At 43.9% G+C, this 112,905-nt stretch overlaps 2 protein-coding genes and 1 long non-coding RNA gene across 3 annotated transcripts; 1 reads left to right on the top strand and 2 right to left on the bottom strand.

The window, feature by feature from the left end:
• Positions 1–14,920: 14,920 nt before the first annotated feature.
• Positions 14,921–20,894, bottom strand: LOC128352003 (uncharacterized). The gene is made up of 2 exons (XM_053312136.1): positions 20,778–20,894; positions 14,921–16,388 (listed from the first exon to the last, which is right to left on the bottom strand). Exon 2 carries the CDS (start codon positions 15,590–15,592, stop codon positions 14,969–14,971), a length of 624 nt encoding a protein of 207 aa, XP_053168111.1. The 5' UTR covers positions 15,593–16,388; positions 20,778–20,894; the 3' UTR covers positions 14,921–14,968.
• Positions 20,895–32,029: 11,135 nt separating this feature from the next.
• Positions 32,030–76,833, top strand: TMEM26 (transmembrane protein 26). Its single transcript, XM_053311337.1, has 6 exons — positions 32,030–32,410; positions 46,402–46,480; positions 53,615–53,701; positions 69,163–69,383; positions 73,794–73,870; positions 74,912–76,833. Exons 1-6 carry the CDS (start codon positions 32,220–32,222, stop codon positions 75,322–75,324), a joined length of 1,068 nt encoding a protein of 355 aa, XP_053167312.1. The 5' UTR covers positions 32,030–32,219; the 3' UTR covers positions 75,325–76,833.
• On the bottom strand, positions 68,104–99,259 carry LOC128351631 (uncharacterized). Its single transcript, XR_008319921.1, has 5 exons — positions 99,040–99,259; positions 92,953–93,042; positions 75,688–75,765; positions 72,784–72,928; positions 68,104–69,363 (listed from the first exon to the last, which is right to left on the bottom strand). It is a non-coding gene; the product is annotated as an uncharacterized LOC128351631 (long non-coding RNA).
• Positions 99,260–112,905: the final 13,646 nt, after the last annotated feature.

Below are 112,905 nucleotides of genomic sequence, written 5' to 3'. Positions count from 1 at the left end.
AGGAGAAATGAAGCCAATTCAGAGTGAGGATGATGTCAAGTCACCTAAATTAGGGCACTTTTAATAGAAAGAAATTTTTCATGAATAATGTGCTTGGTTTGGCTTAGCCCTATTTGAATAAACCCCCAGATTTATTTATTTTTTAAACATGTACATTGAAAATGATCATATCAGGGAGACACCTAGGTTAGAACCATGTGGTTATGGTTAGAACCCTGACATGCTAATTTTCAGTAGGCAGGGAGATTTTGATGTAGGAGACCATTCAAACATGCAGCCTGGCTGGGGCCTGAAAGAGAATCTTCTCAGGAACTCCATATTATGTGTTTGTCTGAATATGCAGATTGGCTCTGATCTCCACTGCCTCAAATGTTATGCAAGTTTCTGCAAACATTTCTAGGCATAATACTTGAAGAACAGAGAACCTATTCATAGGCAGTAAGCACATGCTGGAAGTAACATTTTGTAGCATTAGAATTACACAGCATATCATTTGCTATGCTATGAAGAAAAAAGGAGCCCTATGATTTATTCATTCTGTTGACCAGGGATCAGGAGTTTTATATTGTGTTCTACCCTCTTCAGTTGTGTGCATTAGATAATTATTAAGAAGGGCTTTCTGCTCTCAGTACACCGAGAGGCAATGGTTATAATATATGTACCGCACACAGGGTTTCCTATGGTTCAAGGAGAGATGGTAAATGTTTATGTTCTTCTAAGTATGTGCATTCCATAAAAGGACTCTAGGGATGTTAGTTTCAATGAAATAACTTTTTCAGTCAATGACATCATTCATAACTTTTCCAGAAAGAATAAATACACCGGGCCTCCTGACTTCCTCTTTGCATCTTTGACTACAAATTTGCAGTTATTTTCCCCTCTTCGTTATATACACTTCCAGAAACACTATTTTTCCTGAGGGATTAAATTGCAGCCTTACCCTATGTTTTTATTCTTCAAGTTAATATCCAAGAGAGAGATTTCTAACAATCTCAAGATTCAGGAAGTTTTGACTTCCTGATTGATTCCACATTTTGAGGGATGGCGGCTATTCTAGTGTAACTTTTTTGTGAGAATGCAGCCTTAAGTACACTCATTAGGGTGCATGTCCTATTCAACTAAGTGAGGCTTACTTCCAAGAAAACACACACGGGGTTGGACTGCAAGGCTGAACTCATATGTACAATTATTTGGCAGTAAATTTCAGTTGATCCAGTGGGACTTCCAATCAAATATGCTTAGGATTGGGCTGAATTATAGGGTTGTGCATCAAATGGTTCCAATAAATGGCTTGATGCATACCATATCAGACCTTATTTCAATGGATCGGATGGGGGGGGGGGAGTCTGATAGAACACAATCCAACAGCATACAAAACAAGGGTATTCAATACATCCTGGATTGGTTTGGTTTGGTGGGAGATGAATGATGAATTGTCCTTCCCTGGAGCATTATTGGCTGGTTGCTGGGGAAGAAAAGTGGTGTGTTCTGCTGCTGCTGCCTATCAAGACAACAGGTTTTTAAAGAAGGACTATCCATCATGTTGCCATAAAGTAAGTCCTCCCCTCCCCCTCCAGCTACACTGAATTGATCCGGTGCACCCCGTGCTATCAGATCATTTTAAAGAGGGCTCCCCTGTGTGCATCATCAAGTTGATGTCCTGGATAAGAATCAGATTGGAATCAATCCCGTTCCAGTCATTTTGGCAATGCATTGTCCTAATGAGGGGATACGATCCTGCCCTCCTCTGAAAGCCACGTGATTAGGGAGGATGGTTCATTCCCTTTTATGGGCATGATGCAGGGTTGTTTTTGTCTTGTGTTTTGATAGCTTACTGAAAATTCCACTGTGCCAGTTTGATGTTCACATTGCACAGCTGTACCAGCCCGACTGCACTGGTACAGCTGCACAGCACAAGAATGAATATGAATAAGTGGAGCTTTTTTTTAAAGGGGGAAAAAATCTTGATAAAAATGATATTCCATTCCAGCTTGTTCATACATTTGTATGTCTTTCTGCACAATGTAGGTCTGAAGAATAGTTACTCCTGAATAGGATACAATAGCCATCTGACAGTCAGTGCATTAGTATAATTTATGTATTCATGAAAACTTATAATAGACCCTTATTCTTTAAAAGTCATGATAATAATGGAGCAAGTCAGCAATTTGTCACTCATAATAAATCACTCTTCCCAGATTCACAACATTCAATTTTTGTTCTGGCTATTTGAAGGGTACAGTGATTCATTGACAGAAGTTTAGCAAGTTCACTAATCTCAGGCATCTCCTAATTGCAAAGCCTGAGAAATCAATCCCTTTCTACTGCTTTATGGTAATTTGTAAAGCATTAGTCATAAAGCTCTGATTTCACTTCTAAAAACTACTTCTTTTCTTTCAGCCACCATAATCTAATTAAGAATTTTAAATAAAGATGAAGAATACCAATGAGTTGCCAGTTTGGTACTTTAATTAACACAGAAAACTTTAGCAGTGGCATTTAAAAGCACACTTTAGCTAATTCAGGAAATTCATTATGTATGGAAAACTTGTTAACAGATTCATTGGGAATCAGTTTATCATTTCCATTGATAAATAATATTAACTTGAATAGTTAAGTTTCATATTTTCACATTCATTCTACTAATATTGTATTTTCTTTATTTCCTGAAATTCTTAGTATATAGTTTAATTCTAAATGGAAATTAATTCCTAATTCTTAATTTCCCCCAACTAGTACAGAGACAGTCAACATTGTACATTGAATCTATGATAATAAATTATTTCCATGTCCTTTCATACTTTCATCCTCTGTCTACAAAGTCTCTCAATGACATGCCTCTATTGTAGCATATTAAATCAGTTGGAGTTGGGGACATTCAGTGAAAGAAGGCTAATGGAGAAATCTTGTCTGCCAATTACTGCTTGCAAAGAAGACGTACTTATTATGCAATCCTATTCTAACCCATTAAGAAGGTTGCAAGAAAAATCATTGGTTTAATTTGGTCAGTTAATCCATTTAAATACAAGTTTAGTTGCAAGGGGAGGCAATTTTAATCAACGAGGCTGAGGTCACATTTTTTTTAAGGCTACATTGATGTTTCTGTGTCTATCTCTGTGTGTATGGTGTGCACTTCTATCATAGTAACTAAAAATGGAATAAGGATGGCCAAACAAAAAACAGTTGCATTTCTTTACTAAATTATTTCACAACTTCCTTTACAGAAAGGCAGTTATAATAAGGGTTTCATAATTACTTTATTTAAATTGTGTAGCAAAATTTGTGGCTTAGAGATTAAGCTGTGAATCAGGAAGCTCCTGTGATTCAAATCTTATTGCAGGGCCAAAGACATTAGAATAGAGGTGCAAAAGTCCGCCTCTGAGTCTTTAGAGTTCTTTTCAACTAACTGGAAATGATGGTAATCCAGCATGGGACCATGACATGGGGGAGAGGGTTAAAAACCTTTCCAATACAAAAGCGGCAGTGAGGGGGGGTGTCCCAAAGACGCTGTATAAATATTAATCAATTCTTTACTCAATCATTGCCTGACACGTTTTGAGTTTAGAAGTGTTCTTCCTCAGAGGCAGTTGTATAATATATCATCTCTCTATAGGGATCATATCCCACATCAGCAGCACTATCTGGACCTGTGATAAGAGAGCCAGTTGGAGTATCTTTGGAACTGGGCCAGTGAGGGGAGAATTCTTGATAAAGCTTCTTCCCATTGGGATGGAAAAGTTTAAGGAGCCATTTCTATGTGGTTCCAAAAGTTAAAGAGCATTGCACGGATGGAGCCACCATTGCATGGGGGCAGGTTTCAAAGAACCCAGGCCTCAGGTGCCATGCTTCGCGCCCCAGCCACACCCCTGCATCTGACATCAGATGCAGGGGCATGGCCAGGTTAGCAAATGGGGCCATGCACCCCATTTGTAAGTAAAATCTGGCCAGCACCGTGTTTGCCATGTGGATGGCTTCTTCAAAGGCAGGGAGAGGCACTCCCGACCAGGCTGAGAGCCCTGCGCTGCCTGAAACATCTCAAAACTAGAGCCGCACAGCTCTGTTTTTGAGACGTTTCAGCCCACGCTGGGCAGTGTAGCATTAGAACTACACAGCTTGTGTAGCTAGAGGGAGGGAGGGAGGGAGGGTGTGTGTGTGTGTGTGTGTAGAGGGAGATGTGTGGGGTGGGAATGGAAATGAGTGTAGCTAGAGGGAGTGTGTGTGTGTGTGTGTGTGTGTGTGTGTGTGTGTAGAGGGAGATGTGTGGGGTGGTGATGGAAAGCAGTGTAGATAGAGGGACTGTGTGGGGGGCGGGGAAGTAAAAATTGTGTGTGGGGCTTCACACTGCACATTGATTATTTCCTAGTATGTTCTCTGTGTGTGAGAGTGAGAGAGACTTATGTGCGCACTCTGCCTTGATACTGCCGCCCAGAACAAAACTCTTTCTGCTTACTGATGATTAAAATTAGAGGGAACACTAATTAGAGGGTGGGGTGGTTTTTACCCCATTCACTTGTTAAGGCGATTGGAAGAAAAACCACCCCAGAAATGAATGGGCTTTCTGTGGTGGAGTGGTTTCTATCCCATGCCCATGTTAAGCCATTTGGGATGGGGAAGCACGCCCTCTTTCTCTTTGGAAACCTCAGTTTTGTTTCTCCTGAGGATGACAGTGAGGCGACTCTTACGATCGCCCCAAAACGGGCTAAGGGAGCCTAGCCCACTTTTTGGCGATCGTGTGCTGCAGTGGGACAGCAAACCTCACTCATTCCCACTCCCCTTAGTCAAGCGCTCCATTAACCTCAGCATTTTGCTCATGTGTTCCTGTGGTGTGCGGCAACACATGAGTAGACCTCCGACTGGGAGGCTGCTAAAAGCCACCCGGGCTTGGGGGTCTCTCCAGGATGCCCCGTGCACTCACGCGGGGCATCCTGGAACTTCCAGGGGCCATGCGGCCCCCAATCCCTGCAGCCCCCAACAGAGCCAGCAGTCATGTGGACGGCTGCTCCGGCTGCCCAGGGCTGCCTGGCGATTGTCTGCAGGGACGTTAACTCCCTTACAGCGGGTCTCACTGATAGTGAGGCTCGCCTCAGTGTCTCAAAACCAGTCTGAGGCACTGCATAGTTTTGTGCTTCCAAGTTAGGGCAGATAAAACCATCTCCTCCCACAATGTCAGGCCTAATATTTGGAACAGGTCAAGCATTGGGAACCATCTGATCTTAGAAGCAAGGATATTAGCCAGCATTAGCAAAGCCAAAAGGATCACAACAGCAGCAACCACAACATGTCCACTTCAGTGAGCCTGGTATCAGTGGAGTAACCATCCACAGTACCTTTCTGGTCTTTTCCCATTTCTTCTAGTGGGATACAGCCCAGAAGGGGCGGTGGTGGTGGCAGGGGTTGGAGGTTGGTTCCAGGTGGAGAGAGCAAGAAGATGTAGAGGTGAGATGTGTAGCACTGAACAATCTGCGGAACCTCACTCATCTGCCAGTGAAGGTACCAAGATAATGGGTTAGAAGACAAGCAGAAAAGACAAAATACAAAACCGCCCTGAGCCTTTTGGAAGGGCAGTATAAAAGTTTTAATAATAATAATAATAATAATAATAATAATAATTAATGTGGTCTACAACCAATCTATCTCTTGCCCACAACACAGCAGTGAGGTGTGGTCCAGATCCTCTGGTGAGAGGTCAGGCCAAGATAGGTTTAGTCCAGCAGGAGGAGGCAGTGAGTGAAGCCCCTGCAGTCTGGAGAGAGAGAGAGAGAGAGAGAGAGAGAGAGAGAGAGAGAGAGAGAAATCCAGATACTGCCTGAAGTCCTGGAGAGCCACTGCCAATCAGAGTAGACAATGAGGCTATTCACACAATTGTAGAAAATTGAGCTAGGCTCCGCTAGCCCAATTTTCTACAACCATGAGAACCCAGCTGTGAGCCCGGTGGTTCTTGAGTAGGGTTGTGCGTCCCGTCTCCCCCCCCCCCCGTTTTGTTTTTGGCCCGAATCTGAAACACCCCCATTTTGTTCGTTGTTCGAAATCAGCCAATCCGAAACACCCCAATTTTGTTCTTTGTTCAAAATGGCAAAATTCGAATCCAAAATGTTTTGGATTTTAAAAAATGGCCCCAGGGAAATACTAGTGGGTGGGGGTGGTAGTGTCCAATGGGTGGAAACTACCACCCAAATTTCAGAGGAATTGGGCAAAGGGCTGATTTTTGGTGAATTTTTGAAGTATAGGATTTTTCCCAAAGGGAAGAATGGAGGTTTCAGCAAAAGTATAGCTTCATGTTGGGGGGAAAGGGGTGGCCCAGAACAGAGTAGGGTGGGTGGTAGTGCTCAGTGGGGGCAAGGAAGCTGCCAGAATTATTTCAAAGGAATTGGGCAGAGGGCTGGTTTTTAAAGATGTAATGGAGTTTGGGCATCTGTAAAGCTCTTCCCCATAGAGAATGATGGACCTCCATAATTCCTGCCCCATAACTGCACTTGGGGGGCACCAGGGTGGCCCAGAGCGAGTGGTGATGTAGAGCACATAGGGTGCCAACCACCCCCATGGGTTGCTAACCCATGGAGTACTGGGTTCTGTTGTTTCTCAGATGTTTTGAGTGTAGATTCAGATTCTCTGGTAGCATATCAGAGGGGATTCATGGTTTGTCATTGAAAATCTCATATGCTACCAGAGAATCTACACTCAGAACACCTCAGAAACAACAGAACCCAGCACCCCATGGGTTAGCAACCCATGGGGGTGGTTGGCACCCTATGTGCACTACACCACCACTCGCTCCCGGCCACCCCAGTGACCCCCAGGTGGAGTTATGGGTCTGTTGAAACCTCCATTATTCCCTATGGGGGGGAAACCTTAAAGAAGCGTAAACTTCAACAATTCTTAAGAAATCAGCCTTTTCCTCTATTCCTTTGGAATCTGGGTTGTGGCAGGCACCCCTTGGGGCATTGCCACCCAACCCACTGTTTTTCCCCTCAGGCCCCCTTTCTGCCCCGAATCTGCCCCAAAGACATGTCAACTTCAGAAATTCTTTAAAGATCAGCCCTTTCCCCAATTCCTTTGGAATCTGGGTGGCAGCAGGCACCCATTGGGGCACTACCACCTGAACTGCTCTTCTGCCCCCAAATCCCCCTTTCTGCCCCGGATCCACCCCAAATAACATCAACATCCTACATTAACAACAGCAGAGCTTTGGAAAAAATCAGGCAGATTTCCAGAGGTCATGCACATCCACACCTCCCCCCCCCCGAAATGCAATTGATCTACACACAACAGTGTGAAACAACAACAATGAAATGCACACTGCCCCACTGGCCAATGAGGGTAAATGCACACTGCCCTACTAGCCAATGACGGTAAAATTTACCCTTAAATTTGGTTAAAATGAATAAGGAGGCAATTGCCAGCAGATCAGCCCATGCTTTCGCTGGCCAATCTGCAGGCTGGAAGGGCTGAAAATTCAAACAGATGTCAAAACTCAAAATGGAGACTGAAGGAGGAAGACTTTTTGCGATTGCAAAATGGAGTTCCAAAACAGCCGAAACAACAAAATGTTTTGTATCCAAAACAGGAACATTTTGTTTTGGCTACAAAATTTTCTGTTTTGAGCATTGGGTGTTTTGTTTTGGCTACAAAACAGCCGAAATGGCCTGTTTTGTGCACAAAACGTTTTGTATCCAAAACGAAACGCACATCCCTATTCTTGAGCAGGTAGCCCGCTCAAGTACCCCGCCCCTTAAACCAGGTTTGCTGAGCGAGGGCTCCGCAAAACCTTTTTTTAAAATCATGAGTATCCGCGGCACAGCTCCGCGCCATGGTTACTCATGAATAGACCCCCGGCGGGAGGCTCCCCAGTATGCCCTGTGCGCTCACACAGGGCATTCTGGAGCTTCCGGGGGCCACGCAACTCCCCAGCACCCGCTGGTTCTGTCATGAAGCCGGCAGTCGTGTGGGCGGCCGATCCGGCCGCCCAGGGCTCCCGCCCTGCTCGTGTGCGGGGAGAGCGGGCTTAGCTCCTCTTTAGACCCAGCTCATTCCTCCTCTAGATGGACCAACAGTCTGACACAGAAGGCAGAAGCTTTCTATGTTCCAATGGAAGCACCTTGGCCTAGCAGAATTGAAAGTGTATCTTGGCCTGGCTGGTGTGATACATGCCAATCATGAAGCGCTGCAGGGTCAGTGAGCAGTACATTTGGAGTCCTATTTCTGTGCCATGATGCAGCTGAGATAATTTGAGGACATCACAAGTAATTTAAGATTCAGTCTCAAAGCCACATGATAGGAAAGAAGAGTGATTTTCATGCTGGCAACCATTAGAGCTTGTTTGTTCAGCTGCAGCACAGCGACATTTGAGCATTTGATGAGCAGTTGATGAGCAGCTGTTAGGTTTCCGAGGTCCTGTCTCTCCTGGCAACAAATGCCAAGCAAGCCAAAGAAGTACAGTTAGCAAAAATGATGGTGCTGTGATACAAAAACATTCTACTCATTGAAAGGGAATGTTCACCTTGGGAAGCAAGCTGGAGGACTGCAACAAAGACAAGTAGGCCTGCAAGTTGTGCAGCAATGTGTACAGCCATGGATCAACACTTGGGGCCACTTCCGGTGAATCACCCCTCTGCATGTACTCTAAACCTTCATTGAAGCAAATATAGAGGGGTAATTCAGATGAGCATCCCTCTCACACGATTAAAGGATGTGCCAAGAGCACATTGGTACATTTGATGGGCCACTGTGGAAACAGGATGCTGGACTAGCATCCACTAATTACATCAGGGCCGGTGTGTTCTTGCCACAGACCTGATGTTCTCATGTGTGCAAGGTAATGTTCATCTGAATCTGCCCTCAGAGAATTGTGGAGAGAAATCACTTCCCCGCTCCCCAGTGTATAGCTGGCAGAGGCTTTCCTGAGCAAGGTACTGACCTATGTAGGCACTATGAGACACATCAAACCAAACATACTCCAGAGATGCAACCTTATTCACAAAGGGAAGCACTAACATCTGTGCTTGGCTTGTGGCGACAGAAGACGTTAGTATTATGTGTACCTAGGAAGAGTGTGCCTAGAACAGTTGACAAGAAACCAAGCAAAAAATGTGTTGATTGTGAGTGATTGGCAGGCATATAGAATGCACTTGACCAGTTCCCAGATTTAGGTCAGTCACAGTGTGTCCTTTCAGCTGAAATGCTGAGAACTGAGACAATGGTGTCTGGATCTTCATTAGTGAGGGATCTGAAATGCTCATTTTTATTTGCGAACACCTCACATGCTCAGTGAGTTGTGCTGTAGTTGCACAGGGTGCCATGGCTGGGTGTCGCTGCTGCACTTCCCTGGAGTGAAATGTTAAATCATGGGTTCTTTGGTCTGCAAATTGGGGGGAGGGGATCCAATGTAACCAATGGGAATACTTGGGAGTTGGAAGTCCTACTCATGTTTAAAATGGCTCCGTCTGAGGGTTAATTCAAAATATGGATCCTGTGAAAAATTAGCCAGGGCCAACCTCCATCATGCTCTATCACAAGGGAGGTGGGTCACTAAGCTAGCTTTTACTGCCCAGTCACCACTGTGTTCTTTGTAATAAACATATATCACAGAGCTGGGTTGTTAATAAAACAATAATAGATTATTAATGTAGAATTATGTAAAAGAAAAAAGCTTGGGAAATGCACTAATATATTGTTCTGCTATTCACGCTCATTTATATTAACAATTGTCTAGGCTCTTGTACACCAGATCTTTGTAAACAATCCAAAGCAGATTGTGAAGAGTTCCAAAAGGATCTCTCCAAACTGAGGGAGTGGGTGACAAAATGGCAAATGTGGTTCAATGTTAGCAAGTGTAAAGTGATGCATACTGGGGCAAAAAACAACCAACTTCACATATACACTGATGGGGTCTGAGGCATCAGTGACTGACCAGGAGGCTTCACAGACAGGGCTTCTACCCCAAATTTCCTTCGGGAGAGTGTGTCTGCATTCACACACCAGCCAAACTTACCCCAAAGTCCCTTCGAGTTCCTTGGACCCACTCCAAACACAAGTCGGGCTTTGTCTTGCAAATTCTAGCTTATCTCGAGGTATTTCCTGGTTTTCAAAATGCGGGTTTTCTGAAATCACCAGAGCATATAGGGAGAGGCACTGGCATAGAATCATTAGCATGATAAGAGGAATAATCTCTTTACAATGCAGATGTAGCTCTTTAGTAATCTCTATCTCTCCCTCCACCCATTGGCTAGAAGAAAAACACAGAAGCCTGCCATGTGAACTTGCATCAAAAGCTAACCCAAGAGCAGAGGGGAGGGGCAGCTTCCTTCAATGCTGCGGGCCTACTTCAAAGTGGCTTTGCTCAACATTTACCCCATAGCATGAAGCCATGTACAAATAACTCCTGGGAGATCTTGGGGTCCTGGTGGACAGCTCATTGAAAGTGTCAACTCAGTGTGTGGCAGCTGTGAAAAAGGTTAAATCCATGCTAGCAATCATTAGGAAGGGGATTGAAAATAAAAATGCTATTATAATGCCCTTATACAAATATATGGTGCCATCACATTTGGAGCTGGTCACCGTATCTTAAGGAGGACATTGTAGAACTGGAAAAGGTGCAGAAGAGGGCAACCAGGATGATCAGGGGCCTGGAGCACCTTCTTTATGAAGCAAAGCTACAGCATCAGGGGCTTTTGAGTTTGGAAAAGAGGTGACTATCGGGAGACATGCTAGAGGTGCATAAAACTGTGCATGGTGTAGAGAGTAGACAGAGATAAATCCCCCCACCTCTGACAACATTTGAATCAGGAGTCATCCTATGAAACTGGAGGTCAGAAAATTAAAGACCAACAATAGGAAGTACTTTTTCAGACAGCACATTATCTATGGAATTATCTGCCATGGGATGTGGTGATGGCCACTAGTTTGTTAAAAGAGGTTTAGACAAATTCATGAAGGACAGGCTTATCAATGGCTACTAGTCTGGTGACTATAGTTCACCTCCACCCCCAGAAGCAAGATGTCTTTAAATAGCAGTTACAGGGGAGCATCAGGAAGAGAGAGGGCATGCTCTCACCTCTTGCCTGTGGGCTTCTCAGGGGCATCTGGTGGGCCACTGTGTGAAACAGGATGCTGGACTAGATGGCCTTGGGCCTGATCCAGCAGGGCTGTTCTTATGTTCTTACCAGCAAAACAGAAATCTCATTTACTGCAAAAATGCCAGCCCAATCTTTGATTTTGTCATACAAATTGACAAAATATAAATAATGGATAAATGTTAGAAGCACTCGTAATATAGTTTCTTACAGCCCTTTAATTTGAATTATCCACTATTCTTGGAAGCTAGAATAAAACTGTACATTTTATACTTTGTCCTTTCATCTGTACATGACATCCACCAAATTGCTATTTTATCTCAGACAAAATACACAGAAGACAGATAAAGACAGGTTAAAAGGTTACAGAGAATCAAGGCAAGACTGAAATCCATGGGCAAACAAGCTACAGAGAGACACAGAATGGATTCAAACGTCTGTTTCTCTGACACCATCTACCAAAACAGCAATAGCAATATGTCAAAGACTTTGGTACCAGTGATTTCTCACAGTATCAGTTTTTTACTTGGCCACTTTGATGTCAGATTTCATTTCTCTATCTTTTATATATATATTCCTTTATGACATTGCTTTATTTCTTTTAAAGCGCTCATTTTGCACGAAACATTAGAGATAACTAATATTTTCTATATTAGAGCAAAGTCTTGCATACTGGGTCACATTTAGTTTATTGATATGTACTCTGTCTCTCTCTACATTATTATTATTTTTAAGAGACACATCAAGCCTGTGGAATTTGAACTTCTAAATGAGAAATTATGCAGCCAAATGTATCTATCTTCTCCTAATTCTCTGTTCCTCCATAACTGATTTATCTCCTTGGTAACTAAGCAAAGGAATTTGTATTAAACATGAAAACCTAGCAAGTAATTTCATTATATCATTCCATCAAATTCTTGTATTACTCTACCTCAAATATTGGATGTTTCCTCAAATAACACATAATTCAATAATGTTGATCAGACAGATATTTTCCTTACATAAGACTTAGCAATCAGTTCACTTAGATAATTAATCACTTTTTCCCCCACCTGCTCCTGCAAAAAGATTGTTCATGTTTGACTATAATGTAACTCAAGTGGGTGGTATGACTCCATCCAGAACAGGTGTTTCCCTAGTATGGCTTGGCAATTTGCTGAACCCCCAACACATTTTGGAGTGTAAAGTGTGCCATCAAGTTGGTGTTGACTTCTGGCAACCACAGAGCTATGTGGTCTTCTTTGGTAGAATACAGGAGGGGTTTACCATTGCCATCTCCCGCACAGTATGAGATGATGCCTTTCAGCATCTTCCTATATCACTGCTGCCTGATATAGATGTTTCCCATAGTCTGGGAAACATAGCAGCGGGGATTCGAACCGGTCACCTCTGGTTTGTTAATCAAGTCATTTCCCCGCTGTGCCAGTGTACTCTCCAGGAAAGCGCAGAATATAATGTCCTTATCCCAACTTCCAGTCCCAGAGTTGAAAGTTTGTTGAGATGTCTGAGATGCAGAGATGAGACTCTTGAGGGACACGCACTCCTCTTTTTCTCTCAGTGCAAATCATTTACAGCACCAAAAACAGTTTCCATCCCCAAACCAGGTCAGAAGTCAGAATAATTTGAATCCAGATAAATAAAATTTCCTTCTAAGTATTTCAAATATTCACGCAAGCCTCGTTGGATCCCATTACTGAATCTGTTTAGTGTTTTTACATATGTTGACATGTCACCTAGCATTAAACAGATCTACGAAGATTTAATTCAGCAGTGCAGCCAAAAATATTTGGCCATTCTTGTGCTCCCCTTTTGGTGCTTCCATAAGTATGTCTCAGAATATTAGTTTATAGAAAATAAAAGAGTGCGTGAAAGACAGTTACACTAGTTTTCTAACATTCTCCTCCTGGTCATATAAGGCCATAGCTATGTCAATGCGGCTGATTACATTTTTGTTTTTAAGAGGAGCACACGACCTGCCACATGAACAAATAATATTTGCACCATACTCCATCATTCATTGATGAAATTCAGCTTAAAAAAACAAACAAGCACCAGTTCTGGGGAAATGTGAGCCAATTACCTGACAAGACTGATAGCAAAATGATTTTATTTTGGTCCTGTTCTCTTGGCAGATGAAATCTAGTTGCCACTCTTGGTGAATTATGGACAGTCCAGCTATTCACTGCATCAGAAGGGCCAAGTGTGTATGATATGGAGAGGTTTACTGCAATCAAGTGTAATAATAATGTGAATTTAGCAACCTTTAAAATTTTATTTTATTTAGCCTTGTTAAATTATTAAACAAAGAGTTAGAAAACAGGTTACTAATGCCTAAAGACTATAATTTAAGAGTTATCAAATTCTTTAATAGTGTGAAATTAGGATGTTAAAAAATCCTAATTTTGAACACTAATCCTAATTTTTGAATTTTTTTAAAGTGCTCATGCATTTTTAAATTACTGCTGAACTTGAGCTGAGTCAAAAATGGGGGGGGGGGCATTTCAACAATATGTGCTGTTTTTGTATCTCTAAAATTCACATTGAATTTCTGGTTTTCTGTCGTCAAAATCCATACAAAGCTGAGAGCAGACACAGCAGCAGTGTTTCTTTGGCCTAGAGGCATGTACATCCCTTGATTTCTCATCATTTTGTTGTTCAACATCTGATGATTCACAGCTGAATGGCCAGACTCAATTGGGTTAAGCGTGATTGGCAAGCCCTGCACACTTCTGTCAAGCGTGTCATGAGAACCCAGAAATCCAGGCAATCCCAATTAAATTGCTGTGGTTAACCAGCATTTGACCAGGATAGATAACTAGGATCAGATTGTGTGGGGCTCACTGATCATGGTTAACTCTTTGTGAGCCTTCTGGTCATGAGAATGCGGCATTACATAAGAACATAAGAACAACCCTGCTGGATCAGGCCCAAGGCCTATCTAGTCCAGCATCCTGTTTCACACAGTGGCCCATCAGTTGCCTCTGAGAAGCCCACAGGCACGAGGTGAGGCCATGCCCACTTCTCCTGTTGTTGCTCCCCCTCTGCAACTGGTATTTAGTGTTAAAACTGATTATTTACACCAATAATTCAGGATTTCAGAAATAGTAGAAATACCTTATAGCACTCAGTGGATTCCAAACAAATTGTGATATCTGCAATAATCATAGATAATAAGCACGCTCATCTATATTGATAGTGGTTTGTAAAAGGCTTTTAGTTAATGAATCCCTTAACCTTGAATCACTGGAGGCCAAAGTGAACAGTAGTAACCCTGCAGAATAATGTATTTAACTTTACTTCACATATGAGCCCACAAAAGCTCATGCCACAATAAATTTGTTTGGCTTTAAGGGGCCGCAGAACTCTTCATTTTTGTCACATAGCAGATGGGGCAGCAGCCAATTGGGAAAGGGCAAGATCCCTGTGCCGAAGAGGCAGCAGGAAGAGAATGGCAAACAGTTTCACCTGATTCAGTGTAATACATAATAAGAACATGAAGTGGACAGTTGGCAGGATAGGCAGAACCAATGGTTACAGCAGCCAGAATGGCTCCAAGGACTGTTGGTGCAGCAGCTGCAACAGAACGGCCACAAAGTCTAGATTTCACATGAGCCCTTTAATATCCTGGGCAGGCCCCAATGAAGTCCAAAAATAATTACCGTCCATTTTGGATTCTAAAATGCCTGCATCCATCAGACGCACTTACATGGACATGAAGGAGCAACCTATGTTTCTATGACTTCTGTGACAGGGAGTAAGCTTGTAGTAGTTGAAACCAGAGAGTAGGTAAAATCAAGAACTTCAGTTATGAACATCAACATCTTTATTTATGAACAGTATGTAACATCAAGAATTTCAGTTATGAACACCAACATCTTCATTCACGAACCTGCTTGTCCTCAGAGGACTGGGGGGCAGCCTCTGGGCTCATAGCGAGGTGGGGTTTCATTGTTGGATAACTGACAGGGAACCCCATCTCTGTTGTCTTCAGCAAAACCTTCAAATTCTGTCTCTGAATCAGTGGATTCAAATCTCACCCGAAGGCTATGTAGTACACCGCTCTGGGCTCCTTGGAGGAAGAGCGGGATATAAATGTAAAAATCATCATCATCATCATCATCATCATCATCATCATCATCATCATCATCATCATCATCTTCAGAGTCTCCCATCCCATTCATTAGGCAGCATTTCTTGAACCCCTGCCATATAATGGCAGCATCTATTGCCTCCCACGCCTCTCTTGATGCGATGATAACATCTTGATGGATGATAACAAAAAGGACTAGCTTCTTCCGACAGCCTGATGGGGTAAGTGTTCTTAGCCCAGCGTACACCCACTCCACCCATTTCTTCCGCAATAGCTGCTTGAACAGCCGATTGCAGCTCACATCCATGACCTGCAACTGGCTCGTCATCCCTGCTGCGATGATTATAAGGTCAGTCTCTGCTTTTCGGAGAGGACTGATTTTATGGATGGTGTTCTGTGGCACCTGAATGCATCCAGTACCAGCATTTGGCATCTCCTGGGTGGTGGTAGTTTCCAATTAGATAGATCTAAGCCACTCCTCGGTCAAACGTTGATTCATCCACTCCCATGCATACTATCGTGTGAACGTACTATCACCCCATGGGGCCACCTCACATGCTTTGGCAGCATCTTCCTTTTAAACACAATGTATGGAGGCAACTTCTCACCATTGGCAAGAGACCCCAGCATCACCGTGAACCGGTTCTTCTTGTTCCCAGTCATTCTCTGCATGACAGTTTTTTCCCCTTTCCTCAAAATCGTTTGCCTGTGAGAAAGATTGAAGCTCGGTGGTGTCTGGTCAGCATTTGCAGTTTGGTAGAATACCCATGTCGTTTATGGAGCTGCAATACAAACTGTTGATCCTGGCACAGCTGGTGCTCAAGCTCCTGTGGCAGACTTAGAGCAACTGATGTGCGCCCCCAGTTGGACAGCTTATGCTGCCTCATAAAGTGGTGGCACCACTTTGCAGAGGCCTTGAAGGTGCTGAGAGGTTCCAACCTTAGAGAAAGCAGATTTTTTCCCCAAGCAGATTTCCCCAGTGCTGACAGCACACCCTTGGAATCGCCTATCCAGAACATACTGGAGCTTTCTGGTTCTGGGTGCTGAGCCCTGCCAAAGCAGACTTTGAGATTGATGGTAGGCCTTCTGTTTTCTCCAGCAATGCACATTTGCCTCATTCACTCCAAATTCTTGGCCTGCTGCACAGTTGTTGCTGCATTCCACTACATCCACAACTTTTAGTTTGTAGGCAGTAGCATAGCTTACTCCTCTTGCTACCATGGAGCAACCTGCAAGGTGGGGTGGGGGAGGAGAGAGAGACAGCCATGAAAAGGTTGTCTGGGGTGGTTGTCTGGGATAAGACAGAGTCTGTAGGCCTGGTCTATGAGCCCCTGGTCCCCAAGTGCAGCTGCCTGAAATCTGGGGTGCCACACACCCCTTGAGCCATGGAGAGCAGCGTGGTGATGCTAGCCATGAAAAGGTGGTTGTCTGGGGTGGGGCAGAGTTCATAGGCCTGGTCTACCAGCCCCCACCCAGCACGGCTGCCTGAAAGCTGGGGTACAGCCTGTCTTGTCCACCTATTGGCACCAATGGGTAGACCTGCCCTCCAATAGTGGCAGATGCAACAAAGTCCAGAATAGAAGCCTGATCTACCTATTGACCACAATGGGTTGACCAGGCCTCCAATCCTGGCAGAAATTAGAGAAGTCAGGAGCAGAGACCTGGTCTACCAATAAACCACAATAGATTAGCCAAGTCTCCACAGCTAGATCCTGGAGCTCCTGATGGGGACAAATTTGACAGATGTACCCAGGTGTGGGTTCCAGAGCCATGACAGCTATTTTGGATTTGTCCTGGTTCCAAACGGAACCTTGGGATTGCCGTATCAAAATCAGGGCTCCTTGTGGAGATTTCTTGTGACATGGTTTTCAGGACTCTTGGAAAACCATCAGAACACTCCCAACCTTTGCAGTGTTCTGTGCCCAGCCAAGAGAGCCCATGCCTGGGTCTGAAAAGTGTTTTGATACCTGATCTCTCTGTGCAGTGGTGAGTAGCCCCATTTCCCATGGTGGCTGGGTTGAAGAAGGTGTGGGGTGGATTTGGTGTTGGGTGGTGCTCCAGGTCCTGGGAACTTTGAATTGACCCCAGTGCCTGGTGTGTTGCCATCACAGTTGGAAGAGGGGTGGAAACAGACTGGTCTTCCCTTTGGGACTTGGAATGACCCCATGCCTGGCAGTGGTAGTGTGTGCCCTACTGTGTTGACCCATCAGGTGGAGACATCTGCTGACAGGGCTCCTGTGGCCCTCAGAGAGCTCTCTTCTCTGAGCAGTGGTAAGTGGCCCTCTGTCTCCCCTGGAGGCTGGGAGAAGAATGGGACGTATGGTGGGCACCCTGGGATTGGGACCACCAGCTGCTCTGCAGGCCCAAAAGGCAAAACTCAGGCCTATGTCTAAAATTGCTGGTCTGTAGGAAACTAGGATGTGAGCTTTGGATTTTGCTAAACTATAGTAGCCTGAGGAGAAGGGAAATTTACCCCGTCCTGCCTTGGAGTTGTTTTGAATTGTGCTATGCTGATGCCAATCATAGAACTAGCTTGAAACTTGCTATGTTAAGTATAATTAGAAGGTCTTAGAAAACCACATTTTAGATATCAGAACATACATGGATTTGGAAGACATACTTTCGCACAGTAATTGCTGAATTGCTTTTATAAGATATCTCTTGATAACATTTCTTATATGCTGATTCCTAATAACAATTCTTTGCATGCCACCTCTAAATAACATTTCTTGGAATTGAATGCACCAACAAAACTTGGGGAACTGACCACAGACTGGTCCAGCTAGGCATAAACAGGATTGTTGCCATCTAACTTCAGTAAACATGTTAGACGGACCCCACTAGCGTGAAGGGTGGGAGACCCAAAAATGTTTACTTTAGAATGGCGGCACTTAAGAGTTGATGTGACTGTCTTTGATGGGAGCTATGACAAACAGGAGGCTGAGGAGAGTTTATAAAAGGGACATACACATCCCGCCCACGGGCAAATGGAAATGGCAGGGGAACAAGCAGGGAAGGGAAGTAACTCAGAACCTCAGGGAGGCACATCTTCTGGCCCCTGGACTAAGATGTGAGCCTTAGCCTGTAAAGGCAAATCTGTGCCTCACAGACTGCCATGGCATTTGGCTTCCTAGGCTGCGTGGACAGTTTCCAGCCCTTCTGGCATTTTTCCTCAAGGCCTCCTGACCAAGATACACACAGCTTGGACCGGTAAATATTATATCTATAGATTGCCTTCAGCCTAGATTTTTCCAGTACTAATGTACCTTTCTGATCCTGTCTCCTCCCTTTCCACCTGTGGAATCATTCTTCCCCCTCTGTTCCCATCCCTCCTCCCCTCTCTCTCTCTCTCTCTGCTCTTGGCACACAATCATCACGTCAGTGATGAGCTATTGGCTTCCACCTCCCCTCTCGAGCCTGGCTGTTCGGCTCATGGATTGTGCGTGGCTTTCTCCCTCTGTCTGTGCTGTGGATGAAATGTTTTGCATTTTTGTGGTGAGAGCAGGGAGATAAGACCCTGTTGCTATGAGACAGAGCTTGCTAGCAGACTCTGAGTGAGATAGGAAACTGTTTTCATTCCTAGTCAGTGAGAGAAAATATGCTGTCAGCTGTTAGCTCATTTCCAGTAAGAGAGGGGAATGCTTTTAATGCTGTTCTGTTGGGTGAAAGAAAAGATTTTAATTGCTGTTGGACCTATACATTATAATGAGACATTTGATTGATTTTGCTTGTTTGCTAAATTGCTTCGATGTAATCATTTAGCCTTCAATAGAGCTTTTAAATTGTAGTTTTGTGTTTGGGAATGCCTTCATTCCCCCCCCCCTTTCCCCCCGAATGCACATGGTCTCACAGGAAAAGAATCTGAGGCAGTCTGATTGGCTGCAGCGTGTCTGTGACAGCCAGGCTGTTGACAACAGTGGCGTGAGGCTGGTGTTGGGTGGTCCTGTGCTCCAGGCCCTGGGAACTTTGAGCAGCCCCAGGTGCTACCCCACACAGTCAGGACAAGGGTGGGGACAGACTGGTCTTCCCTTTGGGAACTCTCAGTGGTGGCAGGTGTGCTCTGCCCTATCCATCTGATTGGGACCAGGCCTTTACTGTTGTGATGAGGAGGGCCCTCCACAGGCTGGCCTCGGTGCTTGTGCTTCAGGCAGAGCAAGTCCCTCTCCTTCCTTACACAGCAACCTGATATGGCAGTGGCTTCCCAGGAAGCCTCTCACCGTCTGGGGAGGGCTTCCCACACCCTGGTGTCTGGGGCTGATATGACCTGTCAGCACCAGGGGTGCTCTTGCCTAACAGTGAGAATAGTGTGGGGAGGGGCCCAAGTGGGGCTGCACTTTTGTTCTGTCCTGCAGTTGTGGTTATGGCCTTCTCCAGTTCCTGAGATTCAGTCCCTCCTGCCCTGCCTGGGTTCAGAGGCTCCTTTGTTGACTGACCTGCTGTGCAGTAGCCTCCTGCATCCTCCACCAGAAGATGGGCTGCTGCTGCTGCTGCTGCTGCTGCTGCTGGGTGCCCCTTCTGTGGGTCCCTGCCTGAGTTCTACTCAGCTATGCAGCTACATGGTTGGGCCTGCCAGTAGCAAAAGCTTGTCTCAAAGATTAAGCCCGACCTGGGGAGGTAGTGATGAAAAATAACATACAGGACTTTTTTGAGGCCCTGTAATTGGAATGAGTACACTTTAAATCCTTCAATAAGGATCCATTGGAGGGCACGTCTGGTGCCAGCAGCCATTGTAATTCCAGCTCCAAAAGTGTATATTAAAATTGCTGCAGTTTTAAAAGCTTTTGGTTGGATCTTGGGCTTGAGCTAGCAGTCTGCCACGAGGTGAGGTACCACCCGACCTAGCTCCTGCCTCTCAGTGCAAAGCCTGAAACTTAAAGGAATTGATGGAAAAGCATCACCGTGAGTGGAGTCTACAGATTAATTTTACTCAACATGGGAAACCTCATATGACCCCTACATGGAAAGGATTGATGGCTCTTTCTTGATTCTGTAGGTGGTGGTGTATGGCCGTTGTCAATGGGTGGAGTGATTTGTGTAGTTAATTCTCATAATGAATGAGACTCTGGCATGCTAACTAGTTATGTGACTCCTGAGTGGTTGGTGTCCAACATCTTAGAGGGACAAGTGGCATTCAGCCACCCGAGATTGAGCAATAACAGGTCTGTGATGCCCTAAGAGGTCTGGGGCTGCATGTATGCTACAATGACTGCCTCAGTGTGTGTCTACCCTATGCTAACAGGTGTGGGTAACCCACTGTACCCCATTTGTGATGGGGACTGCAATTATTCTCCATGAACAAAGAATTCCCAGTAAGTGCAGGTCATAAGCTTGCATTGATGAAGTCCCTGCCCTTTGTGAATACCACCCGTCAAAACTACCCATTGATGGTTTAGTGTGTTCCTTGAATCGGAACTTCTGCCTGGCTGGAAGACCTCCTCCCTGTTCAACTCCACACTGGAGGCCAGGTGTATCCATGGCCAGCTAGGTAGACCTGGCTTCCGCCTGGCTGCTACATCTGGCCTCCCTGTTCAACCCAGCTGGCCATGGGTAGACCAGGCCTCTGCCTGGCTGCTACAACTGGCCTCCCTCCTGAAGTCCACACCAGGGGCCAGGTCTACCTGTGGTCAGATGGTTGTGGGTAGACCTGGTCTCCACTTGGCCAGTAGACATGGCCTCCTTGCTCTTTTCTGGCTGTGAGGGGGAGACTGTGATCCCTTTTCCTGGCACCGCACCACCCCCTCCCCAACTGCTTTCCCGGGCTGATTTCTCCACTTTCCCCCCTCCCCTTGGGAAAGGAAACCAGCGGAATGTTGATGGGGCATCCAGACTCTCTGCCCCCAGCAGCCAGGCCCATTTTCTGGGCAGAAGCTCCATGGTCCTCCCCCTTTGCCAAGCCAGCCTGCGCATCAGTTCTAAACCTCTTTTCCAGGCTTGATGTTTGGGGAGGAGGAGGAGGACTAAACCTTTGTTTCTGCCCTTCAGCCAAGCTCCATGCTCCACCCCCACCCCCACCCCCGCCCCAGGGCTATCATGAACCCCAAGGCTGGCCCCTTGCTACCTTGCTCGGACTCAGTGGCAGAAGCAGTTAGACCCCCCACATGCCAGGGTAAGACACAGAGGACAAGGAGAAGGAGGGGTTCTAGAGTCCTCCACCTCCAGCACCCGTGTCCCCCAAGACCTGCGGACCCTCTCAACACTCCCCTATCCTTGTTCTCAGCCTCAGAGGATGAAGCAGAGGCACCAGAACCCCCATCAGGGGCTACCCAGTCCCACTCAGTGGCACCCCCATTTCCAGGCACCCTTCCCACTGCACCCCAGCTTCAGGCATCTTTACTGGGCTTAATTTTGTGGGGAAACAAAGGGAGGTTTCCCACCTGGGCATTTAGGAACCTACAGGTGAAACTCGGAAAATTAGAATATCATGCAAAAGTCCATTAATTTCAGTAATGCAAATTAAAAGGTGAAACTGATATATGAGAGAGACGCATTACATGCAAAGCGAGATAAGTCAAGCCTTAATTTGTTATAATTGTGATGATCATGGCGTACAGCTCATGAAAACCCCAAATCCACAATCCCAGAAAATTAGACTATTACATGGAACCAAGAAGACAAGGATTGTAGAATAGAACAATATCGGACCTCTGAAAAGTATACAGTGTACTGTGCTTGATTGGCCAGCAAACTCGCCTGACCTGACCCCATAGAGAATCTATGGGGCATTGCCAAGAGAAGGAAGAGAGACATGAGACCAAACAATGCAGAAGAGCTGAAAGCCGCTAATGAAGCATCCTGGTCTTCCATAACACCTCATCAGTGCCACAGGCTGATAGCATCCATGCCACGCCACATTGAGGCAGTAATTGCTGCAAAAGGGGCCCAAACCAAGTACTGAATACATATGCATGCTTATACTTTTCAGAGGTCCGATATTGTTCTATTCTACAATCCTTGTCTTCTTGGTTCCATGTAATATTCTAATTTTCTGAGATTGTGGATTTGGGGTTTTCATGAGCTGTACGCCATGATCATCACAATTATAACAAATTAAGGCTGGACTTATCTCGCTTTGCATGTAATGCGTCTGTCTCATATATCAGTTTCACCTTTTAATTTGCATTACTGAAATTAATGGACTTTTGCACGATATTCTAATTTTCCGAGTTTCACCTGTAACTCCCCATCTCCCTCATTTTACCCTGGCGGGGGGAATGCATCCAATAAACCGAAAAAGACGGTATTGCTTACAAACTCTCTTAAGGTGCAAGACATCAACATCTCTTCTGCCAGTCACAGTCACTAGCCACCAACAACTCACAATACCTTTACAGCTGCTGCCATTGACCAACAGCCCAACAACTGCATTTTGTTTTATGTATTTTACATTTTTCTATAACCTTCAGCAGTGTTTCTAGGGTGGCTTACAAAAACCAACAAAACATAATAGTAATAACAATCTAGCTGAAGACAGCTGGGCTCAGCAAGGAAAGGTTGAATGGGAGGTCCAATGGTCACTTAGAGGCCTACAGAATAGGCACACACCCATCTACTCCCAGCCTCATGGCAAACTGCCTCCCAGAATTCAGGCAGCTGACCAGGCACCTGTTTAAAGACTCCCCATCAAATGGTATTTGTGACAAAATTTCTGAGTTCAGTCACTTTCCAATGTGAACTGTGCTTTAAAAGAAAATGTCTCAGCTCTGCCAAGTTATTATTCGAATAAATGCTGGGCATCCAAAAGGACTTATGACCTCTTAAAAAAAAATACCCTGGTGGTTGCTGAGCTGCAAAGTTCTCCAGTCATTTGCAAAAAGAAGAGCTGGGCCCAAGCTCCTGTTTTTTTGTTTTTTAATGCCCAAACATATGGGCATATGGGTAAACCTTTTGCCAAGGACTTTTTAATGGTTACTTTCTCAATAGACATTTTTGTTTCATATTTTGCTCTCTGTATATGGGAAACTCCTATATCGGGCAGCAGCAATATAGGAAGGTGCTGAAAGGCATCATCTCATACTGCGCGGGAGGAGGCAATGGTAAACCCCTCCATATTCTACCAAAGAAAACTACAGGGCTCTGTGGGTGCCAGGGGCTGAAATCGACTTGATGGCACACTTTACCTTTATTAGCTGTGTGAACAAAGCATCTAATGCTGAATCAGACACCTTTCTGCTAGGACTCAGGTCTCAAGGCTGACAAGTATCTTGAATAGGAGGCAGGCAGCTGTATTATGTCTGGCAGTGGAGAGAGAGAGAGAGAGAGAGAGAGAGAGAGAGAGAGAGAGAGAGAGAGAGAGAGAGAATGTTTGATGGCCACCTTCAGTGATCAGTTCTCAAAGCTGAAAGAGTGCAGCAGATCTGAAAGCTTTATAGTAGACAGTGATATGGGAAAGGTTCTTTGGTGTCCAGGTCTGACCCATCCATTAGGCACTACAGACAGTCATCAGGGCACCAAGCTGTGAGGGGTGCTGGCACCCACCAGATGCCTGCTACGTGGCTACCTTCACTTTTGGCCCCACCGCCCACTTGCTTGCCTGCTTGTGGCTCCTGCTACCTGCTGCCTGCCCACTTGCTCATTCACTTGCCACGTCTACGTCATCTAGCACTGCCAAACTGGGCCTTTGTGAGGCCTTGAAGTGCCATGGTGTGTTAGCACTACGAAGGGCTACACTATGTTATAATGACATGACATGCTGATGTCATTATAACGCCTTCCAGCAATCTGAAGTCCAGCAAAGACTCGGGCCACCAGCACCAATGGCAGACACAGTGGATGCAGCAGCCACAAAGGTAGGCAGATGATCGAGCAGGTGGTGCCAGTGGCAGGGGTCACAAGCAGGCGAGTGAGTGAGTGAGTGTTTGGTGGGGACAGACATCTCCATGTCTTCTGCCTTCCCAGGGGAAGGAGTGGGGGGTGGGGGTGGCAGGGGCAAAGCCTGGCTTCACCTAAGATGCTAAAAATCTTTGGGCTGACTCTGCTGCTGTCACTTGAAGCCCAGGAGTGGGAGGATCCTCAACTGTGGTAGCCAGTGTCTTGACTAGAATTGCCTGCAGTTCCCTCCTCTGGCCAGCAACCCTGATGATGTGTTGAACAGGGTTTTTGGTGCCAGCTTTTGAAAGGAAAAATTATTTCAGTAAGAGGTACCCAGGCAGAAACTCAGTGGTTAGGCCCTACGGGTCAGAGCTCAAAACTCAGCAGCAAATCTGAAAGCACAACTTAATGAGTTTCTGGCAGATCTGAGGGCAGAGCCTAGCACATAAGTAGTCTACTCACTTGTAAGGAATAGCAGGGGAGAGAAATTCCTTTGCCCCTTGGTTTTCTGACAGTTGGCTCCAAAGGAAAACAAAAAGTTTTACTCCCCCCGCCCACCCCCCGGTTGGCTGGAAACCCAATCACCCATGTGACCCAATAATTTCTGCACAGAGCTGCCTTCTCTATCAGAACTTTGTACAATCTGACACTGTCCTCTATTTGGTGCCAGTAATTTTCCAAAGCCTTCCACATATTGATTATTTCAGTGTGGTTACTGGTCTTGTGAATACTCTAACATGTTTGCCACAATCTAGCGTACCATTATAACTAACTGGAGCACTGACAAGACTGACTGTCATGCAAAAAGAAAGAAAGAAAAGAATCATGATCATGAAGTGAAATGAAACTCCCTCAGACTATGGATTGGTTCACTAACTTGATTATGAAGCACTGGAGGAGGTTGTAGGGGGTCACAACTAGGCTTGTGGCTGGCAGAGCTTATGTAGAAGGCGGCACCATGTGTGAGAACTGGAGACTCCGTGCAGGGACTTGTGTGGCAGCTGCTAACTGCATCATTGAGGCATTCTGGAAAAGGTCTGTACAGTTGTGAGCCTGGCATTGGCCCCGTATAGGCCTGAGGTGCTTGTGTGAGGCTGCTATAAGTTAACCATCCCTAGGAAAGAACTGGGCTTTCCAGTTGTGGTCACAGAAAACAAGGTCACAATTAAAGGGAATTAAATGAAAAAGAATGGAGCAGCACCATCTTATTTCAATAAGTGTTTATTGCAAAATTCCTCTCAAGTGACTAATGACAGATTGGGATTCAGGAATAGGAATGGCCCCCTAACCTATAATGCTGATGTTGCTTCATCAGATAGCTCATGTTCAGCCAATCAAGCTGATAAACATTCTTCTCAACTAGCAAATATAAATGACTTATGGGGATAATATTTCAGTATATGATGAAATGATTACTGTGAGGATTCTTTGAATAACCAAGTTATTAAATATTAAATATCAAAGCTATAAATTATTGTCGCAGCTTTGTATAACTAAATTAAATTCAAACAGAACCTAATTTTCTTAATCATTGACTGTAATCCTCCAGGAACATACGTTATTAACTCAGATACAAATAGCAGAGAAACTATAGGATTTCAAACAGGTTATTTGATATTAAATTCTAATCCTCTGAAAATCTTCAGTATGGACACCACAACACAGCACCTCCAGTGTGCATTTAAGACAATGTTTCTTATGGTAGCAGAGGCAATCTTGAGGTAAATGTGTGTAGCAGAGGTACTCCCCCCCCCACAAAAAAAATTAAAATTGGAGGCACACTTGAGTTTTGCACCTGGAAGTTTTACTCATAGAGTCTATTAGAGAAATTACCTGTCCCATCCTCAGAAGAGCTCATCTTCTGAATGTCAGAACAAGTCCCTAATTGGAAAGAGGAAAGGCCCGGATTTGTGAACTTCTGAAGTCAGTTTTCATGGCATAAGGTAGGGTGAGGCAGTCACCTCAGGCACAAAGAGGACACAGGAGGCAGCAAGCACCAGCCCACAACCAACACGGATGTCACCCCACAGGCCTCCCTGCAGCCCACTGCCACTGCCCTTCCTCACCCCACTGGGGCAGGTTGTTTATTGTCCCTTCTCTCCCTGCTGGGGCACACCTCTTCTTTCTCCTCTCCTCGACATGAGCTAGGAATGCCCTGGCGCCACTGCATAGCTTGGTGGCAGAGTCTGAGAGTGCTCGGGTGTTGCCACCACTGCCAGGGCCAGAGAATGCCGAACGCCCACCTGCAATGGGAGGGGATTCATATGATACGTCACTTCAGACCGCAAAATGTCTTGGACCGGCTCTGTGAAGGAACATGGCTACAGTTAGGGATTAGGAGATCTGGGCAATCTGGTTCATTACATTTCTGTAGTTATAAAGCTACCCATGGTGGATCAGGAACAATGCTATGGGACCAGTGCTGGATGAAGGCTAATGCCACAGTATAGTAAAGAGGCGAAGCAGCTCTGGTTGCTACAGAGTAATAATCATCTGTACACAGCTGGAGGCTCAGATACTGAGGCTGTTCTCATGACCTACCAGGCAGGTGGGCAAGGGGAAGGCTTTGCAAACTTTGCCTTTCCCCCAGACAAAGCATTCCTAGACTGCTTTCCTAGCATTCCTAGACACAGAGCACACTTCCACACAATCAGTGCTCCTCCATGCAGTGTGGATCGCTTTGAGGCCGGGACTCACTATCTCAGCCTCTGGTATCCCACAGTGCACTGGGGGATTCCCACAGGGGACAGACACTCTCGGCCCCCGTCTCTGGGACACACGATCCCAGGAGTTGTTTGCACCCTTAACCTCAGCAAAGACTCAGGCTGTGGTGCTGGGTTTGGTGCCGCGGCATCAATGGGCAACCCTTGGCTGCCTATGTTGGAGTTCCAGTACATCGACCTTTTGCACCAACTATCCTAATTTCCACTAGAGGCACTGGGAGTAGAGATAGTGAGTCAGGGTCTCCCTAGCTGTTCTACCTGTCTCTATGACCCCTGATATGACTCTTCAGGTATTTCCTGTGCTGAGTCAGAATCCCCTCCTTTCCTCGTAGAGAGCAGATGGAAACATCTCTCCCTCTCCCTACCTATTCATTATGCAGTTCTATAGATTAGGATTAGGTCTTTCCTATACAAAGTGTACTTCACCAATCAATACTTAGCATTTATTCTACAATAATCTCCATGTGTCTTCTCTAAATAGCTGCAACAGTTAAACTCTGCATTCTACTCTGTAACTGGAGCAGGTAGCTTCTTTAGTGTTCTGCTAATTAACTGGGGGATAAAAATTACAACCCCCCAGAGCCTAAGCCTGGGTTTGGCTGCTCACGAGAACAGCCTCATTCAGATACTCCAGCAACAAGTCCTTATTCCATCTTCTTGTTCTGCTTTTGAGAATACTGAGAATTTTGAGAATACTGAGTCAAATCATACACTTGACTCACAAGCGTATATCACAAGATTTCTCATAACGATTTCTCATAACAGCTGAGGACTCACAGACTAAAAAAGCTCAAAAAGAAGGTTTTTCTTTGGAAATGAACTTGAAATGAGGGGTTCTCTGTGTGGAATTCAATCTGTGATGGATCAATTATGTTCACAAGTCATTACTTGATCCTACAGTGATTAAGTAATGAACATGTATGTGTGAACCAGCCCAATGTAGTGGTGAGAAAGGTAATCCTGGCTGTGTGAAACCTGGCTTAATAGATACAAATATGACTGAGTCACTTTAGGCAACTACCTGTCTGTCATCCTAATTTATCTCACAGTGTTCTTGTGAGGACAAAATTCCACTCCAAGGTACTCAGAGGAAGGGTAAGCGAGAAATATATCAAATAAATTTGTTATGAATCAATAAACAAAGTCCTACACCTACAATTGGAGTTGGCTAGTAGTGAGCCTAATGAAGTTCCACTGCTGGAACTCAAGATATTCAGCATCCATGGCTGAGCTAGAATTCAAATCCATGGGTAATTCCAGATGGAGGGCTTTTTTTGCAGAAGGTTCTGTGCGCTCAAAAAAGAACTGCTTTTTCTTGAGTGTCTGCATTTTGCAGTTCTTGTGTTAGTTCATCCCACGTTGCTGTCTGCACCAAGGCAGACATTGCAGGGTGTGTCTCTCCCTGTTACTCCCACTTTCACTACCTCTTATGGTGTGTGCACAGAAAGTCAGACTTTTTTTTAAAATTTGATTTTTTGTTGTACAATGGTGCAATTCCAATTTACTGCTGGACTTCTACAGCAAGCCCCTACATACTTTTATTGAAACTCCAATGAGCTTGGACTGAAAGAAATCAAGTGTCACCTTGTTCTCTGGATATGGTTGTTGCTGTCTTATCAAATGACATCCTGAAAATCCTGCTGAATGTTTTCCCTTTCCTCTTGCCCTACCAACCCCTCTAATAACTTTTTCATATATATTTTTAATTCATAGTTCAATTTCTATACCATCTTTCATAAAACTCATCCCAAAGCAGTTTACAAAAGTTAATATACAATTGGCTGCAATCTTATACATACTTGCCTGGGAGTAAGTCCCATGAAAGCAAGGATAGGCAACTTTGAATCTCCAGCTAATGCTGAACTACAATTCTCATCATCTCCAGCTACAATTTATTGTGGCTGGGAATTATGGGAGTTGTAGTTCAGCAACAGCTGGAGAGCCAAGTTTACCTACCCTGCGCTAAAGTTAATGGGACTCATTCTGAGTAAACATGCATCAGTTGTGATGTTGGGACCACAATTTCATCCTTTTCATTTTTTGAATCTTAAATTGCTGCTCTTTCACACTTCTGATTACTCTCTTTGTATAGGGAGGAGAACAAGCATCATGGTCTAGATACTGCTTATGGAAAATAGGGATATACTTGCAAGCATGCTTGCTTTTAAAAAAAAATGATGATGGGGGTAGCCCAGTAAAGGAGCAGAGAAGGAGAATGAGGGATTAGCTGCTGGGACCTGAAGGAGAGGGTAGGGAGGCTGCTACATTCCGCTCTCTTCACCTCTTTCTCTGATGCTGCAGTCATAGGCCTGAACAGGAAATGCTTATATCCTGTTTATTTGTTGTCAGAATGGGATGAAAACCAGAGACATAACCCTTAGTAATTATACCTTAATATTCCTGGCCATATATTTCACAGGGTTTTGATCCAGACACACTTTAAAGTGCTGAGGCTTGATTTTTGACAATTTACATCTTTCTTTTCTGATCTCTGATCTTGGAGGAGAGAAAGCCTGCACACACATATTAACTTTGAAGAAGTTGAGACTGACCCTTAGTTCCAGTAGGAGCTTAGGTCATCTGGGGCCCTTGGCAAAGGTCCATTGTGTGGTCCCATGTAGGAACTAAACATGCATATACACATAGTTAAAGATTAATGCTTATTTTGAGCGCACACACGCACACCGTATATTACATTTGAAAACAATATAGGTATTCCAGAAGATGAATGAACTGATGATCAGTGATCCATTGTATCAATGATCAGATGTTGGGTCTATACTCTTGGCTTGAATCGACTTTATTTTCTAGATGAAATATCATCTGTCCACTTGAAGAATTGAGACTGCAAATTGGACATCTTTTGTACTGACTGTTCTGTAACCAAATTTCTCCCCCTTCCCTACACCTGACAAGTACTTCCTTTTATTTCCTGACTTATCTCTCCCTGAATCTGCCAATATTTGTCCATTCTTATTCTTTATTATTAATACAGATTGAGTATCCCTTATCCAGACTGCTTGGGACCAGAAGTGTTCCAGATTTCAGACTTTTCCAGATTTTGGAAAGTTGTAGTTTCAGGGGCCAGAAGCCCAGTAAAAGAAAAGGGGGACTTTCCGCCATCACCGGGACTACAAACCCCAGCATGCTTTGGGTAACCCAGGGTGGTAATTGCGGTGGCAGCGCCTGCACATTGCAGTCTCTGTGCGGTCCGCGCAGAGTGAATAATAAAGCTCTCCTCGGTGGTAGTAGGCGGCGGCGGAGGGAGTCGAAGGCAGAAACACGTCAAAAGGCCTGGTAGTGACCGGGCCTCCCACGACTGGGTCAGTGGTGCCCACCAGCGCGCTCCAAGTGCAGCCCAAGAAGCCACAGCACTACACGTACATAGCGAGAACACCCGCAGCTGCCACTTACTGCTGCTCCTACCACCACTAGCGTGGTGTTCGGATTTTGGAGCATTCTGGATTTTGGATGTCCGGATAAGGAATACTCAACCTGTACTCTCTTTTCTGTAAAAGCCCACAAATGCAATCCTGCGAATAATGAGTATTTTCAATCTGAAGAGCCTCTGGAAGTTTCAGAGCCTCCAGAAGGGTGCAGTGCAATCGGGGAAAGCCTTCTTTCTCCATGCGGCACCTCTCCAAATGTCTGGCAAAGGTTGGATTGGAGGAGAATACCCACCAGATCTTTGCAAAGCTCTGCCAGGCATCCTGCAAGGAGGACGGGTTGCCAATGCCACCCCAACCCCCATGTACCGCCTTTGCAAAAGGCATGCAGGACTTGATGGGAAGCTCCTAATCCGAGCCTTGAAAAAATCTTCTGCAAAAGCGCCCCTACCTCATGTGCAACGTTTGGATGGGATGCTGTAATTTTTTAAAATGTTTTTGTCCACTGTTAAGCTTGTATCACAATGATACATCTTGAATGCCCCTCCCCCCCCCACGCTTATTGCTCAGAACCCTAGGTGGTCGGTCAGCTACTTTTAAAGCTGCCATTGCCTAGTTCTTGGCAACATTGTGTCAAGAGCAACAGCAACAAGGAAAGAGGGATGGGTGGGTGGGAGAGAGAGGGAGGGAGGACTAAGTGAGAGGAGACAAGAAAGCTGCTTTCTCTGAAGCTAAATGAGAACATAAGGAACATCAATATTTTTTTTTTTTTTAAGGGAGCAAAAGATGATAATACAGATTAACTGGCCTGATGGGAAAGTGTGAGGTGTGCAGGTGAAAAAGCATACAGGGCATAATATTGGGAGCCAACCCTCTTATATGTCACCACTTGGCCACCCACACCTTTTCCTTCTCACACAAAAGTTTGCACTGCATACTAACGTTAGAAAAAAGTAGCATTGAAATATACTCTTTTTCATGACTTGGAGAGCTAATCATGGTCAAAAATTCAGGGAGGGGTTCTAAGTCGTCTCAACCTCCAGCTGCATTCCCCATAGAAATCAGCAAAACAGATGGGAAATATTACCATCTGGAAAGACCCATCTTGTCCAGGATCAGCAGTCTAGCACAGTCGCTCTATTTAAGAGAAAGGGGGTGAGCAAAACCCCCTGAAGGGATGTGGCCTCACTCACACAGGACTGGAATGCGAGCACTGGATGAGGTCATGCTGAGAGTGTGCCTGCCCTAATGTCATTGCAGGAATCCCGATGCACTGTTGGAGCATCTTTTAATTGTGTGAAGAGGGTGTTCGTCTCAATCACCCCTCTATATGCACTCCTGTTGGAGCATGTGTAGAGGAGCAATTCAGATGAAGAATTAAAGGATGCCCAGGAAGGGTGTCTTGCAGGGACGTCAGGGTAGGCATGCTCTTGGTAAGACTCCATCCTGCTCATGTATTGTGGCTGGTGTTCATGCAAACCACCAGTCCATTAACAGATCTTGAAAAAGAATGTGGCTGTGCATATGGAGATAATTTATGTGTGGCAAAAAAAGGATCGGCACAATAAAGAACTTTCCGGAACTGTGGTGATGTCTTTCGTTAGGGCCATCCATTAAATTTTATATGACTGAGGTATATGGGGTAAGGAGCAAGGGAATAAAGTAAGAACCTCTCTGGCTACTTGAGTAGCAAGTCCAGAGAGAATCCAATTAGCCGTTGTTCTAACAAACTCACCTCTCCGGCTAACTCAGGCAGCAAATGGCAAAGTGTGATTTCTTGGCCACTGAAAGGGAGTCAGCGGCAAACATAGCATTGTTGCTGCCGCTGTGTTCAGGGGATGACTGTGAATTCGGCCAGCCCAGTGCAGGCCAGGCAGGGTCCTCCTGGTGCCGTTGAAACCCCTCTCGTCCTTTGGCAGTCTGGTTTTGAATTTCCTCTCTCCCGGAGTTCTCAGGAAGTCTGGGGGCGGGACGAGGCCGTTTCTTTGTGTTATAATGGGCCCCTTTGTGGAGATGGAGCAGGAGGAAAGGTCCGCTGGTGTGTCCTGCACACGCAGATAGCGGTCTCTCCCCTTTGCTGCTCATAGGCACGGGCAGGGTCTGGGAGAGAGGCAAGACTAGGTGCGGGAGAGGTCAAGTCAGGATGGAACTGCTGGTGCTGCTCGCCGCCCTGGGGACTCGGCTGCTCTTTTTCTCGCACTCCGTGCTTGGGGTCTGGAGGGTGACGAAAGTGAAGAAGGAACCCAGATATTGGCTGCTGGCGCTGCTTAATCTCCTCCTCTGCTTGGAAACAGCGCTCACGCTCAAGTTTAAGCAAGGCAGAGGCTACAAATGGTGAGCATTGCATCTCTCTCCCCATCAATCTCTCCCTCTCGGTGGGTGGCTCTTTACATCTGCTCCCTAACAGCACTTTGAGCCGGGCTCTTCTTGTTGGAGCTCGCCGCCTCGATGGCTCTTTCTTTGTGGCGCGTTTGCAGATTCTTCCCTCTTTGCTTCAGAGACGGTCCAGTTCCACGGCGGTAGTCTAATTCCACATTTATAGACGAGTGATCCTTCCTTCCTTCCTTCCTTTTCAAGTCAAACGCTTGGTCTTGGGACAGGACAGTTCCCCCCTTAAAGCTCGCTTGGGAGACTAGATGAATGAATACATGACTGCCCAGTCCCCCTTTCTGCTGGTAGCTTTGCTGTAGTCGACATTAAAACTCAAATGTTGTCAAAAGTGCGGGAATGTCAGCGCTGAGCGGTGAAACGGGTGCTTAGGAAGACGGGGCATCCCGGACGTTTTGTGTTCTCTGTGTTCAGATAAAGGGGCACCTCCTGAAGTAAAAAGGCAACAGTGACAGAAAGTGCGGCTTAATTTGAGCAACAAGTTATCAGCTCTTTCAATCAATCAATCAATTAGTACATTTGTATGCCACCTACTACAAAAGTTTCAAGGCAGTTCACAAACAAGCAAAAGTAGCCAAAAATTAAAACAACAACAATCAAAACATGTACAGAGTTCATTTAAAAGCCATTTAAAACAGAGAGACAGTAAATGAGTGGGAGGGACAGTCTTTTGGCCACACACTGGGATGGTAGAATTTCATAAATTAGACTGGTGCCAGAATATCCTTCCTCCTCCTTCTGTGACTGATGACTAGTATTTATCTACGGTTTCCCTGGGACTTTATTTCTCATTTATGACACTGTGTTTGGCTGCAACAATGACCAGTGAGAGCCAACAGGAAAAAATTGTATAGTCAGCAGAGTACAGATACATGCAAATTGCCTCCCCAACGTTCTGTGCATCTTCCATTTTCTGATTGGCATGGACTTGCACGTGAGAAACTTCATTCATTTTAGAAACACAAGTGAATTAACTGAGTCACACCTGGTTGATTTGTTTAGTGCAGATTTTCTGCTGGAGTCCTATAAAAGATCCATTACAACAGAACCGAACCACTTCAGTTCATTTCTTAATTCAGACAATCCATGGAGGGCAGTTTTCAAAGCCATAAATGATCTGACAGTGTCAGAATGCAGTCCTATGCAAACATACATGGGAAATCAGAGGCCCTTACTCCTGAGAAAAAATGTTTAGGGTTGTGGTCACAAAATAATGTTACATGCTTTAAAAAATGTCCTAAAGTACTGCTTTATGTACTGTAACCCTGTAATCCGTTTAATAATCAGTGAAATAGCAATAGCAATAGCACTTACATTTATATACCGCTCTATAGCCGGAGCTCTCTAAGCGGTTTACAATGATTTAGCATATTGCCCGCAACATTCTGGGTACTCATTTTACCGACCTCAGAAGGATGGAAGGCTGAGTCAACCCTGAGTCAAATGGTGAAAAGCAAGATAATTAACCATTTTAACATGCTTGATGGCCCTAGTTTTTTGGTGGGGGGGTACACATACAGTTTTGGGGAGGGGGCGGACTCTTAAGTAAGTGCAGGGGGGAGTTCCCTAAAAGCTAGCTTCCTACAATGACTGGAGAGATCCCACACACAAATGATGACTGTATTTCCAACATCTCACTTTTTTTTTTTAAAGAATGAATCAGCCAAAGCAGTTGCTTTGATCTAGTTCATGTTGAACTTTGCAGTGCTCGTTATGCCTTCCTGTGTTGACTTTTGTGTAAAGACGGATTACCACAGAGGCAACAGAGGCAATTGCTTAAGGCGGCAAATCCTGGAGGAGCGGCAAGTTAAATCTTTTTTTAAAAAAAACTTTAAAAAAACTTTTAAAACTGCCACTGCATGGTGAGTGGTGAGAGCTTCTAGTTAGGGATGTGCACAGAACCGCAGAGCTGCGGTCCGGCACTGGGTTGGGGGTTCCTTTAAGGGCGGAGGGAGGGTGTACTTACTCCTCCTGCCGCTTTCCCCCGCCAGCGCACGTATTTTAGTAAGCATTTGGGGCGGCAGGGTACCTCCCTGCCGCCCCTTCCCCCGGTCGTCAGCAAAAGGCTTCAGAAAGCCTTTTGTGCATGTGCACGTCGCATGTGCGCATCACATCTCCACGTCACACGCATGTGCATGTCACGGAGATGTGATGTGTGCATGTGACGTGTGCACGCGCAAAAGGCTTTCTGAAGCCTTTTGCTGACGACCGGGGGAAGGGGCGGCAGGGAGGTACCCTGCCGCCCCAAATGCTTACTAAAATACGCACGCCAGCAGCAGAAAAGCGGCAGGAGGGGTAAGTACACCCTCCCCCCACCCTTAAAGGAAACCCCCCCGGCATCGAACCACCGAACCACCCCATGTCCGGACTGGTCCGGAGGCCTTTAGAATGGCCTCCGGACTGGTCTGTGCACATCACTACTCCTAGTGCACATCACTACTCCTACTCCGCCCGCCTCTCAAATCCTGCCAGGCACAGGGTGCTGCCTGCCTAGACAGCGGCAGAGATGGTGGCGAAAGACATCCTTGCTCGGGCCCACCTTCCACCCAAATGAGAGAGGTTGAGCCAATTTCAGCCCTCTGCATGCACACAGGCATGCGCAGAGGGCTGAAATCAGCCCAACCTCTCTCATTTGGGAGGAGGTCTCTCGCCACCGTCTCTGCTGCCCACGCCCAGCAGCAACTGCACCTGGCCCGACAGGATTCGGGAGGTGGGTACCTACTAGGAGCTCTCGCCACTGTCCCTGCTGTGCCATAGCTGTGCAGTGGCAGTTGTTAAAAGTTTTCTAAAAAAATTAACTGCCCCCTCCCCCCCACCCCGTGGCAAATCTTGGCTGCCTATGGGCAGCAAAAAGCTGAATCCGCTCCTGGTTTTGTGGGTCTTTAGCTCTTCTCTAACGTCATTGGTTTTTATTGGGGTGATGACTTACAACTAGATTGTGCCCTGACCTAAATTAGATTTCGCCACAGAAAAAGATAGGATGGGTGACAGGGAAGAGAGAAAAAGAGACAGGAGGGGAAAGAGAAAGACAGAAGCCCTATTCACACATTATGTGCAATACGTGTACACTATGGAGACTGGGAATGCATGTTCAGATTTGTACTTATGTGCAATTATTTACATGTTATGTTGAACACACATTCAGCAGTGCACTTCCTATCTGTATCCTGCATTTAAGGGGCACTGTACCCAGGCTTACCTTTAAAATGATGAGGGCTCTAGTCAGATGATATTTCAAGAAAGCTATACAGCCATCCCAAAGGTCGCTTAAAGTCCTGCCCTGGCATGTCATTCACCACCACCCACTTACACTCTTCATGGTTAGGATGATGTTCAGATGAACACCATCCTAACAAATGCCCTGACCGTTATGGCAGGCGTTTCTGTGGTCGTCAGACTCAGGTTCCTGAACTTGCAGATCATAGAAACACCCACCATCATGGTTAACAGTGTTTGCCTCTTCAGAGGAATGCTGCCCTAACCATGAAGAGAGTGGTGGGGGAGTGAGTGATGCTATGGGGTGGGACCTCTGGCATGCTTTGGAATGGCTGTACGTCAGAAATAACATCTGGATAGGGCTACAGTCATTCACACCAACACTTTATGTGTGCACAGACATGTGAATGCACTTACAACATAAGGAGGCTGTTCACACAAGCAGCCCTACCCAGGCTTGGGTAGCCCTACATGGGTAGGGTTGCTCATGTGAAGTGCTAGATTTAAGGCTGATTCTGGTGCTGCCTTTCTGGGTAGCCCGGTAACTTCCCCTAGGCTTCTGCCTGGATAAAAGGATGTGAGCATGCCCTTTTACCCATGTCTGGGGTTGTGTATGTGTGTGTGGGCTTGGTCTGCAGGCAGTCCACGCAGACACAGAGCTGGGTGCATAGAGTGCCTGTCTTGAGGGGAAATTCCTCATTGCACCATGCTCCTTTAGGGATAAAGGAGGACCTAGACATTCATGAGGGGTGCAATCGCAGATATGTATTGACTCATTGGGGGCTATGGGATTGTGGGGGTTAGATTCTTGGTTGTCGGGGAAATTGCCAAAAATCAGCCAAATTGTGGGGGGGCACAGGAGGGAGTTCTTCACCATGCTTTGCTGCACCCCCAAGTCATGCTGTGCCCCAGATTGCCCACAGATCAACCAGAAATCACAATTTTTAAAAAACAGAGTCAGTTTTAGGCTCTGAGAAACAAAATGATGGCCAGAAATGACCTCCACAGTAAATACCGGCCACCCCAACCCATGCATACATGAGGTCTACGTTCCCCCTCCCACGCATATGCTGGTGTCAAGTGTCTTTTTCCCAACCACAGATACTCAAATCCGTGGATAATGAATCAGTGGATAACAAGGTTTCCCTGTATCTGGAATCTGGGCTTCATTTTCCTGGCTTCCAGAGGTCCACGCTGTTCAGAGCAGCACGAATCATGTGAGTGTGTGAGTTGCGCACTGCACAGAAGACGATTGATCATCTGGGGGTACAGCAGGATTGACTCTGCCTTCTCCCACCTCCCTCCCCACCCTAGTAACAGTTGTGTGAATGGCCTTAATGTCTGAATGGGGTTATGGAGGTGGGCATTTCGCACGTGTCTGTGTCGCTTGATTTCTTATCAGTTTATGACAATTCACAACTAAATATGTGAACTTACTAAGCTAAAAATCTCCGTTGTATCCTGAGGCGAGGTGATGTGTTTTCTGATATGTGAGAGCTCATTCACAAAACCAAAGTCCACACTTGATGTATGAATCATCAGATGGCGAATATAAATGTATGAGCAAGTCCACTGCGAAAGAGAAAAACAGGCACGATGAGAAAGACACACATACAATACAAAATGATTTTTTTTAAAGAAGTCTTCTGTTGCAGTATAAGATTAAAGGTGGTTTCCACATCTGAAAAGGCTCAAGATTGTTAATCTAACCAAGCAAGACAAGTTTATTAAATTGAGTTCTTATCTTTCATGGTTAACAAGAAAACCTAACAAATATAAACAGATTAATTCTGTTTTCTCAAACTATAGTGAAACATGTCCTTTGTTTGCCAGATATGCGTGTGTCATGTCATGGGCTGACAGCTTGCCTCTCTGATTTCACTCCCCAAAAATGAAAATAGTGTCCTATTACTTGGGTGTATCTTCAGAAATCATTACTGTGCTGCTGTGTTGAAATGGCAAGACATGTATCTTGTCTGATAGAACAGGCAGATCTATTTGCCCACTTCTGAGTTCCTGAGCCCTGATTCTGTGCACAATTCAAGGACAGGTGAGAAGTGGCTGTGATGGAGCGGCCCCACCTCTGAAGGCTTAACTTGGGAAGCCATCCATGAGCCAGCAATGTAAGCCAAGTGCAGACTCTTAACAAGATTCAGGGCACAAAAAGGGATAAACCTGTAGGGAGGGGTAAGGACAAGGGGATGTCTTTTAGAGAGGGGAGACAGGACAATCCCCCCACCACCACCTTGTTTCGGGCCCAGTGGTGTAGGGAGGGCATGGGTGGCCCATGTTCCCATGGGACAGCCTCCTGTAATGGCAGCAGGCAGGCACATGAGAGAATGATTGCTCCCAGAACAACCAAAAAACCCCACACTCACTCAGAGTTAGGTTTCCTTTATAACATGTTTGTTAAACTACAGAAAAAATGGGGATTGGGTTGAATGAGGAAGAAAGCAGGTACAAGAAACAAAGAATATTGCTATCTCCTAGCATGTTTAAAGAGTCTAACAGATGTACTTACAAAGAGAGATTTTTCAAGTTCTGGTTCAGCTGGCGATGTTAAGAACAGCTGACAATGCAGGTAAAAAAACAGACAACTTTTAAGCATCCCTCCGGGAAGAGCATCTGGAGGCGGGAGAGTCTTTACCTCCAGTTAGAGGTAAGACACAGGGGTCAGTTTGACAGCTGCTGATCCAACAAAGAGCTGAGACTTCCTGAGGTATTACGAGCCTCTGGGTCTGATACACACACTGAGTTTAAGGGGATTTAAGGTGAAGCTTCTCCCATGGTATTGGATAATGCAAGTCCGGGTGAGATTCTCATTTCTCCTGTGCTAGACACATAGAGGGAATTGGGGAAATGTGACATCCTGCAGGCAAGAACTATGGGGTGGATGTGACTTACCTTTAATTCATGGGGGACTCCCATAATACTCTCTCTCTGCCCCCCCCCCACCCATAGAGCGACCAAGAACATCAGAGGAGGAACAGGGCTTCCCCAATAGCTTGTCTGCTTTAAAGTAAAGTGTGCCGTTGAGTCAGTGTCATCTCCTGGTGACCACAGAGCCCTGTGGTTGTCTTTGGTAGAATACGGGGGGGGGGGGTTACCAGTGCCATCACCTGCACAATATGAGATGGTGCCTTTCAGCATCTTCCGATATCGCTGCTGCCCAATATAGGGATTAATGCACTCTGCATGCACTTTATGATTTGCTTTCCATTTGCGGCATGCTTGTAGCCATTCCAAGCCTACTGGCCAAGAAGCAGCCAGCTCTGCAAGGGCATAAGGAAGATGTTTTTTCCTGAGAGTGGCATAAGCCTGCTAATTGACCAGAGATATTTTTTTTGCTTTGGAGACAACCCAAGTCCACATCTGCACTGTACCCCAAACCCATTCTAGGTTCTTCCTTAGGTCCCACCCAGACCCCAGATTTTTTGTTTGTTTAAGAAAATTGGCAGTCCTAGACCAGAATCAGGGAAGGAGAAGAGGAACACAAGCCACTGGATCCAGGGACTTTCCAGAGGAGAAGGAGGATACCAGGACCTTGCTAGAAGAGGATTGCAGCCCTAATACAGGGGACTTTTTGACCGGGAGAGAAAGCCAAGATCCAGAAATTAGAGCCTTGATTTGCAGAGATCATGCAGCCACATCCAAAGGATTAAATGCTTTCTGTTCTGTACCTTTAACAGTAGTGAAGAGGAAGGACTTTCTGCAAGTTCAGTGTGGTGTGCAGTGATGTGAAAAGGTGCAGTTGCTTAGTCCCTCAATTAAAGGTATTAGAACCATGTTCTTCATTGCATCTGGTCACCCTATTCAAAAAACTGGTGTGTCAGCTCTTTAGCTGAAGACTGCATTTCATATCCCCATTCCCATACTCTTCCCATAATACAAGTATTCTTTCCACCTACATTCTGTCAAGCTGTGCAGGGCTAAGTATCTTGGGCAGATATAATAAGGCCCTTCATACTGTCCCTGATCCCCCCCCTTTCCATTAAAGTTATAAGAGCCTAATTCTCCTTTGCATCTGATCACCCTAATTCTGTAAACTAAGGGTCAATTTATATGGGATCTTGAACATCTGCTATTTGAGTATTCTACATTTTTGTTTTTACTAATTAACAGCCCCGTGTGACTACTTTGATGATTGGGGAAGTGGTGGCCTGGGTGGTAGGATTTATCTTTTCCCCTCCCTTGCCCTTTCCCCACTCCAAATCCTCTTCCCTCCCCTGAAGTTATGAACTCCACAGTTGGGTGGAAATACAGATCTGCTATCTGTAGATAGTAGATAGTGAAGCTGAAGGAAAGTGTTGGGTGTATTCTTGATACACTGTATTCTGCAATACACTTCAGCTCATGCGAGGCACTGGTGAGGCCCTGGTAGAACATTTCCCAGAATCCTCTACAATATGCAGACTGAGGTTCCATGGCAGTTCTCAGGGGTTCTTTGTCAGACAAGATGATGTGGAAAATGCTGTCTGTGGGTAGAAGTTTAGAAAACAATTGGACTAGAGTTGAAAATAGGATGGGGTTTTTTGGTCACAAGTGGCATTCACTTTTTCAGATTCTTTGGCCAGTGCACAAACTCATGTTTGAACACCCTGTAATCTGACCTTTTTCACTGGCCTGTTTTCCTTGCAAATGTTGATGTGAGATCATATCAAATCAAATCAAAGATCAAATTGCCTGCCCATCATCAACCAATCTGAATCTGTATTTTTTGACACATTGCATTGAGTCCTTTTATTTGATCATTTATTTTTGGTCACATCTCATTACTCCATTCTGCTTGGCAAATTGCAAACCAATAGCAACCAATACAGCAACCAATTTATTTGAGCAAGCGACGTTTAAGCCAAGGACTGTAATCCAGTACACAGAAAACTACATAAATCCTATTGTTTTCAACGGAAATTAGTATTTGGTAACTGTGCAGTAGATTGTGGTCAGTACAGCTGAACTTCATCGCAGACAAGTGCTCAGTTCAACTTTATATATACAAATTAACTAATGATGTAGCTGTGTGGCAGTGTATCTCATCATCTTTCAGAATTTATCTAGATCTGCCTGTTATGTTTTTTAGCCTACTTTCCTTCAGGAAAGCAAGCTTATGAGATCATCCAGTTTGTTATTGTTGTCTGTATGTGTCCCTGTCAACTTTGTATTTTGCCTGGAAACATACCGGAAACATACCGCTAGGGATGTGCGGAACCGGTCTGACGGTACGGTACGGGGGTTCGTGATCGAACCGAAACCCACCCCCCTGGTTCCATCTGGACTGGAACCAAACCGCCAGTCCAGCAGGTCCGCAATTTTTTTTTAAAAAAAGTAAAAGTAAAAATAACTACCTGTAGCCCCTTCGGGGGGCTTGCTGTAGCCACCGGGGGTGGGGGGTGGGGCGTGAGGGTTCCCTCTCCCCCTGCCAGCCTCCCTCATCACCACCGCGGCTGGGTAAAGGTAGTCTTTTTGGCTCTTTCGGGCCTCTGTAAAGTGAGTGGTGGCCATTTTGACCGCTGCCACGCATGCTCAAATGCCCTCATGTGTGGCAGCAGCCAAAATGGCTGCCTCTTGCTTTTCAGAGGCCCGAAAGGGCCAAAAAGACTACCTTTACCTGACCGTGGCGGTGATGAGGGAATCCGGCAGGGGGAGAAGGAACCCTTGCGGAAACACACACACACTCCACGGCTACAGCAAGCCCCCTGAAGGGGCTATAGGTAGTTACTTTTACTTTTACTTTTAAAAAAAATTAGCGGACCTGTGCCGGACTGGACCGAGGGGGGGTTTCGATGGGGGCCAGACCGAACTGGCCTAGTTCCGTTTGAGACCGGTCCGGCCTCGAACCGAACCGGGCCAGACGGTTCTGTGCACACACCTACTGGTAGCCAGTGTAGTTCTTTTAATATAAGTGTAATGTGGTCTCTTTGAGATGACCCAGAGACCAACCTGGCTGCCACATTTTGCACCACTTGCGATTTCCGGACTGCATACAAAGGCAGATATAGTGTATTGCGTGCTCTCTCTCTCTCTCTCTCTCTCTCTCTCTCTCTCTCTCTCTCTCTCTCTCTCTCTATGTCACATGTTAGCACCACATTCTGATGTAATTAAGAAATCAAGAAATAGAACTCGGGCATTGCTATGAAGAGAGGAACAGGCCTGATACACAATTATTTTTGTGAGCCATCCCAAGCATTACTGTATTACACTGGAGGAGCAGGATACAAATATTTTAAGTAAATAATAATAATTACTCAAAGGCTACCTTTAAGTTCTGTGGCCCACAAAGGGGTAAAACCTGCTTTGTCTGAAAAACTGAGCTTAGCACAGGCAGGGGACAGGTGTAACCATGACTCCACCAGTATTTCTAAATACACCCTTTAATCTTTTGTATAAGTTTCTGTATAAACTTCTGTGAATCTTCTGTACAAGTTTCTTCTTTTATCTTTTCCAGACCCTCTCCTGGCAAAAAGCAAAATGCTTCATTTAGGGACACTGGGCACAAAACCTGATCATGCCCTCAGCACTAGGTGATCCATCTGCCATTAAGAGGGACTCCTTGGGGGGTGGGTGGGAGGTATTTGCCGTAATCCTATACCTCTGCAACATATGGGCCCTCTCTCTGCACCTCCCTGAGCATCCTAATGACAGGCCTTTTGCTGGTTATGAATAAAGATAAATGCCTTCATTTCTTATTACTACTTTATTAAAAAAGGCTGGAGAGATGGTGATGTATGAGTTTTTTTTAACAATGCACGCTGAGAGGAAAGAATGTAGTGGGGCCAGCCAAGAATGTTTTCTCTAGGCGCCTTCTTTTGAAGAGACAGCATGAGCCAAAATCCTGAATCTCAGTTGGCTAAAGACAGCTTCATCAGATCAGCATCAGTGACAGGCCAGCTGGAAGAATGTTTCGTATGCGGAAATCCTAAAGGGAAGGTAGCCAGTGTGGTGTCTCTAGCTAAAATGCTTCCCCCACCCCCAGGCACACAATTGTTGCTCAGCTTGTGCACCTGCTTTATATCTCAGCAATCAGATGGAGGCAGATTTGATTGCTTCCTTATTGAGTGGCTGGAGAGAAAATCTATGCATATAAGGATACAATAAGTGGTCAACATGGGGTTTTTTGTGTTGTTGTTTTTTAAAGAAAGGGGATGTTAGGATAGTTTTGTCATTGAAAGCATGTAGATACTTTAACACGGGGAGTGCTGCACTTTGCTTGCCACATGCTCCTTTGGCCGGGCTGTGTGGTTGCAACCCAGAGATCTGCCCTCTTCCCTGCTGGATCATGGGACAAAGTAGCTGAAGCTTCTCCCGTCAGTTTTTCTTTTCTTTTCTTTTCCCTTCCCTGCACACTTGGAGCCCTCCTTACCATAGCAGTGGTGGTGAAGTGTGTGTGGGGGGGGGGGTGAAAAACAAGCCACAGGTGTGCTGTTTGTTTACCCTTCTTGCCCTGCCCGGGATGCCCATCTCCTTCGATGCTCGCCCAGCCCAAAGTTGCGAGGATGTGATTAATTTGCCCAGTTGAAGATGGGAAACTGTGGCAGAGGACAAGGAACATGGGGAAGGGAGGAAAGCCATGACATAGGGACTGTGGTTAGATGACCTAGGGGGATAGGGGATATTCATTTGTGTGTGTTTTCCTTCTAAAGACTCAAAGCAGTTCACATAGTAAATATAAACCAACTATGCAAAAGCATAGATAATATAAACCAGTACCACAAACAACCAGCTAAAAATTGCACTAAAACAAATCAAACCAAAATCAAACCACATCCATGTGAAAGATTACACCATAAATTTTTTTGTGGGGGTTTAACCACTGTAATTGTTTCATTGTTATTTTAAAATGTTTTAAAATTGTTGTTATGTTGTTTTTTTAATTTGTTTTAGCTTTTTACTATTTTAGTGGTTTGTTTTAATTGTAAACCGCCCTGAGCCCTTTTGGAAGGGCGGTATACAAATCAAGTAGATAAAAATAAAATAAATAATAAATAAATTCATACCTGAATAACATCCAGAATGAATGTCAGATCCCACTCATAAGAACATAAGAATGCCCTGCTGGATCAGGCCCAAGGCCCATCTGGTCCTGCATCCTTTTTCACACAGTGGCCCACCAGATGCTACGTGGAAGCCTACAGGCAGGAGTTGAGGGTATGCCCTCCCTCCTGCTGTTACTCCCCTGCAACTGCTACTCAGAGGCATCCTGCCTTTGAGGCTGGAGGTGGCCTATAGCCCTCCAACCAGTAGCCGTTGATAGACCTCTCCATGTTGATAGGCCTTTTTTCCACTCAGCTGGACCTCCTAATGGAGTTAATTCCATAAGTGAGCTGCCATGACAAAAAATGAAAACCCTCCTCCAAATTGTATTTATTGGGCGGGCAGAACCCAAAGAAAGGCTTCTCCTATAAACCATAATGGGTGAAAAGTTTCATATGGGAATGGTATATGGAACATTAAGCTCCTGGGACACAGGAATATTCTACCACCACCCCATGTGTTTCCAAGCTGAAACCAAAAGAGCTAGAAGCTTGATTTAAGAAACAAACAAACAAACAATCTAAAAGATTCAGTTCTCAGGATACCAAATTTTGAGATACCAGATTGGCAAAACATCCAGGAGGATGTTTTGTCTTAATTCATACTTTCCTCAGGAAGTAGCTTTCTCGGTGTATTTCCAAAGGTTTGTCATACATAATCCACCTTCCTTCACAGAAAATGGCAACACAAATGTCTAAAAAGAAGCTAGATCTACATATGCAGTGGGGTGTAGAGATATTATTATTATTCTGTAGTTTAAGCAGTAGGTGACATTATCATAAGTTGTTTCAGTCTGGAGGGAGCTGAGCCTTTCTTTGTTATTATTATTCCTATTGCTACACTCTTGCCTAGTGTTTTCTGAGTCTTCTGCAAGAAACGACACAGTAAAATTATGAGGTGGTAAAACTAACGGCACTATTTCAGACTGCAAGTGGCGGTGGGGTAGGGGTGGGGCAGTGGCCCAGCGACAGAGCTGGCCTAGGAATAGCTTGCATTTCAAGTCGGAGGAGAAGGGCCACCATTCATGTAGCATGTGGTGCCTTGCAGCATCAAATACTGCCCCCTCTTATCCAATACTACCACAGTTTTTCTCATCTTCTGCCTTCTCTGGATTTAAAAAGGAAGAGGGAACAGAGCAGAAGAGCAAGGGTGGAGGAGAGGCGAGGTAGGCTAGAGCCAGCTCCCAGGGGACCCTCTCTAGCCCACCACACCTCTCCTCCACTCTTCTGTTCTGTTCTGTTCTAATGTTTTAAATCCAGAGAGTGAGGGAAAGGGAGAGGCAACAATGGCAGAGACAAATAAAGGTGGCAGTCCCTGCCAGGCTACCACCACCTGAAGCAATTGTTCCAGTCTACTTCGTGGACAGGTTGGCTTTGAGTGGGGCGGCAGTATTTCTGATTGCTCCCCCACAACAAACATCTCTCTGAAATTCAGTCATTAGCCTAGCTGGGAAAGGAAAGGATGCAAAATTTGTCCAGGGAGTGCTCGCTTTCTGTTTAGAAAGTTTTTTTTAATAAAGAAACCATGGAAGAGTACTCAAATATGGTATCTATCCTCCACTTGTAGTCTGAATTGATGTAACCCGCCCATTCTACCACTGCAGTCCACTACTACCACATTCTGCTGTGGGTACAGACCAGGCTTAAGAAGCCTTGGATGTTCACAATAAACTGTGTTTAAACAAAATCAAGTACAGGTGAAACTCAGAAAATTAGAATATCGTGCAAAAGTCCATTAATTTCAGTAATGCAAATTAAAAGGTGAAACTGATATATGAGACAGACGCATTACATGCAAAGCGAGATAAGTCAAGCCTTAATTTGTTATAATTGTGATGATCATGGTGTACAGCTCATGAAAACCCCAAATCCACAATCTCAGAAAATTAGAATATTACATGGAACCAAGAAGACAAGGATTGTAGAATAGAACAATATCGGACCTCTGAAAAGTATAAGCATGCATATGTATTCAGTACTTGGTTTGGGCCCCTTTTGCAGCAATTACTGCCTCAATGCGGTGTGGCATGGATGTTATCAGCCTGTGGCACTGATGAGGTATTATGGAAGACCAGGATGCTTCATTAGCGGCCTTCAGCAATTCTGCATTGTTTGGTCTCATGTCTCTCATCCTTCTCTTGGCAATGCCCCATAGATTCTCTATGGGGTCAGGTCAGGCGAGTTTGCTGGCCAATCAAGCAAAGTACACTGTATACTTTTCAGAGGTCCGATATTGTTCTATTCTTCAATCCTTGTCTTCTTGGTTCCATGTAATATTCTAATTTTCTGAGATTGTGGATTTGGGGTTTTCATGAGCTGTACGCCATGATCATCACAATTATAACAAATTAAGGCTTGACTTATCTCGCTTTGCATGTAATGCGTCTGTCTCATATATCAGTTTCACCTTTTAATTTGCATTACTGAAATTAATGGACTTTTGCACGATATTCTAATTTTCTGAGTTTCACCTGTATATAGCATAATGATACATTTAGTGACTAGTGGGGGCGGGGTGGGGGGGGAAGATTCAAGTGCATAGGTCAAAACAGAAATTGTTCCTTTGTTTTCTATAAGGCATTACATAATATTGATTCAATTCATTTCTTCAGTGTTTTGACGCAGAAAATAGATGGGCAGTGGATCTTTCTGAAAGTGTGGTAAATCCAGTTTCTCTTCATTCCTTCCCAGGTTTTCACCAGCAATATTTCTATATCTGATTAGCACAGTACCTTCGTTGTGGCTTCTGGAGCTTCACCCAGGGATTCAGGTACTCCCCCCACCCCCATACGTGATGGATATGGGTAGATGTAGGCAGGTCTTGTGCTAACAGTACATAAAATGAGCTGGACTTTTGGCCACCTTTAAAGAGCAACAAATTGTCAGTTATTTAATGAATATTATTATTTTTTTAACTTGTGAGGTGGGTACTATTTGGATTTATTACCACTGGCATCAAGACACCACTCATATATTTACTGATGTTACTTTAAGAAACCCAGAATAAATTGTGCAAATAGAGCTTATAAAATAGTAAAATTGCAGAATTATGCAAAATAAGAAAGGATGCACATATGCTCAATATGCATTTTATACAGGTTGCAGAATTCACCTTAGTGCATCATTTGATTCACCAAATTTTAATTTGTTTAGTTGTTTTATTATACAAACTTTGATTATAGTTTCCAACCTTGGGTCCTCAGATGTTGGACTGTAGCCCCCTCCTTCCCCATCATTCATGATGCAATTGAGTTATAAAAGTATTTGATGGCAGAAATATGTACAAGTGGATCTTGCTATACATGATACCGCTATTCGTGGTTCCGCATATCTGTGGGTGCCTAATTGACACCCAACTTTATTATCTGCGGACACAAAAGAGTTAAAACCCACATATCTGCCATTCCTAGGTGGCCAGAAATTACCTTGGAGGTCATTTCTGGCTGCCATTTTGTGATGATGAGCTATTTTGTGGCTCATGTATTTAAAACAAAAAAATTCCTGTGATTTTTCACAGAAAAATGGGGAATATGGGACTTGGAGACACTTTTCTGGACAGCTGGAGACCCACGGAGCACAGTAGGGCACTTTCCCTCTGTTTTTTCATGCCCCCTCCCATTTTTGGCTCATTTTCCAGCCTCCAGGAACCTAACCCTCCCACATCCCATTTGCTTTAATGCCCTGTTATCCACGGTTCTGTTATCCAGAGCGGAACCCCTGTAGATAACGGGGTTCACTGTAGAGCATTTCTATTCTCTTCCCAGTGATATGCACAGTATTTAGACTGAACCACACTAGTCACCTGGTTGCAAGAGTAAGCTGCCTGTTCCTTGGGAAATTAATTCAAAAGGGTTACCAACCAGAAAGACATTAGTGCATAAGTTGTACCATGTCATGGAGACCATAATCCATTTTTCTGTAGCTTGCCAGACTTCAGTGAGAGATTTTCATACACCACTGCTTGTTAGAGTACCATTAAAAATGGCAATTTGTGTTTCATTTGCATTTCTCCTTTTCCTCTTTTATTGCACATGACCAATTATGATTAAATTAATGTCATTTCCCTTGCTCATTGTCATGGCTCATTTACGCTTTACGTTTGATGCCACAGTCAAATCACAGTACATAATTGTGTGGCATTACACAGAGGTCACACAAACCGATATACAGAGGTCCAATATACAGAGGTCACACAAACAGGAAAATATGTCAAGTATGACTGAATGCTATGTTCATGCCACTGTACAGAACACTCTCCTCTGGGACCTGTAGTAAGTGTGAAGAGCTTTACTTCTGTGTTTTCAGTGCTATCCTAAGTATACTGACTTGGAAATAAGTGCCAATAGGTTCAGTGGGACATCGTTTGAAATAAGGGTCAAGCAAGATGATATGCCTATTGTATACTGGGCTGGTTCTCGTGATCAAAGTGCCACCGAATGTTGGCTGGGGGGGGCACCGCCCCGGTACTTAGTTGTCTGGGTGATGGAAATGTCAGGCAGGGACCTAGAAAGTGATTGTGTACAAGGATTTAACTGTAGTTGGTCGGCACAGGCAGCTGACATTGGTGATTTTAGATTTGATCTGGGATGGAGGAAGTTGGCTTCTCACGCTGACCAACTATGATTGCACCTCACATACAATCACTTCCCAACCCTCCGTCCAGCATTTTCACCACCCAGATGATTGAGTATTGAAAGCACACACTCTTCTTCCCCCTGACGTTCTGCAGCAGTTTGATTGTGAGAATCAGCCCATAGTGTATGTGTGTGTTTAAGGGTATATAGCAGCCATACAGGGTCTCAACCCAGATCAGAACTGCAATGAGGAGAGGAATGACTTTAACTCTTGGTCCCCACTGTGGGCCCCATCCAGAGACTAATGGGAGCTTCCCTCCTGGGGCAAATAGTAGCAGTGCAGGGAGCAGGTCCCATCCAGACTGAATCCATCTTGCAGGCAAAGGATAAAGTCCTCTCCCCCAGATGTGGTCCTGATCCAGATCAGAGCACTATGTGACTGGGTTTTTTAAAATCCCCAGCCCCCAATCATGCATTAGGGTTTCTGCAATAGGCTTTGTAGCGCAGCCTCCCACTTTCCTCATCAAGTCAGAAATTATATTATTTATTCACTATATTTATAAACCAACCTTTCCTCCAGACAGCTCAGGATGATGTTCTGCCCCTCGTATTTTATCTTCACAACATCTTTGTGAGGTAGTTTAGGCTAAAAGGCAAGTGATTTGAACCCCAGGTCTCTGGTTCAGCAGTCTAACTATATACCACTATATATATCATAGTTGTTGCTACAGATTCAGTTTCTTTTGTAAGGAGGGAGTAATGGATCTATTGCATTTGTGTGATATCTGTTAGTTTACGAATACAAAAGTTGAACATGGGGGAGAATGTAGAGTTTCAGACAGGTAGTATCAAACTTGATACAGTATCAGCCTCCCAGGAGGAACTGACCATCCTTGCTTCTCCCAACCAGCCCCCCAAACACAGACTGCTGTCTCCTTCACTGGATATATTCCAGTGGCCAAACTCTTTCCCTCTAGCCTCCACCCATGCAGGTGGATTGTTTCTAGTATTTAGCAGTCACCAGTCATCAATGGCAATTTAGCAAGCATCTTAGCCACATTAGTGCCTGCTGAGGAACATATTTGGAAAGCAAGAAAGGGAGCTTATTCACAAGCCTTAAGAAGATTATCCCTTCACTTGACACAACACTGCAATATTGAATGACAAATATTCCTAGATACTTTCCATTATAGCTTTCTCTACAAAGATTTCTCAATGTGTGTGCAAGCAAGGGGCCAAAACTGGCTATAAAGTGCCACATATTGGAAAGGAAGACCCGGATTTTGTATAATACTTGTTATTGGCAGCTAAAATATATCCAGACTCTGGAAAGAACCAACAGTGCCAGAAGTTATAAACTGACTAGTCAAAGTGTGGGATATCACAGTTATGGAAAAAATGATGCCTTATTAAACTCAGAGAAGTTAAAATAAATACGTACTCTTTCTGAGTAAAATGGCATGCATTTATTTGGTTCTGGAAAAATCATGGACAAGAATTTAGTTTTTCACATGCTTTTGCAGATGTGGGAGAAAGATGCAGTTTATTCTTGTAAGAATTGTAGGTTTAAGATATTTCATTCTTCATGCAAAATTAATTTATGGTGTGTTTAAACATTTAGCTGTCATATTTAAAAAATTAAAAATATGAATAATAGAGAGAAAGGCCACATCTTTATAACCTCATGAATGAATAAATCTGTAGCATAGCTTTTGCTGTATGTATGTGTGTGTGTTTGTGTGAACATACACTGATTAATAAGCATCTTATTTCAATAATATAATTTATATTAATATATAGTTACTCCATAATCTGTATAATTAATCTTATACAGATTAATTGTATAATAAGTACAATTAATCTTTTGCATTGCACTTTTGTAACATGCACTTTGGTAACACAATATACACAGAGGGATGCAAACTAAAAATTGAGCATAATAAAACATATTGCAAGACATCTAAGACTGCTAGGATTGGTTTGTTTCTGTTCATAGAGAATTCATTTAACTACAGTAATGTTTATTTGAACAATCCTCAGCAGTTAAATGACTACAGCTGCAATCAATTCATCTTTTCCTACATCTATAAAAATGTAGTTTTTCCATCCCAGGGAACTGGAGACACCTTCCAACTACAAAGCTGATATGCATATCACTATGATTTACAATTAGAGATTATATACTATAATTTCTTCCTTCATAGGAAAATACATTGAAATTGAAATTACCCATTACCTTGCCCGTTAAAATTCTAGTTTCCACACTGCTGTTCTAAATAATTAAGGCAAAGAGGAAGGAAAAACATTCAACATTTTGAACATTTTAACCATCGCAAATATTTTGAGATTACAAGAAGGAGACAAGGCTTCTTGCCAAGAAATGTCTTCAAGCATCTGACTTTTAAATTAAATCTAGGCTCAAGAGAGAAATTGAATAGTTTTGTTCACTAACACATGAATAAAACAACTACATACTTCTGAAACTGATCGGCAGATTCATGTCTGCTTAGAAGTTATATGTTGCTTAGAAGTTATACTTTGCATTCATATGCACATGAAAGCACATTTATGCAGATGAGATGGAGCAGAAGGATCATACCCATCTGCCTTACCCTAGGGCTCAGCTCCCCTAAGCATATTGGATGTACGGATGCACTGATGGACCTTGTCTGACTGATATCACACACTCCTTACCCACTCATCAGTCTCTATGGCCCTGATCTAGCTAAAGTTAGTTATGACTAAGTCCCATTGAAATCCATGGAGAAAACTATTGATGATGACTAACTGAACTTCCATTGTTTTCAAATAGGACTAAGTTATGACTAACTTTAGTTGGAGAGGGGCTGTGTGAGTAGGTGCCATTGGATGTCATGTCCAATGTGCATAGTCAAAACAAGGGTTGAGCTGGTACAGTCCCCCTGTGCATTGTGCAAATGCATTTTTCTGTGGAATGTTTGTTTTGTTTGTTTGTTTGTTTGTTTGTTCTGTTTGTTCTGTGAAATGTTTGTTCCAATCCAAAAACAACCAAGAATTTTCACAAGCCCCTGATCAGAAAACAGCTTGGCTCCCCAAGGCGTTCACTCTACACTTGCATCCCTTTTCAAATAAAACCTGTGTAGAGAAAAGTGTTTTGAGAAGCAGACAAGGCTCTTCACACAATTAGTGTGAAGAGCCTCTAGGGGGTTTGCGGGGAGAGTGGGCTTAGCCCTGCAGACGAGCAGACAGTCTGCTCTGGGCGGCCGCAGTGACCACCCATACAACTTCCGGCTCCGTCATGGAGCCGGCCGGGGCTGGGGAGTTCGGGGGCCGCGTGGCCCCCGGAAGCTCCAGCATGCCTTGCGCGAGCACATAGGGCATGCTTGAGAGACCCCCGAGCCGGGAGGCTGATTTTCAGCCTCCCGGTCAGGGGTCTACTTGTGAGTAGCCATGGCGTGCAGCCTTGCCGTGGCTACTCACGATTTTAAAAACCGGGTTTGCAGAGCACTCGCTCTGCAAACTTGGTTTAAGGGGCGGGCTGCCTAAGCGGGCTAGCTGCCTGTAAGCCACCGGGCTCTCCTGCGAGCCCGGTGGTTTACACAAGCAGCAAAAACTGGGCTAGGTTCTCCTAGCCCGATTTTTGCTGCTCGTGGGAATAGCCTCGACCTAAGAGAAAAGGTAAAGTGTGCCCTCAAGTTGGTGTCAACTCCTGGCATAGTTGGTTGAAAACCAAACTGGTTCTTTTTAGAATATGATGGGCATTTTAGCAGTGCAAGTAGTACATATATAGCATTTTGTTGTTTTCAGACCACTTCACTTACATTATCTCAGTAATCCTTACAACAGCCTTGTAAGGTACAGTAGGCCAGTACTCTCATCCCATTATTGCAGAAGGGGAGCTGAAGCTGAGAGAGAGTGGCTTGCCAAAGATTACATAGAGAATCCATGGCAGAGATGAAAGTAGACCTGGAGACTTCCTGGTTCAGCTTAGTCTCTTAGCTTTCGACATCTATCTAATTTCTTAAGTATATCACATGCAAACATTGAAAGGGTGAGAGAGAAATGAGCTGTATTGCAGACCATCTGGTTTTCTCTGGGGGAAAACACAAGAGGAACAGAATCTTCTGTTACTTACAACTCAGTCAAAATACTTGAGTTATTTTTATTAGCCTGAAATTATATGCTGTAAGATTGTTCGGAAGATAGGCTGAAAAGTCTCATCCAGTTTTCCACTTTCAGTTTTTACAGGCTCCTCTAGGCAAATCATTAATATTCAGCAAGGGTCAAACACAGTTTTTATGCACACAACTTTTAGGCATGGAGGGATTGCTGTCCTGTTTTTGAAGGATTTCCTATCTACGTACATCTTCACAGTCTTCACAATTTATGGACTAAACAAACATTTTTGCCTTTTGGGTCTGAAGAGATTCAGAGGGCCCTTTCTCTCAGTATCTTTTGTGCCATGTAAGCTGCTGCAGTATGGCATCTTCCTACACTCATTGGTAACATGAGAAGCTTTTTGGGAAGAGCCTATGTTGGGGCTCCTCCAACCCCAGCGTTCTCCATTTGAAAAGTGGGAGCAACTGGCATGGGCGAAAACTATAGTGTGAGTTCTGTGACATGACTTGGGGCTTCTCATGTTACCTGAGCAGTGCAAATAAGTACCATGAAACAACAGTTTCCACACCACAAAAGTAAGATTCAAAGAGGCCCACACTCCCTCTTGCACATCCTTCATTGTTGTTCCTACCATTTTGTCTTTTTCATTATATGTCCCAATTCATTCACACAGTCCTAGTCCTAGTTCTCAAGGCATTATCTGCAACATCATCAGTGCCGCCATGAAACCGCTACATGGCCAGCTCCCAAGCCACTTGTATTAGCAGCCCCTATCAAGGAAAGACATTGAACATAACATGTGAATAAGGCTGCACTGTACATCCACTGAACATAATGTGTGAGTAGGGCTAGTGGCTCTGTTGTAAGTGCACAAACTATTATTCTTCACATCTACTGTGGACCAGTAGTGAAAAGTGTAGGCTGGCCAGTAGTGAAAAGTGTAGGCTGGCCATGTATGAGAGCTTTGTGATATTCAGGGATTAAGTATGCTCAATGAGCATGCCCCCAAATCCCTTTGGGCAGATACCTCATTGTTTTTTGGAAGTCCATGCAACTAGAAACTAGAAAGTGAAGCTTTGAACACTCCAAAGTTTATAGTTTCCAGAGAAACTAGAGCTATATATATATCAAGGCCTTTATGTGATCCACTTAAATTAAGTGCATTGGCATTATGGTTTATTTTAACGGATTTTAATGCTAAATTGTGTGTTTTATTTATTTATTTATTGCAGTTTTGCCGCAATGAATCTGAACAGCTTGAGCAGAATATGAGTGAAAGAAATGGACATGAGTCCATTGACAGTCTCATACCAGAGAAGGTGAAGGTTTTGTTTTGTTCCATAAAATTTACTATTCCACTTCATCCTTAAAAGAATACATTTATCTGAAATAATTTTAATGCTGCTGAGAGTTGTGTTCTGTTGTCAGTCATGAGCTGTTCTGAAATGCCAACAAACCAGTGTTCCTCAGCTGGACGACGACGACGCTGTGCCAAGTGATATCAGATACATATCTAGAAAAATAGTCCACCGCAAGATATAAGTAGCTTCAGGATCAAACTAAATATCACCTTATATACTTCATTTGACCCTGTACCCACCCCCACTTTTTTGTGTGTATGGTATACAGCACACATGGGAGTGTGTGAAATAGGTCAGAACAATGGTGGGAAGTGAGGGGGCTAACATTTCACCCCTGTTGTGGTTATGTTCCAGACTGCTTACCGTGTGTGCCATTTCATTTGAAGGGAAAAGCTTCCATTGGGGCCAATAGAAGCCTTTTGTCAAGGGAATTAGTGTGCACAGGGGTTACGATGAATACGAATACAATAAATATTTATATAACGCTTTTCAACAGAAGTTCCCAAAGTGGTTTACATAGATATAAACAATCAAACAAATGAATAAATTAAATGGCTCCCTGTACCCAAAGGGCTCAAAATCTAAACACACACAGACACATATGATAGACACCAGCAACAGCCGCTGGAGGGATGCTGTGCTGCAAATGGATAGGGCTGGGTTCACAGGGGAGCAAAGGGTTAAAGCTCCATTACCTCCTGCTGTGGTTCTAATCTGATTCACACACCCTTGTGTATATTATTTATTTACAAAAAGAAGAAGAAGAAATGCAGGGTCAAATGACACAGTTAAAGTCATGTCTTTAAAGTCATTAAAGTCATGTCTCAATCTTGAAATTCACATGGATCAGCTGATAACGCCTTCTAAGATCTGACAGAAAAGGATCTGTTAGTGAGTTCTTTTTGCTATGTTGGTCTGTCTTTGGGGGTAATGTCAGGAAAAGATTTTGCCTTTGTGTCATTCTGAATACCATACCATTCACTATACAGTCTGCTTGGCACACTCATGGCATTTTGTTCGTCTTTTATGTCTTTGGTGGGTATATTATTGGATTTCTTTCCACATCATGGCATGACAGCCCAATTCCCTTTGGTTATCCAGGTCACTCAGTTGTCTACATTCAGCAAAGTACTTTCTAGTTATTTCTTTGGCATTGTTAAGGTACTGAGGCCCAGAACTTCTTATCTTTATCTTATCTTCTGTATCCTTTTGGTTAGCTGTTTGGATCAAATGAAGCCTTATCCTTGGATGTTGGTGTGGAAGTTTACACTGCATCAACATAAGCCTTTACATCCTCTGAATTGTGAGGCTTCATGACAAGGTACCTGTCATTACTTTTTTCTATGAAAGATACTTGGCTAGTGGATTGAACCTCTGCAACAGAAGTTGCTAGCATTTTTTTAATGCTTAATCAAAACCTTTTTCTGTTAAGGAAGGCTTATGGTTTGTAAGAAAGAGTTCTAGAACAAAATACTGCTGGCATCCATTCTGATTCATGCAGTTGTAGTTGAGAAGAGTAAGTCTGTAACTGCTTGCATTAGCATTCGCAGTTGTAGGCTTCTTTGCATCATATTGTTTGCATCATTTTGTTAGATACAAATCAGAGAGGCATCAAAGAGAGACAGGACAGTAATAATGGGTGACTTCAACTACCTACACAAAGAGTGAGTACATCCACATTCAGGTAATGAAAGAGAGGCCAAATTTCTAGACATGCTAAATGACTGTGCATTAGAATAGTTAGTCAACCAGAGGGATGGCGACCTTGGACTTAATCCTGAGTGGTACCCAGGACCTGGTGTGAGATGACAGAGATGCAGAAGCATTGGGTAGCAGTGTCCATAGTGTGATCCAATTCAGCATATATGCAAGTGGAGAATTGTCAAGGAAGTCCAACACAGATGCATTGGATTTCAGAAGAGGAAACTTCTCAAAAGTGAGGGGACTGGTAAAAAGGAAGTTGAAAGGGAAAGTCAGGAGGGTCAAATCACTCCAGAAAGCACGGGACTTATTTAAAACCACACTATTTTAAGATTTCTTTCAGTTCTTCCTTACCATTGACCTCAAATGTTAAAGAACATCTAAAAAGGTAAAGTGTGCCATCAAGTTGATTTTGACGCCATCTAGCAGATGCCAAATACGTAAACAGGGAAAGGCCATCGTCGGTTTATATGAAATATAAACACAATGGAAAAACAATGCCTCTTAAAGTAAACATCTTAGAGTCTGAACGACGTACACCAAGCAATGTTTTTAGACAAGTTACAGCCTGAAGTCAATGGTAAGGAAGAACTGAAAGAAATTTTAAAATACATAGGCTATTAAAGGGTAAGCAGTAATTTAGTTCACACCCTCCCCTCTTTTCTGCTGTGAGTCATCCGTTTCTGCCTTTCCCCTCCTTCCCTCTGTCTTCATGTGCTAACCAGGTGCCTGATTAAATTTAGGGCATGTTTGGGATATAAGAGTGTGGATTTTTAAACAGTAAGACATGGAACACTGAAGTTGACATCTGTACGTCAAAACATTTGTTCTTTACTTGCAGTTTTTAAATTTTTTTTCCTTTTAAGTTATGCAACAAAAAGGTCTGGAGAGCAGAATTCGGTGTAGATCCATCATGCGTATTGTGTCACCAGTATATCAACTAATTAAATCTCCAGGGCCAGATGGCATCCACCGAAGAGTTCTGAAAGAACTCAAATGTGAAATTGCTGATCTCCTAGCAAAAATATGTAATGTGTCCCTACAATCAGGCTCTGTACCAGAGGAATGAAAAGAAGCCAATGTAACTCTGATTTTCAAAAAGGGATCCAGGGGGGATCCAGGAAATTACAGGCCAGTCAACTTAACTTTGAAGCAGGGTAAATTGATGGAAAGCATACTTAAGGACAAAATTGTTAAACATATGGAAGAAAAGGCCTTGCAGAAGGAGAAGCAGCATGGCTTCTGCAAGGGCAAGTCTTGCCTCACTAACCTTTTAGAGTTCTTTGAGAGTGTCAACAGGCATGTGGATAAAGATGATCCAGTTGTTGTTGTTATTTACATTTACATTTTATATCCCGCTCTTCCTCCAAGGAGCCCAGAGCGGTGTACTACATGCTTAAGTTTCTCTTTCACAACAACCCTGTGAAGTAGGTTAGGCTGAGAGAGAAGTGACTGGCCCAGAGTCACCCAGCAAGTCTCATGGTTGAATGGGGATTTGAACTCAGGTCTCCCCGGTCCTAGTCCAACACTCTAACCGCTATACCACGCTGGCTCTTGTTGACATAGTATACTTGGACTTCCAAAAAGCTTTTGACAAAGTCCCCCACCAAAGGCTCTTGAATAAACTTAGCAGTCATAGATAAGGTGACAGGTTGATGTGTGGATTGGTAACAGGTTGAAGGACAGAAAACAGAGAGTAGGAATAAATGGACAGTTTTCACAATGGAGGGAAGTAGGAAGTGGGGTCCCCCAGGGATCGGTACTGGGACCAGTGCTCTTTAACCTGTTCATAAATAATCCAGAAGCTGGGGTAAGCAGTGAAGTGGCCAAATTTGAAGATGTAGTGAGATCCAAAACAGATTTGCAGAGCTGAAAAAAAGATCTCTCCAAACTGGGGTAGTGGGCAACAAAGTGGCAAATGCGGTTCTATGTAAGCAAGTGTAAAGTGATACATATTGGGGCATAAAAAACACCAACTTCAGATATACACTGATGGGGTCTGAGCTGTCGATGACTGACCAGGAGAGAGATCTTGGGGTCATGGTGGACAGCTCATTGAAAGTGTCGACTGAGTGCATGACAGCTGTGAAAAAGGCTAATTCCATGCTAGGAGTCATTAGGAAGGGGATTGAAAATAAAAAGCTAAAATTATAATCCCCCATACAGATCTATGGTTAGACTATATCTGGAGTACTGCATACAGCTTTGGTCACCATATCTTAAGAAGGATATTGTAGACCTAGAAAAGGTGCAGAAGAGGGCAACCAAGGTGATCAGGGGGCTGGAGCACTTTCCTTATAAGGCTAGGCTACAGCATCTGGGGCGCTCTACCTTGGGAAAGAGGCGACTAAGGGGAGACATGACCGAGGTGTATACCATTATGTATGGAGTGGGGAGAGTGGACAGAGAGAAATGTTTCTCTCTCACACACAACACTAGAACCAGGAGTCATCCCATGAAACTGAAGTTCAGGAAATTTAGGAACGACAAGAGGAAGTACTTTTTCACTCAGCACATAATTAATCTCTGGAATTCTTTGCCATGGGATATGGTGAAGGCCACCAGCTTGGATGGCTTTAAAGGAGGCTTAGACAAATTCATGGAGGACAGGTTTATCAATGGCTATTAGTCTCGTGGCTGTGGGCCACCTCCAGCCTCAGGCACAATACCTCTCAATTCCAGTTGTTGGGGAGCACCAGCAGGAGAGAGGGCATGCACATACCCAGGGGCAGAGCCACCATTGGGCCAATGGGTTTAAAGAACCCGGGCCATGCCCAATCAGGGGCTGCGCCTCACAGCCCCAACACGCCCCCTGTACCTGATGTCAGATGCGGGGGTGCTGGTTTAGCTCCCGAGCAGGGGCCGTGCGGCCCCCGTTGGAGAGTTAAATGGCCGCTGCATTCCCTTTTAAGGCAGGGAAGAGCTGTTCCTGGCTGCGTTGCGAATGCAGCACCAAGTAGCTCCTGAAGGGGCCACGTGGACGCAGCATCAGCCTTCATTTAGTTCCCGAAGGGACCACACGGCCCCTTCAGGAGCTAGACTCCATCTGCTGCCGAACGGAGCCTTGCAGCTCCGTTCAGGAGCCAGACCATGCCCCTGCATGTGCCGTCAGATGCGGGGGGCAGGGTGAGCAGGGCCGCCACCACCGCAGCACATGGGCCTCCAGCAGTCACACTCTGCTGTTGCACATACCTCTTGCCTGTGGGCTCTACAGAGGCAACTGGTGGGCCACTGTGTGAAACAGGATGCTGGACTAAATGTGCCTTGGACCTGATCCAGCAGGACTGTTTTTATGTTCTTATATTGTTACCAGTTTGCCTTAAAGTTATGCCTGGTCAGAGTCTAAGATCTGAAAAAAATAATATGAAAGTTCCTTAATGGTCAGTAGATATTTCTTTATGTGAATTAACTGGTATTTGGGTGCAGAGATCTCTCTGAAACATTTGAAATAGGGAAAGCCACCTTAGAGTTTGGTGAAGGTGGCATTGTTACTAAAATGCTATAAATCTCCAGTGTTCTCTTCTCCAAAGAAACCAAACCCAAGTAGTGTTACTCCTTGAACTTCTCACTGGAGAGGAAGCGGGAGCATGCATAACATGAAAGTTTTAATACTGAAGCATTTGAAATTTTATTTATCCTTGTAAAAGCAGGCTCCTGATCTGGTCCTTGGAACCAGGATGTGTTCGACTTCAGCAACAGATTTAATAGTTGTGTAGTTAAGAGATCTTGCCAGTATCACCTGAGGTAGTTCACCATTTCCAAAAAGTGTTTCAGCTCTACTATGTTCCTTGGTGCTTTCAGCTCTCTGATGGCATTTGCTTTCTCCGGCCATGGCTTTGGCCCATGATCTGTGATGATTTGCCCCTAGAAATATATTATTATGGGAAATTATATCCCTCATTTTCACAGATTTTGAGGTGGCTAAAGAGCTTATTATGAAATGCATCAATCAATTTAAAAAATCAATACAATGCTACTGTAATATTGTTCCCTTTGTAGAAGATATTCAAATCCTAACCATGTAGAATGCACCAGAAAGCAATAACTAAATCAGAAACTGTGTAAGCAAACACTCGTTAATCAAAGAGCCTGTGCAAACAGGATGTTTAAATTATCCCAGACAATATGCTTAACAACTCCTTCCCCCCTCCCATACACAAGACCTGAATAACTCTTCTTTCTCCACATTCTCACACTACTACATATATGCCTGTGTGTACATGTGCACTCGCACACACAGAGAGTGTGTTGAGCAGAAATCTTGAGAGTTGTTGACACAGCCTTCCCCACAAATGTCAGGCACTGAGTGCAACTGTCCTTTGCTTCAACTTGAGCTGTTCCTTGCCTGCTCTCCAGACTCTGCAGACTAAGACTTATTGATGCCATTCACACAATCAAAAATTGTGTACCACCCCGGTTTGGGAGCTGTGTGTGCTCCCAGTTTTTGATTGTGTGGGAGCAAGGTAGGAAGAAAACCTGGTTAGAAGTGATTGTGTGGAAACAAGGTAGGAGGAAAATCTGGGTAGCTTGTCCTACTACTTTGTTGTACGGTTTGCTGCCCAGGTTTTCCTCTAACCTTGCTTCCACACAACTGAAAATCGGGAGCACACACAGCTCCCAAACCTGGGTAGAACACAGTTTTTGATTGTGTGAATGACCTAATTTTCTTTCAAATCAAGCTTTTTTCCTTTCCTTTCCTTTCCTTTCCTTTCCTTTTCCTTCTTGTCTGTATCTTCTCAGTTCTTCCCTTTAGAGATTTCTCTGGTCTTCAACCTGATATCCCCTCTCTCTCTTTCCCTCCAACTATCATTTTACTCCTTCATCTCACCTCTCATCCTCTCTGGTTGATCTCTATCTCAGCATTCCCTGGTCTCCATGGTAACCAGACCTACACAGCAACCTACCCTTTATCCTGAGTGCACATCTTGCTGGTCACCACTTCAGCGGGAATCCATTCCTGAATTCTTCCATTGTCTGTACAAAAATCTGTAAGCTATGGAGGAAGCCTTCTATGCCTTAAGAGGCCTTCTTTACCTCAGATAGGTAAACTTGCTTCAGGTGCAACTCTCACAGCATTAAGAGTTGATGATTCTGAAAACGGTGATACTTTGCCCAGAACTCCAGTCTTGCTCCCAGTTTGTGTTGCCTGAGCCATCACATCTTCATGATCAGAACCATGGCCATTCGAACAACATTAGCATTTATTTTATAGCCCTGTGAGCTTGCTTTCTTCCTGCAGCTTTGGTGGGAACACACAACATCAAAATATACTGGCTGACATCCTGACGACTGAAACACACATTTTGATTCCTCACAGACATGCAGCACGAGCCCCCATGTTACTCCCTGGGTCCTCTAACATGGATGCTGTTGCAGAAGGGGGCTAGAAGTTCAGAGCACTCCCTGAGCTATGGAACTGCTCTTTAAGATTGTAAACATGTTGCTGACCCTTAGTGACATGTTTCTGGCCTTACAGAACATTTCTGGAACACAGGGAGCACTCTGAACTCTTAGTCCTCTTCTGTAAGAGTGTGCATGCTAGAAGATCCCAGGAGTAAAGTGGGGACTAGTGCTGCTTGCCCACAGGGGCTCAAAACATGCTTCATTGGTCAGGATGTCAAAATATGCCTCATTGGTCAGGATGTCAGCCACTATTTTTTAACCAGCCTGTTGCTTCTAGGATGAAATCAAGTTCAGACTCTTCTCCTGCAAATCCCAAACAAGTAGGGATGTACGAATCCATTTGGGTACAAATGGATTTGTACCCAAATCTAGCTGATTCGGGTGATTTGGAGACAGAATAAATCACCCCTGTGGTCCATTGGCTAGATTCGTGTCCAAATCTAATCGTGCCAGATTCGATTTGAATCACTTTGAGATTCGGAGTCCTCCTATCAATTTCACAGGATTCCCAGCTTTCTTTAAAAAAAAAAAAAAAAGCTACGCTCTAGCCCTTGTAGAAGTGGAGTTATGGAGCAAAATGTATGGTCACTTTTTGGTGCCTAGTCAAAAAACATGCATTTTCCAAGTGTTTGGATTCTTTGATGTACAATAAGTTTCCTCAATGAACCCCTATGAGGTTTCATTAAACACCTTTGTTCTATTCATTTTGACTGTCTTTGGACAGTGCCAACTGTCAACTGCCATGTGCCAGCTTCACCCCCTCCATCCCACCCACAAGGCAGCGGGGTACTACTCAGTTTATGTTCTAGGAACTTTTTCAAATGTTTAGACTCTTTGGTGTCTAATAATCTTTCCTCATAATGAATCCCTATGAGGATTCATTACACACCAAAGAGTCTGAACACCTCAAAAATTCCTAAAATATAAACTGAGTACCCATTGACTTGCAGGTTGGGGGGTAGTAGGCACATGGGATGCCACTAATTCCACACCCCCACCTGCAAAGCTGTGGGTCAAAATGAGAAGAAATGAAGGTGTGTAATGAAGACACCAAAGAATCTAAACACTTCAAAAAATCCTAAAAAATAAATGGTGTACCCCAGTATGTGTGTGTGTTTGTGTGTGTGTGTGTGTGTGTGTGTGTGTGTGTGTGTGTGCATGTGCGTGCATGTGCATGGGTGTGTGTGTAGTTGACAAATAGCAGTTGACAGTTGGCACTGTCCAATGACAGTCAAAATGAACAGAAGAAATTAAGGTGTATAATGAATCATCATAGAGCTTCATTATGAGGAAAAGTTATTGGACACCAAAGAATCTAAACACTTCAATATTCCTAAAAAAAATAAACAGAGTACCTCACTGCCTTGCAGGTTGGGAGGTGGGGTGTAGTTGTCACATGGCAGTTGACAGTTAGCACTGTCCAATGACAGTCAAAATGAAAAGAGGAAATGAAGGTATGTAATGAATCCTCATAGGGATTCATTATGAGGAAAAGTTATACACCAAAGAATCCAAACACTTGAAAAATAGTGACCACACATTTTGCTCAATAACACCACTGCTACAAGAACTAGAGCTTAGCTTTATAAAAAAAAATAAAAATGGGGATCCATGTTAGGGTTAGGATAGGGCAACTTCCAGTCCCCATTATTTCCTATGATGGAAATATACACAATCAGTAAAAACAAAAATAATCATTAAAAGTCAACTAAGTGCCCCACTGCCTTGAAAATTGGATGGCAGGTGGCACCTATTGGGACCTACTCACTACCCAAATTTGGTGCCGCTGGGACCTTTATAAGTAGTCTGAATCTATCCAAATTTGAATAGAATAAAATCAAAATCAAATCTGGGGTGAATCGAGGGGACAGATTCAAACACAAAACAAATCAGGATGATTCCATTTGGGCACAAATCAAATTTTAAAAAAATTGATTTATGCACATTGCTTCAAACAAGGCTTCAAGTGATAATGGTGAATGATAAATGACTGAGCATCTGCCCTTCCAGTTTACACTCAGACTGGAGACAATACTTTAATTATGTGGAAAGGCCCTAGTAGTTCTGTTTGGATTTGGAACATTGTCCTCTTTGATATGATTGATTTTGTAGGAGTGAGATCTTGCCTAAAAATCAGACCGTTCTTCTGATGCTATTTGGCCTGAATTTAATGTCTGATAACAGCTTCCTTCATAGTTCCCAAATATTTAGCCAGATATTTAGACACATTGGAATACCCATCAAGGGTGTCTTCATCATTTAACAACTCCAAGAGTAGACAGACTGTTCCCACGATCAGGATAAATCAGGCTAGGGGAGCCTAGCCCGATTTCTCCTGACCGTGGAAACCACCGGGCTCGCAGGCTCGTGCAGGGCATACTGGAGCTTCCGGGGGCCATGCGACCCCCAAAATCCCCAGCCCCTGCCAGCTCCGTCACAGAGCCGGCAGTCGTGTGGGCGGCCGATCCAGCCACCCAGGGCTCCCTCACTGCTTGTTTGCGGGGAGAGCGGGCTTAGCCCGCTCTCCCTGCTTACCTTTCCAAACCAGGTCTCACTGATTGTGAGTCCCGGCTCAGAGAGGTCATTCACACCATCAAGAACTGTGTTCGACCCAGGTTTGGGAGCTTTGTATGCTCCCAATTTTTGGTTGTGTGTAGGCAAGGTAGGAGGAAAACCTGGGTAGAAGTGATTGTGTGGAAGGAAGGTAGGAGAAAAACCTGGGTAACCTTTTCTCCTACTTCGCTTCCACACAATCACTTCTACCCAGGTTTTCCTCTTACCTTTTGTCTGCACAAGCGAAAATTGGGAGCACACACAGTTCCCAAACCCAGGTAGACACAGTTTTTGATTGTGTGAATGACCTCTGAGTTTCCAGTCAAACAAAACTTTATATGATGTCAGTCTTGTGGTGGAATGGATGCTACTTCTATAAGCCATTATTTCATATGGCAGTATTATATCTTAATCTTACTGATAATCATTTACAGAGGAAGCCAGCATTTTCCCTAGAGTTCTGTTGTGATGCTTCCCCATCCCATCTGATTGTGGATGATAGGCTATAATCTGAAAAGATCATACATTTCTCAAAATAATGAAGATCCAAAACTTATATCTTGATTTGTATGGATGCTGCAAGAAACAGAGTGCAAGGAGGAGCATGCAGGTAAATAAAATTCTCTACTAAAACTCAAGCAATGATGATAGTTTCCTGTTGTGGTAGTGGGTAAACATCTGCCCATTTAGAAAAGTAATCTGTAAGGCCTTTCACATGATCACCTGGGGATGACTGGGTGGGTGGAAGCTCCTACCGTAGTCCTGATAGATGTGAAGAGCCCCCGTTTGGCTCTGCAAACCCAACACACACATGATGATGACAGCCATGAGCTTGAAACACAGAAGGTCCTCTGAGCATCGGAAGAAATTTCCAGGCATGCATCACACTGCCAGAAAGGAAAACCTCGATCATGTCAGCAGCTGCCCTCTGATTGGCCACGAGGGGGGCAGGAGGCAGGCCCTGTGCAAGTCATTTGACCACAGAGAGCACTGTGCAGAGCAGCATATTTGCAGCTAGCAGCCCCTGTTGCCCCAGCTCTCCTTTACAAACATGGCAGCTGGCTGGTGGGAGCTGCTGCAAAAGGGAAATGCTGACACACGAGCAAACACTGAGGTAGGATGGCTCCTCTTTCTATCCTACCATGGTAAAGACCCTGTTATGAAAATCAGGCTACCCACATTTGAGTGGGCTTCATTGGCAGGATTCCCATAGGTTCTCATGAGTAGAAATCCCTGGGTTTACTGTCTCCAGCCTTCATTTTGATGCTCATGTGAACCCTCCTGTAATTACTTAAATGAAATAATGATTCTAAAGAGCAATTGGTAAAGAACCCAAAATGTGCACTTCTATCCATTCCAGTGGCTGTTTTGCCTGGGAAGACATCATAAGACCTTGAGAGTAACTCCTGCTATTTTCCTTGAGTCACATGCTGTGCATCTTCAGCAATTTTTGATATCCCTTTTCGAGCCAATCAAAATGTGATGTGTACACTTTCTGAATAACTTTTTCCACTGCCAAATGTCCTCCCATGGGACTATCATGCAGAGACTCTCCCTTTTGAAAGCTTTTCATGGTACCACATTGTTAACTAAGGAGGGCTGCCCCTCTTGTCCAAGACACCTCCTCATTAGCAGTTAATATTGCACATATAGGTCAGGACACCCATATTATACCTTCCCAAACAAGATCAAACCTGGATGTTGCTATGTCCTACATTATCCCACTTTTTCAGTATTTGAATATTTTTACCCTCGTTTTGGTACTGCTGCAACATATTTGCTTCTGTCTGATTTTCTGTTGTTCCATACAACCAGAGCCTTTTAGGGGGGAACAAGGGAGATCAGTTGCCCTGGACCCTGCACATAGAGGGGGTTGGGGCAATCGGTATTTGAAATGATCAGATTGATACTTTTCATTCAAGGCATTAAAATGAATCAGTTAAAATATCAGCCTAAAATTAATAGCAATAGCAATAGCACTTGCATTTATATACCGCTCTATAGCCGGAGCTCTCTAAGCGGTTTACAATGATTTAGCATATTGCCCCCAACATTCTGGGTACTCATTTTACCGACCTCGGAAGGATGGAAGGCTGAGTCAACCTTGAGCCCCTGGTCAGGATCGAACTTGTAACCTTCTGGTTACAGGGCGGCAGTTTTACCACTGTGCCACCAGGGGCACAAATTAAGAGTTATTTCAGTATTTGGGGTTATTACATTGACACAGGATGCAGTGTCTGACATACCATGTTGCACATGTGGTGGAATATAATGTTTGAACAGTTGCACAAGTGTGTTGTACAAGCACAAAAATGGTGTGATGATGCAACTGTTATGTATAATGGTTGCACTGCCACATAACTCAGTTTGTGCAGTGGTTGTGCTTGCATAACAGCACCCTTGAGCAACTGTGCAAATATTACATTCCACCAGTATGTCAGCCAGAGAAAAGTGGGGGCTCAAATGAACATTCTGCCCCCAGGCCTCTCAGAGTCTTGAAAAGGCCCTGCTTACAACCTTTGGGCTATGTGAGTCAGTTAAAGATGCTATTTCTGATCAGGACAGAAGTATGTGTTTTGCACATTATATGTGAGGTACTGTATATTAAGATTTCATCCAATAACACAATGGCTTCCATTGCAATTCTGAGGAATTTGGTCATTGTTCTCTGAAAAATCTTGGAAGCATTGTGATATGTAGTAGAAGGCAGAAGACAGAATTGGGAAAGGTCCCCCCGCCCCCAAAGGTGTGTAGTCAATGTAGTCAGTTTGTCACTCACTGGGTTGTTAAAGGGATTTGCCAGATACTCTTTAAAGCATCTTGAGAATAGTTTGGTGCCGGTCAATTTTAAGGGGAAATTCTCTAACACTGGAATATTCATTTTTCAGTAATTACGGCTCGATTAAGTTTTTTTAGGTCTACACAATATGTGTTAGGGATGTGCACAAAACAAATTTTGTGTTCTGTTTCAAGCTCAAAATGAAGTGCAAATGGCCAAAATGTTTTGTCGAAAACAGCAGCCAAGCCTGCTGTTTCACTGAAACAACTCAAACATTTTGAGTGTTTTGGCCGTAGGGAACAATGGGGAAACTTTAATCACCCTATTGTTTCCCATGAGTAGCTCCTAGGGACACCAAAGTGGGTTGGATGGTAGGGCATGATGGATGCTACCCACCTTCTAACCCACAAAAGAAATGGGCAAGTGGGTGATTTTTTAACAAATTGGTAACCTTTTTCTCAAACCCCCATAGGATCCTAGGAGCTACCCATGGGGAACAATGGGGTGTTTTGAGTTCCCCATTGTTCCCTATGGCTGAAACACTTAAAATGTTTTGAGTTGGTTCCGTCAGAATGGTCAACTCGACTGGAACGAAACAGCCAGAACATTTTGGCCGTTTTGCGTTTTCTTTTGAGCTTGAAAAGGGACACAAAATCCATTTTGTGCACATCCCTAATCAGTATATACATTTTCTAAATAAATAAAGCTGCTGCTGGCCCATTTTTGCTGAATCCCCTCCCTCAGTCTTAAGCTTGGGAGGAAATACACCAGGATATGTGGGGGAGACATACCATGGGGGGGGGCCAATTCAGGACTTTGCCCCAAGGCACCCCAAAGCCTGACACTGGTGCTAGATGGGCAAAAGCCTCTAATAGTGTGGGTCTTTCTATGCATTGTGTGTGCAAACCGAAGCACTGTGCCTTTTTGTTGTGCTGTGTGTTTCAAATGACCAGACTGCCCTTCCCCATCCTGGACTCTATTTTATGCTGTTTTTACACTTACCCAAGAGGTAAATTTGGCCTTTTCAAAATGACTGCCATAGCTACTCCTTCACATGGCTGCTGTTTTTACTTTAAATTAAAAGTAAACCCCAAACTAGATAATGCAAATAATGTCCTGAGTATTTTGGCCCTCTCTGGTTTTATGAAGGAATGTGTCCGCCTCACTCTCTCAGTCAGGTAGCTCTTTTTCTAGAATCCAATCTCTTTTTAAGATGTCCTCCTTTTAATCACAAAACTTAGAATGTTCTGCCAGTTCATACAGGGCACTTACAAAGGACTCAACAGCTTCTTCAAGCTTCTTTGATAAAAAATAGGCCTTTGATGAAAGCAGGATGTTTCATAAATCACATTACATTTTGGAATGAAGTGCATATCAGATTTGGTTGGGAGAGTCTCATAGCCATTCTCATGGCCCTCCACAACCAGTGTAGAAGACTTACTGTACAAATGTTGTCAGCTTTTTTGCCCAGAGCATAACGCTATGTAATTATCTGAGCAATTCCTTCTTCCTTGTAGGACTTTGTGGCCAGGAGAAAGCAAGTAAACCTCTCTTTCCATTCATGCCATGCTGCAGGATTATTAAAGTTGAAGGCTTCTGGCAGAGGAAACTATTCTATTTTGCTTTTCTTTCAAGGATCTGTGGACTTAAAACTTCATTTCTGAAACTGTGTCATGGAAAGCCTAGCCTTAGAGAACACCAGTCAGGATGATAGTTGTATTCTTTATTATCTTAAAAGTACAGCAGTCACAGAGCAAAAAGCAATGCCAAGCTCAGTTCAAATTGCTACTAATGATAGTGTTATCTGTTTCCTACTGTGTATGTATTTGTAAGCATTTGCTATGAAAAGAAGAAGATACAAAGCCATTGGTTTCAATATACACTGCACATAAAATTGTAAGTTGAATAATAGGTGCAAAATGGAAACGTTAAAAAGATTTTTTAATCTTTATCACGGGGAAAATAGTTCAGAAAGTGGGGGAATCTACTTCCAAAATATGGCTGAAGAAATATTAGATAGACCCTGCATAATATCTTTTCAATATTATGAATGTTCCTTGGTGTATAAAGATTATTTATATTTTGTTCATTTAAAAATCAGTCTCTGCCATTTCCAGTTGCTTAAAGTTGATATGAGTGGTTGCAGTCAAGTGATGGGGAGAGACCATTCACTCATTCATTCAAAAACACAACAGCTAAAAAGCTTCCAGAGTGACTAACCAATTATCTTGAACTTGAACCAGAAGCCTCATCACTTGAAGTAGAAAGATACCTGGCACTGTATGTGCTCAGTCCTCAGGGCCTCTTCAGGTACAGAAGAGGGCAAAATCGGATCTTGAAACTGTGGGTTGGCCAGGCCTGATATAAATACTTGGAGCCTGGACTCTTTTCCTAGCTTGGTCAACAGAGCAGTAGGTTTTCTGTCTGCTGCATCTCTCCAGTCCCTGACTTCAAGGACTTTGCATTACAGGTGCATGTCCAGATTTGGATATGGCCACCCGTGGCTCTAACTTGGGCTTTGACTTAATGGCAGATTACCTGTAAATCTCAGGTCCTATTCCTGAAATCTCAGTTAGTGGGGCTGGGAAAGACCCCAGCCTGAGATCTTGGAAAGCCATTGCTTATCGGAGCAAACAGTGCTGGCTAGATGAACCAATAGGTCCACTATACGGTGACTTCATATGTACATATGATCTGCAGAGTTACATTCAGCGTATGATGTTGGGCTTCATGTGACCAGCACCACATGGACTGACCTGGTTCTCCACAGCTGTCATTCGCTGAGCAGTCATGTCAATTGGCCCCAACTGGCAGAATATCATGTTTTCTTTTAGGAGCTTGTGCTGAAATGTTTAGGCAAGCCCAGACCATTGGGTTTAAAAGGCTATGAAACAATCTCACCTGCCACCTATAGCTTTGCTTTTCCATTTTCCTGCAGTTCCTGCATTTACTGATACTTGATTTTTATTGTTCTTTGCAACAGGCCTTAGTTCTTTTGAATACACTCTCTGCAGTGTGTGAGCCAATCTGGATGCTAGGTCTCCACCAGACCTTTCTACTGTTCCTTATCATTGGGAGATGGCTTCTTCCCATTGGCGGTGAAATCACCCGGGACCAGTTGTCACAGCTGCTTCTTATGTTTGTGGGTACCGCAGCAGATATACTTGAATTCACTAGTGAGACCCTGGAAATAGAGAACGTAAGGTAGGTAATATTGTAGTACCCCAGTTATTCAGGGAGCTTCAATCACACCAGTCTTTAAATAATTTTAATTGAAAATTCTAGCTGTCCCCCAGGTCATCTGGATAAATGGGAAGGAACCATATTTACCCAACTTTTGGCTCTCTCTGTTGCTTTCGATACCATTGACCATGGTATCCTTCTGGATCATCTGGGAAGACTGAATGTAAGGGGCACTGCTATGCAGTGGTTCCACTCATTCCTCTCTGGCAGATTTTAGAAGATGTCACTTTGAGACTGCTGCTCTACAAAGAGAGAGCTTTTGTATGGTGTCCCTCGGGGCTCCATCTTGTCTTAGTCAATGTCTTTATTATGGTACTTGACCAGATTTCAGCATTATAGTACAAAGTTAACATTCAATGCAGTTGGTGAAGTCTATAAGATATCACAGTTACATTTAGGTAGAGGATGTTTACCCAGATCAGGGACATATATTTACCTAACTGATAGGGGGAGCCTTCACTATTGGCCATCTTGTCTCCAGTGCTTTTTAACATCTACATGAAACTGCTTGGAGAGATCATCAGGGGATTTGGTGCAGGATGTTATCAGTGCAAAGATGACACCCAAATCTATTTCTCCATGTCAGCTTCATCAGACAATGGCATAACTTCCCTAATTGCCTGCCTTGAGGCAGTAATGGGCTGGATGAGGGATAACAAACTGAGATTGAATCCAAACAAGATGGAGGTGCTCATTGTAGGAAGCTGGAGTTTGAGAAATAGGATAGATCTGCTAGTTCTGGAGGGGGTTACACTCCCCCAGAAGGAACAGGTTCGCAGTTTGGGTGTACTTCTGGACTCAACCCTCTCTCTGATAGCTCAGGTGGAGGCAGTGGCCAGGAGTGCTTTCTATCAGCTTTGGCTGGTTCCCCAACTGTGCCCTTTCCTGGAAGTGAGTGACCTTAAGACATTGGTGCACATGCTGGTAACCTGCAGGCTTGACTGCCATGCTATCAGGCTTGACTACTGCAATGCACTCTATGTGGAGCTGCCTTTGTACGTAGTCTGGAAGTTGCGGTTGGTGCAGAATGCTGCTGCCAGATTGGTCTCTGGGACATCCAAAAGAGTCCATATTACTCTGATTTTAAAAGAACGACACTGGCTACCAACAGGTTTCCGGGCAAAATTCAAAGTGCTGGTTATTACCTATAAAGCCCTTAACAGCTTGGGCCCCGGGTATTTAAGGGAACACCTTCTTCGTTATGAACCCCGCCACCTATTATGATCTTCAGAGGAGGTTCTTCTGAGGGTGCCACTGGCTCGTCTGGTAATGACTCAAAGGCGAACCTTCTCTGTAGTTGTCCCAGGGCTGTGGAACACACCCTGCTGAGATTAGAGCTGCTCCATCCCTGTTGGCTTTTAGGAAACAACTAATGATGCATCTCTTCAGCCAAGCTTTTTAGCTGTTCGGTAGTTTTAAGGTAAAGGTAAAGGTAAACTCCTGGTGCCCACAGAGCCCTGTGGTTTTCTTTTGGTAGAATACAGGAGGGGTTTGCCATTGCCTCCTCCCACGCAGTATGAGATGATGCCTTTCAGCATCTTCCCATATCGCTGCTGCCCAATGTAGTACCAGCAGGGATTCAAACTGGCAACCTTCTACTTGTTAGTCAAGCATTTCCCCACTGCACCATTAAGGGGCTAGTTGGTAGTTTTAATGGATATTTTAATTTGATTCTTTATGTTCTGATTGTTAAAGTTTCTTGGTTTTATTGCTGTAAGCTGCCTAGAGAGTTCAGTAGTGGGCGGTATACAAATATGTTAAATAAATAAACTTGGATTTTGAATTTAAGAAAAACAAAAACTCTTGTGGCACTTTGTTTTATTAATTATTATTTATTATTATTTATTTATTTGATTTCTATTTATTTGATTTCCCTTCCAAAAATGGCTCAGGGCGGTTTACGCAGAGAAATAATAAATAAGATGGATCCCTGTCCCCAAAGGGCTCACAGTCTAAAAAGAAACATCAGATAGACACCAGCAACAGTCACTGGAGGTACTGTGCTGGGGGTGGGTAGAGCCAGTTAGCCCTTTAAGAACTAAAGCACTTGTCAAGCAAAAGATAGTTGTTACAAAGTCCCACTGAAAGCAACTGAAGTTAATTACTAAGTTGTTCAACATGGCTAACTATAGCTAGTTTGAGACCTAATCAATTTATTGTGGCATGAGCTTGCTTCAACAGATGCATGAAATAGACAGCAAAGATGCTTGATTGATATAGATCAGTCTCTCATGGCAGGAGGGGCTGCTGGGCTGCTAAAGGCTTATAAACCTCTGAAGGCATGCCTGCCGCAAGGAGGAGCAGGTTAGAGGGCTTGACTTTCACCCCCATGAGATTTTCAATACAAACCATGAATCCACTCTCATTTGCGACCAAAGAATCTACACTCAGAACACCTCAGAAACAACAGAACCCTGTACCCCATGGGTTAGAAACCCATGGGGATGTTTGGCACCCTATGTGCACTACACCACCACTCGCTCTGGGCCACCCCAGCACCCCCCAAGTGCACTTATGGGGCTGCTGAAACCTCCATTATACCTTATGAGGAAAAACCTTAAAGACACGTAAACTTCAACAGATCACCGAAAATCAGCCCTCTGCCCAAATCCTTTGAAAAAATTCTGGTAGCTTCCTTGCCCCCCCCTTGGGCACTACCACCAACCCCACACCTCTCTAGGCCACCCCTTTCTGCCCGACGTGAAGCGATAAACCTCCGTTATACCTTATGGGGGGAAACCTTAAAGATGCGTAAACCTCGACAATTCGTCAAAAATCAGCCCTTTACCCAATCCCTCTGCAATTTGGGTGGTAGCCTCCACCCATTAGGTACTACCACTCCACCCCACTCTTCCACCCCAGATCCCAATTTATGCCCCAAATCTGCCCCAAAGACACTAAAAATTCAACAATTCACCAAAAATCAGCCCTTTGCCCAATCCCTCTGCAATTTGGGTGGTAGCCTCCACTCATTAGGCACTACCACCCCACCCTACTCTTTCGGCCCTGGGACCCAAAATTCGAGTAGATGTCAGATCGGACCTTTTTGCATTGAAGTCAATGGGAGGCAAAAAGGTGGGAAATTCAAATAGACATCAGAACTCAAAATGGAGGAGGAGGAAGAAGCACGTTATCAGCCACAAAATGGATGGTCGAAACTACAAATAATTTGGAGCCGAAACAGGGGTGATTCATTTTGGCTCCAAAACATTTAGGGAAGGCAAAAGGGTGATTCGTTTCGTTAACGAATCACCCGAAACAGGCAGTTTCAGGTACAGATCGTTCCATACCCGAAACGTTTTGCACATCCCTAGTGATGATTATTACCTTTAAAGCCCTGAACGGCTTAGGTCCAAGTTACCTTAGAGAGCGCCTTCTTCTGTATGATCCCCACCGCACGCTAAGGTCATCTGAGGAGGTCCGTCTCCAGTTACGACCGGTACGTCTCGTGGTGACTCAGAGGTGGGCCTTCTCTGTAGCCGCTCCTGGACTGTGGAATGCACTCCCTGCAGAAATCCATAATTTGAACTCTTTATTAGCTTTTAGGAGAGACCTTGATATGAACAGGTGGGTGGACCCCTTTTTAGAACCAGGCCAAAAGGCTAGATTGAGGCCTGTGCCTGAATTGTCTTGCAGGAAACGGAAGCCTGACTTCGATTTTTCTCTAAGCCAGGCCGGCGAGCAGAAATGCTATTCCAGCATTACTGAATTATATGCAGCAGTTTACAGCATTTAGATTCTGTATCTATGATGGCGAGTGTCTAAAATATGATGAATGACATTGTTCACATGTGAAAGTTGACAGTTCAGGACAAAATTTTGCCAGTGTGTGGAAACTCAAGAGATATACCAGTACTTGTTCAGTCAACATTCACTTGTATATGTCCAAAAAGAGGGGATACATATCTATGTTCAGGTATTCATAAAAGCACCTGGGACTGTCAGCATCCACATGCTGCCATTCTCCAGATATTGGGTATTCCTTATAATATGCACACATGCTGTATTTAAGCATGGGTTAGTTGCTGTATCATAATCAAATACACAGGTATCTGAGCTAGAACCAAGAACGAGTTTGGAAACAGACAAGATAAGTGTTGTGTGTGATAGAACAAAGTGATGCCATTTTGCTCAAGAGCCTCCCAGGGAGTTTTTGTAACTAAATAAATGGGTTGGTTCCTGGTAACGCACAGGAGAGTCTCACTTTGCTGATTTCTCAGTGCAAAAGCATGACTAAAATGTCAGAATAAAGTTACTACTTCTGGCCTTGTATGGACACCATCAGTTTGTCCAGGATATCTTGCAGACTCTGTATTACATGCACTTTGGAGGAATTGCTTTTTATATCTGATACATCTTTGTTTATTTCAGGAACAACCTTCCTCTTGTATATGCAATTCTAGCAGTGTGGACTTGGAGTATGCTGCAGTTTCCTCTGGATCTTGCAGGTCTGTAACAGTACACATTTCCAAGGATTTTACTAAAGCGTGCAAAGATTTTTTCCTCATTTCTTGCTGCCCTTAAACTCCCAAATTCCATCAGAAGAGAGTAAAACAGTCAGTCCAAGCCTTGCTTGGCAATATAAGCTGTGAGCAAGGACTATTTTTCCATAATTGCCATCATCAGAGATTTGTGATTCTCTGAATTCCCCAAAGGAAACATGGTGGGGAAGAACTGACATGGCTGGGGATCACCTTGTTTGTCCCAGCCAAGGCTCTGTGTTCCCCTTCCTAATTTGAGCATGAAGTCCTTTTCAAGAAAAGGACATTGGCATTTTTCAAGGAAATGCCAACATGTGCTTAAATGTAAGACTGAGTACTTTGCAAGGGTTGCTGGCTCCCAAAACAGCATTTTGCCCAGGCTTTGCAGTGACACCAAGCTGGCCAAGGCTTAATAATTATGACCAGTATAAGCCAGGTTCTTCACAAGGAGAAATGGTATGTTGATTAAGTCTCACTCCTTTTATAGTGCTATGCTAAGGGCAAGCAGGGTCCCAGAATCAGAGTGGTTCCAGGTGTTCTACTTCCCACAGCTGTCTGGATGTGCAAATTCCTTTCAGTTATGGTTCTGCTGCTGCAATGTCCAAAGGCAAACTTGCACAAGACACATTCATAAGCTTTGGATACACATCCAGATTGTTAGTCCTGAATACACTTTGGGCATGACAGCAGCCAAGCAAATACAAGTAAGTGGTGGGACAGAGAGCAGAACTGGTGAGGTAGATCTTTATGTCAGAACAGAATTGCCTTGTTGCTGCTCAGAAATGTCAGCTAACATGACTAAGGAAGGTTTGTGTGTGTGCATGTGCATATGTGTGTATAGAGACAATGAGAAATTTACTATGTTTCATACAAGACACAAATACAGGCTCAATTTGGTTATATAGAAGATCAAGCCCCCACCCCCCACCCCAGATGTGCACATATTTTTTGAAGCTTCCATTTCACTTGGTCTCTGGCATTAATGCAAAACAAAACCTTCATTTGTAGTGCAACATGTTGACTGCAGTCCATCAATCTCATCCAAGAGAGTCTTCAAGTTGCTTCTCTGCAAACACAGTGCAGACCTGTGGAACATTGGCATCAGCTTGTTCATTCAAGATGGCCCTTTTCTTATTGTGCGCCTGATACTGATGGGCTGTTTTAAAGTCATTAACCAGATGCTGGTGTTTTTCACAGCTAAGAATATCTTAGTTGTGATGTTACAACTGTACCGTCTCATCGTGTTATCATTAGACTTCCATGCCTCTCTGCATCAGTCAAATAGCCAGAAAGGAGGAGTTGGCTGTTGTCCATGTGAGCATAACAATTATGTTCTTCAACCCAACTGTGATATTAATGAAAAGGAGAGAGCTAACACTACCCTGGAAGATACCTCATCAGTCACTGTTGAAAGCCAGTGAATCCAGATATTTTATTTGTGATATACACTTGTTTCCCTGCTTGACCACTCTTATAGGGACTGGAATTATCAGACAATCTTTATGGTTCTGACATCTTTCCTATCCATTACAAGATGAATGTTTGACTAACAAGCAAAAGATGTTGTAGTAAACACATCAAAATGGAAATCTTTCAATCCTACTGATTTCAGTAGGCTGTCAGAAACTCCATATCATATTTATCCAGTAGAATTTAGTAGAAGTAGTTTTCTGAAACTTAAAAATATGTGATACAATAGTGAACTCACACAATGACATTGTGTTAGCAGAATATTCACCTGAAATTCAGGCTTATAACTATAATATGGTAGAGGACATATTCACCTCTGTGAAGAATCTTTTCAGCTGTGACAATGGCATGGAAGTGCAAATGAATGAAAAGAATATATTCCTTCTGCTGATCTGAAATGAAAACATTATACATTCAGTGAATGCAAGAACAACTGGTTTAAAATCACCTCTCCCAGCTGGATTAAACATAAAACTGTTTAACCCCTGAAGGAATTACAAAAGATCATGCAACTCTTTCTTCCCAGTAAAACCTTACCATTTCTCACAAGTCTTGTTTGTTTGCATCAACATCATGTTTGGATTGACTCAATCACAATTCATGTTGATGAAGGATTTTTCTGATAACCAGTTTTATACAAAGGTACTTGCTTCTTTAAACCTTTGGGTGAGTTCAGATTAGAAGATAGCCTACCTGCAATAGGCTTATCACTTCCCAAAATGGCTTTCATGATTGGGCAATATGCAATAAGAGACAATACTCTTTGATACTTGTCTGCATGATAACTACCATATTTTTGTGCATTGTCCCTGGCCACGGCTGGAGCCTGCTCCTGCTCCCGCAGTTCAGTAGCTACCATGTTATGCCAGCTAGAAATCCCACATCCAGCTGCTCCCCTCTACATTCCTCTGCTAGCAATTGTAAACTCTACCCCTGCACTTGCCAAACTGGTGAGATGGCTGTTGCTTCTTATGGAGGGAAGAAGGGCAAAAGAGCATTCCAGCTGCCTCCTCACACCTTTGTGATCTAGGGATCCTTTAAAAATTATCCAGTTTTCCCCCAGGGAAAAGCGCTTGACAGCCAGAAACCGTCCCTGTGAAAGTCTTCCTAGAAAGCCCACATCTCTTTAAGTCCCCGCACCCCACCCCGCTTCCATTTACAAAAAATTGATAACCCACAAGTTCTTGGTGAGAAAATAATGGTAGCAGTTTCACATCCTGTGGTTATCAGATCATATCTGCAACTCTGTAGCATTGTGTGAACTTACTCCTGATCTGGCCAATAATGGATTTCATGTATTTCCAGACTTTGAAAGAAAATGTTGTATTAACAAACATAATTAGAATGAATTAATGAACATATATATACTCCTGTAACCATTGTTGTAAGGCTTGCATGTTTGCAGTATTTTTTATTATTATTGTAAAGACGAATGTTTGCAAATAAAATAATAAAATCTGTTTCCTTAATAATGTTCATATTGGGGGGTGGGGGTCATTTGGAAATGTGGAAAAAAAATTAAAATGAACTGTGTAGGATAAAACGATTGACCTCACCTTAGTCAGTGAAGCCACTGGAAATGACTCAGTCCATGATGAAAGACTGGAGTCTCCATTCTCTCTAGCAGAGGAACTCAACTCGGCAATCCACATCATGTTGTTAGGGACCAGTACCCATAAGTTCTTGTAGCCTGTCAGCAGAGATTTAAGGGGAAGCCCCTGTCTGATGACCTAACGGCAAGCTTTCTTTCTCAAGATGTGTGTCCATAAAGCTTTACTCTTTATATAACCAACTTCTGAGAAAGCACAGTTTGGAAATTGGGGGCGGGGAGGAATTTAGCTGTCCTTTTCCTTGAACATGCATGAACCTTTTTTGTATTCCTTTCCACACACTCTATGACCTTTCCTTTAGGACTATTTCATAATACTCTGCTGAACACTTTCAAGTCATATTTCAATAGAAAGCACAGGAATCAATAAAACCTGTGGTCTTGCCTCACTTAAAATATTTTTGATGGAGAAAGCATGTACAAAAGGTTGTCGTTTCAATAGTGATTTTCTGAGTTGCCTTTTTCTGACACTTTTGTGAGATTAGCTGCTGTGTCTTTGCTGATCATTTCAAATATATCTTGTATTTCTGTATTTTTATACAAAAAGATCCAAAGCATGTGACGAATAGCAGCTTTCTGAAGGATGAAAAGAGCAGAGGAGCAACTAGATTATCTTCTCTAGCTCAGTGAAAACCTAAATGTCTCAAATTTCATTCTGAAAAGTGTCTAGATTTTTCTGGCACAGTCATATAGTTAAGGTGAAGCATGTTTTCAACATTCTGACATTATAAGCCCTAAACATTTTTTTGCTTCTAAAATCAAGAGTATCTATTCAATCCCTCTGAAATCGTACACACAGCAAGAAACACTCTGCCTCCAAATTTGGTGCAAGTCTATTGCTAAATGGCTGTAATACAGCAGTTTAAGTTTTTAACTCCTAAAATGAGGTTTCAAAGTTGTGGTGACCTTTTCCCACACAGAGAATGAAGCACTTCACATGATCTGTGTGAAGAGCTAGCAGGTTATTTGTGAGGAAGGAGGGTTTTACTTACCTTCCCTGCAGACTATCAGAAGCGGTTCCCTGGGTGGGAAGATTGCCTGCCCAGAAGTGTGGTGGCTCTCCTGTGGGCTGCCCACAGCTCGCCCAGCAGCTCTGGGTGTTAGGTGCAGAGAAGCCCCACTGAGCTGCGCCCAAGCCCCCAGAGCCCCAATAATGCACCATGCAAGTGTGTGGTGCATTACCGGCAGCCCCCTGCTCCTGTGTGTGCCTATAATCAATTAACCCAGTGCTTGGGCGCACTTTCACCCAAAACCTGGGTAATGCAGCAGGCTATTTTGGAGGGCTTGCCGCCGCCGGGAGCCGCGCAGTAGGGATATGCATGGAACCGGCTGGTTTGGTTTGAGTCCGGACTGGACTCAAACCCAAACAGGCCAGTTTGGTCCGGCACCCCCCCCCCAAACTCCCCTCCCATTTGGTTCGGTTTGGGGGGGTTCACGAATTTTTTTAAGTGACATTTTAAAACCTTTTAAATGTTTTTCGAGGCAGCAGGGGGTGTGTGGAGGTTCCCCCTCCCCCTGCTGACCTCCTAAATCATCCCCTCTGACCCATTTGGCCGGTTCTTCAGCCCCTTTGGGCCTCTGTAGTTCAGCGTGGTGGCAAAAATGGTGGCCCCCGCACATGCGCAAATGGCCTCTGTGAGGCCTGGCATGGCCCACGGCCTCACAGAGACCATTTGCACATGCACGGTGGCCACCGTTTGGGGCAACGCACCGAACTACCGGATTCCAGAGTTCGGCGCATTGCCCAAAATGGCGGCTACTGCTCATGCACAAATGTTCTCTGCAGGGCCATGGGCCATGTCAGGCCTCGCAGAGGCTATCTGCGCATGTGCAGCGGCCACCATTTTTGCTGCCGCACCAAACTATGGAGGCCTGAAGGGGCTGAAGAACCAGTCAAACGGGCCGGAGGGGATGATTTAGAAGGCTGGTGGTGGGGGAGGGAGAACCTCCGCACACACACCCTGCTGCCTCAAAGAGCATTTAAAAGGTTTTTTAAAATCACCTTAAAATTCTCAAACCCCCCTCCAAACCATCGGGGGTGGGTCGGTTCTAGGCCAAACCAAACTGGGGGTGGGGTCGATCCGGCCCGGCCCGGCCCGGCCCGGCCCGGCCCAGAACCATCTAACTGAACTGGTTAAATGTTGAACCAGTTTGACGTCAAACCGGTTTGCACATCCCTACTATGCAGTTCCTGGCAGTTCTCACGTGCGGTGAAAACCAGGCTGGGTTTCCCTAGCCCGGTTTTTGCTGCACGTGAGAATGGTTTCAATGTAAATTTGTTGAATGTTTGATGTCCTTTTAGCATTCCCCCCAAATTCAGGTCCATATGGGACTGGTGCCTTTTGCTGGTTTGGAAAACATCAATTAGTGATTTTTAAGTAATTACTGTTCGAAATCCCCATAATAATAGGGAAAATAACTAAGGGAAAGTTAGCCAAGAGCATTATTTAGAGTGCCCACTGAGAATTCTGAAGACAGGAGAAAAAGAAGAAGACATAAGGGCTCCTATAGGTTTGCATCCCTTAAAAGGGTTGGGGTTTCAATAATTGGGTGGCTTTTGTTCTCTAGGGGGTCGTAATAAGGGGCCTGTTTTGAAACAGTTGCACTGGCTGCCAATATGTTTCTGGGGAAAATACAAAAGTGCTGATTATTACCTTTAAAGCCCTGAATGGCTTAGGTTCCAAGTTATCTTAGCACCTTCTTCTGCACAATCCCCACCACACATTAAGGTCATCTGAGGAGGTCCGTCTTCAGTTACCATCAATGTGTCTGGTGGTGACTCAGAGGCAGGCCTTATCTGTAGCTGCTCCTGGGCTGTGGAATGCACTCCCGGCAGAAATCCGTAATCTGAGTTCATTATTGGCCTTCAGGAGAGCCCTTAAGGCCTATCTGTTTGGCCTGGCCTTCCAGGGTTTTGAAATTGTTTTTAAACTGTTAAGGTTTAGAGAGGAGAGCTGGTCTTGTGGTAGCAAGCATGACTTGTCCCCATAGCTAAGCAGGATCTGCCCTGGTTGCATATGAATGGGAGACTTGATGTTTGAGCATTGCAAGATATTCCCCTCAGGAGATGAAGCCGCTCTGGGAAGAGCAGAAGGTTTCAAATTCCCTCTCTGGCTTCTCCAAGATAGAGCTCAGAGAGATTCCTGCCTGCAACCTTGGAGAAGCCGCTGCCAGTCTGTAAAGACAATACTGAGCTAGATAGACCAATGGTCTGACTCAGTATATGACAGTTTCCTATGTTTGGCCTGGTTTTCCAGGGTTTTGAAAACTGTTTTAATTGTTTTAATAATGGTTTTATGTTGTTTTTACAGTTTTCGCTTTTAACATTTAATTGGTTTTAGTTTTATTTTAATGTAAATCACCTTGATCCATTTTTAGAAGGGCGGTATAAAAATCAAATCAATCAATCAATCAATCAATCAATCAGTCAGTCAATAAAGCGGAGTATGCCACTATATATGGTTTTTTAAAAAGTTAATTCAGGGGGTTAAGGCCTACTATTTCAATCAGATTGGCTTAAGGCCTACGACTATTTTGCTGAAGGAAATTAAATCAAGCAGGAGAACTGTGAAGTTTATGGGAAATTTCTGGGAAGAGAATCTGTAGTTTTGGACACAGTTGTTAAATCATTTGTTATTTTTAATTATTGTTGTGTTTGTGTGTTTTTAAGAAAAAGAAAACAATGAAGTACAGATTTAAAGTGAACACAAACTACCTGCTTCTTGTTGTGTCCTTATTCACTGCTGAATATTCATGAGGTGGGATCACACTTTCACTATTTCTGAATCCACTAATGTCATTTAATTGATTTTATTTTCCAGGTGGTGGGGGAGGAGTGTGACTTTCTCTTAGCTGAAGGTTTACAAAGTTCAACATCAGGAAGTTCTACCCTATGGGGTGGGTAAGCTCTTCCCCATAGTGGCTAATCAGATTTTCCTTTTTAAAACACCTGGAAATTCAGTAATCTAAAAACCTATAGTTTAAGATGAGAATTACATTTACATTGTCACTTGTGCTCTAAAAAGAATGGAAATTGCAAGGTAAGGTGCTCATCTTAACTTCTGCGCCATATAAACTGTAAAGACTTTATACAGTCCGGTATATGATGGTGGCTTTGGAGAGTGTGTGCCACCAGAAGAGTGGTGGGGCAGCAGGTGAGCAGGTAGGGAGCTGTTTACCTGCTTTAAAAGGAACCACCCTGCCCTGCCTAACCAATTCAAAGACCGGCACCTGAGCTGGTTCGGTGCTTCCCAGAGGAAGCACCAAACCGGTTCATAACTTCCCTACAATGTACCACCAATGTGCCACTTTTGCATCGTCAAAGGCTTCACCAACACATATAAAACCTGCAGGGACTATGCAGCCAGCCCCCTCCCTTTAGAAGCCCAAGGATGAGCAGATGGGTTATGAGGGCCCCAACCAATCAATGAGTGAGGAGACGCAAGGAACCAGACCATGGATGCCTTTTGTATTTTTGCTTGAGAGATAGGTTCAGAATTACAGTAAGAGAAAGGTAAAACGAATCTTCTAACATGATTCCAAGTAAGCTAACCTAGTGGGGAGGAGAAAGAAGGGGGAAGAGAGAAATGGAAATTTCATTACCAATGGGCAGGGAACCAGTAAATGGCGAGATCACTGGTTCTCCCTACAATCCAGATGCTAGTGCAATGAAAAGATCAAGGTGAGTACAGCTGGGTTGCAAAGGATGCTGCAGCATTGGAGAGGGTGAAGATGTGTCTTTTGGACCTCCCTCTGATGGACTGTCCTAGACCCCAAAGTCTTATACTCTTTGTGGCCTTTGATGGTTAAGAGGGTGGTCAGTTTCCATATCAGTCCGGGGTGGAAACTGGTCATACTTGACACCAGTCTTCAGGATTCTGATCTCAGAAGTTGTTGTCCCATTCTCACCCTTCGGTTTGGTTATCATAGTGTCTCTGCATGACAGTTCTTATCTGCAGCACCCCATGGCTTCGTACAGGATGTTTCAAAGAGTTGTTGCCATCTTCTCTTGCCCTGGCCTTCAGCCTTGATTGATAAGCAATAGGTGTCAAAATAATTGTTGCCTTCTATCCTGGCCCCTTGGCCATTTTCAGTCTCTTATGGATAGTGATGTGCGAGAGGGAGACCAGATGCAGAGTTACAATGGGGACCTTTTCTTATAAAAAATGTGGCTCTTGGGGCCTCCAGAGCTGCAACAATAGCATACATTAAAAGGTAACTAATTTTCTCCTAAGCTATGGCTTTAATACATAAATGTAACTAACAAGGAATTTGGGACTCTGTTTAATCTGACTATTAGAGCCACGGTGTACAGTCAGCAAGGTCATTCATGGATCTCTCAACTGTCCAGTGTTCAGTCTCCTTGGAATGATTTCCTCTCCCACTGCTGCTGACACAAACAATCCTGTGTTCATACTTAAGATGAGCAGATGAAGGTTACAATAATGTAAATAAACAAATGAAACAGCAAGGATACCCATGAGGGCTGAGGGTACACATAGTGGGGGTGCACATAACACATGCACTCACCATCTTGATTTGGGGTGGATGACATCACAAACTATGCCATTGAGGTGTCCTTATCTGTCAATACAACTGTACCAAATTTGGTCCAAATCGGTTAGGCAGTTCACAACTTATTCCATTTGTGCCTCAAACATTCAAATGTCCACCATCTTGTTCTGAGGTTGATGACATCATCACAAACTATGCTTCTGAGGTGTCCCTATGTGTCCCTACAACTGTACAAAGTTTGGCCCAAATCAGTTCCCACTTGTGCCTCAAACATTCACATATCCACCATCTTGAATTGGGGTGGATGACATCATCAAAAACTATGCTGAGAAGGTGTCCCTATGTGTCCCTACAGCTGTTCCAAATCTGGTTACAACTGGGAAGGCAGTTAGCAAGTTAGCCCACTTGCGCCTCAAATGTTCATGTGTCCACCACCTGGAATTGGGGTGGATGACATCATTACAAACTACATTACACTACAGCTGTTCCAAAATTGGTTCAGATCGATTAAGCAGTTCACAGGTTAGCCCACTTGCGCTTCAAACTTCCCACTTAGTTTCCACTTGCACCTCAAAGCCGCTGTGAACAGTAGTGTACTGGAGGGGTGGAGTATAAATGTTTTAAACAAAAACAAATAAACTTTCACACATCCGCCATCTCAAATTGAGATGGATGACATTATCACAAACTATACTGTTGAAGTACCACTATCTGTCACTACAACTGTACCAAATTTGGTTCTAATTGGTCCAGCCATTGCAAAGTTGATAGCGGGACAACACGTGGACCCACAACACACACACAAAGCTGGGTGATCTCATTAGCTTACTTTCCTTAAGGAAAGAAGGCTAAGAAAGAAGATTGATCACAGATCTCCCAATGTCTCATCTTGTTTAGCCTTTATTCCAAAAGAACAAGGCTTGTTAAGGAACTTCAGTCAAGTATGCTCAAGCCATCTCTCCCTTTGATTTCCTTCCTCTCCATGTGAAAAGCAACCAAGCAGCAATCAAATACGTACTCCTGCCTCTTAAATAAAAATGCACTTGGTTGCTATATAAATTAATGAATAACATGATCTACATGCATCACACTTTTACAGAGTAACAGATGCAGAAAACAAATCTCTGCCCCAAGCAACCTACAGGTGAAAGTTTACCTAAAATATTTTATTGGTTTGATACCCATTTAACTGTTAGGCTTCCACAAAAGGAACCTGAGGACTGTAATTTGGTGAGTGTACTGCATATTCTGTGTTAGAGATCCCTATCCCTCACCATGTAGACCTACAGTTTCCAGGATTCCTTGGAGAAAGAGAAATACATTTTAATCAGTTTAGTGTAGAAAGTATCCCCAAAATCTAAACATTGGCTTACATGTCCCACAGTGTAAAATGGGTGTTACAGACCTGCCTATGCTGTTGCGGGGCTTTAGCATATACAGCAACAGTGTTATGCAAGCACTGGAACTACTGGCCTCTTGGGCGATCACACCTTGCATGCGACTTCCATTAGGAATAATGGAAGGTGTGCGTGGCATGTGGTTATGCGAGAAGTCAGTTGTTCTGGTACAGCCGTCTTGTGCAGCACTGTTGCCACAAGTGTTAGAGCCATAACAGTAAGCCACTGGAGGTTGTGAAGGACGTATGGGGAGGAAAGAGTGACAAAACAGCAGAGAGGAAGAACGGGAGAAGCAAAGGTAACAGAGCAGGAACGAGAGCAAAAGTATGCACATTTACATCTCTAACTTGGTTCTGAATGAGGACGGTTCCTTGAATGGAAAGGAAAATGAGTTTTATGAACAAATACATAAAGGAGTTTTAAGGCTTTCTTTTCTTTATCATGAAGCAGCGTAGTTTAAAATTAGGAGATCGTATTATGACAAAACCATACTGGGTGGAAGGGGGACTCCAAAAGTAAAAGCTGCTGCAGGGGTAGCCTGCAGCCATATGCCAGAAAGTTACTGTGCTGATATGTCATGTGAATTTTTATCCATCTAGTCAATAAGCAATGAGTTGTTACTATGGCAATTTTGACATTATGAGGTGGCTGTGTTACAGTGCAGTGCGTCCATAGAAGACAGCTACATTCCCCAGCCTGTCATGTAATTGTATAATAGGTGGTCTTGGAGAAAGGCAATGGGATGTGTTGGCTGAGGAATTTGTGTGGTTCCAGCAACAGCCTGAATCAAGTCATAGTGTCATGGCTTCCAGAGGTACTACATTAATAGAAAGCCATTCCACAGTCACACTGTTAAAATGTCAACTTGTGGAGTTTTTGATGGGATCTTTGCTCTGTACCTTTTACAATTGCACCTGGCAAGTCCTTTGGCTTATACAATTTCCCCCTGTGTTCAGTGTGAGTCGAGGCACAAAATTAGCCATGCTTCACATTTTCACAGGGAGGCATATCCTATCACAGGGAGGCATATAGAGGTGGTGATGGTATGGCTGAGGGAGCATGTCAGAACATCAAGCATCCTCCATTCCTGAGATCTTGAGAAGTCCAAGGTTCTACTATAGTATGACTGCATTTACAGTAAATCCCTAATACTGTGATGTTTTATACAGTAAAATACTTATGAAAGTATGGATGCTGTATCCAGGTATACCACCTATGGGGGCACAATGACAAGTGCCCCCTTTCATGCTGATGTGCTCTATAGCATTGTCCCACACTATCCTTGAGTACCATGTTTGTCTGAGGAGTCAAGCTATGTGCTACCGTTCATAGTCATGAGGAGGATCTCTTCCTGAGTACAGCATTTGCCTCTTCTGAAAAACATTGTGGACAGTGTGGGGGCAGAGCTATGGAGGGCATCATGTGGGGACATGGCTTGCTGGTGCAAAATTGATGTTAGCCATCTCCTGTTCCCACCGTTCGCATATACAGGACAGGATGGGGCTAGCAATTCTGCACGGGGAGATAACCATATATATTAGAGATCTGAGTTCTAGTGCTGGAGAAGGTAATCATACATCATCCTCAAACAAGAAGTAGAAGGATGAACATTAAAAAAAATGTGTGGGCTCTCACAATGATACAGGTAAGTGGGAGAAAGACATGGTGACATGCCCAGAGTACCAATGCAGCCACCTTCCCCAACATCGAGGCCAACGTCGTCACACTTGCTGTGGGAAGGAATTGTTGTTTTCCAGCAATTTGTATTTATGGCTTAGGTACCGGGAAATGACTATTCCACCAGAACAGGGAGCACATCCTGGACAATATCATCTGGCTGGTTCAGACAGTCACAGCTGAAAATCCGCATCCCCAACCACTGGGAAAGCCACATTATCTGGGAAGTTCCTCAGTGGCTCTGATTACAATAGGTGGGATGATTATGGGGGTAGCTACACTCTAGATCTCAGCTGATTTAGCAGCCAGTCCTTCTTTCTAGGGAACCCCCGTGGCTGTAATTCTGTCAGGAGAGACTAGCAATCTCTAGCAGAGAATTCTCAGCAGCCTCACCAACTACATTTCCCAAGATTTTATGGAGGAAAGCCCAAAGGTATGTATGTATTTACTTCTTTATTTACTTATTTATTACATTTGTAGACCACTCCATGCAAAGGCTCTGGGCAGAGCACAACAAGTTTAAAAAACATAAAAACAAACACCATTTAGAATACACTGCTTAAAACAACAGGAAAACAATTTTAGAACAGTTCAGAATCATTTAAAACAATTTTAAAATTTTAAATATAGAATAACATCAAATGATTCTACAAAGTAGAAGAAAACTACTCAGAATCCGTTCTAACAGCCCTTTCTTAGAGAAATGTTGGTGTATTTATCTTGCACTCTATCAGCCTCTATAATTGTGTCTTTTTCTAAAGACATTCACAAGTGATAATTTTTATCTCTGTGCTTTGAAAAGCATCACCTGTTCATTTCTGTAAAACAAGCTTCTGTTTAAGGCACAAGAGCAATTGAGGCTGCTTTCCCCCCTTGGTCAGTTGGCAACCCTAGGTATTTATGATAGTCTATGAAATATTATTTCTAACACCATGATGCTAAGAAACTATGGTTTTCTTGGACAGAAAAGTTCTGTGAGGTGTTGAAGGCACTGTAATTTTTAAAGTGCCTGGCCACTAATAAAGCTATATTTCCAAAAAGTAAGAGAGAGGGTGGCTCCTTTGAAATGATGACAAAGAAAATAACTACACTTTCAACTACAGGTTGAAAAGACTTCTTTGAAATAGGCCCAAAGGCTTTGAAATACTCACAGAACTTGAGGTTAAAAAGAGTAAAAATGGGTATCAAAGAGAAACTGATGTAGTCAAATATTTTGGTGAACTGGGAAATAAAACAGTCATTGTGCAGTGTGGTTAAAAAGAAAAAAAAGGATGATAGCTAAACATGTAACATCTAAGGCTGTATAAAGCAAGGATTTGAAAATCATGGAGTTACATTGACAAAGGTCATTGACAGATTGTATTAAGCTAACAAAACGGCTACAAAGAAATCTGACAAGGGAGTATAGGAAGATCTATGAACTGAAACAATAAGAGGAACCTGTCCCTGAGCTTTCAAGCATTTATTTAGTGCTCAAAATAAACTATGCCCTTTCCATACTTTACCCTTTAAACACACAAATTCCTGCCCAATGGCTTCAGAACATAAGAAGGTCCCTGAAGGAGCAGACCAAAGGCTTGCGTGGTCCATCATGCTCTTTCCCACAACCACTGTATGTGCCACTAGGAAACCTTTCCACAAAAGCAGGGAGGAAAGCAATCGTCCTCTCCTGCTGCTGCTCAACAACATTTGGTGCTATATTTCAGAGGCATACTTCCTCTTAACCTGGAGATTTGACACAGCCGTCATGACTAATACCATCCAAAGATTTTAGGACCAACAAAATGAAGTACTTTTTCACACCGCACATAATTAGTCTATGGAATTCTCTGCCACGGGATGTGGTGATGACCACTAGCTTGGATGGCTTTAAAAGGGACTTAGACAAATTCACGGAGGACAGGTCTATCAATGGCTACTAGTCTGGTGGTTATAGGCCACCTCCAGCCTTAGGCAAGATGCCGCTAAGTACCAGTTGTAGGGGAGTAACAGCAAGAGAGAGGGCATACCCTCACCTCTTGCCTGTGGGCTTCTCAGGAGCACCTGGTGGGCCACTGTGTGAAACAGGATGCTGGACTGGATGGGCCTTGGTCCTGATCCAGCAGGGCTGTTCTTATATTCTCCTCCATGAATCTGGCTGATCCCCTTTTGAGGCTATCTAAGCTCATGGTCACCACCAGAGCCCTGTGGCTGCAAATTTGATAATGTAATTATGACCTATGTAAAGGAATACTTCCTCTGGATCTCTTGCCTACAGTCTAAGTAAACAGAAGATATAAAAAAGGAGGGAAGACAGAAGGGAAGATTAGAGTATGTGGGCATATGAACTGGTAACAATCTACCACCCATTATTATTATTATTTATTCAATTTTGACTCAAGTTGATGGTTTCCTTTATTTGTTTTATTTTTCAACATTTTTCTTCATCTACCAGCCTATAGCCTTGAAACTAGGTTACAAGCTGTGCAAGTTCCAGATGTTCAAAGCTCATGATTTATAAAAGATAAACTTTGTAGGGAGAATTGAGTGCTTTGGCTGTGAGTCATGGTGTTTAACCCTGAGTGAGGTTTAAGTCTGTAATGCAGACTTGCCCAAAAATCAGCTACCGGTAGCTTCACATGAATCTACTCAAAGTAGATCAGATCCCACCTCTCCTGAACCATTTGCATGTTTCTCAAATGCAGTTTTGATTGTGACTTGCATGTACAGATAAAACAAAACCGTTGTTTCTTTAGATGGGAACATTGTATGCCTTTTATGAGAAGAATGTCTGAAAATGTGGCTTAGAAATTCTGCCTTTGCAAATGTATGTGTTGAGCACTGATTTTGTACAGAACTGCATTTAATAAAACACTTCAAGGTATTTACATCTTGCAGTTTAAGGAGACTTACTGTCAATATGGTTAATGAATGCAATTTTGAGCTGCAACAACAAAAAGGGTTTAGCAGGTGAACAGCAATAATAATCCGTTGGCAAGGCAATGCACTTACTATGCAGTACACACAGGCCTCTCTGAGCCTATTGGGAACAAACAATTACTTTTGAAATGAAAAATATGGTTTGTACCAAAGAACTGCTTGACTCTATAAGGAGGATAAAAATGCACTGCAGGACGTCAATCATCTTTCTATCTGCTCCGTCATAGTGCCGCCTCCATTTATATGCAATTGCCGAAAATGATTCCTGGGAGTTATATAAGCCCATTTTATTAGGCTATGCTTTCTGATATCAACCTCATTGTGGAGTTTGGAGGAATTGTCCTTCTGTATACAGACTTCAGGCTTTTTGCCAAGTATTGTCATCAGTGAAGATAATGTAAGTTGTCTTCCTTTGGATTTTGAAAAATCATCTTCACAGTGTGCAAAGAAAAATAGCTGTTACAAGCAGCTTTTCTATAACTGGGGCTCTGAGGAAAACAGCAGCCGGGGTACTAGGTGCTACCCTACAGACTCTAAGGGAGGATCTCTCTTGGTAAAGGACTCCTGTGGGTTGCAACCTGGCTTCAAGGCCATATCCCCCTCCCCCTCTTTTTCTAGTCCTTCTCTGGTTCTCACCATAGGTTCTTCCCTCATCAAGCGAAAAACTACAGCTCTAGCCTAAATGACCTGAACTGGGGCCAAACTGAACAACTTCAGGAGACCTGTTTACATAATTTTTAAATTGAAACTTGCTGTAGCCATAGTCATTGCACTAAGGGCAGTTCACTTCCAGCTTGCCTAACAACAGGAGCTACAACAACCCTGGAAACAATACAGGCAGTATAGAAGAGTGTCACCCCTACCAAGAAACAAAAAACAAGCTGAGGAACAATAGCTAATGCATCACCTTGAGGTTGAAGAAATCTAGACTATCAAAGAGAGTCTGTTGAATGTCCCGGAGGAGCTGATGCTGGGGGAAAGATTGGAAGCAGAGGCAAAGGACAGCAGGCAAGGGTTGAGAAAGGCTCAGGATGGAAGAGGGAGGCAACAAGAGCAGTGGGTGCACGCCACACCTGTGAGATCCAAGGACCTTAGGGGAATATGTGATGAGACACTTGCTTTCCACCAACCTCCTCCAACCGGAGCAATCCAGAGAGTTCTGTCCCATGCTTTTACCGCCAGTTTCTCTCTGCATAGCAAGGGTCTTTATCCCTTGCTCTTTTTGATTTTGCCCCTTCCCCACACTGTCAATAACAGCGTCTCTAAACTGCAGTGAGTTTGGAATGGTTGTTGCTAATGATGTATGCACAGTAGTTACTGTCCCTGCTCCCACCACAGATATGCTGATTCTGATAATGTGTTTTGATTAGAAACAATCACCATGGGGGCCGGCACACTTGGTGTCTGGTTTGCACATGTCCAGCATGCCAGAGCAACTCACCAAAATACTACAATTGTTGAACGCCAAATCCTTGGAGTACCATATATTTCAATAACTTGTAAAGATACCATAATTACGGTCATGACATGCACCAGGAATTAGAACACCTGATAACTCAGTCCAGCAAATTGGGTGGAACGGCTGTCTGAGAGGTCTGCCTGTTCCACTGATACATTTGCACCCTATTCACATGTTACATTAGGCACATGTATAGCAGTACTTGTGATTTCTCTATACATTTCCATGTGTGTGCAACATAACAAGTAAATAATTCATTCTCTCTCTCTCTCTCTCTCTCTCTCTCTCTCTCTCTCTCTCTCTCTCTCTCTCTCTTATTTGTACACTGACTGCCCCAAACTTCCATCCCTGGGTAGTTTACAGCAACATAAATCAAATTAAAGCAGGAATTATAACCTCGTGACAATTCAGACTCACAAGTCTATTTAAAAGCTTGGGTGAATAAATGTGCCTTTAGAGACTTTTTAAAAGTTGTCAGAGATGAGGGGGCCCTTCTTAGCTCAACAAGGAGTACATTCCAAAGTTTCAGGGCGGCAACAGAGAAGGCCCGTCCCCGTGTAGCCATCAGACAAGCTGGTGGCAACTACAGACGGACCTCCACCAGATGATCTCAATAGGAATGTGCAAGGAACTGGCTTGCCTGGTTTGGTTCAAGTCTGGACCAGACTCGAACCTGACCGGGCCAGTTCAGTCCAGCACCCCTTAGAACACTCCCCCCAGTTCGGTCCGGGCGGGGGTGTGTGTGTTATGAATTTGTTTTTTAAAAATTAAAAAACATTTCTGTCCTTTAGCCCCTTCGGAGGGCTTCCTCTAGGCCGCGGGGACGTGTGTGTGTATCCATGAAGGTTCCCCCTCCCCCCTCCAGCCTCAGTCATCACTGCTGTGGCCCATTCGGCCACTTTTTTGGGCCCGTTTGGGGCTCCGTATGGTGGTGCGGTGGCCATTTTGCCCGCTGCCGCGCATGTGCAAATGGCCTCTGCAAGGCCAGGTATGGCCCAGGGCCTCACAGAGGCCATTTGCACATGTGCGACGGCCATCGCATGCACAAATGGCCTCTGCGAGGCCCTGGGCCATGCCAGGCCTCTCAGAGGCCATTTGCGCATGCACGGTGGTGGGCAAAATGGCCATCATGCCACCATACAGAGGCCAAAATGGGCCTAAAGAAGTGGCCGAATGGGCCGCGGCGGTGATGACTGAGGATGGCGGGGGGAGGGGGAACTTTCACGGACACACACAAGTAACCTAGAGGAAGCCCCTCCTGAAGTGGCTAAAGGTAATAAAATAAAATAAAATTTTAAAAAATTGTGAACCCCCCCGAACTGTTGTGGGGGGGGAGGTTTCAGTCTGAGGTTGGACCAAAAGTGGGGGGGTTGGTTTGACCTCGAATGGTCAAACCGAACTGGTTCAGCCTCGAACAGGTTCAGGGGGCACCTGTTTGCACATCCCTAGATCTCAATGGGTGATGGGGCTCATAGTGAAGAAGATGTTCTCTTAAATACCCTAGGCCTAAGCTGATTAGGGCTTTATAGGTTACAACCAAAACCTTGAATTTTGCCTGGAAATGTATTAGTCATAAGTGTAGTTCTTTTAATATAGGAATTATATAGCCTTTTCAAAATGACCCAGAGACCAACCTGTACCAACTGCAGTTTCCGGACTACATTCAAAGGCAGCTCCACATAAAATTCATTGCAGTAGTCAAGTCTGGAGGTTACCAGCATATGTACCACTGTTCTGAGGTAGTTTATCTCAAGAAACAGACCCAAAGCTGATAGAAAAAACCTTTGGCCACTGCCACAATCTGAGACACCAGGGAGAGGTTAGGATCCAGAAGCATTCCCAGATTGCATACCTGTTCCTTCTGGAGAAGTGTGACCCCATCCAGAACTAACAGATCAAAATTGTCTCCCATGTTCCGACCTTGTACAATAAGTACTTCCGTCTTATTTGGATTCAAGTTCAGTTTGTTATTCCTCATCCAGCCCATTACCACCTCCAGACAGACATTTAGGGAGGTTATGCCTTCTCCTGATGGTGTTGTAAAGTAAACTAAAGTGTGCCGTCAAGTTGCTTTCAACTCCTGGCACCCACAGAGCCCTGTGGTTTTCTTTTGGTAGAATACAGGAGGGGTTTACCATTGCCTCCTCCCGCACACACAGTATGAGATGATGCCTTTCAGCATCTTCCTATATCACTGCTGCCTAATATAGGTGTTTCCCATAGTGTGGGAAACATAGTCTGGGAAAGTCCCATAGTCTGGGAAACATACCAGTGGGGATTCGAACCAGCAACCTACTGCTTGTTAGTCAAAAAGGTTTGGGTGTTATTAGCATACTGATAACCCCCTGCACCAAATCTCCTGATGATCTCTCCCAGCAGTTCCATTTAGAAGTTCCATGTAGAAGCACTGGAGACAGTATGGAGCCCAGGGAGTGGGGCACCATATAAAAGTTCACATCTGGAAGTGCAACAGTCTCCAAGTGACACCATCTGGAATCTGTCTGACAGGTAGGAGTGGAACCACTGCAAAGCAATGCCTCCCACTCCCAACCCCCTCAGACGGTCCAGAAGATACTATGGTCAATAGTATCAAAAGCCGCTAATAGATCCCAAAGGACCAACCAAGTCACACTCCCTCTATGAATTCCCCATGGAGATCATCCATGAGGCTGACCAAGGCAGTCTTCACCACTGCCAGACCAAAGCCAGCTTGAAATTGGACTAGATCATCCTAGTATTATGCCCCTATTTCATAAATTTATGTCTCCAAGTCTTCTTTAGGGAATAAATAATTCAGAACTATTATCCAAAAATGCAGCAATGCCGTTATTTCTGACTAATCTACTCTTGTCTGTTCCAGAGACTTTGCCCCTGAGACCACAGGACAAAGGGAAATGCAGGAAACGCCAAAGGACAACATGACAGCCTACATTTCCTGTGGTAGGTGGCGGTGCAGCAGCTGGTCATAAAGTAACTCTGTTTCGAAAGGTGGTGTTTGACTTACCTGAGAAATAAATACATTGTTGGATGTTGGGGAAACGAATTAATCGCTGGTGTGACTTGATTTTACTTCACTGCTGGCACTCACGCTGCTCTGCAATATAGTAAACCAAACAAATTCAACAACTATGTTTTTGTGTCCCTCTTTCCAGCTATCGTTTTATTTTTGGTTATGTAGAGTTAGAAGCCAACGACTCCAGTAGATACAAATATTAATTATTTATGCCAGCCATGGATTGATGAGCGGTTATGCAAGCCTGATGTAGGACCAGATCCCAGACAAACTCCATGCTGCAGTGTTGTATTGCTGTGGTTTCATATAAGGAGTGGGGCTAATCTGCTCTCGGCACTCTGCACCTCAGAACATGTGACTGCTGCCATGGTCACCTGACAGTGGAGCAGTGGCCATTTCGACATGTTTGCACCTGAAACAAAAAGTCACGCAGGCCCACAAATACAGGTACCTACTTTGATTTCTAATGTGACATATAGAGATGGAGTGCGAAGGTAAGGAAAGGGCAACCTTCTGGGAATGTGGCACTTCTTTGTATCATTGATATCAGATCGTTTGGAAACAAAGTTGATACTGTACAGGTATATTCACTTCCTGAAGGTATGTAATATGCTTAATTAAGGAGACTGGTACCGGAATGTGCACCTTTGATGGATTTCTTTATCTGCATCAGATTTTGCAATGTCTGTTTTTAATTCATGGCTTGCACCTACTCTAGGCCTGCACAAACTGAGACCTACAAAGCTCATCTGCAGCTATGTACAGAGGCCTCCCAAGGGCTTGATCAAGTGGCGGGCAGGGGGGTTGTCACACAAATAGCAGGCCACGTGGCTCAAGGGCTGCACTGGACTTGGTGGGCCACTAATGGTACAGGCCTGGCCTAGTACAAGGGTTACCTAATCTGCTGAAGTGCTGATGTTAAGGTTGCAAATGTGTTTTCCCACTATCAAGCCATTAAAATCCCCAGGATTCCTTTCAACAGTCTCTTGGAAATTAATGCCAGTTCCTGGAGACCCCAGGCCAGTCCTGGAGGGTTGGCAACACTAGCTGATGTCTTAAATTTGCAGCCTTTTGCCTGTACCCTACCTGAGTTCAAGGGTTTCAGTTGCCCCACCACCACCACCAAATGCCCTCCTAGTTACTAGGTGGCCAAATATGATGGGGGCATATGTCCAAATAATATTTGCAGGCTGTATTCTGAGCTTATTTTATTTGTTGTTGTTATTTATTTACACATTCAGACAGGTATTATCAAAGTTGTTGCTGTTATTATAGATATCATCGCAGAATATAGGCTGTTCCCAGTAAAGTTGCTTTTTGTAATTGGCTGATGGTGATTTTTTTGGCCCCTATGGTGTTGAGGTGCTCTGCAAGGTCTTTTGGAACTGCACCCAGGGCGCCAATTACCACTGGGATTATTTTGGTCTTCTTCTGCCACAACCTTTCAATTTCAATTTGTAGATCTTTGTATTTTGTTATTTTTTCTATTTCTTTTTCTTCTACAGTAATCCCTCGACCTACGAACTACTCAACTTACGTTTTTTTTCGAGTTACGAGCGACAAAAAGACCGGAAGTAGTTGCTTACCGGAAGTAGTTGCTTACCGGAAGTAGTTGCTTACTCGACCTACGAATGTTTAGATGCGGCTTCCTCGAATTACGAGTGCTTTGGGACTTCCGTGGTGCGCTCCTCGACTTACGAAAATTTCGACCTCTGAATGTGCGTTCGGAATGGATTATTTACGTAAGTCGAGGGACCACTGTATTCTGCTATCCCCTGGTATTGCTATGTCGATTATTTTGACTTGTTTTTCTTTCTTCTCGACTACAGTGATATCTGGTGTATTGTGTGGCAGATGTTTGTCAGTTTGTAGTTTTTCGGAAGTCCCATAATATTTTTGCAAAATGTGATTGAACTGTTTTGATAATTGTTTATGAAGGCTTGTTAGGTGTTTAAGCCAAAAGCCATGCACTTCATCGTCGCCTGGAGCAGTCCAATTTTTAATTTTCTTTGTTCTTTCACTTATTAATTCTGCTGTTATTATTCGACCTTGCATTTGTTGGTTACATTTTTTGACCTCTTTCACCCAGTCTGCTTTTTTAATTATAATCTATTGGATTGTCCCATAATTCCCCCCAGAACTGCACTGTTTCTTCTTTATTTGTTGTTTCTAAGTTTCTTGCAGTTTCTCCTTCTATGCTTTGGTAGAAACGTCTCTGATTCGACTGGAATTGGAGATTCTGCCTATGTTGTGTAATTCTGGCTTCGTATCTGCTAATCTTCTTTGACACTGCTGTTATTTGCTGCTTTATTATTTCCAGGACTTCTCTGATTTTCCTTGAATCTAGGTGGTATTTTTGGATCAGATACTGTTTGGTGTTTTCATACTTCAGCTTCTTGTCTTTCATATCTTTCAATTTACTAGCATCGGATCTAAGCCTGGCGATTTTATTTTCTAATCTAATCTTCCATTTAGGTGATGTACTGCTTTCTTTTCTTACAGGTCCACTGATCTTATATCCAACCTCTTGTGTTGGTATTGTTGCTGCACTGTACATTAGTTGGTTTGTTTCTTGCAAATTCTTGGTTGTTATTTCTGCAAGTTCAGCATTGAAATCTTTTAATGCCTGAGCAAGTTGTTTGTTGGCAACTGTTTTTAGAGCTGGAAGTTGAACCCTTGGTTCATGTGCTCAGTTATTTTTTGCTTTAGTTCTTGTTGCTTTTCTGTTAAACAGCATTCAGGTTTTTGAGGTGAGGGCAAAGGGGAGGTTGCCTGGTTTTGATTTTGAAACAGTTCAGCAACAATGGCATCCTCTATTTCCAACACCTCCTCCACCTGCACCTGAGCAACTTCTTTAGTTGGTGGTAATTCTTCTTCCATGTCTTGAGCCTGTGTTGCTCTTTGCAGTTCTTCCAGCTCAGCTCCTGTGAATACTTTATTTCTTATTATTAATCTTCTCTGGTCTGCTAGCCTTTGTTCTGTTATTTCTGTATCTGAATGCTTCTCTTTCCAAATTTGGTACATTCTTTTTAAATAACCTCTTCTAGTTGGACTAGACTTGTAATAGCAGATCATTATTTCCTTTTTGTATTTTTCGTATTTTTTTTTCTTCGGTTAAGCAATGTTTCTTCCAGTAACTTTGCAGTCTCCAGCCCTGGTTGCTCAACTGAAGATGCTAAATCCTGTTGCCCACTTGCCACCAGATGTCCAGGGACTCTAGCACCTGGCGCTGCCCTTGTTGACCCGGGTGACGACTGATCCAGTATAGATTTATTAAAGTTATGTCTCACCATATTGTTGATGGGAGAGGCACTCTTTGTCTGGCTCCTCTGGTGAGACCTGTCCAGTAGAGTTGGACCTCTGGCATAGCTCTCACCTTCCTCAGAGCACGCAAGCCCCACAACCACGTCAAGGTAGTCCCTCACTGGGGCACTATATTATTATTATTATTATTATTATTATTATTATTATTATTATTACATAGGAAACTGCCATATACTGAGCCAGGCCATTGGTCTATCTAGCTCAGTATTGTCTTCGCAGACTGGCAGCAGCTTCTCCAAGGTTGCAGGCAGGAATCCCTCTCAGCCCTATCTTGGAGATGCCAGAGAGGGAACCTGGAATCTAGATGCTCTTCCCAGAGTAGCTCCATCCCCTAAGGGGAATATTTTGCAGTGCTCACACTTCTAGTCTCCCATTCATATGCAACCAGGGCAGACCTTGCTTAGCTAAGGGGATAAGTCATGCTTGCTATCACAAGACCAGCTCTCCTCTCCTCCTCCTCCTCCTCCTCCTCCTACATTATTGTTGTTATTATTACAAAATTTTGGTTAAGAGAAATTGCAGCGCAATATGAACTTATGCAGTTCTATATTTTAGAAAATGTGTTAATCAAATAGACATGAAATATTCTAGCACTGAACATTAATTCTCAGCTTAGTTGTTCCATGGAAGGGGGGGGATTCCTAGACAGCATGTTGAGTGGGCCCTTCTGCTCACAGTGCTCACACATTGTCAGTAATAAGGAAGTAATAATAACATATGATTGTCACAATTTGATCATCAAGATGTCTCTTTGAAGCTAACTAGTGTGGTTTTCTAAATTAAACTACTCATTACTACATACAATAGCTTAAATATGTGCATGTTTTATTCAATTTCTTATGAATGTCTGTTCTCTAAACTACAGTGCTTAGCATTATAGACAGATTGAACAACTGACAGATTGAACAGCTAACTAACTATGTGCCATATGCAAAGCTGTACATTCTGTCATGATTCCTGCCCTCAATGGATTTTACATTATTTGAATCAAGGGATGCTATAAGTGAAAGGTTGCAAATTCTGCCAGGGAAGCCTGCATCCCATCAAATGTTGCATCTCCTGGACTGTTGGAGGAGAAAGGTAAAGAATTGCATTACTGGGCCATTCTCTCCTTGACATTTTGTATCCCTGGTCAAGGAAAAGGTAATGATGAAGGGTTCAGATATTAGTGTATCACCTCCACTGGATTTCGCAGTCCATGGACCATGGGAGGGTAGAAGAAAAAGGCTGTAAATTTCACCAAGAGATCAATGGCAGTCACATTTTTGAAAACACTGGATAGGGCAGTGGGGAGGTAAAGCAATAAAAAGATCTATTTATTGGATTCTGCAAAGCAGGAGAGCGTAAAGGTGAAAGGTTGCAAGTGCCATTTATGGAATAAAAGGGTGGGGTACAATTTTTTTAAAACATAAAAATAAATATTAATTTTTGTAACATAAAGAAATCAATATAAAATAAAGTTCAATCAGGCCATTTGTTCCCATTGGATTTTGCAACCCCATTTAAGAGGGACGGGGTCAAGTACAAAGTATACTTTGTCAATATGTAACTGCCTCCCTTTGGTGTTTCATCCTCTATACTACAGGAGGGGTGGAAACAGAATTGCTACCAAATTTCACCTAACTCATAATATCACAGTGAATTTGGTGCTCCCTCCCTGCTCAGGCAAAATATTGGAAGAACTTTGAGGGAAGACATGGAAATGTCTCATGGGGATTGGGATCTGCAGAAAATACTGACGCAGGTGCAAATCAATTCGAGCTCAAATCAGCCATTTCAAGTTGTTTGAGCTCAAAACAAATCTACCCTGTTTCAATCAAATCGATTTGAATGTTTTGAGCACCATTTTGGGGCTGGTTTCCCCCCCTCCCCTGGGGAGAGATGGTCTACCAATTGGGGTTGGCTGGTAGACCAATGCTGCAAGGTGGGCCAATGTGACAAGTCTGGAGCTGTGGGCTGGTATACCCACCAATCCCAACTGGTAGACTCTCCCCAGAAAAACAGGAGAGCTGGTCTATCGACTGGGGTCAGCAGGTAGACCAGCCCACCACTCCAGACGGCACATTGGCCTGCCTCTAGGCCAAGCCATTCCAGAAATATAAAAAGGACCTTCTTTTCCCTTTGGGAAAATCATGGAAGCCTCTAAGAAAGTGGGCACGTGGATCTGCCCCCCCAGGTCTGTGCCTAATGGCATCCCTGCACTGTAGTGCTCCAGGGTTTCAGGGACTGCATTTGGGATTTTCTGCATCAAAGCAAATGCTCTACTACTGAGTTGCCATCCCGGTCCCAGCTTAGGGATAGAGTGCAACCTTTAACAATAACAGCAGCAGCAGCAGCAGCAACAAACCTAATTTGTTAGCCACCCCATAACAAATTGTTCTCTGGATGGCTCGCAACAGTTTTCAACAGATCAGAGTGGATATACATATATATGCAGGCCTGATATACATGGATATATGTATATCCATGCATAAGACAAGGTGGCTGCATAGGTACACATGTATAGGTCAAGGTGGCAGCTAAGTACACATGTTTGAAGAAGGCCCAGAAAATCCTGTTGATGGCCACACACATTTCTTATGTTCTTTCCTGTCACAGATTGCTTCTTTAGTGATAGCTCCATCTCCATGTAGGAGAATCCGCTGTGGTGGCACAGCGGGGAAGCAGCTTGCCTAGGGAGCAAGAGGCTGTTAGTTCGAATCCCCACTGGTGTGCTTCCCAGACTGTGCCTAGTAAATATATAATTGTAGTCACCTATATCGGAAGGTGCTGGAGGCAGATGCTCACTTCAGTGACAGATGCTCACTTCATCGACAACGGCAAAGGCATCATCTCATACTACGCGGGAGGAAGGCAATGGTAAACCCCTCCTGTATTCTGCCAAGAAAACCATATGGCTCTGTGGTCGCCAGGAGTTGACACCGACTCGAAAGCACAATCTTTCCTTTTCCCTTTTCCATGTAGGAGAAGCCCACTATCTGGAAAATAGCAGTAGCAGAATTTTTGATCAATATTCGTTAAAGTTTATTGTTTGATAAAGGGGGTGGGGAAGAGAGCGAGAGAGAGAAAGAGACAGCAGGGGGAAAGGAGCTGATGGCAACCTGCCATTGCTATATAATATCTTTGCATAACTCTAAATTAATAATTCTATTTTATACCATAAACATATGATACTGACAGTATTTTTTCCTTTCCATTATATTCCTATGGAACTCTGTTGCCAGTTTTAACAGACTCCCTGCTGGATTAGACTAATATGTTTTCTTACCATTCTGTTGCATGAACTATTTCACACATCTGTTATTAGGCTTAGCAGTTGTGAAACCTGGCTTAAAAATAAATGTTTGAACTATGGTGAGCTTCACAAGGCTCCCTTTTAGAATGTAGTTTCTGCAAATTATTTGTGCCCTGGTTTTAATCTCCACAGACTGTACTTATCTTTTAGGAACCATGATACCACAATTTGATGTGCATAGTAAGCCGAAATATTTAATGAAGAATATGCTCTTGTTCAGTGGTTCACACATGCATACTAATCATTTTTTAATGTCAGCATCCAGTCAGGGGTGGATCCAGCTGGAAATTACAGGGGGGGTGCCACAGGAATTTTTTTCCCCATTAAAAGATCTTAAAAGATCTGCACTGGTTACCGATAAGTATCTGGGCAAAATACAAAGTCTTGGTTACCTATAAAGCCCTAAACAGCTTGGGCCCTGGGTATTTGAGAGAACGTCTTCTTCACTATGAACCACACCACCCATTGAGATCATCAGGGGAGGTTCGTCTGCAGTTGCCACCAACTCGTCTGGAGGCTACACAGGGATGGGCCTCCTCCATTGCTGCCCCGAGGCTTTGGAACACGCTTCCTGCTGAAATAAGAGCCTCCTCATCTCTTGACACTTTTTAAAAAGATAGTCAGGATACATTTGTTCATCCAGGCTTTTAATTGGATTCTGTTTTAATTGTTTGATTTTTAATAGTTTTAACCTGTTAAATTTTAAATTGTTGTAATGTTTCAACCACTTTATTTTTGTTTTTATTGTTTTGTTGTAAACCGCTCAGAGACTTGCATTTTGGGCGGTATACAAATATGTTGTGTGTGTTGTTGTTTTTTTAAAAAATCATATATAAAAATTATATGAATAATTTTTTCATTTATTTTTTTCAAATGCAAATTTTTCATTAAAAAAAGTCTGCGGGTGAAAAAAAGAAGATTCTCATTTTAAAAGGTTATTTATTTTTCCAGCTCAAAAACTGTAAAAGAAACATTGGTCTTTCTGAGTTCTTTTTCATAGTGTACAGAGATCATCCATTAGAATAGGTTGTGGACCCAACATGCTCCATAGACAGGACTAGATTCAAATGGAAAATGAGGCATAGTTCCAGGTATGCCTAATGTAGATGCAGAGGCCCCTACAGACATCCAGGGTGCCAGGTCTTCTCCTTGGGGTGAGAAGGAGAGGGACAAAAGGATGGATCTTTTTTAAAAGAGGAGAGCAGGTTCTTACCTGCTCTCCACTGCCGCATGCAGCTTCCTGTTGCGACAGTGCTCCCCCAAGGACCACCATGTGGTGCCAGCATGTACATGGTGTCCACACAGGTGCAGACAGCATTTATGTGGTCAACATGGTGTTGCTGACCATACATAGGTTCTCAGGGGCAGTGCCATTGCAACAGGAAGCTGCATGCAGTGGCAGAAAGCAGGTAAGGACCTGCTCTCCTCTTTTTTAAAGATCCCACTCACCGCTCGCCTCTCCACAGTACTGTACTTGTCCTGACCTTGCCCAAAACAGTTTAGCACCGAACCAGTACACGAACCTCAGTTCGTGCACATCTCTAGTCGAGTTAACACATTGAGCACCTTACTGAGGCTCCACAAAGGAAACCTGTAAATAGGGGATAGAGTGGTGTTAGAGGCTTCCCTGAGAAAATGGTGACTGTGTGAGTGCAATGCCGTAGAGTTATGGGCCAAAAGTTTTAAGGACTGATGCAAGAGTGGACATAGGAAGGAACATAGGAAGCTGCCATATACTGAGTCAGACCAAAGGTCCATCTCGCTCAATATTGTCTACACAGACTGGCAGCAGCTTCTCCAAGGTTGAAGTGATGTTTGTCACTTCAGAGTATTAGGACGTAGGCCCTGATCAGTGCTGGCCTGGAGGAAGGCCAGTACCTCTGGACACCCAAAGAGATAGGGTTAATGCATTTTCTGCAGGTCCAATGTGAGAACACTGCCTAGGTAGTCTGGTTGATCCAATTGGTAAAAGGGTAGCAGAAGCCAGGATGGTGTTCTGGATTGCGGAGGAATAGCCATTCTTGGCTAAGGCCGAGCCCTCAGCTTTCAGGCTCAGTGAGGGTCTGGCAGTAGCAGAGGCGTAACTATAGGGGGGGCAGGGGGGGCACGTGCCCCGGGCGCCATCTTTTTTGGTCATGTGGGGGGCGCCGCCATGACCTAATTTTTTAATTTTTTTTAAAAAAATTTTGTTAATACAAATGTTTCCTGCTCAGTGCAGCAGCGCTGCAGCAGTCAAGGGAGCGCGTCGGTGCCCCCTTCCCCACGAGCGGTCCCTTCCGCGCCACCTGCACCCCCCCATTGCTTTGCTGGCGCCTGGCGGCCAGTCAGTGGCCTGGCTTGGCGGCGGGCGCTTGTGAGGAAAAACCTAAGTATAATGTAGTATGTTGGGGGGGCGGCGGGGGGGCACAGTGGGGGGGCGCCATTTCAGTGTTTGCCCCGGGCGCCGTTTTCCCTAGTTACGCCTCTGGGCAGTAGGACAAGGTCCTGGGACAGGAGGTCCAGCTGGAGAGGAAGATATCAGGGAGGCCAGATTAAGAGTGCTAATAGAATCAAGGCCTCTGGGGCCAATGAGGGGCAATCAAGATGCCTGTTCTGCCTGCATCTTTCATATAACTTCCCCAATAACAGCTGTCGGGGGAAGGCATAAAAGAGCTCTGGGGGCCAAGGGGCTTGTAAGGCATCCCTTGCCTTCCCTCCTTGCTAGAGGTGAGTGGAATCTGGTGAAGAACCTTGAGAGGAGGTGATTGTGGGGAGAGGCAAAGAGATCTAGTAAGGGCTGGCCAAATAAATGAGTTACTGAGTGGAACACCTCTGGGTGAGGCGTCCATTCAGCTGGGTCAACAGACTGGTGGCTAAGCTAGTCTGCTTGGCAGTTAGAAACACTGCTGAGATGTTCTGCAGTGAAAGATGCCAGGTGGAGTTCCACGCAGCAAAAGAGGCGGTAGGGTTCTACTGTCAGAGAGGGCAAACGAGTGCCTCCATGGTGGCTGATGTGGGATTTTGCAGTGACATTTTTGATGTGGATGAGAATGTGATGGTTGCGGATGAGGGGAAGGAACTGCTGAAGGGCTAAGCAGACTGCATGGAGTTCCAGCCCGTTGATGTTGTGTCGGCTCAGGCTGCAGCTCCACTTGTCCTGGGCATACTGGTTGTTGCAGTGTGCCCTCCATCCCATTAGACTGGCATCGGTAATGATGATCTGAATTGGATCGGAAAGTCTATTATTATTATTATTATTATTATTATTATTATTATTATTACATTTATATCCCGCTCTTCCTCCAAGGAGCCCAGAGTGGTGTCCTACATACTTAAGTTTCTCCTCACAACAACCCTGTGAAGTAGGTTAGGCTGACCGAGAAGTGACTGGCCCAGGGTCACCCAGCTAGTATCATGGCTGAATGGGGATTTGAACTCAGGTCTCCCCGGTCCTAGTCCAGCACTCTAACCACTACACCACACTGGCTCTAACAAAGTCTTGAACAAGGCTGGGGAAAGCCACCAGTGGAAGGAATGATGAAGATGTGGAAGGAGAGGAACTTCCCTGTGAGTGCAAGTCATGATGAGATTCTGAACTGGCAGTAGATGCCACTGAGGGGACTAGAGTGCATTTTGCCCATGGGGTGCATTCTATGCAGGCAATCATGGAGCCCAGTATTTGGGAGAGGAACATCAGGTCTGCTGGAGATTGCTTTATAACAGAGGGAAGGAGCTCTGCTAGCTTCTTCCTCCACTCGGGAGACAGAGAAACAGTAGCCTGTACACTACTGAAGAGAGCTCCAAAATGTTGAAGCATCTGTGAGGGGGTCAGGTGGCTTTTGTGGTGCTTGACCAGGAAACCATGGGAGTGGAAGCAATGGAGAGTCAGATGCACATCTGCCTTCACTTGCTGAAGGGTTGGGGAGCAGATCAGATGATGGTCCAAAAAAGGGTGAATGTGGATGCCAAGTATCCTCATATACACAATGAGTGTCACCATTATTTTGGTGAACACTTGAGGCACTGAGGAAAGGCCAAATGGAAGGGCTCCGTATTGGAAGTGTTGATGGTCATAGCAAATTATAAGAAATTTCTGGTGAGCAGGGGGGATCAGGACATGGAAATAGGCCTTGGAGAGGTCTATGGAGGCTGAAAAATTGAGGGGTCTTCTGATCACCTCCTTGATGGTATGTAGGGATTCCATATAGAACTTTATTTTCCTGATGAAGTTGTTTAAGTGCTTCAGATCCAATACTGCCCTCCATGAGCCTTCCCGTTTAGGGACTAGAAACACCTCAACATGTATTGGTTGAGGGGACTGGTTCTATTGCCCATATTTGAACAAGGTGAAGAATGGCCTGACTCATCCGAAGATGTGTGGTCAGATTCCGGGACTTGGGAGAGACTATGAAATGGCTGGGAGGGGGAGGTTGAAGGAATAGGAGAGGGAGACAGTAGAAAGGACTCAGGATTCTGAGTGGTTTCTATACAATTGGGAGCAAAATGGAGGACTCTTCCCTCTACTAGAATTGAGTCATTGCTTATGGTTATTCGGGAAGCGGGGGGAAAGTGAACGGCTGTGAGGCTGGTGATCTGATGAGCCCTTTTTTCCTGTGATGCCATTGGTGATGCCAGGAAGGGTTGTAGTTGGAATTGCAGTTATCTTTGTAGGACCCCCGAGAGGCCTTGAGACATTCCTGGAAGAACGAAAGGAAGTGGGCATTAGACCTGAACGACTTGCAAAACTCTTAGCGTCCTGAAAGTAATACCCTTTTCTTATCTTGTGTTTCAGTTAAGACCAGGTCTAAAGAGTCCCCAAAAAGTTTAACCCCCTTAAGGGTGTACAAGCCAAATTCAGCTTGGACTTGACATCAACATTCCAATGTTTGAACCAGAGGCATCTGCGAACTGCAACACCTGTGACCATGGCCCTGGCGGTGCACTAGATGCGTTAAAAGCAACGGATGCGGAAGCAGTGCTTCTGCAGATTTCCCCACTGTCACAAAAGGGAAAACCTGTGGAAATGCTGCTTCCACGCCCACTCCTTCTGAATAGGGATGTGCATGAACTGGTTTGGAGACCCTTTTCTGGACCTCTGGATCGGTCCGGCAGCAGGGGTTTACCTTTAAGCAGGAGTGAGGGTGCTCTTACCTCCCCCCCACCCCCACTGTGTTTCCCCCACCAGCGCTGTGCCGAAAATCACTGGTGCAGGGCAGAAGCGTACCTTCTTGCTGCCCCAGACAGTGGCTGGTGCACATGTGCATGACGCACACATACACCGACCACTTCTGGTCTGACGCTGACTGGGTTGGCGAGAGGGTACACTGTCGCCCTGTGCCAGTTATTTTTGGCACCGTGCCAGTGAGGGAAACGTGGCAGGTGGGGGGGAAGAGCACCCTCCCTCCTGCTTAAAGGTAACACACAGACCCCGAACCGTCCGTCTTCTGGTTCATGCACATCCCTACTTCTCAACAGCATGAGGAGTTGTTTTGAATTCCACAGCAGCCCTGGGGCACAGGAGTTAGAGAGCCATAATGCTGTGCATCATGTAAGCCACCAAAATTAATGGGACTTAAGTTAGTCACGATTAATCTGCCTCATTGACTGGAACGGTGCTTAGTCAGGACTAGCTGTATGTAATGGGTTATGTTTTGCTGGTTGGTACCATCCCCAATGCGAGTTAATTCTTTCTTCATATGTATTACATTCACATTTCCATCCCTCCCAAAACTATGTTTTTGGACTTTAAGAGAATATTCAGTCTTCCGGGTGTCACAGCTTTTAGTCTTTTCAACACTTCTTAAGAACAAGAAATAAAAATGGTTCCCAAAGGATCTATTGAAATTATTCAACTCTCTGGGCATGCATTATGTATTCACTAAATTTGCTGCTGGTGTTGTAAGTTCGAAACTCTCCTGCTGGTTTTCATTACAGCTGCAGAGCCTCCGATTTGAACAGCAGTAGACAATTGCTCTGCAGAGTCTGCCTATAAATAAATAAATAAATAGAAATTCCTTGTTCCTTATCACAAACTTTCAACTGTGGTTACTTCAAAGTGAATTCCCATTTCCTTCAGATTTCCTCCACTTATCATTTTCACAATTAGCAAACTGCATTTCTTCCCACAAAGCCAAGATATTTGCATATTAAAAGGTTGACGTGCAGGTTAAAGTTATTTAACTATGAAAGAGATGATAATTTTGCAATCTCCTTAACATCCAGATAAAGCACAAAATTTTTCTCTGGGTTTTTAATTTACACATTTTCCAGCAGACAATGAAAAGCATTCTAGGAGAATGGAATAAGCATTATAATGAACTTTCAATTAGACTGTGGCATGTATTTACAGAAATGGCCGTGTTTATCACATCTGCTCATAACAAACTGGGAAAATTCATTATGAATTTTCAGCAATTTCTACACAACCAAGGCCAGAATGAGTACTTAATATTTATTTATTTAATTAATTACATTTCTATCTTGCTCTTCTTCTGAGGAGCTCAGAGCAGTGTAAATGCTTATTTTCCCCCTCAAAACTACCCTGTGAGGTAAGTTAGGCTGAGAGATACATGACCAGCCCAAAGTTACTCAGTGAGTTTCATGGTTGAATGGGGATTCAAACTCAGGTGTTCCCGGTCCTAGACCAACACTCTAACCACTATGACAAACCTAGGCCATCATTTCTGCAACAGAAGTTGATGGAAAGAGCCTATCACTAGAGATAGGGAGATATAGTGGGGTATGTGATATTTATAGTTATCACATTTGCATTCTGCCCTTCCTCCAAGGAGCTCAAGACAATATACATGTTAACCTCACAACTACACTCTGAGGTAGGTTAGTATCAATGTTCCCTCTAACAGGGATTCCCAGATGTTGTTGACTACAACTCCCATCATCCCCAAGCAAAAGCCATTGCAGCTGGGAATTCTGGGAGTTGTAGTCAACAACATCTGGGAATCCCTGTTAGAGGGAACACTGGTTAGGATGGGAGAGAAAGGCCCTCTCCAACCCCAGCACAGCATCCTTCCAGTGGTTGTTGCTGGTGTCTACTTTGTATGTCATTTAGATTAGGGCCGGGCAAATTTGGCCCTCCAGAGGTTGTTGAATCACAACTCCCATCATTCCCAGCCACAATAAATTGTGGTTGGGCTGGGGATGATGGGAGTAATAGTTCAACAAACTCTGAAGGGCCAAGTTTGCCCAGCCTTGGTTTAGACTGTGAGTCCTTTGGGACAGGGTGGGAACCATCTTATTTATGTTTCTGTGCAAAATGTTTTGAGTACTTCTGTTGAAAAGTGGTATATAAATAGCTGTAGTTGTATTGAAAGGAAAGGTCCACAGCCGCCTGGTAAACAACACAGCTGAGCAGTGATTTCAAACTTGATCTTCTCTCTGTAAGTCCTACATATTATCCGCAACGTCATATTGGTGCTATTGGATCTACCTACCTCCTTCACACCATCTCTAAATGTTTCTCCTATGTAGACTCTTATAGATAGCACCAGTACTGAAAAGTTAGATTGCTGCTGCCATATGTTCATATTTATTTATTTTTAAGCCCCCAGTGTCTTGTCATTATTTGCTTGTAGAGCTTTGTATTAATGCGATTGGAAAATCATGGCGGCATTGAGAAGTTTTGCTTGTAATGTTCCATTCCATTTCAGTCCCTCCTTGTACAAGCAATTTTATAACCTGGCTGTGTATTAATTCCTGCCAAGGTTTTATATTTCCTGGAAAAATGGAAGCTGGCAATCTTCCTTTGCAGTATCTTTCATTATTTATATTCATAGACTGCAATTGCTATGGTCAGAGATCTTCAATGTGAGTGAGACCTTCAGTGCTCTAGCTACCTCTCTGCTTTTGCAAAGAGGAGAGGTTTCTGGGAAGCCATGGGGAATATGCTACTTTATGCACTTAATTCCACCACCCCCCTCCCTGTAGTGCATCCACACACAAACCTGTTTTGCTTTCAGGAGAGCAGAACATAAAATAAGTAACCTCAGGCCATATTAAATTGCATTGCCTTGTCTTCTAGGGTGTGGGACAACCATCTCTGGGTAGAAGTTGTGGGAATTGTAAAAACAATTGTCACTGAGGTGCATCCTGCCAACACAATCCCCCTTCTTCCAAATGTGATGTTCCAAGGGAGATAGGAATCAATTTAATTCAACGGAATGACAGATGAAAGGTGTGTTATGTAGTTGTATCCAGGAGCTGAAGGAACAGCTGGGTTGTCTGTAGAAATAGATCCTTTTTCCCGACATGGGGAGAATTCCTAGGAGATGCTGTAAATTGAGACTCATGGGACTACCTCTCCCTGGCTTGTAAAATAAAAATGTTGTGATTTGTGTAACTAGTGTTCCAGGCCCATATCCCTTTGGTGCCTCTTGTAATGGCAACTTCCTGAACTGTGCCGTGCTTTTTTTTTTTTTTTTTTAATGCCCAGTTGTGCTGAACTTTTCTTCATAGTAATGAGTCAGGATGTTCAAACTGTGGCAGTCAAAAAAATTAAAATGGTGGGGTCTGGATCACAAAGGGAGACATTTCGGAATACCCTTATAGGAAGATAACAATTATAAAGCAAAAACAAATACAACAATTTGAAATTCACTAAAATTTACCATCCCCCTCATTTTGAATGGGAATCTCTAGATTCAAAATTTGAAGTCACATTTTAAAACTTTATCTCAACATTCGAGTGCTGTAAATTGGTTGGCATCTCTTTATTGTTTGGGCAGGAATCAAATGTGAAATCTTAAAGGCTGTAAGCTGTCATGTACTAAATAACATTGCATGTTATCTAATGTTGCCAGATACTAAAAACCATTACATGCCAATTATCAAATCCTGACATATATTAAATGGAAGTGCATGAAAATACTAAAAACCACTATATTCAGATACTGTCATATACTAAATACCATATGCCAACGATAAAATACAGTTCAGTATCAACTGTCAAATATCAAGTGCTGAACTCAAATATCATGGGATACCCAATACAGATGTCAGGTACTGAATAAATGTGTGCAAATATAGATAATATCTGCAGAATATTCAACAACAAAATAATCCTCAGAGGAACATTCTGAAGAGAATTTTGGGGAGCAACTTAATTTTTGCTGTAGAAAGTAATATGTACAGTGGAGTCAATGACTGAGAGTTCTGCTCTGTCCAATTAGATAGCAGTGCACAGGGGTCTAATGGCATATTGGGTAAGAAGCTTGTCGAGTGAGGTAAGCATAATTTTGTGCACCTGAGATGATCACATGTGAGAAGCAGTGGGTTGCCCATAGCTGCATACATGCATAGAAGTTCAGGAGATGGTTGGTGCCATTTACTTTAACAGCACCAGGGCAAGTTCTGTAGCGTAGTGGCAAAACACTTTGCAGGCAGAGTGAAGGTCCCAGTTCAATCCCACCCCAACATCTCCAAATAACACTGGGAAAGACCACTGTCTAAAAGCTCGAAAAGAAACTACCAGTCAGTATCCGCAGTACTGAACTAGTGGTCCGACACAATAAAAGTCAGCTACCGATGTTTACTGCTCATTTGTGTGAAGGGGTCAGACACTTGAAATCAGACCAGCTCTGTTGGAGATGGACTTCCAGTGCATTGACCTTTTGCACCAACTATCCTAATGACCACTAGGGGCATTGGGAGCAGAGATAGTGAGTAAGGATCTCCCTGACTGTTCTGCCTGTCCCTACTCTATGACCCCTGATCTGACGCTTCCGCACTTCCTGTGCTGAGTCACAGTCCTTCCTTTCCTTCAAGAGAGCAAGATGGAAACATCTCTCTCCCTCTCCTTACCTATCCATTATGTAGTCCTTTTGATTAGGTTTAGGTCCTTCTTATCCAAGTGTATTTAACCAATACATGTTTAGTATTTAGTTCTACAAGGATCTCCATGTGTTTTCTCTAAATAGCGGCAACAATGAAGCCATCCTCTGCTACCTACTCTGTAACTGGAGTGTGTGCTCATTCCTTAGTGCTCTGATGTTTTACCTACTGAGGGTAAAAATTAACAACCTCTAACAAGCTCTTCTGCCCTCCATCAACCTGGTGATTGGCACTGCCTAAATTAACAGCTCTCTTCAGTGCTATTTCAAAATTCCCAGTCTAGTGTCAGGATCTCTCTATCCATCATCTATCTCTATTTGTGTTGGAGGCACAAATTCAGTTCCAGAAACTGCATACTTTTGTGTATGATCTGCATCTCCAGTCCAACAGGATATAAGCATGTGAACATGTTCTCCCATATGCACATCTCTGTTGATGGAAAAGGGCAATGGTCAACCAAAACCAAGTATTTAAAAAGAATCAGGACAATAAGCATGAAAGCCATCGATGTGCTTTTGAAAACAAGACAACATTCAATAGTCTCCAACATACTTGTCATGCAAGTAAAAACCTCGGGCAGATCCCCCCACCATCACTCTGAAATGTATCACAACTAATAGGATGTTGGTGCCTTGGGGACTCTTTAAAAACAATGGTCAATCATAATAGAAGTGTGGACGGAAAAGGAATAGCAAGTTGAAAAGTTACATTCTCGTGGTTGGGGATTTTATTAAAACACTAGAATAAATGTTCTTTCACCACCAGTCCAGAGGTGGGCATCTTTTTGTTGATGGAATGGAGATGGGTGGGTTGAACTAGAGATTTCTTTCCATCTCCATGTAGGCCAGCATTAAAGTATTCTGTAATAATTCTGCAGCCTCCACATTTGATCACTCTTTTGAACAGTAAACCATGTAATGTATCTCTCACATGCAGTTCTGGGGCCATATCCAATAACAACAGCCACAAGAGGGCACTGATGTCTGTTGTCTACAGTCATTGTAGCTCCTGTAGTTTAGCTATGAGACAACTTGCTGCTGTAAAAAGGGGGGAACCCCTATTACTTCATTAACATGCTACAATTGATCATTAATTTTTATCATATATAATATTAATTTATTATAGTATTTATTATTATTATTATTATTATTATTATTATTATTATCATCATCATCAGCATCAGCATCAGCATCTTGTATTGCTTTGCTTATTTAGGTCATATTATAGTCTTCCAAACCCTCAATTTAGCATTTCAGAGAATTAATCATCACAAGTTAAATTTCCAATGGCCTATAGCACTGTTCTATCCAATTATTATTTTAAGCATATGGTAATGATGACAAAGAAGTATTGAGCCTCCTATTTTCCCTTTTCTTTCCTGAGCAGTTTTGGGTGTGTACATGCATGCATGCTAGCAAGCAAGATAGATGGTGTATGATTAGTACAATCTATTGTAAGGCAATAAATAGCTTAAAATGCTAGGGCTGTTTTAGTACATTAACGAGATCATCATGATGAAGTGGCGATAGTAATCAGGTTGCCCTATCTTTCCACCAAGAATTCTCAGGCTTCACAAAACTGACTCATCCAACATAGGACAGATCTACAAGTTAAATGAATATCCATGTAATCAAGCACAATGGCTGCTTTTCCTAGAGAAAAAGCAGCTCCTGAATGGGGCAAGGTTTCATATGAAGAAATAGTGGGCTCAGGTCTTTAACCCTTTCCACACCCACTACTTCTCTGTTCCATATCACCACACAGCTGCATTTCCCCCTTTAGAGTTCCAGATGCATGTTTGTCTTACAAACATGTGTTTGGAATCCCACACCTGGGGGTAGTAGCTTGAGGAAGATTTTGAGTGTAATGGATGGATGGGGAAATGATTACGCGCATATATCCCTGTCATTTCTCTGTTCAAAATTACCCTTTCCTAAGGGTACATCTACAGCTTAACTGGCACAGCGGGGAAATGCTTGACTAACAAGCAGAAGGTTGCCGGTTTGAATCCCTGCTGGTACTATATCGGACAGCAGCAATAGAGGAAGATGCTGAAAGGCATCATCTCATACTGTGCAGGAGGAGGCAATGGTAACCCCCCCCTGTATTCTACCAAAGAAAACCACAGGGCTCTGCGGGCGCCAGGAATCAAAATGCATGTTTTGCTGACCTCAAAATAAGGGCTGGCCTCAGAATAAAACCTGTTTAATACTCATACACCAAAGCATGCAAGGAAAGACACACTGGCCCCCAGCAGGCCTAAACAATGGTCTGAAGACATGGGTTGCAGTTCTGCTGCTGAAGTTAAGCAGGTCTGGCTAATGTGTCCCATTAATTTCAGTGGGACTACTTATGAGTAAATTGAGTTTTTCCTGAGGCGGCACCCATTCCTGCAGTATCAGAGCAAAGAACCAACACCACTTGCAGGCCCTAGAAGGGGCCATGGTGGGGGGAGGAGCCTTTTAAATCACAAGGGGCAGAAGGAAGATCCTTCCATGTGCAATGCTCCTGCAAATACGAAGCCCCACAGCTGGTCACAGGGAAAGGAGGAAGAAGAGGAGTTGGTGAGAGGGGAGGGTCTGACAGAGGTATTGGATCTCCAGCAGTTGGGAGGGCTGACCCTATTGACAGTGCCACTGTTGGGTCAGGTGAGAACATGACAGTTTTGTGGTGCACAGGCCTAATTGTTAACAATTTCCCCATAGATCAGTTACTCCTTTACTATGATAATACATTAATCAAACCTCACTAACAACAACAACAACAACAAAACTCAAGGTTGTACTTACTATGGAGCAGATACAACTGAAATGCATGCAGGAAAGGATGCTTTTTGATAAGCACTTCTGGATGAAGGAGGGGTAATGAAAGTAAAAAATGGGTGGCTTTGCTCTCTCTCTGCATGCATTTACACAGGGCTGGCATAAGGGGGTTGGCCAGATCGGGCATAGGTCCAAGGACCCACACTCATCTAAAGCCAGCGTGGTGTAGTGGTTAGAGTGCTGGACTAGGACCGGGGAGACCCGAGTTCAAATCCCCATTCAGCCATGAAACTAGCTGGGTGACTCTGGGCCGGTCACTTCTCTCTCAGCCTAACCTACTTCACAGGGTTGTTGTGAAAGAGAAACTCAAGTATGTAGTATACCGCTCTGGGCTCCTTGGAGGAAGAGCGGGATATAAATGTAATAATAATAATAATAATAATAATAATAAAAAAGATCTCCTGGCTAACACCTAAAAAAGAGTTGGATGGCTGTTGCTGCTGAGCCTGCCCCCCACCCCAGTAAGCATCCTCATTGGGCGTGAAAGTTTACCAGGAGATACTGGGCAGCTGTAGCAACAGTGGACATCCTCCTGCTTCACTGCCTGGGGCCATTTTGATTTCCTAGACCCAACACCTGAACACTTTAAAATGACAGCTGACATCCAGGACTATGTTGTGGATGCCAAAGGAATTTCCCATGTGTGTCAACCACTGTTCCCTCTAAGGCGTGCACACG

The sequence above is a fragment of the Hemicordylus capensis genome, chromosome 3, assembly GCF_027244095.1.
Source record: "Hemicordylus capensis ecotype Gifberg chromosome 3, rHemCap1.1.pri, whole genome shotgun sequence".
Lineage (NCBI taxonomy): Eukaryota > Metazoa > Chordata > Lepidosauria > Squamata > Cordylidae > Hemicordylus > Hemicordylus capensis.
The sequence above is the reverse complement of the archived record's forward strand: the minus strand, read 5'-3'. Positions and strand labels throughout refer to the sequence as shown.

Coding starts and splice junctions, on each gene's coding strand:
- LOC128352003 (XM_053312136.1), bottom strand. CDS start 15,592: ATGCCAAATGCTGGTACTGGATGCATTCAGGTGCCACAGAACACCATC.
- TMEM26 (XM_053311337.1), top strand. CDS start 32,220: ATGGAACTGCTGGTGCTGCTCGCCGCCCTGGGGACTCGGCTGCTCTTT. Junction 46,481..53,614: donor AGCTTCACCCAGGGATTCAG/GTACTCCCCCCA, acceptor TATTTATTGCAG/TTTTGCCGCAATGAATCTGA. Junction 69,384..73,793: donor CTGGAAATAGAGAACGTAAG/GTAGGTAATATT, acceptor TGTTTATTTCAG/GAACAACCTTCCTCTTGTAT.